The sequence below is a fragment of the Megascapheus bottae genome, chromosome 1 (genome assembly GCF_031878675.1).
Source record: "Megascapheus bottae isolate mThoBot1 chromosome 1, mThoBot2.hap1, whole genome shotgun sequence".
NCBI lineage: Eukaryota > Metazoa > Chordata > Mammalia > Rodentia > Geomyidae > Megascapheus > Megascapheus bottae.
The window spans coordinates 102,613,059-102,740,001 of NC_143509.1; the positions used below are offsets into that span (position 1 = coordinate 102,613,059).

Below are 126,943 nucleotides of genomic sequence, written 5' to 3' on the forward strand. Positions count from 1 at the left end.
TCTCAGGGGGCCTCTACCAGCAGGGACTAGTGGGTTTAGTCACTGTACACCTGGAGCCATTGTCACACTAGGTGAGCCCTCTGCTCTGCCATATGGTTCTGTGGCAGGAGATGGTGGCCCTAGGTAGAGAGGCAGGGATGGGAGGGAATGCCAGGCTGAGATGATGTGAGATTCAGGAACCTTCCTGCAAGTGCTGGTGGGAAGGTAAGAGGTGACCAGAAATGTTCAGGAGGGAAGGAAAGAGCAACCCAGTGAGAACACTGACCACATTTCCTAACATTATGTCTGTGAGTAGATTTCTAGGGAGCAGAAACTAGACCCAATTCACCTTTGTGTCAGTTGGGTTATCCTCAACATTGTACCCTCAGGCTGGGGAAAAATCAAGAACACAGACTTAGACAACTGGTCTACTTCTTTCCCAGCTTCAGGAGGAGATGGCCACCAACAAAGCCTGGCCAAAATAAAATTCAGCATCACAAAGACAACCTTAAAAGTTTCAGAGTACTATAACCTCTCACCGTGTGAAAGGTCATGCAGTTTGGTTTTTGAACATTTCTTTTTTTTTTAATAAAAGCAGAGTTTGAATTGTATAGAATGTATAATGTGCTATAAGTAGAATCATATTATTCATGCTTAGACACATTTTTTAAATCAACAGTATGCTATGGATGCCATTTATAGCCATAAGCATATTTCTAGAATGTTCTAGGAATCATATTACATATACCAATGACCTTTAAAAAAAGGTTATAGCAAGTTATGTATTTTTCTGCCTTCATTACCTTGAGCATTTCTTGGATTTTCCTCAAGTATGTGCTCAGGCCACAGCCAAGGCAAGAATATAAAACAAGATTGCAAGCTAGTCAGGCCCCTGTGGCTCTTTTGTTTGTTTGGGCATGGGACTTTGGATGTCTGAAAACCAGTTCACCAAGGAGCTGACCTCACTGTTGGGCTGCAGTATCTTTCTAGCTGGACACAATACTGACATCTGCTGGCTATTCTCAGGTCAGAGCCTCCAAGTCTGACAGGAGACTTTCCATAATGCTTTTCCTGAGTAAGCCAAACTTAATTTTTTACTCTGTTTCCAAGTCTTAGACCAAAATATGTACCAAAATATTTCAGGGGAGATACCTATCGGGAGCCGGTACCATTTTTTTCTCCAACTCTATTCCATCTGTGGCTTCTACTGACAATTTGAGACCAGATATAATCACTCAGTGCTATCCTAGAAGCATTTGTGGTAGAAAAGGGAAGAAGACAGAAAACTTACACAATTCATCACCCAGCTTCCATATTTTCACAGATTGTGCTCTGAGTCTAGCTCCAGTTCCCAGCAGAAGAAAAGGCAGGGGTGGGTGAGGGACATGGGAAAGTGGTTGAGAATGCCGGCCTGCATCCCTTTCATTCTCATCCTGTATGATGACTTTAGAAATGTTGTGAGAGCCAAACCATCCCCAAGACCTCAATAGAGGGACACTGCTGATATCTGGCTTTAACAATGAGAAGGGTTCCTGGGGAGCCAGAGTACTGACAAGAAGACCCTCATGTCGAGATCTAACAGCTTCCTCCTTTTACCACATTTAGACCCTGGACCCCACTCCCTCCGCGATGTCACCTGGCGCCCCTCAGTGGCCAGGATTAAATCATTATCTGATCTGTTGGGGTCTCTCATTCCTCCTCTCCTTTCATCCACTTGATCTTTCCTAAATAGCCACAGCACTGCAGGCCCTAGGTCGTACCTGGCTCCTGCTCCTCCTCCAGAAGGCCAGCTGCAGAGCTGGGTGTGACAACCAACCGAGACCCTGTGATGGAGCCCCCAAATGAAGGCAACCCCCTCCCTCCCCAAAGACTGCCGAGGAGTGGATCCCACAGGCTGCCATGCTCCCACGGGCTCCCACAGGCTACGGTGTGGAAGAGCAGGTCCTGGGTATGGGTGAGAGCTGGCAGTTTTGAGGGCACGTGTGAAGCTATTCAAAACCAGCCAGAAAGGAAGATAGAGAAGCTCACAGCGTCTGGAGATGAAGTCCAGGCCTTCGATCCCGTCACCCACAGCCTCTGGCCTCCCCTGTCTAACTCGCTCACTTGACTTTTCATGATCATGATTTTTTTTGGTGGGGGGAGGGCTTCTCAGCTGCTTAGAGCAAGTCTCTGTTCTTGTGGATAACATCAGACGAAACATGTAGACACACTGTGTGTCTATCTTATTCATGGGCTCAAGCTTGGGACCTTTTGATTGTCCTCTACCTTGTGAGCCACGCTTCCAGGCCTTCTGCTTTGGTTGCTTTCTGAGAGGGCCTCACACTAGTAACTGAGATTACAGGCATGCACCACCAATCCAGCTCAAAAAGCTTTTTAAGACTCTTTAAGGGGAGTGAGGGAAGGGAAAACATTGTATGAAAGGAAACGTATTGGTGGCTGGACTCATGTAAATTGTAACCTCTCTGTACATCACATTTTATAATAATAATTTTTTTAATTCTCCCAAGGATTCCAGTCATCCTCAGGCCTCTGATGTTCATCTTCTAACCCCCAGGGTTCACATGGGTGCTGTCCCCAGCAGCCACACTGCTGCTGCCACATGGCTGCAGACATGTGTTGTGTTGACGTGTGCTGCTGAGTGTTGTCTGTCACCACTCCTGATGTGCTGTGCTGTGTTTGTTTCAGTCAGAGGTGATTGAGATCCTGGAAGCCTTTGGTTCTCAGGACCCCCAGTCCCAGTGTCCCCTTCCCTCCCCAGCACCTCATGGGGGCCTCACACTTCCCAGAAGGCTGATGGAACAAGGTCCCAGGAGAATACACAGCATCAAATTAAAATCAACACACAGCGGTCACACAAATCGCCACCCCACAGAGCGTGCTTCGGCACCCCAGTATTTGTTTTGCTGCACAGTTAGGTTGCTGGCAGGAGTTACAGCAATGCAGTCTTCCCCGGTCACACCAACTGATGCCACCTGTCTGTGTGTATACTCATATGACCCTGAATATGTTTCCATACGTGTGTATAATTTAGGTCTTATGTCCGCCACTGTGTCCTTTGTCTCTCGGAACCTGCATTACTTCACTTACCATAAATGTACATCTTGAGTGGTGAAAAGCTTGGGGGCCACGTGCCCGCTATGGAGAGAAATTCCTCTGGACATGCATGAGCCTTCCTTCCCGGTGCAAAGCCGGCCTCTCCAGTCCTCTCATCAGGGGAAGGAAATAACTACACACAAAACCTCTGAAAACTGGACAGAGAAAACAAGGACTTCCCCACTTAGGAACCTTGGAAATTGACTCAGAAAGGAATTTGAGGAAAGTTCTGTCCATCTGCTGTCCAGCCTTCACTGAAGCTCTGCCCAGTCCAGGTCTGTGAAACTGAGAAACAATACAAGAGCAGGAAGCCTCATCGCAGCCCACTCAGCTTATCTGATCACTTTCCAAAACAACACTCTTGCCAAACGGGCTCCTGGCTCCAGCCACTTGAGCAATTCTCCAGCTCCCCACTAAGATCTGGCAGGCGAAGGAATCTGGGGGTGGAAAGAGGAATCTGACTCTCCACCCAGAGACAGTGGCACAGGTAGAGTTCTCTGGAATTCTCCTCACCGGTGTCCACCCCATCCTCTTATCACCTACTCCATGATCCTGTCCAGCTGGCCGGACTCCGCTGACCGTGGCCAGCTACCTGCTCGGTGCATTCATTTCACCAGCCCTGTGGTCTTTGCACACAGGAACCCCTCAGCTGACATGGTTGAGATGATAAAAAGACTGAGGCACAAGGCTTCAGGGCCGAGCCAGGACTGCTGCACACAAGCCCTCTGCGGTAGGTCCTCATGTTCCAGCACAGGAAATCTCCCTCTCCATGTAGAGTGGCCCAGCCTGGCTCACATCCCTCCACAGCCCGGAAGGCCCTGAGCCAAGCGGAGTAACACCCCCCACACACACACACCAAGAACAGCAAGGGTTAATAGACAGCTTCTAGAAGTTTCCACACCTAGAACCTTCCAGAACCTACTCTCTTCCCTTTGTCGTTTTGTCTGTGCTCGGAAGGAAGCTGTCCAGGCTAGAGGAGGCCCCCACTTGCATCTAAGGACCACTGTGTGCCAGTCTCTGCCATACCGACTGTCCCTGGCATTCCAGAAAGTCTCAGACAATTATCTCCTGGTGCCTGCTTAAATATGAGGGCTGACGGTGAGGAGGGCAGGAGAAGAAGAAGGACTTTCTGTGTGCCCTTGGAAGCCCAGAGGTCAGCGGTGGATCTTGACGGAGCACCCGTGCCTTCTGGTTCTCCAGCCCTCACCACTCACATCTGCCTGTGGTTACGTTGATCTCGGTGTGGTTTTAACTGACCAGGCACGTGCAGCAGGGCACCGTGACCCCAGCAAGGCCATGCTCAGGCCTGCAAGAACCTGCACTGCACTCGATGAGCAATGTGTAAATATGCCAGTTCTCAGCTTTGCCAGGTGCCAGAGGCTCACACCAGGGAAGATGGCCTGGGAGGTGGGGGCGGAGGGGGGCCACAGGAGTGGACTAGAGACAGGAGTGTCCTGAACACTTCTGGAAGGAAAGCCGGGGGACACTTGGTAAAGGAAGGACATGGTTTCTACCCACCATGATCAGCTTCATTGCTCTCAGGAACTTTTTCTCCAGAAGCAATCTTCCTGGAAGCCTGTGCCACCAGAACCAGCATCAAGCCCAGGTACCTGCGGGGCAGTTTCCATCCTGCCCCATCCCCTCATCCACACCCGTGTCCAGCAGCATCCCATCGCCTCCCTACCTGGTCTCTCACGTCTCCACAGAATAGAAGGCCAAGGCCATGGGTGCGGAAGTCCCTGAGCAAGAACAAAAACAGAGTCCTGGCACACAAGGATGATGGCCAGGCTGCCCTTGGTTAGAAGTGTGTGTGTGTGTGTGTGTGTGTGTGTGTGTGTGTGTGTGTGCCCGCGCGCACGCGCGTGTGAGGTAGAGGGGGTGGCTTCAGTCCCGATGCTTTCCCCAGGACAGGAGGGAGACACTGGCACTCACACTCCAAGATGATTCTCATGGTCACTCGTAGGGCTGCCATATCACACTGCTGACACCGAGTTAATGTTGAGTTGTGGAGGCCCAAAGCCAGGTGCAGGCAGCATTCATTCCTTGTAAGGGGCGGGAGGGAGACTCCAGGCTTCCCTTGCAGCCTCTAGTAGTTGCTGGCCACTTTGGGGGTATCCCTGGCTTGCAGGAGCGCTGCCCAGATCTCTGTCTCCACCTCCCACGGCACCTTCCACGTTGCTATGCCGATGTTGCTCCTTTGCCTGGGACAGTGGTCCTACTGAAGAGCTCCCACTCCACGCTCGTGGGGTGCTAGTTGAATCCCATCCCACCCATGGCCAAACACATGCACGTTCTGGAGGACATGTGGATTTGGGGAAAAATAATCCCACCCATCGTAGTTCTTTGCTTTGTGCAGTGCTAAAGGCCTTGGGCATGCTAGGCTAGCTCTCTGGCCCCGGGCTCATCCCCGACCCTAGCTGACCACCGCTCATAATCACCTTCGGGAAAGCCTTCACTGGCATATTGGACCCCAGCTTACGGCCCCCATCTGAGCAAGGGAGGGGCAAGGGCTTCTTTTTCTGCCCTTCAAAACAGCAGGAAGAGCCGGGCACAGTGACTCGCCTGTCATCCTCGCTACTCAGGAGGCTGAGATCTGAGGAATGTGGTTTACAGCCAGCCCAGGCGAGGAAGTGTGTGTGATTCTTATCTCCAAGTAATCACAGAAAAATTCAGAAATGGTGCTAAAGCTCAAATGATCGAGTGCTAGCCTTGAGCAAAAGGAGCTTAGGACAGGTCCCAGGCTCAAAGTTCAAGGCCCAGGACTGACAAAAAAAAATAAAGAAAGAAAGAAAACTAATAAATAGCAGGAAAAGCTCATTATTGTAATCCTAGCTACTCAGGAGATCCGAGGATCATGGTTCAAAGTCAAAGCCAGCCTGGTGAGGAAAGTCCACGAGACGCTTCTCTCCAGTTAATCACCAAAAACAGCGGAAAGTGAAGAAATAGAGCTGTGGCTCAATGCTCCAGCTTGGAGCAAAAAATACTAAAGGACAGAGCCCAGGTCCTGAGTAAAAGCCCTAGTACCAGAATACGCACACACACGTACACACACACACACGCACGCACGCACGCCCGCGGCACAAAGACTTCCTTTTTGTTAATAAAGCAGTTAAAAAGCAGCAGGCGAAGTCCCATGGACCCCCTCACTGGACCTGAGAGCATGGATCCACTATGGTCTAAGGGACAGTGACAGTCACACACCGCAGACTCTGTCTCCTCCCTAGCTGACAAGTGGAGAGTGGGGAGAAATCCAGCCCTCCAGGAGAATTTGGGAGGCCCCATGTGGGAATTGTAAAATGGGAAAACATAAAGCAGGGATGGGGGGATGGCACTGCCAACACACCCCGCTCTGGCAATGCCCTGCAGACTCCACACCAGGCCTTGCAAACCCTTTCCGGCCCTCACAGAACACCCACACCATGTCCCAAGGGTCACTGGACTTGGCATGCCTAGCCCGGCGTCCTGTCCATCCCTCACAGCATCCAGCCACCTACCACAGGACGTGGTGCCTTCAGGTATGCAAGGGTCCCAGGTCCTCCACTCGGCCTAGCACGGCCCTCTCGGGGAGCACAGCCCGCCATCATCCACCCTCATCCCCAGCTGTAGGATCTGCCTTCACCCAAGACCCGTCATCTCTCTTCATCACAGACTCCCTTATGCACCCCACCAGACCTGGGCCCATGGGGCACAGATAGGGCCACAAGTTCTCGCTCAGCACCTAAAATCCAACACAAGGCACACTGGAGAAAATTCAGATAGACATATTACTAATTTATGCTCTGTGTGTTTTTCTTTCGACGTCGCCACCCTGAAGACATCAGACTCTCCCCTCAGTGTTTTCAGTCTATGAGCAAGGACCCCCTCTTCTGCACAGTGACACACAGAGCAAACTGTGCTTCCATAACAATGTTGTGGAGGTGTTGAAATGACTCCATCCAGGGCAGGATCCTCTGAGAAGAGGGCATGGTGGAAGTCAACCTGACAAAGGAGCCCAGTGGGAGTTAGGAAAGCTGATGGTGGAAGTGTTGGTAGAGCCACCTCTTGGATTGTTGTTGTGAGCTGAATTGCTGGTTGTATGCAGTGGGGTCTTGTGGACTACAGTGCCCATAGCGAATGGAAATGTCAGCCCCAGGCCGATCTCCAAAGCCAGTGCTCCCCACTGGACATGTGAGGGGGTGACATGAATGGTAGTTTTCCAGGCAGGGCTGGGGCAACACTGCAGTTCCTCTCCATGTCTACACAACAACAGACCTAGAGGTCTAGAGACCCCAGTGCAGCTTCCCCCCCACAATGAGCCTCCCACTCTCCTGTCTGACAGCATCCACTCACATTGCTTTGTATAATAAGACTGCTCCTGCTAAGTCTCCTCTGTGTCCAACCCATGAGACCAAGAACTTTCCAGCCAATCAGAACCCAAACCCACTAGCAGGCCCATAGACTTGTAAACATTTGCTCCAGATACCTTCCTTGTTGATAAACCCCACAGAAGAGAAATCTCCACCCAATGTTCCTCACTCAGACAGATGGGCCACCAGAGCTCCCAAATCCTCTCCGTCCTGATGACCAACCTCTAGCTGAAAGACAAATGCAGGTGGCTTCTGAGGGCTTTTGATCAAAATCAAGAAACCAAGGAGCTGACAGACACCAGCGCTTGCTGCTCACCTCACATGAGGCAGAAGCCAGAGGCAAAGCCTTCTGGGAAGCCAGATGATGCAGTGTGTTGATTCTTCCTGTGTGCAATTCCAAGATTATCAGTTAGGAAAATAAGCAAGGGGAGGCATCTGCATTGTTAAAACTTCCTGGCAACTGCTGCCTGGAGATGGCAGGCAGAAAGGAGAGTAAGACCCAGCAAATGCACAGACTGCTGGAGAGAAGACGAGCCAGTAACTGACTTGCTGACTGTGTGAAAGGAGAAGAGGAGTTGTCCCCGCAAGCTCCGCCGCCCAGACTAGGGGCAGGTCACCAAGGTTTCCTGCCCCTACCCATTCACAGCTCCTGAAAGATGCCCACTGTTCCTGGGAACCCAGAGGCCACATGTGTGGCTGCTCCAGAGCCCCCATGGGCCCCTGGGCTCTCTGGGGCTCCATGTTCACTAAGCTTTCTGAGGACAAGGTCATCCGGGGAACATCATGCACAAGACAGGCATTGTGGTCATTGTCCAGTTTCAGGCCTCTGAGTGTCTAGCCAGTGCATCACCAAGACATCAAGGAGATGGGAACACTGACATCCCCTTCTGAAATCACAGGCCAGTGCCTTTCCATTGATGCTGCAGAAAGCCACCTCTTCCCGCACATTCTGCACCAAATGGAATGACTGGGCTCCGTCCCCCAAGCCACGAATGTGGCTCCTTACAGTATCACAAATTCATTAAAAGCAGGGGTAGAGCTTGGCATGCCAGCCTCCTCCATGTCATAGCTATGTCCTTGTACCCATTCTGTCCTGAAGTCACTGTTCAGCCAGAAGGGAGTTACCAGGTGTCAATAACTCATAATGAGGTCCCACCTGGCCAGCAGACTGTCAGTCCACCCCTGACCCCACCTCTGACCACCAAGAGCCTGTCTGGGCCTGAGATTGTTTACCTATGCATGCCTCCCATCCTTATCCCCATTCTTTGTGTAGTCAAACCTATAGCAGATGTCTAAGCCCTGAAAACAACTGCAGATAAGTTAAAATAGTACCTTCCCTCTTCCAAGCACTGCCCATTGCTGCTAGGCAATGAATCTCCTCCTTTCTGTCCTTAAGAGAAGAACAAAAAAACATGTGTAGTGTCTTAGCCCCTAAGGAACACGCTGAAGAGAAACATGCAAAATATTAGTCATCCTGAGAGGAGAGGGGACATGGAAAAATGGACGGAAAATGGTCACATTTGGAAACACAAGAGGGTTGTCTGGTCCTGTCTTAAAAATGAATCTTTCATTTAAAAACATAAATTTAAGAAAGCAATTAAGTTCTATTATAGAAAAAGTCAGAGATTCTAAAATCAAATTCTACCTCTGTTATCTAGAAATTATTTATGCCTCCAAACAAATTACTTAGCTTATGTGAGCCTTCATTTCCTCAATCCATAAACCTACGGTAATAATTCTTGCTCCTCTCCAACTTGTAAGATTGCTGTGAAGATCCAATTATATTAGGGACTGAATGTGGAGTTTTACAAAGCACTGAAAAGATGCAGGACATTTATTCTTGCCCAGTGTTAGAGAGAAAATTAAAGTGAATGGTGTTATTATACTACATTCTACTCGACTTTGTACAGTAAAACTGCAGTGTAGATTATATGAACCCTTAGAAAAGCTTTATTATATGTTGATAAAAAATACTGTTTTCAACATGGCATACATGAGAAAGAATGTTTATAAAAGTCAAATGGAAGTAGATTTATTCATTATAAAAGTAATCCAGTGTCTAATATTTTCATTTCCAAGTAAATAATGTGAGGATCAAAGATCACTGTAAGTTGGTGCCAGTGGCTCACACCTATAATTTCATCTACCCAAGAGGCTGAGATCTGAAGGTTCAAGTCCAGCCTAGGCAGGAAAGTCTGTGAAATTCTTATGTCCAATTAACCACCAAAAGTCAGAAGAGTATGTGTGGCTCAAGTGGTAGAGTGTCAACCTTACACAAAAAAGCTAATTGATGGTACCCAGGGCCTGAGTTCAAGCCTCACTGCTGGCACACATGCCAACAAAGGACACTGGGTAGCCAAAAGTCTTGTTTGCACTCTGCTGTTCTTACTGATGTAAGCTAAGAAGCTGCAGTGGCTGAGCTAAGGTCCACAGAGAGAGGTTGGGACACTAAGGAGAAGACAACTTTGAAAGGGAAGATAATGGCATGGGATGGGGTGGCAGGGGTAAGGATAGAGCAGAGTGGAGTCCTTGCACGTGTGACACAGGGGCTCAGAGGGACTGTCACCAGCCACCAATGGGCACGCCACTCAGAGAGATGGCCCTTGAGCAGTAGTGACCCTGGGACAGAGGAGGGAGAAGCCCCAAAGCACAGGGATGACAACATTGCCCAGACACCTGCTCTACCTCAGCAGACACTGCCAAATCTTTGGCTGACTCTCTCAGACAAACAGCCTTTGCTGTCACCCTTCCCACTCTTGTTTTCAGCATGTCCCATGCTACAAGATCAATGAAATTACCCTGCCACCTTTACCCCCTGGATGCCCCCAGGCCCTCCAGAGGCCAGACCACCCCTGTGGGAGAGGATAATGAAGCAGCTGACAGTTGGGCTGCTTGTACCACCTGACACACCTGCCCATACGCATGAATCCCACAGCTGCTGTCTTGAGGACATATCCCTTCTGCTGTGGGCATGGCAGACTGCTGAGGCTTCCCAAGGGGCTGTTGTCAGCTTCCAAAAGCTCCCTTAATCTGGCCCTGCTGACTGAGGAGTTCAAAGCCTGTTACTCCAAAAGATGGGTGGATTGTTAACTAATTAATAAAATGAAGCTCTGGAGTTGCCACAAAATGTGCAATGTGAATTGCACAGTTCGGAAGGTTCCCAGTCCTGTGGGCAGGGCCAGGAACGCTGTCCCTGGGGACATCCAGTTACCACTGTACAAAGCAGGGTTGGAAACAGGCAGATCGCACCTGCTCAGGAGGCATGTAGGTATCAGGACCTGGGAGCAGAGGGGGTACGCAGATCAGGAGGGGTGTGGTACGCGTCCTTCACTCTGTTGTCTCTGAAGCCATTCCTCGTCTGCTGGTGTCTAAGGATCTAATTGTTTGTCTGCATATATTCTCTATGCTCTCCCTCTCTCTTTCTTTTCCTTGGAAACAAAGAACAGAAGCATAGAGAAGGCTTTTCTTTACCTGGTACAGGGCTCTGTAAAGTCCCAGCAGAGGGGAGATAAAAGCCAGGGCTTGTGAGAGCAAACAATGACAACTTCACTGACCCTGTGAGAGAGATTCACACAAATGCAGAACAAGATGCATTCCCCCCTTCTCCTTCAAAATATCCTAGCCAGAAGAAGAAGAAGTTGAATCCAAGGAATTAAAAAAAAAATCACCCAGACTTAACTTACTCAAGGTCAAATATTTGCATCCATGATCTGAAAAGGAAATTTTATGAACAACAACCTTGCTGGGAAGGCAGGCAAACCTGAGAACCAAAAGGCAAATCTAGGCTGTGAAAGGGACACCGGACTTCATGAGATGGGCCCTGTTCTCACACAGGCCCAGGCAGGGGTCACCATACCTCTACCTGAATGTCCCTTACTTCAGCAGAAGGGCTGTGCTAAGTCCCCAGCCAATCCTTGGAGCCACAGACAGAAGCCACAGTGCTGGCATGGGGTAGAACTGCTCAGCTATCCAGCACATTGCCACTTGAACCACTCCTGCAGCCCTGCTCATTTTCTTCATAATCTTTCAGACACCTCCTCATGCATTCTTCATCATTTCCTGTCTGCCTTGTCACCTGTCCACACTTACCTGCACTAATTATGCCACCTTTGCTGCTGCCTGGATTTTTGGAAAGCTGTCTTTACTCATTTTCCCCTTCGCTCTTCTGTGACTCTGGGTGTTAGAGAATGTTACATTCTACTACATCTAACTAATAACAAAACTTCCAAGGACCTTGAACAGCACGACTATCTTAGTAGAAGGAAGAAGAAGACAAGAGAAAGGAAAAATGTGGACTCTGTGAGTGATTCATGTCAACCTTTAAGTTATAGTTTAGGATACAATAATCAAATTGAAAAGTAATCATTGGTATCCCCAAATACAGGACAGAGAAATAGTAAACCCCTGTACCCACACATAAACTTTTGTACAAAGTAAGTGAAAGCAAAGCCCTTCCCATACTGACAAGGAATTGGATAAACTCACTATAATTAGGGACAAAATGAAGTCACCGCCTCCTGAGTCTTCTGGTTTGGCTCATTGGAGTCAGTCGGATCACTAGAATTAAGAATGTAAACATAGACCCGAAGGAGACAGGTGGGAGCAAGTTTGTGAATGCACAGCACCCCCATACAGGAGACTGAAGAGGAAGCTGCTCTGGATTCTCAGGCCTGGAACTTTCATTGGGGCCCAGAGAGATGGAATGGTCAGCTCGGGAAAGCTGGGTCATGTATTATTTAACTTTCAAAGACTGGGCCTTGGGTGGTCAGACTAGGGATGTTTTGTTTTGTTTTATTTTGTTTTCTTGTGGGACCTAGAGGCTCCAGGTCAGCAAGATTCTACTGTTCACAGTCTAGAAGGTGATTTTTCAGCAGCATCAGGCATTGGGTCTCTCAGGAAAGTGAAAACCCAGAGAGAGGCTTACAAATCCAGAGTGAGCTCATCAGCCTGGCCTCGAATATTGTTGAGGGCTTGGGTCAGATGAGGACAAGTCAACAGCTCTGTTCTGGGGTTTGGAGCAGATATTCTTACTTGCTTTGTGTTGTAGAAATTCAAGCCCTGGTTTCTGTCTTAAGCCTCAAGCACTTGGTTTCTGTCTAGAAATACCAGCACAGTCACCACTGTGACCTTACTTATTTACCCTTGAGCTTTAAGAACAAAAATATTCCAAGATCTAGCACAAGAGGTTTGGAAAACAAAAGCACTGCAGCCATAACAAGAAAAGGAAAGTTTACAGCAGTGCATTCATAATCAGAAAGCCACCAGCCTTGAGGGCAAGATAAGGAGAGACTGTTTCCATTTCATGGAAAAGACCTTATTGCTCTGCATCATCACAAGGTATGGACATAGTCAAGGATTTTCTTTCAAGTGCAAAGGAAATGATGTCATCATGCTCAGTGTATTCGCCCAAATGGGTTAGTTGAAACAACCTGCAATACTCTCTCCCTCTCAGTAGCACAGTGTTGCTTTATACAGCCTGCATCTCTCCCTTCCTTCTCAGCCCCTGGAAGGATAACTCAGCTGGGTATAGAATCTGGGCAGGCTCTGCTTCACCAGATCTCTCCTCTTCAGCCAGCAGGGCATGCAAACTGAAGCAATTTCCCTCTGCTTTTAGAATTCCAAACTGTCCCTTTGATGAGCATTTCTGATCAGTTTCAACTCAAGCAAAGCTTCATGTCTGTCTAATCGTGTCTTTGCCTCTGCCATTTCGAGTCTCTCCTTGGCTTCCCCACCTACAAAGAACCAGCCTTGTGGATGTGCCTTGTCCTAAGCATCATCTTTAGCCATTTCCATCTGTTTGCCTTCTTGCTCTGGGATGACAATAATGCCTTGAATTGAATTGTACTGAGCAATAGATTTTCACATCCGATTTTAGCTCCCTCTCTTCTGCCTTTTTTGCCTCCACTGTGTACCTTTTATGCTCAAAAATCCTATTTTTATTTGCAATGATTCTTTTGAGCCCAAATTGTTCATAACAGTGAAAGTCCTTTTTTCCTTCATCTAATTTAGAGAGGGGGAATATAGAAGTCATTCGTAAGGCTATCATCCTCAGTCCAGGTCCCGCCTGGGCATGGCCTCACACACACACTCACACGCAGAAGCTTTAGTTGAGGATTGTCCGTGTCTCCTGTGAGCTCGCAGTGCCCAGCATGGTAAACTGTCTGGAGGAACACAGAGCATGAGATGTGGGAGGTGAGGACCCTGTGCTTTCCCTAGGCAGGTTGGATGGAGGACAGGGGTGTGGATAATGAACTGTTTCACAGGCTGCTGGCTTCTTCCTGAGAACCCACAGGTGGCTCTGGGCTATCTCTGTGGATACTGGGAGTACCCCATGTTGCACTGCTGAGAACTGAAATCACTGACTCTTCCCCAGCTGCCCCAGGTTCACCTACCCAGCCTAGAGTGAGCAGCAGATCCCAGAGCTGAGGACTGAGAGCCCTGGCCGCGTCTCCACACCCACTGAGCAGTGTGGGATTCCTCCATGCTGTCAGCAGCCTGATGGAGTTTAACTGGCAGTACCCAGCTGACTCCCTGTAACTCTGATGGGCCCTGTTTATCTCCACACACATCTAGCAAGTGTCCGTGGCCTTTTCCCAATGGATATAAAGAGCAGACTTTCCCTTGGCTGGTTAATTGGAGATGAGACTCTCATAGACTTTTCTGACCAGGCTGGCCTTGAATTTCAGCCCTTAGATCTCCCCTTCCTGAGCAGCTAGAATTATAATTCTATCTCCTTCCTTCCAGGCATGAGCTGCCAGTGCGCCCAGGGTCATGAAACTTCTTTCTACCGACATAGGCCACTGGCCAGGTTTGTTTGGACCAACCTGTGACATTCAGGCTGGGTCAGACCCAGATTTGCGTCTCTGGGCAAGAAAAAGCTACTTGTCACATTGTGAACTTCCATCTTGGGTAAGCTAATTTTCTGCATGGCTCTGACTCTCTTCTCTGTGTCTCTCTGCCTCTGTTTCTCTGTATCATGTATACTCAACACCTAGCCATTAACTCATGAAAACTAAATGACAACATTAAATTCTACCATTTCTTCTTTCATTATTAATCACAATGCTTCTATAAAGAGTGACGTGGCTAGCTGGGCACCAGAGGCTCATACCTGTAATCCCAGCCACTCAGGAGGCTGAGAGCTGAGGATCTTTGTTCAATACTCATCCACACAAGAAAGTCCATGAGACTCTAATCTCCAATTAACCACCAAAAAGCCAGAGGTGAAGCTGTGGTTCAAGTTGGTACAGCGCCAGACTGCAGCAGAAAAAAATGACTTGGTTGCAGTCACCAATTGTGTGGTTATACAGAGATGTGTTGGTATAGAAAGTCAAAATAATGCATGCTTCGTTCTTTCCCTTTCTTAAAAATAGTGAGTTGAGTTCTTTTGCACTCTTTGAAGATAATCAATGTACAAAAAGGAAAGAAGGAAGGAAGGAAAGAAGGAAGGAAGGAAAGAAGGAAGGAAGGAAAGAAGGAAGGGAGGGAGGGAGGGAGGGAGGGAGGAAGGAAGGACATCATGAATAAATACCTCATAACTAACTTTTTTTTTGCCAGTTCTGGGCTTGGGCTCAGGGCCTGAGCACTGTCCCTGGATTTTTCTCAAGGCTAGTGCTCTACCACTTGAGCCACAGCACCACTTCTGGCTTTTTGCTACGTATGTGGTACCAAGGAATCGAACCCAGGTCTTCGTGCATGCTAGGCAAGCACTCTACCACTAGGCCAAACTCCCTGCCCCATAACTGACATTTTGGGCCATACCAGGGATGGCCTTTGATGACATTTAGATTGCACAAACTTTGCCCCTACTCATGACAGCACCTTCGAGGTCAGAGGCAACAGCACTCTTTGCTGGTGTAGACAGACATTCTAAGCATACCTTGCTCAGTCTATCAGATATTCTGGGCATTTCTCACCCAGTTTTTGAGGATCCCTTGAGAAGGAAGTGACATTGAAAACCCTAATGAAGTACCGAGGATGCTCAGTTGTTCCGCAATTTTCCAGTAGGCACAGCAAAGGATGGCTTGTTCTGGAATGTCCCAATTAATCCAGGACCACAAGGCTGGAGGGCCTCGTGGGCTCTATCTGAAGCTCTATCTCCTTCTTCCCTTTGTTTGTGTTCCTGTAAACCTTGCCATCTCTTCTCACAGTGAAAGGCTCAGGAATATTCATACAACCCCAAGTCAGGTGTTTCAGGTACAAACCTTATTTAGACTTGAATTTTTACAAAGTTCCTGTGTGGTTCTTAACTATTTTTTTTTTTTTGCCAGTCATGGGACTTGAACTGAGCACTCTGGACTTTTTCTCAAGGCTAGAGCTCTACCACTTGAGCTACAGTACCACTTCTGGCTTTTTTCTATATATGTGTTACCGAGGAATTGAACCCTGGCCTATATGCATGCTAGGCAAGCACTCTACCACTAGGCCAAACTTCTGGCCCCTTATAAGGAGCAAATGTCTTGATTGTTGAACTTAAGACATCACGTAGGCACTATACCAATTAGGTGGGTAAATCCCATATACTTTTTACAAGGCTCTCGTGTGTGGGAAGGTGGTTTCGAACCCTTCAAGAATGGACACCAGCATATAAATAATCATTCCTTTTCAAACCACGTCCCCTTTACAACCTTGAGTTTGATATGTGACTATATGAATGTTATAACTCTGGGATCACTATGCATATTTACGGAGAATATCAACCTGGTTATATCAAGGGACCCAACCAGGCCTTTCTTTGTGTGGCTGACTAGAGTTGGGGTCTGGGGGAGATGTGCCTCAGAGTGAAAGACATCTGAAAATCAATCCAGATGGAGGAAGCTGGCTGCCACCGGGTCCCGCCAGAGGAGCCTCAGAAATCAACACGGGACCTTGAGTGGAAAAAGCTGGAGGCCGGAGGAGGCGGGAAGCTCTCTCCAGTTTGAGCATGGGCTTGTTTTATAAAACAGTCAACCTAACTCAGCTGGCGAAGGCAGAAGGCCTTCTGCAGTGATGGATGAAGGCAGCCTGGTACCTGTCCCCTCTGCGTTCAGCCCCATGACATCAAATGACGCACTTTCTCCAGGGCATCTGCGAGGCCTCGGGGTCTGCACCTAACCCGGCCTTAATCAATCAGATCATCCATGGCGCGCTGGCCAGCGAGGGGCGGCCGGGACCTGGAGCCCCGCTGGGGGCCGCCCGGGGGTGGTCGGGGGTGGGGGCTGCAGCCCACCCCGGCCCGCAGTGCGCCCCCCTCGGCGAGGACGCCCTCCCCAGCTTGGGCGCGGGGAGGGGGGCGCGGACGGGGAGCCAGGATGCCCAGTGCCTCCCCCCCCCCGGCGCGGACGCCCTCCCCAGCTTGGGCGCGGGTAGGGAGGCGCGGACTGGGGGGCCAGGACGCCCAGGCCGCCAGCTGCCCGAGCCTCACCTGCTTTGCCTCCAGCCCCTCCAGAATCGCTCAGCACCCCCGAGCGCACCGGGAGGAGGGAGTGGGTGGGGGCGGGGACCTCGGCGGGACCCGGGGGGGAGGCAGGGGCGGGGGGGTCCGGGGGGGGACAGGCTGGGCGGCCGCGCGCCCGCTGGCTCTCCTCGGCTTCCCAGCTCCCCGCTCTGGCCGCGGGCCGGGGCCTCGCCGCCCCTTGAAGGGTTCCCGAAACTTTCCCCAGACCGCGGGCGTCGCGTCCGCGGGCTCCGACCTTCGGGGCTCGAGTTTCCCGGGGAAAGGCGGGCGGCGGGGCGGACAGCGCCCGCCGGGGAGGCGGCGTCCAGAACTTGCTCAACTTGGCGGCGGCGAGGGCTGGGGCGGCCCCGGCGCCGACGCCGCCTCCTCCTCCGCCTCCTCCGCCTCCCACTCCGGTCCTCCGCCCATCCGCCGCCCGCAGTCCGGAGCGCTCCCGGCGCGGCCCCCGAGTCCCCGAGCCTCGCGGAGCGCCCCCTGCCGCGCCGGCCGGACGCGCCCCCGGCCCCGCCGCGGGGATGGGCGCGCTGGCCGGGACGCTGCCGCTGCTGCTGCCGCTGCTGGCTCAGTGGCTCCCGCACGCCGTCCTGACGCCGGCCCCCGCGCCCTTCACGCTGCCGCTCCGGGTGGCAGCGGCCTCGAGCCACGCGGGCTCGCCGGCCCCGGGGACCCCCGCCTCGGCCCGCGCGGACGGCCTGGCGCTCGCCCTGGAGCCCGCCGGGGCGGCCGCCAACTTCCTGGCCATGGTGGATAACCTGCAGGGGGACTCGGGCCGCGGGTACTACCTGGAGATGCTGCTCGGGACCCCGCCGCAGAAGGTGAGTGGGGGGCGCACGGCGCCCGCCCGGGGCCGGGGAGCTCGCGCGGGGCGCGGGGCGGGCGCGCGGGGCCGGGGAGCTCGCGCGGGGCGCGGGGCGGGCGCGCGGGGCCGGGGAGCTCGCGCAGGGCGCGGGGCGCGGGGAGGGCGCGCGGGGCCGGGGAGCTCGCACAGGGCGCGGGGCGCGGGGAGGGCGCGCGGGGCCGGGGAGCTCGGGGGAGCGGGGCGCGGGGAGGGCGCGCGGGGCCGGGGAGCTCGCGGGAGCGGGGCGCGGGGAGGGCGCGCGGGGCCGGGGAGCTCGCGGGAGCGGGGCGCGGGGAGGGCGCGCGGGGCCGGCGAGGTCGCGCAGGGCGCGGGGCGCGGGGCGCGGGGAGGGCGCGCGCGCCCGTGTTCGGGAACTTGTGAGCCCCCTGACACCCAGAGGCCCCGGGACCTGACTCGGGGTACCTGATAGACTGGAGAAAGTCGCCCCGCCCTGCTCTGCACCCCTCGCTTAAGATTTCAGCTGCTGGCGCGGAGAGGCTGCGCCCTCTCAGGGATGGCTGTGCCCGGGCAGCGTCCTCCCTGCGCCCGCCCCCCTCCTCCAGGCGGACCCCTGCCCTGCCTGGAACCTCCAAAGTAGCCGCAGTCACACCAGGCAGGGATCCTCTTCCCTAGGACAGTGCTCATGAACACTTGGTTGTCATGTTGGTTCCCAGAGTAATCTGAAAGTGAGGGGGAAGGAAGGGGGGCGTGGGGGGCGGAGGGAGAGGGGAGGGAGAGACACCGGGGTGGATCTCATGGTCTCCAGGTGCCATTTGAAGTCAGATTTTCTCGTGGCTTGAATACAGTGTGTGAAGATACTTTATTTTATTTTATATATATTTTTTGCCAGTCCTGGGCTTGAGCTCAGGGCCTGAGCACTGTCCTTGGACTTTCTCAAGGCTAGAGCTGTACCACTTGAGCCTCAGCACCACTTCTGGCTTTTTCTATGTATGTGGTACCAAGGAATCGAACCTGGTCTTCGTGCATGCTAGGCAAGCACTCTACCACTAGGCCAAACTCCCAGCCCAATACTTTATTTTTTTAACGTCACCCTTCTGTTTTCATTCTGTTGTGATTGCCCACAAATAGAACACACTCATGACTTCCCTATCACGCTAATTATTCAAGGCTTTAAGAGGAAAAGACATGCCGTGCGCATCCTCCCTTCTTAAAAAAGGAAACTCTGCTGAATAATTTCGGTGTGTTTTAGCTTTATTTTTGTTTCTTGGGGAAAAAAACTTCAAAAATGTATTATTCTGCTCAAAATCGTGGTCTTAGTTGTTGTTGAAAATCCTTGTGAGCCAATCACCAGGGTGGCCTGACTGGAAAGCAGAGGCATGCCAGCTGGGGTCAGCTGAGAAAACTAGCTGGGCCCCCGAGCTGCTGGGCACGTGAGAGCACGAGCAGGTAGTGTAGAGTGAACTTTCTTCAGGACACTGCAAAGACCAGGGGGAGAAGCTACAGCTTAGGCCTAGGCACTTTGCAGGGCAGACCTGGAGTGGTTCCCCCCTGGGAAAACTTGTACTTTTACAAATAAAAGTACAATAGAGACGTGTCTTCTCTATTGCAGTGAAGCAGCTCTCAGTCTCTGGGCCAGAGAAAAGCATTCAAGTTCTTTCTCTGCAGGAAAACAGGAACAGGGAGATGCCTCACAGCCAAGGGAAATACTATCAAAAATTAAAAAAATAAAAACCTTTTATAACTAATAGCTTGCCTTCATTAATTAATTCAGTGACCTTTGCTTTCAGAATGGTTAATTGAATGAATTAAACTTCACATCAATGCATGGAGTACCTAGCAAAGGAAATAATTCATTCAAAGTAATTTCTCAATTAAGCAGTACTTTGTTTCCAAGGAAGGCTACTTAAAAAACCAGATGTGACTTTTGCCTCTGATGGGACTGAAGTCTCCCATACCTCCCCAGTTTGACCTCCAACAAGCCACTGTAAACCTGTAGGTGTTGGTGAGGATGCATTCGATTTGCTTCTTGTGTGCCCTGCCCTGAAATATCTGGGTGACTCCAGCACGGGTTTGCCTGACTGCAGAAGAAGATGACTTAACAGTGCAGTGACTTTTGAACCCCAGCCAGTGTTCCTGCTCCCTTCGTGGCCAAGAGTCATTCTCTTATTCCCTGCTGATTCGCCAAAGCCTAAAATAAAAAATGCTTAGGTGGAGAGAAAAATAGAATTGTAACTTCAAAGAATAACCAGGACTTCCCCACTCCCCCGGGAGTTACTGGTTATAGTAGCTCAGGACACCATGTGTGACCCACAGGGAGTGGGGCGTGGGGGTGGGGATAGCTGTGTGATCCAGGCATATTTCCTCTCAGAATGCCCCTCACTCTCTCCTCCTAAGGCTCTTCTCTGCATTTGGAATGATTGGAGGACTTGCAGGGCAACACAGCAGGAGAGAGAAATGGAACCCCTCTTTCTAGGACCTGAACCACAGAACCTATCTTCTTAAGCCACTATAGGACCCATAAATACTCTTTCCCTCCCATACCTCCTATTGCTAGTCTTTGGTTTGGGCTTCAAACTTTTCTTTCCTACCAGAGTTCCTTGAGTCCTCTATGCCAGGGTGATAATGTATGAATGACCACACTGGACGCTCCCTGCCCCTCTTCCTTTCCTCCTCCCCCTCTTCATCCCCCTTAGAGTAGTGTTTAAGGAATAAGTGATTGGGTCCAGGAAAACACTCCAGAGAAACTGAGCAGCAGGTTTGACAAGAACCAGAGCCCTGAAGATCTCCACTCCTGAGGGAGAGCCAGAGGTGAAAGTGTGCTTATTCCCTGATGTTTTCATCAAGAACCAGGCTTCATTGTTCTGCCCAGCCGGCTCCATGCAGTGGCCCAGGCTGAGGCCCTGCAGCCTGAGTGAGAGGGCAGAGCAGAGCTGGCCAGCAGCAACACGTTGGCATGGAGATGAGAGCCAGGGCTACAATGACACCATGCTATGACGTCTTTCTAATGGCAGAACCATCATCTGCTAGAACCGTGCAATTTGGTCTTCTTAATAATAATGGCATTCTAAAGTGATTATAATTATAGCAATTTCCATTATTACAAAACACTCTCATGCTAATACAATAAATCCAACTACAAACCAGGAAAAGTCTGCAGCCATATATTCTAGAGTGGATTTTTTTTTTAAATGTCTTTGGGGCCAGACACTGGTGGTCCATGACTGTAATCTGAGCTACTCAGGAGGCCAAGATTTAAGTATCATGATTCAAAGCCAGCTTGGGCAGGAAAACCTGTGAGACTCTTATCTCCAGTTAACCACCAAAAGGCTGTAAATGGAGCTGTGGCTTAAGTGGTAAAGCACTAACTTGGAACACAAATGCTCAGGGATAGTGCCCAGGCCCTGAGTTCAAGCCCCAGTACCAATACACACACTCACGAGGGAGGAATAAAAAAATTAAAACCACAGCTTATTTACCACTAGATCCTCCAACAGAAAGGAAGAATGTTTCATGAAAGAATTTCCCAAAGAGGATGACTTAATGGCCATTAAGTGAGCTCTAGGCAAGGCAGAGCAAGAGCAGCAGTAGAAATTTCTGTACATGTTTAAAAGATATTCCACAGAATCTCGCCCTTTATCATTCTCCTCCCTCCCTCCAAGCAGGTTTCATGGTTCTCTTTTCATAGTTTCAAACAATCTATTTTGTCCATACATCCTCTTTTATCTTCCTTGTTAGCCCAACTCCTTCCTATTTTTAAGTACTAGTCATTTCAATTTGGAGTTCAAGTGTAATGTTCATTAGAAGCAGTGAGCAAAGGTTGGTTTGGGTTTTAGTGCTGTATTAATAAGCCTGTGGGAAGGTGGTGCCATTGGGGGATGGGAAAGAAGAAGGAGGGAGACAAGGAGAGAGGGAGAGAAGTTGGAGGGGGAGAAGAGAGGAAGGACTCCTCATGCTTCTCTGTGTTTATGTTTGTTTCCTCAACTGAGAGTGGGTGTGTGAATTTTGACATGTCTCTCTTGTTCTAGAAATTGCAGGAATTTGTGTATAATGGAAGAAAATCTGCCCATCATGTACACACACAGATCAGTAATGTTTAGGTGCTTGTGGCTGGTAAACACGTGTGTTGGGAAAGACACCAATGCAGACACCTGCAGCACCTGCCACCCACGTTACCTACGTGGAAGTCCCTCTGTAGACTTCTTCCTGCTGCTGTCTTGATCGCTCCTGAGTCACAGACAGGTCAGCATAGCCTGTTTTCTTACACCAGCAGCCTGTTCTTCCAGGAGTGGTTGCTGGCCCCTGAATGCTAAACCCAAAGGGAAAGGGAGAGGCTAGGGGTGACAGCTGGTCTGTGTTCTGCTGGGAGTAACCTAATACCACAGAGTAGGCAAATCATGGTTCTGGCCGGGGTCAAGGCACTGGCAGAATTCCTAGGCACCCCGTGGCCAGAGGGCTCACCAAACTGGCTTTTGTTGAAGACCAGTTCCCAGGATAACTCATTGACCTATTCATCCGTGTGCCTTGAGCACTGTCCCCTAGCTTTTTCACTTTTCCACTTTCATGTCTGGCTCTTTTTGCCCCCTTTTGTTTGTTTGTTTTTTCCTAGTTAATTGGAGATAAGAGACTCAAAGACTCCCCTGCCCGGACAGCTTCAAGTGATCCTTAGATCACTTGAGTATTTAAAATTACAGCCATGAGCCACTGGTGCCTGGCATACACTACTAATCTTCATCACATGAATCGCGTAATCCATTTCTGAGTGCAGACCCCTCATCACCTCTTAGTAATCCCACCTCTAAACGTCTCATAATGGGGATTACGTTTCAACAGGACTTTGTAGGGGACAGTTAGACTACACCCCAACAACAATGACAGTGCGGGATTGGAAGATGGGGAGGCTGACATAACTGTGGCAGGGAGTCGGAGCTGATGGTGGAATATGACAGCCTGTTATGGGATTCAGTTTGTATCTGGACCACTGAATGGAGCAGGGGGTGCCTTGGTGGTGTAGGCTCCCGCCCACCCCCAGCTGGGAGCGGTGGGTGTGGCCTGATGCCTGGGGACTCCTGGTCACAGAATACAGAGTGTGTAAGCAGAGCCAGAAGGCGCAGGGTGACCGCCAGCAGGGTGTCCATCCAGCCTGAGTTTCCTTTTACTTATTTTTAAATTGTAATAATATATATTTTTATTAGAACTAGGACTTGAACTCATGGGCCTGGGTTATCTCCCTGAGCTTTTTCACTCAAGGCTAAAGCTCTACCACTTTGAGCCACAGTGAGTGCCTGGCCAGGGGTTTTCTGGTGGTTCACTGGAGAGAAAAGAGTCCTAGACTTTCTTGTCCAGTCTGGCTTTGAGCCGTGATCCTCAGACCTCAACCTCCTGAGTATCTAAGATTACGGGTGTGAGTCACCAGCGCCTGGCCCCAGGGCAGTTTCGTAACTAGCAGCAGGCCTTCTGCCTAGTCTTAGCACCCTGCATGTCTGCCTGGGCGCCCTCTTCCTCCTATCGCCCTGCCCTGTGCCCAGCCGTGGCAGGGCACTGACTCCTCATGGAAGACAGAATACCTGGGAAATAGGTGGACGTCCCAGCCTCGTTTCTGTGACTGTCTGGCTGTGAAAGCATACTTGTGGGTGGAATTTGAAAAGGGCTGTGTGTCATGTACTCTGGCAGTCACCAGAGGATTGTGTCTCCATCCCCTCCTGACTCAAAAGGACTATTTGATATTTTGCCTATTGCTACTCAACAAAAATGGTCACCTTTTTTTTTCCCTCTCCAAAGGAGAAAAAAGTGTTCCCATAGTGCAGATATACTCAGAGGAGGCAGTAGTAAGTTTGTTTTGGAGTTAATGCTTGCTGTCTCTGGCTGGATGCATGCAGATTTTGATTCTATGGCCTGTCATGGTCCGGGGACTGCAGAGTGGAGGGTGAAAGTCTGAGAGAGAAAGAGGGCGAGAACCCAGGGCCGGCCTCAGCAGTCCAGGGCCAAGTGCCTTCCTCTCTCTGCTCTGGCCTGGGAGTGGCAACGGGAAGAGAACTTACAGCCTGCTGTCGGGCACAGCATCCCACCCCAGCCCTCCCCGGCCTTGGGAGGGACAGGAGTCAGGTTCTGCGTTCAGCCATGCCAACCTCCTGCCAACAGTGTGAGAAGCCCCATACAGGGTGGGGTGCTTGACGAGCATGCACTTGTCCTGAGTTCAAATCCCAGTTCTTCAAAACCAAAAGGGGGGAGGGAAAGAGAGAGAACCCATTAGAGAAGCCCTCTTTCACCTTGCTGGGTTCTGATGGATCACTCCTGAAATCCTAACTACTCAGGAGGCTGAGTTCCAGAGGACAGAGGTTCTACTCTGTCTCCAAAATAACTAGCAGAATGCCAGACTAGAGGCATGGCTCCAGAGATGTTGCACCTGCCCAGCAAAGGCCAGGCCCCTGCGTCAAGCACCAGTCCTTCCTCAGCCCGCAGGAGATTACAGCTGAAGTTGTGAATTCTTACTTGGCTGGGAGGTGAAGATTTGGTTCTGGACAGAGAGCCACTTCTTACTGGACATTGATTCCAGAAGCTTCCAGGGGCTTTCGAGCCTTTCCCCACTATATTGAACACTGTGGTGGGGGGGGCGGTTCACTGTGCCATGTGTGGGGGTGTGGTGTGGGCAAGCATTGTGCCCGGAGGTTTGGAGGTGCCTGTTCTTGAGTGTCACTCTTGGATCTGCTACTTGCTGGAGGTCAAATGTACCAGACAAGTTATTACCCATGGCAGAGGCTTGGTTTCCCCAGCTGCAAGTTAGACAACTTGACACCCCAGGATTGTGACCTGGTCTATTGGAGGAGAGCTGTGGGAGCCCCATTTTCCCATTCCCAGGCCAGTCCTGTTTTTGCTCCCTGCAGCAGAGTGAGCCTCGCGGATCAGCTGAGTGGCAGGACCCCCCCCCATTCCATTGACAGGAGTGCAGGAAAGAGGTGGGGCTGGGAACCCCTGCTGCCTCACCTGCCACCTCACCTGCCACACTGGAGTCCTTCTGGCTCCCACCAGCTGCCTGTGGAAAGGATTTGGACTGCTGAGCTGGCTGAGAAAACGAAACCCGGTTGCCATCTCGTCTTAGAATGTGGGCACTGTGCCTTGTCCAGGGTCCGCGGACATCATCTGGAGACCACTGGGTCGCTTTAAGGTTCCAGGTAAAGCCCGGGCTGTTGCTTAGCATTCCACAGTGTACCACAACAAAGCAGAATCTGCCCAAGACGAGAGCAGTGCCAGGAGAGAGACATCCTGGTGAGGGCCTGGCAGCTGCTGGCCGCCCAGAGCACACACAGGGATGGAGAAGGTCCAGGCAGAGCATCTGTGCCAGGGCACACCTGTTGGTCTCCACTGTCTCTGCCACCCTGCCTTGTCACTCTCATCAAAGGGCTCTGCCAGCTGCTGGAAGACTTTGGAAAGGTGAAGGTCACTTCCAAGGGCAGTAACTGAGGGTCAAAAAGGAGAAAGGATTTTGATCAAGGATGAGCAGGTTTCCACTCCTTCATGTAGCCCTGACTGGCTACTAAGCCTTTCCTACGCCCTGGCCTGTGGTGGCTAACCATGGAGGTGGTCCTTGTGTTGTGTGGTCTCGGTAGGGAGTCAGACTGTAAAGAAAGCAAACAGCACTGTGGATTCGCACAGCCTGGGAAGGGCTGAGGGGAAAGGGGGGTTGAATTCTTATAGCAAGGGGGTTGGAGGTCTCTCTAGGCTGGCCTGATAGGGTATGAAGTAAATAAGAAGCCATCTCAGAGCCCATGTCGAGGCGACGTGCGGTAGGGTGATGAGCCTGTGGGGGTGTGGCATCTGAGACAGCTCTCAGATCCTCATGATCTGTTTTACAGGTGTGCTTTGCGGTTGGGTTTTATGAGCATAAAGGACCTTTAAAAGAGTGTGCAAACATTACGCCGCTCAGAGGCAGTGCGTGTGAGGGAGCGGGAATGAAGGGAGCCGCTGAAGATGGAAGGTCAAGGAAAAGGAGACCCTGAGTAGCACGGGTGGGCGGTGGAGAGGCTGTGGGTCAGGACCATCCTGCCACGGGCCGAATGAGAATCGCCATCGTTTGGTGCCTAACAGGTCAGACACGTGTGCTTCCTGTCGGCTTCCCGTGGCCCCTCTTCCTGGACTGATAACTTTGTATGGCCTAGAGTGATGTTATAAGAATCCACATGGCTCGTGACAGAGAAAAGGTTGCTCACCTCTGGTGACACTGTTCTATGCAGTATCCAGCTATGTCCTTGCTTGGGTCCTGGAGCAAGGTTGTGCCTGTGAGGCTGGCTCAGGTTAGGCTGGTATTGGAAGAGTGCTGGCAGATGCAGCCCACCCTTGGCCCTGGAGTCACAACACAAGGATTTTGAACTGTCCAGTCCCCTGGGAATACAGCCACAGTAGTGCCCGTGGAAGGCGTAATGGTAAGGCACTGAGCTAGAGAAAATGGTCAGGGGCAAAGGGAGATTGTGTCTGAGTTTAAAAGCGACCACAGAAACCTGGTACTGATGGCCCCCGCCTGTCATCCTAGCTACTCAAAAGGCTGAGATCAGAGGACTGAGATTCAAAGCCAGCCAGGACAAGAAGCCCATGAGACTCTTATCTACCAAAAAAAAAAAAAAGTGGAAGCGGAGCTGTGGCTCCAGTGGTAAAACGCTAGCCTTCAGTGAAAAAGTTAAGGGACAGTGCACAGGCCCTGCGTTCACACACCAGTATTATGCACAGGCGTGGCTGAATAATGGCACAGCAAAGATCTCAAAACTGGTGGAAAGTTCTAGAACCACAGACCCATCCTGTGACTACACTGGCCAGAGCTTTAAATACACAGAAGAATTGATTGTGTCAGAGTCTTGGTATGTTCTTTGTTACGTCGATTTCCTGGTTGTTTTGGTTTTTTGGTGTGACGAGGCTTGAACTCAGGGCTTTGTGCTTGTTGGGCAGGTGCTGTCCTGTTTGAGACATGCCTCCAGCCCATGTCAGTTCTTCAGTATGTGTGTGAGTCATATATAGTTAATGTACTGTATAGATAGTGCTGGTGGCATCACGGCTGTGGCATTCCTCACACAGGTGACAGTGATGCTGGTGTGAGCAGACCTGTTTTATTGCCAGTTGTATGAGAGTGTAGAGCCACTGTATGTCATTGTTCTAGTTGATTATGTCATTGTGATACTTGATGATGACAATAAATAGCTACTCTGCTGCCTTAGGTGTTTACTATGCATTTGATTGTTATTTTACCAAAAGGGAAACCAGGTACGGGGACAGCTCATCCTTGTAATCTAGCTACTCAGAAAGCTGAGATCTGAAGAATCATGGTTATAGCCAACCTGAACATCCCCAAAATAACTAGCAAAAGGCTGAGCTGGAAGTATAACTCAAACAGCCACCCAGCCAAACAAGCTAGCCCCACTCAGCATGAGATCCTGAGTTCAAAACCCTGAGATCTGTGAAAAGCCTCTGGCAGCCCTCCGGAGAGCAGGAAAAAACAGGAAGGAAGCCTTGTTGACACTGTGGGGAGTCCTCTGGGATCAGAGACTGGGAAGGTGTTAATTGATGACCTCTACCTTCTGTAGTGTAAGTTTTTAATTTAGCTTTGACCAGAAAAGTTGAAAAGCTTAGAAATAAAACATATCAAAGGAACAAAAGATTTATAAAAATAAAAGTATCTTTGTGCATTTGAACAATATATGGTAAGCTACGTTAGCACAAGTAAAGTAAATGTTTACAAATTCTTTGTGCTGGTAGTGGTGTCGTACAGGAATTCGATCATGAGATGCAGAGAAGCCACATTTTGAGAGGCTGAATTGGGAGCCTTTATGAGAAAGTCAACGACTACAAACGGATGGACACATGTCCCCAAAAAGCTGGCAGCCCATAATTCCCTTAAAACTGTTAGGGAACTGAGCCACAAAGGTTGGAAAGAAAGAACAGGAAACAATCTCATCAAAAGAGGTCAGCTCTGATGGAGAGCTGAAGAGGGACACCATGGCAACTGAGGAGAGCCAGGAGACAGGCTGCATGGGGCAGGGGAGGCAGGGGGGAGCTTAAGAGTTCAAAGAGTCCAGGAGTTCACGGCACAGGCCTGGCAGCTTCAGGAACCTATTGTCCAGTCCCTGCCCCTGCTTCCAGCTCAGGAGCCTGTCAACGTGAGGATGGGGGTGAGGACAGGAGTGGAATTTCACTTCTAAGAGTTTTTGGAAAGTCCCCATCCTTCACCAGGATGTCAACAGGGCATCAGATGTCACTAACACTTGAACTCAGGTCTTCTTGCTTTTTGTTTTTGTTCAAGTCTGGCACTGTACCACTTGAGCCAGGCTTCAGCTTTGGGGTGGTTAATTGGAAATAAGAATCTCACCAACTTTTCTCCTCTGGCTGGCTTTCAGTCTCCTGAGTGGCTAGGATCATAGGCGTGAGGACCTGGCTTCATCTTACCAAGTTATGTGTGTCGTGCATCTTGAGCAGTGTCATTTAGAGCTGCACTTGTAAAACCTGGAACTAAACGTATTTCCACAAAGCTATTTGGAACATGTGACCCTTGTCGAAGACTCCACGGGAGGGTGGAGAAGAATCTGTGGCATATTTGGAAGGCGGTGTGTAGCAAGAGACACTTCCAAAGAGATGTATGGAAATATCTAGGAAAAAAAAAGAAACATATTTACTCTTTGATTCAGAAATCAAAGTGGGAATTGCGGGAAATCATACGTGAGGCAGCTCACTGATGGCTGCAGTGACTTGTTAGAAGCAAGGCTACCTTGACCCGTCAGACCCATTCACCACCAGCACAGAACCCATGGAAATGAAATGAGGTGTGGCCCTAAATATTGCAAAGCAAGATGGCAAGGTGGAGAAAGAGCTCAAAGGGAGGAGTACCCATGATAATCTACTAGGGAGCCAGAAGTAAACCCAGGGATCTCCATTAGTTTTCACCCAGGATAATAAGAATGCAGTCTGTGGGGACGGGATAGACGGGTTGGAGCCACCCCCACCCCACGGGTGGACTGGTCACTGGAGCCTCTGGCATACTCAGGGTCCTGGAGGGGGTCTGGAGGAGCCTCACTGGCCCTCAGGTGTCCTTTGCTTGGAGTCTGTTTCCGGCCTCAGTGTTCAGCCTTTGGCACACCATCAATCTGGCTTGTTTTTCCAAAATAAGATGTCTGAAAGATGAGTTGGTTGTTTTTACTTCCCAGATCTGCTGAGTGGCATGACAGTGGCCATCAGCCAGCAGGGCTGTGCCACTTAGCAGACCTGGGGAGAAAGGAAAAATACCACTGCACAGGTTCTTTTAAGGTGATGCCGCAACGCAGTGAGAATCCTGGCCACAGAGACCCTCAGAGAGGGTCTGCAAATGTTTCTGTGATGTAACGTCTACCCCCAAGGATGTCAGTTGCTAGAACAAGCACTCTATTTGTGTACTTGTTTGTTTATTGTGTATACTGGTCCTGAACTTGAACTCAGGGCCTGGATGCTGTCCTTGAGCTTTTCTTTTTTTTTTTTTTTTTTTGCCAGTTCTGGTGCTTGAACTCAGGGCCTGGGCACTGTCTTTGGACTTTCTCAAGGCTAACACTCAACCATTTGAGCCACAGCACCACTTCTGGCTTTTTCTGTGCACGTGGTACTAAGGAATGGAACCCGGGATTCATGCATGCCAGGCGAGCACTCTACCACTAGGTTGGCATGATGCCTCTTGAGCCACAGCTCCACTTTTGGCTCCTTGGTGGATCCATGGAGATAAGGGTCTCACAGACTTTCCTGCTGGGCCTCACTTTGAGCTCCCGTCTCAGCCTCTTGAGTAGCTAAGATTACAGACATGAGCCACTGGCTGAGCTGTGTCAGGTATAAGTTTCACGATTGCATAGGGAGGGAGGATGAACATAAGTGACAGGACGGACTGAATGCTCCAAAACACTTCCCTTGATGAGGTCGTTTATCCACACACCTCCAGTCTCTTGCCCCCTGGGGAAGGACTGGACCTGTAGGATTTCAGGGAGGGTGCCTGTGGCGAGCGGGACTCAGCACGCTCATGTGTGCTGGCCGGGGAGGTTCTAGGCAGGTACCCATGCGGGTCCTGGGTCCTCCGTCTGTGCCCTCCCCCACCAGGACTCCACGGAAACTACACGGCTGCCTCCTACCAACGCAGTCCCAGACTCAAACTGAGCAACTTGCCAAACATAAACATCGCCTTCCAGCAACGGCCCCACGCAGAACCCCCACGTGCCCGCGTGGCAGCACATTTTCCTCCTCTTGCCAATAGGGCTGGGATGAATCAATCGCGTGCCCTTGACTTTTAGCAGTGCCCACTTCAGAGCCACCCCCCGTGGGACGGTGACTGCTACTCAGCGGCGCTGGGTGGGTAAGGCAGGCGGGTCTCCCACGCTGCTAGCTCATCTCCTTCCTACCCACTGCCTTCCCAGCGGAAGCCAAGGAAGGGGCAGGTGGGAGGAGGGAGCATGTTGGCTGCAGGAAGTGGGGGATGGGGTCCTGTGAAGAGCCCTCATACCTGGGCACCCCGATGAACATGATGTCACCCTGTGGCCTCCACTCGAGTCTGTGGGAGGAGTACGGTGTGGCATCTCTCTAGAACTGTTCCCTCCTGGCTGCTGATTTTCATTCTGGTGCCTGTACCAGGGCTTGAACTCAGGGCCTCATGCTCTCCTTTAGTTTTGCTATCGTGTTGTTTTGCGTTGTTCTTCCTCAAGGCAGGTGCCCAACTTTGAGTCACAGCTCCACTTGTGGCTGTGTGTGTGTGTGTGTTTAATTGGAAGTAAGAGTCTTCATGGACTTTCCTGGTCTGGCTTAAGTCACGATCCTCAGATCTCATAGGTAGCATTGCTAGCATGAGCCACGACGCCTGTATTTCATCACTCATTTCTAAGATGGTTCTGTTCCACATTCCTTTCCTCTGGCTTCTGATGGGCTTATAGCAGGACAAAAGAGGAGCAAGTACCTAGACCCCCGGCCCTCTTTGCTCTCTCTTCATAATGGCATGTGTTCTCCCCACTCCTCTTGTCCTCCTGGCTTTCCCTGTGAGGCCCTTTCTGCCCTGTCCCTTCAGGTGAATGGGGTTGGATCTTCCGGCAGGAATTCTCCAGTGGGGTTCTCTTGCTGGGCTCCCATGGCAAGGTCAATGAGAGAACTTAGGTTCTGCCTGTAGTTCCATCCTGGCCTTTGGAGTGTTTCCTTTTAGATCTGTCTGCCTCACTGGTTTGTGGGAAATCCACAAAGCTGCAGAAACTTGAAGAAGCAAGGAGGCCAAGACTCTTGTAGACACCTGCTCTGTGCCACCCTCTCCCCTCCCCTGGGTTTGAATGTGAGACAAAGGGTGCCTGCAGGGTCTTGGATTGAGATGAGCCATGTGGTCATCAGAATCGTAGAGGCCTCGCTCTGTACAAAGGCAGCCTGGCCTCTGTTATGAACCTGTGTCCCCTGGAATTCATAAGTAGAAATCCTGTAACTCCAGGGCCTCAAGACATGGCTGGATTTGGAGACAGGGTCTTAAAAGGAAAGTGGAGTTACTGCGTTGCACCTGAATCCAGTCTGACATCTTTGTAAGAAGCAGGAAGCAGACAAGGCACACGAGAGAACAACATGCAACAGGTAGCCAGAGGCACATGCTGCTCCAGGAGAAAGCTGACCTGCCCAAAGCCTGACCTTGATTTTGACCTTGAACTTCAGCCTCCAGAACAAAGAAAACAGGATTTCTGTGGTTGAAACTCCTGCTGCATGGCCCTCCCGTCTCACCACAACCAGGGCCGCCCCGAATGCATGCCTCCGCGCTCCCTCTGTCCCTAAGCTTGACTCCACAGGCTCGCCCTGCTGGGGCCAGCCTGTCCCCGTCTGCCCTACTTCAGTACTTCTCAGCAGACATCTCATGTTGCAGGGATGAGGACTTGAGGATTCATTGTCCCTACCCGGTGACATCCCACCTGGCTCTCGGGGTCATGCATCTCATGAGCTTCCTTGTTCTTCAATGATGGGAAATGTCTGTTAATTCCATGGAGACTCACCCAACATCCCCCAGAGGCCAATCCACTCCTCACACCAGTGCTAGTTTTAAGTGAAACACTTACTGGAGTTAAGTTCATTTGTTTTGCACAAATCAAGACACATCCACTTGAGGCAGAAGCGTGACATTTAGGCGGCTCTGGAAATTATGGCTTACTTTATAGCCAGTCATGCAAGGGCTGAAGCCATCTTACTGCCTGCGCTCTGAGCACTTAAAACAGAAAAGACCGGGGTGTTTGGTACAAACCCTGGCGCTTAGAAGTATGAGGTTTTCAGCTGTGACTTGCTGTCTCGTCTCCGTGTAGGCAGCTCATTGATCTAGTCTGGCGGCCTCCTCTGCGGGAGAAAAGATTTAGGATGGAGGGGCTAGCCCAAATCTCCATTCCATCTAAGAGCTGAGAGGTGCACCAGTGGCAGGGGCGGCAAGCTAGTTCTAAGGCATTACCACTCTTCCCGTCGTCACGCCTGGTGCACTTCTGCACATACATCAGATCCAGCAGCAGCTTGGGTGGTAAAACGTCATTTCCCCGGCCCGTACTTAATGCCTTTTGCTGACGGAAATCTATTTGGCAGCAGAAGAGATAAAGTTTGAGTTCATTTTGGACCCCTTCACAGAGTAGTCAATATTCTTCAGACTAGCAAACCCAGCAGTTTCTGAGGCTTGCCATTAATGCTTCCAAACTAAAATTTGATTGTTTTAAGACTGCAGTTGGGTGCTAACTATTGGAGACCCTGCTGGACGAATCTGAAGGTATTGGAGTCAGTGTGTAGGTGAATTTTTAATGTTTGGGAAAGTTGTAAAACTTATACTAGTTTCACTGTGAATTAATGCCAAGCCTTGGTGCTAAATGGTCTGCCACAGTGGTGATCCTAATTGTTGTTTGTGTGTGTCTTGGTGGATCCTGTCAATGTGCACACGTCTCGCAGTCCCTTAATACCTAACAATGGAGATAAGTTCTGAGAGATGGCGCATCTATACCAGTGGCTTTGTCACTTGAAACAGCCTCTTGACACAATCCAAAAAAAAAAAAAAAAGGCATGATCTCTAGATGGATAAGACGCTGCTCAGATAACACAGCACAGTGTTTGCTGTGAACGTTGTACAACTAGAGTAACTGTGAGAGTAGAGTGAAAGCACTGGTGGTTCACACCTCTTGTACCCACAGTTAATTCAGGAGGTTGAGATCTGAGGACCCTAGTTCAAAGCCACCCTAGCAAGTAGTACTTACTGAATTCACCTGAGCAGAAGAGAACACTGCACAGAAATCATCAGGAGCCAGGTGTGAGTGATTGGTGCTTAAAGGGGGCAGGGCTGCCCTGTCAGAGTGGCCACTGGCTGTGATGCTGCCGAGCTGGGAACCTATTGGAAGCCCAGGTTCCACATTCTGTTCTCTGTTGGACCGTCCACTAGGTACTTTTCTAAGTTCTTGATGAGCTTGCAGTGACCAGTCAGGACTAAAGAGGAGCCCCTCATATTCCTGATTTTCAGTCTCCTTAAAAGTCCCCGGGTTTTGTTTTGGTGATCCACATGTGATAGTAAGCACTCCACAATTAGTTAATTGGCCCTTGATGGGGGCCGGTGAGGGGGTGGGCACAGAGTGCTCAACCAAACTAGCGACGGAGAGAGGCCAGAGAGTACAGCATGGTAGCTGGCAAGAAAGCCTGGGAGCCACAGGAAGATGGGCAGAGGAATGTGCCAGGCAGAAAGCAGTGCTAATTTGTGTGGTTGGCCTGTGGAGACTGGTGCTGAACTGGGAAGGCTGTACAGGTGGAGGGAACAACCAGTAAAGAGGCCCTGGGGCCAACCTGTGCTTAGGTGCCGATAGGCTGCAGCCATATCTGTGGGTTGAAATGTAGGAGATACGGCAGAGAAGCAGGAAGGAGCTGCTGGGGGTGACAGTTATGTGGTTGAATCTAGGGGTGTTTTTAGGAATGCCAAATGCTGTCCAGAGTGATCTCTCCAGCAAGCCACTCAGTCACAGTTAGGGGTGCCTCTGGGGTTGAAGCAGGAGACCCCAGAGTTTGAGGTACCCAGGTGGCTCTACGAGAGCCCAGGCACCGCCCCATGGGACAAACCTCCAGCCAGGAACCCCCCCTACTCAGGTGGGAGAGAGAAGAGGAGTCAACTCCCAGAAGAGGCAGGGGAAAGCCCAGATGGGGCAGAGCCGGAAACCTAGGATGCAGGCCGGGCGGCGGGGGGGGAGGTATGGAAGGGGGCCAGCACATGACAGGTGGAGAACAGAAGGGTAGACTTTGGCACCTGAGAGTCAGTGATGGCCGAGAGAAGAGCTCTGGGGTGGCAGTCCTGATGGACAGGTGGAGAGGACAGATACTAGCCACGGAGGGGAAACCAGTGATGAAGATGAGAAAGGGAAGAGAGCCTGCTGTCCTGGTTGGCAGGAGAGAGGGGCCAGTGCCCTGGGACCGAGCCACAGCTGGTCATGAGCACCCACCGACTATGTGTCTCACACAGTGTCTCCTGCTGACTTTGTCTCTCAAGGTCTCGTCCGTGTGTAAAAGTCTGCTAGGATTTACGTGTTTTATTCCCCCCTCCCCAATTTTCCCAGTTTCTCCCATTGCTGGAAGGTTCTAGAAAATGTGACTCTTCTAAACCATAACTAGGAACGCATGTGTATTTCACTAACACAGGCACAAAAGAAAGCTGTGTCTTCTTTTCTCCCCCGGGTTACTGTTCTTTCCACAGCTCTAGACACCATATAAATGAAGAGATCCTTGGAGACTTACGTTTTTGGGTTTTTTTTCCTGAAAAGAATTTACATGGAAAGGATTTTTTTAAAAAAAAAGCTTTTAAAGCACAGAATGGTATCTTTGATCACTGTATGCCCATTAAAATGCTTTTTTTTTTTCCCTCTTCCGATGGACTTAACACACACAAAAAAACAGGTCTTTGATGAACCCCATAGAAATGGTAAACGGCTGGCGTGGAATGAGCTGGAGGCAGTGGATGGCATGCAGTGGTCTTTCTGTTTCCCATTTCAATTCAAGACTGGCTGAGCAGAGCGGAAGGAACGCAGAGAGATCACCGTACCTCGGACTGTGTCATCAGGGCTGTCAGGGCAGCCCACACCCAGATGGGTGCTGGTGCCAACACGCTAGACTGACTACAGTGGCATTCCCGTTCTCGTGAGCGTTAGTGCTGCTACCAGGGTTTGTACCTCTGCGATCCTGAGAACGTGCATCCACTTCCTGTTGTCCTAAGTCCCTGCTTTAGGAACTCCAAGGGGATAGCTTAGAAGCTCAAACAGCAGGCCAGTTGTTGGTACAGTAGAGTTAACAGGCGCCAGTGGCTCACACCTGTAATCCTAGCTACTCAAGAGGCTAAGGATTAAGGATCTCAGTTTAAACCAGGCAGGCTAGAAAAGTCTGTGAGACTCTTATCTCTAATTAATCCTCCCAAAGGCCAGAAGTGGAGGTACAACTCAAATAGTAAAGTGCCTTGAGAGAAAATTCCAAGCAAGCCCATTAGGCCCCAAGTTCAGGCCCCAGTACCAGCATGGGCGCACACACATACACACACACGCACACATGCATGCATGCATACACACTCAAAAAGCACAGTAGGATTATTCAGTCATCATTTGTGTATAAATCAGAGTGACGGATTGTGGAATTGGCAGTCTACTTTATTAGAGTTTTGACTCTCCACTTCTATGTTTTACACAGAAGTATACAGATATAGTACAATGTATTTATAATATATGTTATCTATAGTCCTGGGTTGTGCTATCTTGAAATAAACCATTTTGTGCAATGGTAGTATGTTTTGTGTTACACGTTTACAAATGGTAGAGAAAAATATGTGGACACTCAATTTGTGAAGCAGTGGAGAATCCTCATATGACCCGTAATAGCCCTCACCAGCCACACAGCCAATTCAACAAGACATGAAAGAGCCCCATCCTGTACCTTCCCACAGGGCTGTAAGTTCTAGAAAGAGTACCAGTCTTCCTCACCTGTATGGTCTGGCCCCTGGTGACTATTCTCTATTTATTTGTTTTTAAATTCCATCTCCCCAGGCAGGGACTAGAAGAGACACTTGCATACCTGTGCAGCAACATTCGCAATAGCAAAAAGCATGTGTCCAGTGGTAGAGGAAAAAAGTTTTTGGACACTCATCATAGTGTACATATATAGGTATGCTGTGTGTCACACATGCCTTATTTGGGCTGCTGTAACAAATACTGGCCAATAACAATATGGATTCATTTCTCACTGTTCTGGAGGCCGGAAGTCCTAGTTGCTAATAATGTGAGCTTCCAGTGAGGGCTTTAGTTTTTGTTTTGTTTTGTTTTTTGTCATAGACTGTTAGCTCCTCACATCTTCATGAGGTCCCAGGACAGCTCTCTGGGCCCTTCTTAGAGAAGCCCAACCCACATGGCTGGCTCACTCCTTCCCCCAATAAAACCATCACTGTGGGAGTTGAGAAGACGTAATGATTTCAACTATATAGGGACACAGACATTCAGCCCAGAACAATGTATAGTGAAGGGGAGGCTGTTCTGACACATATCCTTTGATGTGGATGAACCTTGAAAAGTGAAATTAACGAGGCACAAGAGGACAAATTCCAGAAGCTTCCATTCCTACGAGTCATTAGAATTGTTCCAGGCAGTTGCTGGTGGGAGGTAGGGTTGAAAGAAAGCATCAGTTTTGTAAGATCCCAAAGTTCTGGGCGGCGGGGGGGGGGGGGAAGGGGGGGGCCCTGGTGCATACCAGCAATGGGAAAGCTTCCAGAAAATGAGCCTTAGAACCGGGAGGGTGTAAGGCGTTATAACAGGAACTTGAAAATCTACCTGCTCCAGGAAGTGACTATACTTTATCTCTCCTTCTTGATGTTTGCTCTAAACTGTGGCCGTATTTGAATGTTGAGAACCAGGGTAAAGTCAACCCTGTCCTTTGTCTCAAGGTTCAGATGTGAAATGACTTTTGAAGTCACACTTTCCAACTGCGACATCAAAGAGGACAATTTAGAGCAACTCAGGGGTGTTTGGAGGGTGAAAACATGACACCATTGGGAAGTGCAGAAAGTACTGATTTTTCAGGTACAAAGTAAAAATCCCCCGGAATGCCCACAGGCCTCTCACAGCTCTGGAAAGAAAGAGGTTAACCCACCCACCTCCTGATGCCGAAATAGCTTCTATGTATTCTCCCTGTCATTGCCACCCACCCTGGGGACAAAGCTGCTTCTGTCTTCTTTAATGGCTTGCTTTCTTTACCGGGGTTCCGTGTGGATGTTCTTTCCTGTGGGAAAAGGATTCTTTGTTTGTTTGGCATTGGTGAAGGAAGTCCAGTCTTGGGACCACCACGTGACTGAGGGTTTCAATGTCTGTCCTCCTTCCTTAATCAGTAGGATTGCATTAGCTGGGAGGCCTGCTGGAACCTCAGAGGCTTTTGAGAAGCTCTACTGCCCCAGGAGGAGGAGGAGGAAGAAGAGAGAGAGAGAGAGAGAGAGAGAGAGAGAGAGAGAGAGAGAGAGAGAGAGAGAGAGAGAGAGAGAGAATATGAATATACATGAGAATGTAAGAATTTTCTCTTTCTCTTCCTCCCAATTCTTGCTGACCCAGATCTCCTGAGAAGATTGTCCAGGAGCCCAGGGGCTGAGGGGCTAGTCAAATGTAGGGGAGCATCGCCCATCTTCAAGAGCGAATTCATGCACGGTCTGGCCTGTCGAGGCTGAGTCAGTAGACCCAGCTGCCAGAATCAGTTGTACAGTCCACCTCCTGTTAGCCAACTTCTGGAACGTCTGTCTGTGTTAAGTGGTGCTCTTTGAAAGTGATCTCTTTTTTTTTCCCTCTTCCTTGATAAAAAGAAAAGTAGCCTTAATTTTAGATTGTGGAGAAACGATACATGTCGATTTTTGTTTTGTGTTCTTCCACAAGATGCATCTACGTCAGTATGATTCATTTCCAGACCAGGAGCACTGCACGAGCCTGAGTGAAAAAGTCAGTGGATCACACGCATTCACCGGGTGAACAGTCACGTAGCTGTGACAGCAGGCAGGACTGTGCAAGTGGGCCAAGCTGTTGGCAGACGCCAGCAGATGGCTGCTAATGCAATTAGCAATCGTTGTGTTAAACGAGCCATTATTTAAATTATCTGCTGCTTTTTCCTATCTATTAACCTGCTGGAAACAAGACAGTGATATCTAGACATCTCAGGCTAATCACTAATGAGATGAATCACCACATTCTACCTTATTGTACCAATTAGGGAATGGCTCTCCATAGGGTTATTGCACTGTGCATTATTAGCTGGAGATGAGGAGGGATGGAGGTGGGAGATAGACAGGGACTGGGGGCCAGTTTCTGCCAGGCAGGCCCAGGCCTGCAGCTCATCCACCTCTCTCTATCTTAGGAAGCTAGGGGCTCTTTGGGCCATTCTGGGACTTGTTTCTGCCTGGGCCTCTGCCCGATAGGACATCGGCTGCAGGGAGCATGTCTTGGTTTATTAGGGCTGCCACAACAAAATACCCAGAGTGGTTGGTTATAAACAGCAGGCACATATTTCTTACTCTCTGGGTGCTGGGATTCCAAGTTCACACTGTGAGCAAGCTCAGTGTCTGGTAAGGGTGGCTTTCTGGTTCAAAGGAATGCCACATTCAGGTCATGTTCTCTTAAGCACACAGCACCAAGGCGGTGGGGTACCATTTCCTAACCACGTGTGGGAAACGCACGGACTTCAGATCATTGTAGAAGGTAAAGTGAGATCTGTGAGTGAAAACCTCCTGTGGCAGGCAGGGGAAGGAGGGATGCAGCCATCTGAAACTGGGGCATGGAGGAAGGCAGCAGGAGACCCAGCTGGGGCACCCTGGAGCAAGTTGGGCAAGTAGGGAGTATTGGGGGGTGCGGGGCACCCTGGGAGTTGGCTCCCTACCGGGAGAAGCAGGTTTTCATCTACCAGCTGTCATTGATTTGGGCGGCAGGCTGCTTCTTAGAGTGTGGGCACTCTGGGTCAACCCAGGCTCAGTCCCAAAGTCAGAGGGGACACAGGATGCTGTGTGGCAGGAGAGGGCAGTGCACCCATTTCTTTTTGTGCCTGTGCAGGAAGTTGTCCACAAAGGGGTGGGACATGAACCCAGAGCACTCTGGAGACAGAGCACATGGAAGGCAAGGGTGAGGCAGCAGGAGCAACCACACACCGGCTCAAGCATAGCACGTGACAGGTTGGGCAAGGGCGAACGTCTTGTCTTTGCGGCCTCGATCCCTCTCGTGGGGTAGACAGTGGCCTTAGGAGAGCTGGGTATTCAGGGTCTTTCTAGCTTCTCCGTGCAGGAGTGCTGTGGGCCTCCGTCTGCTACTCAGTCCCTTGACTCCGCATGTCCTGGCCCAGCCTTGCCTGCTTGCAAGGCTGTTTCTTTAGGATGATCTCGCTCCAGGTCTTGACTAGAAATGATCACCTGGGATGGCCAGCTGGCAGAGCCCTGCAAAGACTTAGGCAGTGACAAGATGTGTCTGCAGACTGCTTGATCTGCCTTGCCCTGTGTCTGTGGGGCCTGCCTTTGCAGTGGAACAGCGAAGAGGGGTGAGGGCGAGCAGAACAAAGATGGGGGTGTTCATAAAGAATTCCAGACCCAGGAAAGGAGAGCAGACATCTGCTGGGAGAGTCGGCCTTCACTGGGGCTGTTGTGCACAGGACAATAGTGCAGTCTGTGCAAGAGAGCTCAGTGTGATGGAATGCTGGGCTGTCTGCTGGGGGGTGAGGGTGGAGCTGGGCACCAGCAGAGCCGGTCAGTGAGACCCAGGAAATACCTGAAAGCTGACCTGCTCCCTAGACTGACAATGGGCACCAGAAGAATCTAGAGCTTTGTATTGTCTGTGACTTTTAATGACCGAGAAAGAATGTTTCCAGCGGGTGTGTCCCTCGCCTTGTTTTGAGAGTGACTAATGCTCTGTGCCTACGAAAATACACATTCTTGAAGTTCTAAACTTCCCTAAATGACCCTGAATGGCTTGGTTTCTTTTTTTACTTCCGGGTCCTTCCCCTTTCTGTGCGGCCTGGCACCGGTGCCTTCCGTGGCCGGGCAGGTTTAGGAAGTGGAGCTCAGTCCTGATCAGATCAGACCTGGAGTGGTAGACTTGGTTCCTAGGCTGGTTGAAATGAAATTTATTCTCTCCCAACTGTGCAGGGCAGAAGACTGAAATCAACGTGCCAACAGAACCAGGCTGTCTGTGATGTTCAGTAGAGCCCACCTCGCCTCTTCCCCGGGGTCATGGGCCTTGTTATCTTGCAGCTACATCTCTCTGGTCCTGCCTGTTGTCCCACTGTGCCCTCTGTGGGTTTCTGTCTTCATAGGGGCTCCAGTCAGACTAGCCGGTGGACTCCTCTTAACTCCATCAACTCTGTAAAGACCCCCTTTCTACAGAATAACTCAGTCACAGAAACAGGGTTTTGACTTGGCAGCAGGGCTGTGATACACTGGATGGACGTATGGGGCAGGAAGAGTCAGGGGTGAGTCAGGGATGACAGGAAGTCTGAGAGCCTTGTCCATGGAAAGTCCAGTCCCTCCACCCAGAGTGGGCCAAGAAGAAGCAACTCCAGTCTGAGCCCTGGGGGTTCTTGGGGCTGGGGCACAGGAGCTGTGAGGATATGGGAAGATGGAGCTAAAGGAGGAAACTGTGGCACCTCAAATCCAGAAGGAAGACGTTAAAGCCAAGTAAAACCCGCTACTAACCCAGAGGCCAGTGGCTCACGCCTGTCATCCTAGCTACTCAGGAGGCTGAGATCTGAGGATCCTGGTTCAAAGCCAGCCTGGACACTAAAGTCCATGAGACTCATAATCTCTAATTAATCACCAGAAAACCAGAAGTGGCACTGTGGCTCAAGTGGTAGAGTGCTAGCCTTGAGCTGAAGAGCTCAGGGATAGCATCCAGGCCCAGAGTTCAGGCCCCACGACCAACAGGGAAAAAAAGGAAAAAGAAAAACACTAAGCTGGGTGTGGTAGCTCATGCCTATAATCCTAGCTACTCAGGAGGCTGAGATCTGAGGATCGTGGTTCAAAGCCAGCCCAGGCACTAAAGTCCATGAGACTCTTATCTCCAATTAATCACTAGAAAACCAGAAGTGGCACTGAGGCTCAAGGGGTAGCTTTGAGCTGAAGAGCTCCGGGACAGCACCCAGGCCCAGAGGTCAAGTCCTATGACCAGTGTGCATGCACATGCACATGCACACACACACACACACACACACACACACAAGAGAAAACACCAGACAACCAAACTGAGGCCATTGGCAAGAGCCACAACCCAAGTCCCAATGAATAAGCCATGAGAAAACATTTCTCTGTTCTTCCAGTTTCTCTGCCTGTAATTTCATTCATTTTAGTGCTATCTCTGAGGCTTGAACTCAGTGCCTGTGTGCTGTCCCTGAGCTTTTTTGTCCAAGGCTACCATTTGAGCTTCATTGCCACTTCTGCCTGGTTAATTGGAGATAAAAATGCCCTGGCTTCATCTCTGTGGGCTGGCTTTAAACCTCAGTCCTCAGATCTCAGGCTGCTGAATGGCTCGGATTATAGGTGAGAGCCACCAGTGCCAGGCTGGTTGCCTATAACCTCTTAGACTTGATCTTCCGGGTGCCAGGCTTTATCTTCCTGTCCTGTGTTTATTTCTAAGGCTGTGCTTGTTCTGGGACTGTAGCGTGACTGGCACACACTCGGTCCCCTTGGATGCATCATTAACAGGGAAGATACGCTGCCAGAACACACCGGGTATCTACTTGGTGTCATTACAAGTGAAGACTACTTAGATACCATCCCACACTCTCTGGGATGGCTAAAGTGAGACTAATTTTTGAATAAAAGCATTTCCTCCAGGATATGGAGCAAACGGAGCCTCGGTTCCTGGCTGTTGGAAGCTGATGCGGACATCTGCTTAGAGATGGTTTCTTTCTGTTGTTGTTGTTCTTGTGTTTAAGCAAAAAAAAAAAAAAATGTGGCTCAAAGTCAGCCCACGCAGGAAAGACCAGGAGACTCTATAAGAACACCGCTCAGTGATAAGAGAAAATGGATAGAGGCATACTGCGTGTGTCTGAGTCTCAAAAGAAGCCAAACACACTAGAGGTACAGACAAGAACTACTTGCTTACATTTATGCAACGTTTATAACCCCTGAAGTCAGTCTAGTAACGGATGTCAGAGAAGGGATGGGGTCTTGACGGGATATTAGACGTTTCCTTGTCTTGATTTGAAAGCATCCCCTACCCAAGCCCTGTTCAGGAACCTGTAGCTTTTCACTGTTGTTTTTGAAACAAGGGAGCTGTGTAGCCCACGCTGGCTTTGTATCGGTAACTTTCCCTCCTCCACCTCCTGAATGCCAAGATTATAGACATGCCACCGTCCATGCAAGACCATAGAAAAATTACACTTCAATACAGCTTTAGAAAGTGAACTTGTGACAGATGTCCCCAGATGCTCTGCAGAAAAGCAAGGGTCCCCCGTTTCCAGCAGGAGGCTAGGTAGGGTCCTGAGGGAGGGAGGCCATATAGTTCTGGGATGTCAAGAAGGCACTCCAGTGTTACAAAAGGGGCCTGACCTGGTTTGCCCGTGCCAGCATCTGGGAAAGGAAACCTCCATTATTTCACAGAACTGTGTCTCTAAGGAGAGGGCGAGGCTATGGCAAGGTCAGACCTTATAACAACCTTTTCACACCATCTGCATTATTACAAGGCTTTTGCCAAATGATTAATTGTTTTCAGTAATCAGTTGCTTTCTTCCAATAACCCATGCTTTCTGTTGTTGTTGTTTTTTGTTTGTTTCCTTCTGAAACTTTAAAAGCTGCAGATTCTCGTTGACACAGGAAGCAGTAACTTCGCCGTGGCGGGGTCTCCCCATTCCTACATAGACTCCTACTTTGACTCAGAGAGGTAAGTGATGGATCTGTAGCTGACGTGACTGGGTTTGGTGGTGCCAAAAAAAATTTAAAAAATGACCGAAAGACGGTCTCTCTCTGAGGGGGCTGTGTCTGTATAGAAAAGAGAGTGTGTGTGTGTGTACAAACATGTCTGTATTCTACTCCAGAGGATCCATAACAGGGCTCTATTAACAGCCTTGGTGCAGTCACCCAGGGTTTGCTCTGCAAAATTTCGCATGCCTGTCTTGTAGTCACACTGGAGTGCAAGAAGCTCACGGCCCTCTGATGTTGATTGCAGCCCCTCTGGGCCATGCAGGAAGCATGGTAAGAAGTACTTAGCTTTCTGCATGGGGCAGGAGTTTCCAGCTGAGGCCTCACATGTGGGGAAACCCGCCTGTGTATAGGTAGCCTCAGGGCTCGGGAGAGGGTGGGTGTCACTCATGGAGTTCTTTCTGGGAAGAACTTCCCTTGGAGACAGGTCATGGCACTATGGTGTGAGACAGGGGCTCCCACCGGCTGCTAGGGTGTGAGATAGGGGCTCCCACCAGCTTCTAGGGACAGACCAGCAAGTTGTCTGGAGCTAGCACAAGCTTCAGCTGGGGTGGAGGAAGGTCCCAGAGGCCACATGGCCCCATCTAGCTCTGAAAGAACCCCAAGATCCAGGGTCACTCCCTCTGGAAACCTGAAGCCACTTGAAAACGGTGCACCTTTTGATGTCCCATCTGTTTTGATGAAACTACAATGTAAACGCAGCCCAGCCGCAGTTTGCTTTTAGGGTCATGAATTATCTGCTGTGTGAGAACTGCCCTACTGCAAACCCTTTTCATCTCTTCCTCCTCTCACCTTCTTAGCCACAGTGTTTTTGTTCTAGGAATAAAGGCTAGCTTTTGCTGGGAGAAAAGGAGAGGCAAGAGACACTTGGGAGGCTTTTGAAGATGTCAGGCAATTTAACAAAATCTGGTGACTTGTGGCAAGGGAAACAAAAATGATACCGGAAACCCACACTGTATGTAGGGCTCTCTTCTGGTGGGGGGAGTGACACGGTTCCCTGTATGCCCCGCTATCCCCGCTTGATGAGGAGAAGGCAGGGGGCTGCCAGGGCCCAGGTTACAGAGCAGTGGGGTTGGCTCCCCTCAAGGAACTGAGGCTCTCACTGGCCTCCCTCTGCTGATAAGGTCTCATTGTTGATATTCCCGGATATGACACCTGCCCAGTGATTGCTTTGGAACTAGGAACATTAATAAGTGCCCAGAATTCATTGCTATAACCACAAATGTGTGTACAGACGTGGGCGGTGTGGCTCTATGTGTTTGCAGTAGGGGCCGGTTCCCATGTGTGTACGTCCTTCCCTGCAGAGCCCCCGTGTCCTGTTCCGGCTCTGCACGGGCCTGGGCCAGGATGCCAGGGTGGTCCAAGCTTCTCTCTTTCTACATGTGGCCCAGAGAGTTAGGGAAAAGCAGTGGCCTGTTCTGTAACAATGTCTTCAAAATGAAATCAAATATACCTCACTTAATAGTTAATTCTAAGTGTCCCAAAGAAATACACAGAGAACATGTGGAGAGCTGGATCCCCAGAACCTAAGATGGTAGGTCTCCATACCACCATGCTGTGGCAAGCAGAAAATCCCACCCCTCGCCTCGCGTGGTAGGTCCCAGACAAAATGCAGGCAAAGTGCCATACCTATTAAGTAAAATCACCCTCAGCTATAGGGATCAAGTTGTACAAAAATGAACATCAAACTTAGGCTTGGCCCCTCCCTCCCTAACATAGTTTATTACATATTTGCAAATATCTTCCTCAAAACAAATCCCAAATATGGCATGTTTTTGCTCCCAAGTATTTTGAATAAAGGACCCTCAGGAAGAAAAGGAAGGCCAAGTGTGCAGGCCCCTTCACACCTGGAGACAGAAAGCAGGGCTGCAGCCCTGTGCTCGTATCCACAGACAAGGACACACGTGGGGCCTGCTAATAAGTTAGACTCAGACACCCGTGGCAGTGTGGCTTGGTGATGAGGTTTCCAAAGAATCCTGGTAAAGTTCAAAAGGGGAAGAAAAAATAGTTACACACAGGTGAATCCCTGAGGTCGACGTAGAAAATGCGGAGCCACAGGAGAAAGGAGGGGGGCTCTGGCAGACGTGGGGTGCTCAGCAGAGCTTCAGGGAGGGTACAGGAAGGCAATCCTTAGTTCCTACACCTCCTGAAGAGCCTGGTGCTAGCCCACCAAACGCAGAGAAAACACCCCCATACATCTCCAAAACCTCCCCTCTTCAGGGAAGAACCTTCCTCACCAAGAACCCGATTTCCCAAGCAGGGCAGTCCCCGCTGGGCAGTGTTTCCACTTTGTGCCCTCAGTTTCCCCGTGAACTGCAGCATGCACCTGGAATGCTCAGGACTTAGTTCACAGCCCCCGCCCTGGCCTCCAGCCTGGCAGTCATTTCCTTTCTTATTACACATCTGTTGACAGAAGGTACGGTCCTAGAAACAGAGAAGCAAAAATCAGGGCAGGAAGGTGACCTTCACGTCCACTTGGCACTTTTGGCCCTGCGGCGGTGACTTTCCTGTCTCCAGGAGGCACTAGCACAATGGGTTGGTTTTCCTGATGGGGCTCATGGGGTGAATTTTGTGCCCACAGCCAGGTGTGCATTTAAACAGCAGGTCCCCATTGCCCATTCAGAAGGGTTCACCTCTGTGGCATGTGACAGCTAAGCCTTCTCCTTTTCTAATTCCCCCAAAGAATTTAGATATCCCTATCAGCTTTCTGCCTACTCAGGATGCTCCTTTATCCACTTCTCCTTGTAAACAAAATGAGAACTGGCAACCACAAGATGCCCACGTGACGAAGGAAAGTCCCTCTTTCCTCTAATCAGCTTCATCCTGCTGCACACCCTGCCCTGGAGAATGTGGGGGGGGGGGGGAGAGGGGAGAGGGGAGTGTGCACAGGCAAGCATGCCAGCGCCCAAGCTTTAACTAGTGAGGTTGAGTGCTCTACCATTACTTGAGCCACGGAGATAAAAGTCTCAGGATTTCCCTGCTTCTGGCTGGCTTTAAATCATGATCCTCAGATCTCAGACTCCTGAATAGCTAGAATTGCAGGTGTGAATCATAGGCACCTAGCACCACTGTCGAAATTTAAGGAAAACTAACTCTCTCTCTCTCTCTCTCTCTCTCTCTCTCTCTCTCTCTCTCTCTCTCTCTCTCTCTCTCTCTCCCTCTCCCTCTCCCTCTCCCTCTCCCTCTCCCTCTCCCTCTCCCTCTCCCTCTCCCTCTCCCTCTCCTCTCTCTCTCTCTCTCTCTCTCTCTCTCTCTCTCTCTCTCTCTCTTCCTCCCTCCCTCCTTCCCTCCCTCTCTTATCCCTCCCCTCTCTCTCTTATCCTTCTCCCAGCTCACAATGAGCTTCTAATCACCATTGAATTATTATTGCAAAGATGTAAATACTTACTCTCAAAGGAAATTATATCCGATGCCTTCGGATGTCTTGAGCATCTACTTGGGAATAATTTGAACCACTGAATTCAGTAGGCTTTGAGAATGTTCTCTGGCCTCTTGATTTTTTGCAAAAGCTATCTTTTGTGAGATGTGGCTTCCTATCCTGTGATGCTTTGCTATTTGCTTGGGCCTCTGATCTCTCTTAGTTATGATAAGATTTCTGGCTGGTTCATCACACTCTGTTTGAAGTCTGCAGACTTGATATTTGGATATTCAGGTGCAGTGCTTCCTGAAGCATTGCACAGTAATTGGAGATTTAGCTCAGATTCTTTGACAAAATCTCTGACTAATAGAAGGAGACAGCAGGCTACTCTGAGTCATTCTTATACTTGGGCTCCATTTCAAGCCATCTTCCACCAAGGTCAATACCCCAGCAAGTTACTAGACAATGAGGAAGAAAAAGGAAAAAAAAATGGTTGCACTTTTTTGAAAGTTTTACAAGAATTTGTTTCAGTATTACAGGGTTCAAGGATGGAGAAACAGAGAGGACAGAGAAATATCCTGAGTTAAAGACTCAAAATAGAGGTTCTTATCTGTAGCCTTTGTGCTTTCTGAGCTGGACCAGTTCCTAGGTCACAACTGGTGGATGAGATGCTGAAGCTTGCTCCAAACACAGGTGGAACATTCCGGGCTACATGTTGCCCTAGCTATTTGTTCTTGGATATTTACCATTTCAGAGAAGGCAGAGTTAAATAGCCCCGCCCATATCTCGCAGTCTTGTAACTAAATATTGAAGAGGAAGTCTTGAGCAGGAAGGGTTTATCTGCTTTTTCAATTTACTTCCTGGATTTTATTGTTGGGGTTTTTTTTCAATTTACTTTAGTCTGACCTTTTTGATATTTGTTTATACATATATAAATAAATTGTGTAACAAATATATAAAATTATAGATATATAGATATAGTTTTCCTGTTTTCCTGGTCTATCCTACTCTATTTCCCTCCTAAGTGACATTGACCCCATTTAATCTTAAAAGGAATGTATAGCTACTTCTGCTCAGAGTAGACTGTTGAACCTATCTGAAAAAAAGGACAGGAAATTCCATGGATCTGTGTTCATGATCAAATCAGAAGAGGATCAGAATCAGAAAACATCAAATTTTAGCTGGCATGGCACGGAAACGGTGGCTCACGCCTGTAATCCTAGCTACTCAGGAGGCTGAGATCTGAGGATCAAGGTTCAAAACCAACCCGGGCATGAAAGGACCTGAGACTCTTATCTCCAATTAACCTCTAGAAAACGGGAAGTGGGGCCTGGCTCAAGGGTAGGGAGGTAGCCTTGAGATCAGGGACAACACCCAGGCACAGCAGTAGCCTTGAATTAAAGAACTCAGGGACAGCACTCAGGCCTAGCTCAAGCCCCATAACCCACAAAAAGAAAAAAACATCACGTTTTTCTTTTAGCTGTAAGAGATGTTGGAGATATTAGGGGCTGGGGAGAGACATATAATAAAAATATAATATAAAAAAGAGTAGTGAAAAATACCCTTTAAAAGTAAATATTTCCTATATGGGTAGTTAGTAAGATTTTATAAAGGAATTAAAAACAGTAAGGGAGATGTAAAATCTATGGATAAACATTCTAGATTGATAGCTGTGGTAAAGCTAGCAACCTACATCTATCTGTCTTATCTGTGCTGGTCACTGCTGCCCTTCAGGGAAAACCTTTTACTTCCATACTTAAGTGTCTCCTGGCAGGGAGAAGTTGACTTAATATTCTTTAACGACTCATAGGAATGAGATGTTCGCCCTTCAATCAATATATTTGGCTCTTTCTGTTGTAGAAACTTAAGTAGGTTTTATGACATTTTTTTTTTGTCAGTTGTGGGGCTCGAACTCTGGGCCGGATGCTGTCCCTGAGCTCTTCAGCTCAAGGCTATTGCCTTGCCCCCAACCCACAGCCCCACTTCCCGTTTTCTAGTAGCTAATTGGAGATAAGAGTCACATATTTTAGTGCCCTGGCTGGCTTTGAACCATAATCCTGAGATCTCAGCCTTCTGAGTAGCTAGGATTATAGGCTTGAGCTACCATGCCCGGCTATGACTTTCTTTAGCCAACAAAATTACCTCCAACCATGCGGCTTCTCTTAAAAGACACAATGTGTGTGTCCTTTGACTCTGTTATTTTACATTTGACTCTGTTAGCTTACATTTCCACCAGAATGTCATTTCCATACTCCATCTGGGGCAAAGCTTCTCAGTGGAGCTGGGGACCTAAAGTCTTACTGACTTTTGGTGTCACCTAGTATGGGCTCTTGAACTCAGGGCCTCGCACTCTGGCTTGACTCTTTCTACTCAAGGCTAGTGCTCTACCACTTGATCCATACCTTCCCTCCAGGTTTGGTCTCTGTTTTGCTAATTCGCTGGAGATATGTTATGTGTCTTGCTACTTTGTCTGCCCCTGCTGGCTACAAACCTTAATCCTCAGAGAGCTACCTAAACCCAGAACCTGGTGACTTTTCTAAGGAGATCAGGCTGGACTCATAGCAGATGTCTTCCATGTGGCAGGGAAGGGTCTTCTCCATCGTTCAGGTGCATAATCTCTCAAGCCTGCTTCTTGTTGGCCTGTGCCAAAGGGGACTGTCTGCTTTGCAACCTTGAGCATTGATGAGGCCATTAATGAACCACCAGGCAGGGTCTCAAGGATCCCATTCTGCCCTGGTGACATCTAGAGTCACAGAACAGTCCTCTGATCCAGGTAGATTCTGACCCTTGCAAAGTTCCAACCTAAGGACTGCCTGCCCTTAATGCCGCCCTTTTGTTCTCTCCATTTAAGGTTTCTTCTACAGCTGTCTTCCTCTTCAGCGGATCTCACATTTTAGTCCTATAGTGCTTGAACTCTTTCATTAGAGGAAGAACATTTTGCACATTTTGATCCAAAGTGTTTTGATTGCTGCAAGTGGACCTTTTTTTTTTTTTTCTGTACTGTTGCGTCTCTGATTGGTGGCTGTTTCCGAGCTCTTGAAATGGACATTGCAAATGAGAAGCCATCCAGTGCCTCTCCCTACCTATCTAATTAGTGTGAAGAGAAGTAGAAGGCCAAAGCCTTGAGTGCCAAGATTCAGGATATTAGAAAATGAACATAGAGGATTTGTTTTCATTTAAAGTTCTGGAAGGTACAAGCTAACAACCCACAGAGTTGCTTACAATTCCTCTCTGAGATTCTACTCCTTGAGGTTTGGTAAAAGAAACCCAGAGACAAGGTATTTAGAATTTTTTTTTTTTTGCATTGCCTTAGACTGTGTTTTTGATAAGGTCCATGGGTCTCTGGAAGCTATTTAAATTAACTGATACAAAATAAAAGCCCAGGTCTATTAGTACACCATCACATTCTAAGAATGTACACATGGTTACCATGTTTGTGTGTGTGTTGCCCGAACGTGTGCCATATTGAGTCTTGAACTCAGGGCCTGGGTGCTATCCCTGAGCCCTCTAAGGTCGCCGCTCTACCATTTGAGCCACAACTGCAATTCTGGCTTTTTAGTGGTTAACTGAAGGTAAGAATCTCACAGACTTTCCTTACCTGGACTGGCTTTGCACTGCCATCCTCTGCTCTCAGACTCCTCAGTAGCTAGGGTTGCAGGCGTAAGTCACTGGTGTCCAACCTGTGGTAGCCATATGGACAGAGAGGTCAAACCTACAGCTCATGTCACGAGATCCTGTTATGGTGGCCACTGCTATTTATTTAACTATAATAAGTAGTTTTAAGTAGTATTTTGTTGTAGGTCCAAATTTTTCTTTTGACCTCAATTTTTCTCCTGTTATTTAAAATGTTTTAATAAAACTCCTTTATCATTGCTACAGCTTCAATCCGTCATCTTGACTTTTACCACAGTTTTCTCAATTGCTTCCTTTTTACTGGACATTTAGGTAGTTTCCAGTGGTTCACCATTGCAAATAAAATGTAATGACTGTTTTTGTACTCGAGCTTCCGTCTGTTTCCTGCATGTATCCTCAGGATCTGATTTGCAGAACAATTAATGGGTTAAAGACAGTTGACATTTTCAAAAGCTACATGCTGTGCCAAAAATAAGGAGATAAGTAAAAAGTGAAACCATCTCTGAGGTGACTTTCCTCCACAACCGCAACCACCACCACCACTGCACTAGTTCTGGTTTCCTGCAGTGAATTACCCATCTGTGGTAGTTTGGCACAAACTTAGTGTTACAATGATGTAAATGCAAGGCCCTGATTTCAAACTTTAATACCCCAAGTGTTCAGTTGATAATTTGACCATGACCTCTGAACTTGATGATTTTCTCAGGTGAGGCTGGTTTGAATGCCCAGATACTGCCAGTAATGGCATCTTGTAGCCTTCACAAAGGTTTCAAACTCACCTAGGTATAAGAATAACGTTGAGCAGTTGGAGACCCCAGAACTTTACACTTTCTTTTATCCAGGATGTTTCTTCTCACAGAGCTTCGAGTCTCATGCAAGTAAAACTCAACTTCAACCCACTATGTTACTTACTCACCCCTAGCTGCTAGGTAGTTCTAACTCAGCCATCACTGTCTGGATGGGGGTGTGTGTGTGTGTGTGTGTGTGTGTGTGTGTGTGTGTGTGTGTGTGTGTGTGTGTGTGTGTGTGTGTGTGTGTGTGTGTGTGTGTGTGTGTGTGCATGCATGCCCATACTAGGGCCTGAACTCAGAGCCTGGGCACCATCCCTTAGCTTCTTTCTGTTCAGGGTCAGTGTATTTTGTCATGTGAGCCACGGCTCTACTTCTAGCTTTTTGCTGATTAATTAGAGATAAGAATCTCACAGACTTTTCTGACGAGGTTGGCTTTGAACCACAACCCTCAGATGTCAGCCTCCTGTGTAGCTAGGATTACAGGCGTGAGCCACCAGCATCTGGCTCCCTGCCCGGAATTTTATGAATTCACTTTATTCATGTTCTCCATTCTTACTGTGCAGGCTGACCTTGTCTGTGGTAGTGTCGGTAGCTCACCTTCAGAGTTACACACTGCTGAGTAACTGAGCCTGTAACACCAGGGCCAGCCATGGCTCTGAGGAAAAGGACCTGAGCCCCAGGGCATGGGGGGGTGGCATTTGCTCTTTATTTGTCACAGATGTCAACTGTGTGGAGGTGAGGCCCTGTTGCTATAAAGCCTCCTTCTGGACTCCCCTTGTAGATGCTCAGAGTAATAGTCCAGGAAGGGACCAGCAGGTACCCAGAGCCGGCCCTGTCCTTCCCAAACTAATAAGGTTAAGTGATGTCTGTGAGCCACTGGGCTTGGCGCGAGGGAGAGGTAAGGTTTACATGTTAATACTCCCATCCACCGACATCAAACCCCTCTTGCCAGTCTAGGGAGAATAGCCACCATGTCCACATGGTGATCAGTAAGACTCACAGAGACAGCGCTAGGACAGCGGTGTTCCCTGTGGTGACCCAGTATCGGTGCTAGATGGTGTATGGAGCAGGTTCTCGGAGCAGAGCTCCATGGTAGTCCTTGCTTAGCATGCACCCCGTGCTGGGTTTGATCCCAGCACTATAAGAAGACAGAGAATGTGAATTTATGGACAGAATTGTTGACGGAGGTCCCCCCTCCCTTTTGCAGGTCCAGCACATACCGCTCCAAGGGCTTCGACGTCACTGTCAAGTATACGCAAGGCAGCTGGACGGGCATGGTGGGAGAGGACGTGGTCACCATCCCCAAAGGCTTCAACAGTTCTTTTCTCGTCAACATTGCCACCATTTTTGAGTCGGAGAATTTCTTTTTGCCAGGGATTAAGTGGAATGGAATCCTGGGGCTTGCCTACGCCTCCCTGGCCAAGGTAAGACGGCGTCACCGAGTCCCACAAACCACGTGATCTCACTGAAAAGTTCCCATGAAAGAGGCCGCTCTGGGACATGGCCGGTGAGAATCATGTGGTCACAACAGACCACAGGCTGGGCACCAATGGCTCACGCCTGTAACCCTAACTACTGAGGAGGCAGAGATCTGAGAATCAGGGTTCAAAGAGTCTGTGGGACTCTTATCTCTAAATAACCAACAAAAATCAGAAGTGGAGCTGTGGCTCAAGTGGTAGAACACCAACCTCGAGCAAAAATCTCAGGACAGTGCCCCCATTCAAGCTTCCGGATTGGCACAAATCAAGTAAGCAACAGACCACTGTTCACAGACATTTCTAGAAATGTTTGCAACTTATGGTAAATGGTGCAATTCTTTGAGCCTTCTTAGAAGATGAGACATTAGCTTTGTTGAGTTTTTTCTTTTTGTTTTCATTTTAGTTCTACAGCTTAAAAGTGTTAAATCAGACCTAAGTTACATTGATATATGGGAGTCCACAGGAGTGTGGACTAGGATAGAATGCAGAGGGAATACCTGCACAAAATGGCCAGGTATTTAGAAGAGGGGACTTCCAGAAACACTAGGCCACCAGCAGGAAAAGTCCCCTCCCAGGCCATTCTCCAGCCACCCCAGGTACCTCCAAGAAGACTCCTGTAACCAGTCCTGACAGGGTGTCCTGACAAAGAGCAGCAGTACTAAGCCAGGGAGAAATGGCACAGTCTCCTCTCCTCGCTCCCTTCCCTCCCCGCTGTCTCTCTCCATCTCCCCCCCCACCCCATTTTAACATGATCACCCTCACAAGTATGTAAGAGAGACTGGAATCCACTGAATACTTGTACTTGGTGTGCAGAAGAGTGGGCCAGTCAGGCAATCTGCAGCTGGAGGGTTGCCAGCCCAGCATGGAAGAAAGTGCAACTGCCCCGTTGGCCCAGGAGGGTCCCAGGAAAAGAACTGTTCGTCCATCTTGTAAGACAAGTGGTCACTTCCATCCATCAGCTGTGGTACAAGTGGGGAGTCCCCTCCCCACTTCCAGGAAGAAAGAGTTCACAAAGCCAGGCATTCCTCGGAAGCCACGTCTCCCCACTTTGCAGATGTGGGCACTCAAGTGTTGCAGTGATAACAGAAGCGTCCCTTTGCCAGGACAGGCTAAAAGCTTCTTTGTCCTAGGCACCGTGGGCAAGCTTAATACGTTCTCAGCTGGGCAGGAAGCTTACATTCCTCAGCGCCTGTGGGTGAAATGTCGCCTGTGTGTGCCACTGTTTGGGCAGGAAGGATGAGAAGCTGGAGCTGATTGATTGCTTATTCTTCTGAAGATGATAGACCCAGCCTCGCCTACTGGGCGTTTGTCCTGTGTGACGCTCCTGTGAAAATGAGCTGCTTCGGGGCTTTCTGCAGGCTGGCCGGCCTCTCCACATGACCATCTTCGCCTCATCTGTGCAATTGCAAGATGACTAACAGCTGACTTCACGTGTGCTCCCAGCTGGAGCCAACCATCAGACCGTGGGCAGCGGGCTGTCTGCAGGGGCCTGCCTGGTGGCGTGGGACACTGCATCTCTGACACGGGGTGGCCAAGCCCTCAGATAATTCCTAATGCTTCCTGCCAGACTGTATCAGAAACCCAGGGGGCATCTTACAGGACTGGTGTCTGTGTGTGTGTGTGTGCATGCATGCGTGCACATGTGTGTGTGTGTGTACATACACCGATGCTAAGGCTTGAACTCTAGGCCTCTTGCTCTCCTTTGCCCTTTTTGGCTCAATGCTTGTGTTCTACTACTTGAGCCATGCCCCTACTTTTAGCTTTTTGCTGGTAAATTAGGAATAAGAGTCTCACAGATATGTCTCTCTAGGCTGGCTTCAAACAGTGCTCCTCATACCTCAGCCCCCTGAGTTGCTAGGGTTCCAAGCATGAGCCACTGGAGCAACTGTTTTGAAATCTTTCCATGGAGCGCAGGGCCCAGTGAAGAGTGACAGCTGGTGTCGCCATCCATCTTCCGCCTCCCAGCCTATTCTCCACCTCCCAGCAGGTTCTTTGCACACTGCTCACACAAGCCCTGGCACAGGCCTGGTACACTTCCCAGACGGGATCATAGAGGAACAAATCATGGTGTATGTCAGCGTACTGGGTGTGGATTCCAGGTGTGCTCACACTGCTGGTGGCTCTGAGGAAGGAAGGCGTGCCCTTCCCTCACCCACAGACGAGACAGTTCAGACATGGCACAGCCACTGAGCCACATTCCACCACAGGATTCTACAGAGCCCACATGGAAACAAGCAGGTGGCCACCTACGAAGACCAAGCAGATGTTTGTGTTGATATCGGAACTCCACACTCTCATTTTCATGTTCAAGTCCATTCCTTAAGAATGACCATGAGCATCAGAGCAGGCTGCAGCATGGAGGCAACTAGGCTGTTAGATTTGACAACTCTCTGGGTGCTGCAAGTTTAATCCTGTCATTCTAGGTACTCGGGAGGCTGAAGTCTGAGGAGCGTGATTCAAAGAAAGCATGGGCAGGAAAGTCTGCTATTCTTACCTCTAATAAACTACTCAGATAAAGACAGAAGTGCAATTGTGTCTCAAGTGGTAGAGTACTGGCCTTGAGCAAAAAGCAGCTCAGGGACAGCGCCCAGATGCTGAATTCAAGCCCCAGGACTGGCAGACACACAAAGTTGACCATCTCAGCTAAGCATGGTAGTTCCTACCTGTAATCCTAGCTGCATTGAAGACTAAAGCAAGAAGACCTCACGTTTGAGGCCAGCCTGAGCCCCATAGCAAGAGACCCCCTCCTTCTTTAAAAAAAAAAAAAAAAGGAAACCAGATGCAAGGTGCAGTGGCTCACACCTGTTATCCTAGCTACTCAGGAGGCTGAGATCTGAGGATCAAGGTTCAAAGCCAGCGTGGGCACAAAAGGACCAGAGACTCTTATCTTCAGTTAACCTCTAGAAAAAGGGAAGTGGGGCTTGGCCCAAGGGGAGGGTGGTAGCCTTGAGCTGAAGAGCTCAGGAACCATGGGCATTTCAAGCCCCAAGACCCACAAAAAAAAAAAAAAAGCAAAGAAAAGACCTTGACTATTCTCTGTGGTAGCTAGCCAATATCCCCTTGCTGTCAAAGCGAAAGTTTTGTGTTTGTTTGTTTTGTGCTGGTACTGGAGCTGGGCCTGGGCACTGTCCTTCAGCTTTTATGACTCAAGCTTGCACTCTCCACAGCCCACTCCTGGCTTTTGGCTGGTTAATTGAAAAGAGTCTCATAGACTGGGCTGCCTTCAAATTCAGATCCTCAGATCTCAGCCTCTGAATAGCTAGGATTACAGACCACAGCACCCAGCCAGAGTTTAGACCCAAGTCTATCACTAGCTGCCTCCATGATCACCTGAGCCCTGCGCCCAGCCTCCCCCCAGAACATAACACTCGCAGACTAGTCTCCCTTCCCTTGAGAAATGGGGTGTCCTGGGAGTGTACAGTGGCACTAGGGAGAGGCAGGGCACAGAGTAGTTGTGTTGGGACTTGGTAGCAGAGAATATAGTGTGTATATGTGCATGTGTATGTGCGTGTGCATTCACGGACCAACCCTGCGGCTTGAACTCAGGCCTAGATGCTATCCCTAAGCTTTTTCATTCATGGCTAGCACCCTATAATATGATCTACAGCTCCACTTGCAGATTTTTTTTTTTTTGTGGTTAATTGGAGAGTCTCATGAACTTTCTTGCCTGGCCTGGCTTTGAACTGCAATCCTCAGATTTCAACCTCCTGAGTAATTAGGAGGATTACAAGCATGTGCCACTGGCACCTGGCCAAATATACAAACTTTTAAAACTCATGAGTTGTGTGCTTTCCTGAATGCTGGGGTCCAGCTGGCATAGCCTAGCCTAGCAATGTCCCAGAACGAGACATACTTTCCCTGGTTATTCGGGCCTGTGCGTGATGGATGGCTGTGGTGTGGGTGCCTGAGATCAGAATCCAGGCCCTCCTCTATGGTTTCCACCACACCTCACACTGCATGATGCTGAGAAGCATGACAGCAGTGTAACCCTAAACAGAGCAATTCCACGAGCAAAGGCAGGGCGAGACCTCTGAAGGCTGCTACTGCTGAGGTTTGGTTAGCCCAGGAAACACTTAAAAGTACCTCATCCTCAGCACCAAGCCCTCATCGGCCCATGAATCTCCATGTTATTCTTCTCTCCACCCTCTGCAGCCATCAAGTTCGCTGGAAACCTTCTTTGATTCCCTGGTGGCCCAAGCGAAGATTCCCAATGTTTTCTCCATGCAGATGTGTGGGGCCGGATTGCCAGTGGCTGGATCTGGTACCAACGGAGGTAGTCTTGTGGGTATCTTTCAGTCTTAAAGGGATGAAAAAAAAATCACAGTTTGGTGGGGTTGCTTCTGTTTCACGTTCAAAGTTGGTGAGGACTATTAGTCAGTCGGGCCTGGGCACTGTAGTTTCATGATCCTTGTTACACACCTTCAAAACCATTGGTAATATGGGGTAGTGGAATTATTCCCCCTTTTTCCAGTGAATGGCTCTCAGTGGGCAGGGAGGGACCAGCGGGAACTGAGACAGGTGGGGGTTGTGTCTATCAGGTTGCATACTTGAGGGCAGATGGGTGTACATGTCCTTTCTCTTCCTCTTCTCTCCCATCCCCAAATGTACACATGCATACGACATGAAGCAGTCAGAGCTGTCAGCCCTATGGCTATGTCCTGACCTTACCCTAGTGAACCCTACACTGAGCATCTCAAGTGAAAGAGACAAGAAGAATACTCAAAAAGTGCCTATCTCAGCTGAGCACGGCTGCTCTGGGCTCTGAATGAGCTACAGGTTTAGTAGCCTCTGCCTCAGCCACTGTCTCTTACTCACATTTTTTGTCCCCTTCGAAGGGGACAGGGCAGCCTGGGATATGTCATATGATCCACTCTTGCAAGGTGATACTTTGATTAGGGAAGCTCTTCCATCACTTTCCCCTTCTCTGCCCTCCCAGGAGCCAAAGGATGGTGAGCCAGCATTTTAAGTGATTGTATTGCATTTATCAAGGGAGTTTCAATGTCGAGAAGCTGGAGTTGGATGTCCAGTAGAGCAGGATATAGTCTTGAATGACCCCTAGAAACTATTCCCCCCACATTACCTAAACAGGGATTTTCCAAGCATCTCGATTTACATCAGCACATCACAATAAAGTGAGCATCTAGGTTCCAACTGGGGAACACCAGCTTCTCTGTGGAAACATGATTGTCCATGGGCTCGTCCTCTTAACACCATGACCCTTTATCTCCCCAGGTCCTTGGTGGGATAGAACCAAGTTTATATAAAGGAGACATCTGGTATACCCCCATCAAGGAGGAGTGGTACTACCAAATAGAGATTCTGAAACTGGAAATCGGAGGCCAGAGCCTTAACCTGGACTGCCGGGAGGTACGTGTGTGGTCACTGCTTGCCTACCTGCCTGCCTCTCTGTCTGTCTGTCCACTTGCCCACCTATCAGGTGCCTCTGTGCTCCACTGCGGATAGATAAGAAGTTCATGATACAAGGAGGGACAGGCCTGTGTGGGTGGGTGGGATGTCCACAGAGGAAGAGTCCCCACCTTGAATCACTGGGAAGTTAGGATAAGCTAGTTTTGTGTTGTGTTTAAGGTGGCTTTTCGTGGGTCATTAGGTCTGAAGACAATGTGCCTTCTGCTGTACCAGGTGAGGGAGTACCTCAGAGCTCTGGCTGGGGACCGGGCCATGTGCCTCTGTCCCCTGGCTCTCAGATTCCTTACTTGTGGACATTGTCTCTGAGTCCTGTAGCTGCATGCGAGGCACAGGCACGAGTCTGTAGAGGACAGGTTCGCCAAGAGTGGTGGGAGGGATGTGGATCGGGTGCACCGGTACCCAGAGTCACCCCTCCCTCCCTTTCCAGTACAATGCAGACAAGGCCATCGTGGATAGCGGCACCACGCTGCTCCGCCTGCCCCAGAAGGTGTTCGATGCTGTGGTGGAAGCCGTGGCCCGCACATCTCTGGTGAGTTCTCCACGTGTTCTGGAATCTTCTAACACACTGGCTTGGATCCCACATTAGAAGCAGCACTGAGTATTTTCAGCAACCCTGAATATTTAGATACTGTTTTTTTCTTTTCAGTTATTAATTATGATACCATCTTAGCTTTAGATGTTTATTTGCAATAATGCTTTTATTTTCACCTCAGGGGGCTAGGCTCTGAGTGAGCAGAAATTGTTATTCTAAATATCAGTTCCATTGACATAGAAGTGTTTTATCTGTGGTAAGAGTAATTGCCAATAAAATTGTAGTTGCAGGCGAGGTGCCAGTGGCTCACACCTGTAATTCTGGCCACTTAGGAGGCTGAGATCTGAGGATCATGCTTCGAAGCCAGCCTGGGAAAACTCTTATCTCTAACTGACCAACCAGAAGCCGGAAGTAAAGGTGTAGCTTAAATGTTAGTCACCAGCCTTGGGCAGAAAAAGCAAGCCAGAGTGTGAGTTACTGAGTTTAAGCACCAGGACTTGTAAAACAACAACCAAAAAAGTCTATTTATGGCCTTGAAAACAAAACCATCCAGCCCCCCAAACAAACCTTCCTCCAAGCTGGACATAGCAGCTAAACTACCCCCAAAAGGGTCTGGAGTGAAATGGCCCAAACTAGTTTCTGGCTGGCACCTGGTAATCAAGAGCTACTATTGCTGGAGATACCAGATAAACATCTCTTCTGCCTTGGTAAACAGTTCCGAGTTACATTCTGGGGGCCTTGCCAGGGTACCCTACACAAGGCCTGGCTGGTGCCCACAGCAGCTGCCGTTCCCAAAGATGGCCAAATTCAAACCATGGTCGATGGGGAAATGGTAGAGAGATAGGGCTTTATTGGAGATTGCAACAGAAATAGGAAGCAAGAGAGAGCTTTGGATGGCCTAACCAAAACCTCAAAAGCTAAGGAACAGCCATACAATCTGCAGCCTGATCAGAATGACCAGCAACGACACGAAGCTCTGTTCAGGGTCACAGGTCAAAACCAGAGCACAAGGCTTTTCCAGTGCCAGCCCAGCCTCTAAAGCCATAAAAGTATAATGCTTGCTGGAATGCCTCACGCTCCGTTTGTGTGTCCAGCTGGTGTCCTGGAGGTGAGCCATACCTTCAGCCTAGACTGGCTTTCGTTAGTTTCAAGTCTCAGACTTTTTGTCCCTAGGTTGGCTTCAAACTGCAGCCCTCTGGATATCAGCCTCCTGAATGACAAAAATTACAGGCATGACCCACAGGCACCCACCTTATACCTATTTCCGAAGTGGTACCAGTGGGTTCTGAAGAATTGGCATTTGTAGCTGTGATGCGCTGAGCTGTAAATGTTTTACCAGAGGCTGATTGTGGAGTGCTAGGTGAGCCGCCAGCTTCTGCCAGCCCAGGGCCACGTCCTGCACAGGCAGCTGGCACGAGGCTCAGGCACCCACATCTGAGCTCATTGCCGCCTGTGTTCAGTAGCGGATGACTTAAGAAAAGCCTGCGGCAGCAGGAAGGTGCTAATGACACTTGTGTGCCCAATCTGTAATTATTCTGTGATTTCATTTCAGCACATTTCATGTGTCGAGAAGAAGTGACCCAGGCTGTGCCTCGGGCCAGAGCCCAATCCTCCTCTGTGTGTGGAATTCTGTTCTGTTCCTTCTACCTTCTGGGCTGTAGGGCCCACCCCTGCCTTTCCTTTCCTTTCTTTTCTTTTTTTTTTTTTCCTTTTTTTTTTGCCAGTCCTGGGCTTGAGCTCAGGTCCTGAGCACTGTCCTTGGGTTTTCTCAAGGCTGGAGCTCTACCACTTGAGCCACAGCACCACTTCTGGCTTTTTCTATGTATGTGATACCGAGGAATTGAACCCAGGTCTTTGTGAGTGCTAGGCAAGCACTTTAACTACTAGGCCAAACTCCTGATCCCCTGCATTTCCTTTCTAATTAAGGAGTGAACTAGAGCTGGATTCTGATGACTCACACCTGTATTTCTAACTACTCAGGAGGCGGGGACCTGAGAATCCCACTTCAAAGCCAGCTAGGGCAGGAAAACCTATGAAACTCTTATTTCCAATTAATCACAGAAAAAAAAAATGGAAGTGGGACTGTGGTTCAAATAGTACAGTGCTAACCTTGAGTACAAAAGCTCAACTCTCTGGCCCTGAGTTCAAGCCCTAGGATTGTCACATACAACACAGAGAAAGAAAGAAAGAAAGAGGGGGAGGAAAGGGAGGGAGGGAGGGAGGGAGGGTAGAAGAAAGAAAAAAAGGAAGGAGGGAAAGAAGGAAGGAAGGAAGGAAGGAAAGAAAGAAAGAAAGAAAGGAGCTACACTCCAAATCTCAGCCCTCTCTGAGCCTCACTCCCCACACCGCCACCGCATACGGTGTGTGTCACGGGCCCTGGGCCTGCCTTCCAGGCCCTTCAAGGGGATCGTTTCCTCCCATGCCCTGGTCTGATGGAGCTTCCCTGTGATGGCCCCTTTCAGATCAATTTCCTCTGTGCAGACACCAGCACTTTCCCCGTGGCCACATCCGAAGCCACACAAAGCCACGCTGGTAGACTGGGAGGACACACCTGTGGTCCTAGGGCCAGCAGTGGGCACCTGCCAACACCTGCCCAGTGTTTGTAATTTGCACCTCACCAGCTTCAAGTAGCTATTCTACCCTTTTTTACCATCAGTTCCATTTTCTGTGCCCTCCCCTCCTCCTGACTCTCGTGACACCTCCTCCCCTCTGTTTCCTCTCTGTACTGGTCTGTCCCCTCCCTGTGCCTGTCCTCTCCCTTCATGGTTCATGCCAGCTCTGCCCCTGGCTCCACTTACTTGCTCTAGGGTCCAAGCCTGTCCTCGGCTGTCCCCTGGAGCTCGAGCCCCCAGGACTCAGATGAGCGTGAAATGCAGATTCCTTGCCCAGGAAGTGTCCCTGTGCACCGCCCAGGGGGAATGCCGAGCAGGAGAAGGGCTTGGCAGGATGTTGGTGCCACAGAGGAGACAAGGAAGGCTTCCTGGACATGGTGGCATCCATGCTGAGGTCTGAAGAGGAGTGAGATGTCTTTAGGAATGGCAGCACCTACTCTGGTCCCCACCAGAAGGCAGCTACCTAGCTGAACTCTTCAGACCTAGAGAACAAGGAGACCCAAAGAGCTTTCAGGATTTCTCTTTGTTAAGTGGCCACTGCCCGCTGCTGAGTGGCCCGGGGAAGGTAGTACACCCATCTGTGCTTTGGTTTGCTCGTCTGCTAAGGGCAGGTGTGATGTCCCCACACTGGCCCGGTGTCTACATGGCCACACACTCCCCACAGCATGCCCTGCTCCGTGTGTCTCAGTGATCTTTACCGTCCATGTCCCGTCTTCCTCATTCCTCTTCCAGGGAACTGATAGCCACATGAAATGCTGTTTATCCCTGTGGGCATCCGGAAAGAGCACTGGGAGAGCCAAGAGCCATTTCCTGTGTTTGTGCCAGACTGGCGGTTGCTTTACAGAAGATCTCGTTCTGTCTAGATTCCAGAATTCTCCGACGGCTTTTGGACGGGGGCCCAGTTGGCGTGCTGGACGAATTCGGAAACCCCTTGGTCCTACTTCCCCAAGATCTCCATCTACCTGCGGGAGGAGAACCCCAGCCAGTCATTCCGGATCACCATCCTGCCGCAGGTAGGGCCATGCCCCGGGGGAGCAGTGGCCCACAGCGTGTGGCCTGCCTCGCCTGCCTCAGCCAGCCATGGCCCCAGAACCACACCATGGCGGGGTTAATGCCCCGCCCCCGCCAGGCCAGCTCGCAGGCTTCTCTCCTCAGCCAGCGGATGGTGGGCTAGGCCTAGTGTGGCCTCAGCTGAGTGCCGAATGATGACCACATTCCCATTTCCGGGGGCGGGGGGGGGGGGGTCAGGTTGGTCATGTGACAAGAGGGAAGAGCCTCACAGGAGACACAGCCTGCCCTGCCCAGAGCTGGCCACGGTCTTCCACTGTAGTGCCAGACAAAAGAGCCCAAGGCCACATGGCAGTGGGCAAGCTACGGGGGGGCGATGAGAAGGGACTGGCCGCGAGGATGCTTAAAGAGGGATAGCTTGGGGTAAAAGTATCATATTCTAGTAATACCAGTAACGATGGCGCCTCCTTTATCCTTAGCATCTACCTGAATAGACCAGGATTCTGGAACCGTTCCCTCCATCCTCGCTCAGGCCTCCATTGCACTTCTGCAGCCACCCCAGTGCTCACAACCCTTTCCTCTTTTCCCCATTTTAATAAATATTATTTTACATGTTCATATGCACATAGGTATTGCACCTCTGTGTTGCTCTCCTAAGAATCTCCTCTCTTGGTCTCAACTGTCTAGAGTCCTTCCTTCCTTCTTTCTTTCCTTCCTTCCTTCCTTCCTTCCTTCCTTCCTTCCTTCCTTCCTTCCTTCCTTCCTTTCTTCCTTCCTTCCTATCTTTGTTGTTGTTGTTGTGTGTGTGTATGAGTGTGTGCGCATGTACGTGCATGCCATTCTGAGACTTGAACTCAGGAAATAGGCTCTGTCCCATAGCTTTCTCGCTCGAGGCTGGTACTTTATCCCTTGAGTCACAGCTCCACTTCCAGCTTTTTGGTGGTTAATTACATATTTGGAGGTAAGCCTCTCATGAACTTTCCTGCCTGGACTAGCTTCAAACTATGGTCTTTATCCTCAGATCTCAGCCTCTTGAGCAGCTGGGATCACAGGCCCGACCCACTTGCGCCCAGCCTGCATGCTTTTTTTATAGATCTGTTTTCTGGGCCACTTTTCAAGTTCCTTGCTGACATCATCATTCTGTGTGCTTTGCATAGCCCTGCTGGGGAGAATGACACAAAGCCGTTAGCAAAGCAAGCCCGAGATCCCAGGGCCTGTAGCTCTGCTCCCAGTAGTAGGGGCACTGTGAAGTCATTTCCTGTCTGCCCCCACGCCCTCCCCTTAATATCCATAATGAGCTTCATCACCAAAATCTTCTCCTGGCCTCTCGGTGGTACCATAACCCACCGGCAAATGATCACTAGTGCAGATGAGGGTCAGGTCAAAGGCAAGTGTCTTGGGTTTCACATGCTGAACCCCTTGCACTTTCTAAACCCACAGGCATTGAACCCTTGTGGCTTGATTTCTCTTGTGGGTTTTTTTTGGTTTTTTTTTGCCAGTCCTGGGCTTGAGCTCAGGGCCTGAGCACTGTCCTTGGACTTTCTCAAGGCTAGAGCTCTACCACTTGAGCCTCAGCACCACTTCTGGCTTTTTTCTATGTATGTGGTACCGAGGAATCAAACCCAGGTCTTCATGCATGCTAGGCAAGCACTTTAACCACTCCCGGCCTTCTCTTGTGTTTTAGAAAAGCATCCAGTAGCTTCAGCCCACAGGGAATTATGTTTTTATTTTTCACATAATCTCAAAAGTACGCTTACTTCCACGCATGGACACTGTTTTGATTTAAAGTAGGCAGTATATTCTGAGACCAAGCAAGAGGGAAGCTTCTAATGTGTTATAAAATGTGTGTCCTGGGCTGGCCACCAGGGGTTCATGCCACTGGCTACGAAGGTGGCTGAGAGCTGAGGATCCTGGTTTGAAGTCATCCAGAGCAGGAAAGTCCATGAAACTCTTACCTCTAATTTAAGAAAAAGGAAGAAGCAGCAGCAGCCAGAGCGGAAGCTATGGCTTAAGTGACAGAACACTAGCTTTGAATAAATAAGCTAAGGAGCAGTGTGCAGGACAGACTTTGAGACCCAGTACCTGCATGCACACACACACACACACACAGTTTAATCTGGAACTGTTGCTGGAGATTTGAGGACACATACTGAAAGATACAGATTCTGTTTGTCTGGTCTTCAGGGACTAATAGCTTGTTTCAGCATCCACGGCATCACGTTTGATGAGTAGTGATTGGGTCTCTCTTGGGCTTAGTTCCTTCAAAAGTCATTGAGGGAGAGGGGGCCTTGAGTGCCCCTGGGATCTCCCTGGAACCACCTTTGGTTCAGGTGTTTCTGAAGCAGCTATTCCAAGTTGGACTAAGCTAAGTAGATCTTCAGAAGAAGTTGTATCTTTTCCATGAATCCTCACCTTCCAAGCCTAGCGCTGACTGGTTTAGCACACAGCCCACAGAGGTCCTGCTGCTCCCGCCAGGAACCCAGGAACCCAAGGAAGAGGTGAATCGTGCCTGGCCTGCAGGCAGTATGCACACAGCCCCACAATGGTGGGTTATTCCTCTAGGACTGCTTGCTTCCTGCTCACCCACGGGAAGTAGAGTGAGGCCCATCTCTGCACCCATCTGACCATGCAGAGACAGAAGAGCAGACCCTGTGTGCCTGTCCATGCATCCTGTGTAAAGTCTAAGTGGTGTTCCCTTATGTTTATCCCCTCAGTCACACTTTTGACCTAATCTCTTCTATGATTTCATCCTCTTTCTCTTTTCCCCCTGCACCTGGGAGGTTCTGACAAGGCCAGGGATCTCCAGGATTTGGCAGTTCTGCCTGACTTGTGCTTCTCCTCTTAAACAGCTTTACATTCAGCCCATGATGGGGGCTGGCCAGAATTACGAGTGCTTCCGCTTCGGCATCTCACCTTCCACGAACGCGCTGGTGATTGGGGCCACGGTGATGGAGGGCTTCTATGTGGTCTTTGACAGAGCTCGGAAGAGATTGGGCTTCGCCACGAGCCCATGCTCAGGTAAGAGTGGAATAGAAGAGGAGGGGGAGGGAGGGAGGGAGGGAGAGAAGGAGGAAAGGAGAAGTGGAGAACTGGCCTGGAGCAATACCAGATGGCTCCTCAGCTGCCAGAAATCTCTCCACTTATGTCTAAGGCCAGTGATTGGCTCTTGTCAATAAAACAGGTGGTGAGGAAGTGGCACTGTGGCTCAAGGGGTAGGGTGGTAGCTTTGAGCTGAAGGGCTCAAAGGGCATCCAGGCCCAGAGTTCCAGCCCCATAACTGAAGGGGAAAAAAAACCAGGTGGTAGGCTGGTGGGGAGATGTAACAAGCCCAGCACTGGGCACAGGGCAGATGATATGAACATTAGTCTCTCCGGGTATCTCCTGTTGAACTGGACATGGCGTCCCACACGGGTAACAGGTCTGTGTGGCACTGCTGCGGAAGTGCTATGGGATTTTGTGGTTCTCTTTTTGTGTTGGCCCATTGCTGGGCTCGACTCAGGGCCTCATGTTCTTGCTTGGCTTTTCTACTCGACTTTTCACATGGTAGGTGCACTGCCACTTGTGCCACATCTCCACTGTTGACTTTTTGCTGCCTAATATCAGATAAGAGTCTCATGGACTGTCCTGTCTGGGCTAGTTTTGAACTGAGATCCTCAGAACTCAGCCTATGAGCTAGGCTCATAGGTGTGAGTCACCAGCCCCCAGCGTTTGTTTTGTTTGCTTCTTTGGAGGTCTCGTGCACAGGAACCGCAGGAGGGGGAGGTATTAAGAGAGAAGACTAAAGCTGGACTCTTAGACCAACTCATCATCTGTTCAAGCATGGCCACCCAGCTCGCAGACCCCTTTGGCTTCACGTAGCGAACACATTGTGAAATCCTGAAGACCTATCCCATTCCTAATCTCAGGAGTGAATATTTACTTTTTCAGTGGGCATTACCTCCTCTGGTCTGTTAGGCTGTTGTTGACAAGCCCTTTCTCTGATGGAAAATGGCACTCAATGACCTAAAATGTCACTGTTATTTCCCAAGTGTGAATATTTTACTTTTTTTTTTTTTTTTTTTACTATGGGGCTCTAAAAACCAAAGCAATATTGCCCACAATCTCTGTTCTCCTGTTAAATACCATTAAAGCAGGGGTTACTATGGCAACAGCTGGCCACCAGGCCCACTTAATACCGTGGAGAATGTAATAGACATAAGTCTGTTCCTAAGTGGCTGGGTATTGACCAGGCAGAGAAAGGCTGCTTTCTGCAATCACATCTTGAATTCTTTCTTTCTTTCTTTCTTTTTTTCTTTCTTTTTTTGTTATCGATTGTTTTGCTTTGTTTTGGTTTTTAAGTTGGATACTTAAAACACTTGAGTTTTGCCAGCTGTGAGAACAGACCTGCTGCAGGTCCCTCCTCCATGCAAGTTATTTTTCATTAGCATGATGACTGTGCCCCCGGCTTTGATTAAAGGAGCCCCAGTCTCATCAGTACTTTATGGACTGCAAGGAAGACTCGCATCTCTCGCTCTCTCTTTAGGTCTTCATGCTTTCAGTACAAAACGTTATAAGTAATAAAATCTTTAAATGAAAATTATGCCATCCTCCCTGAGTGGCTGGGGAAATGGTTCTAAGGCCCCTTGTAGGTTCCCAAATCCACAGATGTCTGGGTCTCTTCCGTGAGATGGCGGTGTGCTTGTGTATAACCCATTCTTACCCTGATTGTCCTTAAGTAATTTCTAGCTTGTTAGTGATAGCACAAGGTAAATAACTGTTGCACTTCACCACTGAAGGGAAAGATTCATACTGTCAGAGAGAGAGAGAGAGAGGAGAGAGAGAGAGAGAGAGAGAGAGAGAGAGAGAGAGAGAGAGAGAGAGAGAGAGGAGAGGGAGAGAGAGGGAGGAGGGAGGGAGAGAGAGGCTGGAAGCTAGGATCCTGAAAGGCCTCCTAAAAGCCGTCTGCCATATACCGAGAACAGAACCTGGTCAGGTGACTGGTTTGTAGGCTATTTTTCCCTTTTCTGTATTTAAATTGGGGACTGCAGCACAGTGTGAGTCCTTTCTCAGCTTGATTTTATTGTTCAACCTTGCATCTTTCTAGATTTTTCCACATTGATATGAGAATTCTACATTGGCTTGGAAAGAAAATGAGTGTCTTTTATGCTATACTGAAATGTTCTGTGGTTTTCTTCAAAAAGACTTTACATACAGATAGTCCTAGATACTTGTTAGTTCTTGCTGTTACTAGGAATTATTCATAGAAAATTGTTTGACAAATATGTAGAGGTTTTTTGTATGTTAATCTATCGAGCTACATCGCTAGTTTAATTTTTTGAGAGATTACTAAGATTTGAACTTGGGACCTCATTATAGAAACTTGTACAGATTATTCTGTTTTTCTCTCGTTGATGAAAACTAGATGGATGGATGGATGGATGGATGGATGGATGGATAGATAGATACTTTTTCTCTATTCTAGTACTAGGACTTGAAGTCAGAACCTCACAATCTTACTAAGATTTTTTTTTTTTTTGGTTCTAGGCCAATGCACTTGAGCCACATCTCCACTTCTGACTTTTTGTGGACTAATTGGAGATAAGAGACTCACAGACTTCTGTCTGGGCTGGCTTTGAACCATGATCCTTAGATCTCAGTCTCCTGAGTAGCTAGGATTGCAGGGTGAGCCACCAGTGCCTGGCACACCTTTTTATGTAGGTGACGTTTCGTGCTTGCCTTGTAAACTCATCTTTAGTGGCATTGGGTGCCTCCCCACCCAGCCCCACGCCAGATGAGTTCAGCGTGCCATCGTTATAAAACAGTGCCCATTGATTTCTGCTGAATCTTTTCAGACCCCGGGAACTTCAAGATTTCCATCCCAGTTGTGGGTGTGTAGAGTCAGATGCTGGCCTTCAAGTTTTGAGGCTCCACTCCCTGCCTTCTTTCCTGACCCTCCTCAGGCCCCCAGCAGGGCTGGGTTTCTTCCTTGTTGGTGTTTTTTCCGGCTTCTTCCACCTCCATGGTCTTCAGGATCCAATGGTATTTAGGCTCTGGCCCTGATGCCTGTTTCAGCTCCAGGAAGCTCTCACTTTCTGGCTGAGCCGTGTAGTGAATGTTACGCTTATAGTCCCAGCTGCTTGGGAGGCAGAGGTGGGAAGATCGCTGCATCCCAGGTTCCTAGCCAGCCTACATAACACTGGGAGACAATATTGCTTTCAGAAAATGCTGAAGACATCGCTCCACAGTACAGCAGGGGGCTTGTGTCCCTGAGGCTGAGGGTTCAACTCCAGGACCTAAGAATACATGGATGATGGTTACACTGTATGCTCAGGATTTGGTGGCAGCAGCCACCAAAATGACAGGCCAGAATTTGAAGGTAGCTTCTCTTTCTCATTGTCGTTTTGAGTTTGGGTTACTGAATCGCTGTTAGTTTGCAGTGTTCTCTTGGGGGACCAGGGAGTGGAGCCCGTTGATGAGATTCTCTTAGGGTGCTTCCATCACCCCACCCCGGCCCCTTTCAGCTACACCACAGGGAGTATTTTGGAGAAGTCCCTAAAATGTTGCTCTTACAACACTCCTTCCCCTCCCCCCTCCCCCGTGTGGGGAGCCCCTAGGGTAGCTTCAGCAGAAGCAGTGGAGGCTGTGCCCAGGCCCCCCCCACACACACACACACACCGCTGCCACTGAGTGTGTGGGCCTGGGGCAATCGTGGTGTTGAATTATCAGCTCTCTTCTGAAATACCATCCATCTCTTTTTATAGATGGAGACATTTAGCACCCCAGAGCTGTATAGATTTCAGCTTGTACAATTTGAAACACATCCCGGATGGGAGCAGGTTTTCCTCTGTGTGTTTCTCTTGCTGCGGGTTGAAAGTGGATCGTCTAGTTGCTGCTCATGTTTAAAAATAGGGAAGCTAGCAGTTGGGCAGCAGTCCAGAGATCTGCCTCCATTTATCCACAGAGAGCATAATCAAAGATAGCAAAGCCAGATGACCTCTAAGACTAGAAGGCCTTGGACTTAGAAGGCATCCTGGATGCAACTTTCAAAGTTGTCAAGATTATTTTTCCATGTAAATGGGGTCTCAGCAGAAAACCTGATAGTCCTAAATAATCTGTCTGGAGGAGGAAATGACCTGAATGTTACCATCTTTTGTTTGCTTGCTTGTTTTTGTGGCACTGGGGTTTAAACTCAGGGCCTCATACTCTCTAGGCCGCACTCCACTGCTGAGCCATGTTTTGCTTTAGTTTGCAAATAGAGTTTGGCCCGAGTGTGACCTGTATATGTCTCAGACTACAGTATACTTGCCTACACCTTCGGTGTCCCTGAGCTTTTTGCCCAAGGCTGGCACGTGAGCCACGACTCCATTTCTGGCTTTTTTGTGGTTACTTGGTGGTTAATTGTAGCTAAGTGTCTCAAGGACCTTTCTGCCCAGGCTGGCTTCAAATCTTGATCCTCAGATCTCAGCCTCTTGAGTCGTTAATATTACAAGTGTGGACCACCAGCGCCTGGCTTTGTTTGTTTGTTCATCTAAATGTGATCATAGCCTTTGTGGGATTCTTTGTTCAGATGCCTTTTAAAATCTGTATTCGCATATATTTATTAGATGATTAAGTACAGTGTAGTGTGCAAAGAGACTGTGGGCACTGTCCTACCTAGCCTTCCTTGTGTCACCGTCCCTCCCCACTCCCCTCTCCTCCCGACCCCCAGGCAACACTGGTCTGTTTTCAAGCTGACTGTGTGTGTGTGCGCGTGCTGATACTAGGGGCTTGAACTCAGAACCTTATGCTCTCACTTGGCTTTTTCACTCAAGGCTTGCATTATACCACTTGAACTACACCTCCACTTGCAGGTTTTTGCTGGTTGATCATTGGTAAGAGTCTGAGACTTGTCTTACCCCGCTGGCTTCAAACCCAGATCCTCAGACTTCAGCCTCCTGCGTAGCTGGAATCACAGGCAGGATCCACCAGAACCCAACCTATACTTTTACTTGTAACATATCTGAGTCATTATATTGCAAGTACACTTCTTTTAGGCAAGGTAGTGGCTTTATATCTAATTTGACAAATCTCTTGCTTTTTAATTGGAATGTTTAGACCAGAGATTGGCAGACCGAATGGCTTGCCAGCCAGATCTGGCATGGAGTTTGTTTTTGTGGCCAGCAAGCTGAGAGTGGTTTTTACATTTTAAAAGAGTTGGGGAAAATGCATAATTCTCAAACCCTCACATATTACAATTTGGTCCATTTCAGAAAAGTTTGCCAACCCCAATTTAGATGCTTTATGTATTCATGTATGATATTTCTGTTGTCTCACCTGTGCCAGGAGCTCAGAGAGGAACTTTCCACTGTGATGTTGGGTTTTCTAAGTGTTTAAGTATGAAATGAAAAGGTTTTGACCTGTCTACACAGTTTCTCTTTCTACTCTTCCTCATTCCTCTGTGCAGAGCTAGGCTGTCTTATACCTGGTATCCTTTTTCATAAGCTAAAAGGACTACCCTCATGAAAATCAGCTTGAGGTACATTCTTTCTTGAGTGTGGCTGAAACCATCTTTATTTCTTCTTCATTATTGGGAGACATTTTTCTGGGTACAGACCAAGAGGTTGACCATAGTGCTTGGTTTTGCATCCAGTACATTAAAGATGAGTGTCTTCTAGCCTGTGTTGTTGAATCTGTAATTAATGCTCTTTCTTGCTCTTTTCCTTATCATGTCTTTGTTTCTTTGTTTCTTTTTCTCTCTTTTGCAGGCTTTCTGTTTATCATTGGGTCTCAGTAGTTTCCCTGGGGTTTTCTTTCTTTTCTTTTCTTGTTTTGCTAGTCCTGGGACTTGAACTCGTGGCCTGAGAACTGTCCTTGGGCTTTCTTAAGCCTAGAGCTCTACCACTTGAGCCATAGCACCATTTCTAGCTTTTTTCTATGCATGTGGTACCAAGGAATCAAACCCGAGTCGTCATGCATGCTAAGCAAGCACACTACCACTAGGCCAAACTCCCAGTCCCATGGGGTTTTCTTTCTATATCATTTTTCTGCTTCTTAGGGCTCCTTGAAACTCTTAAAGATGTAGCTTTATAGTTTCTATTAAATTTGGAAGGTTTCAGATGTCATTTCTTTCCACATTTTTTCCTCCCTCCCACCTCTGTCCTCCCGTGTCCTCTGACTATATGCTTTGGCCGCTGGAGAGTTCCCAGTGGGCTCGTGCTCATTTAGTTCCTGAAGAAAAGACAAGTCATACAACACCTCAATGTCCTGTCAGCTGATGCTGCCATGTGCCTCATTTCTTGCAGAATTGTTTCATGTTTCTCCCTCCTATGAACTGTAAAGTACAAACATAGTATTGTCTTCCTGACTTAACATGGTGACTTCCAGTTCCATTCACTTTCCTAAAAAGTAAATTACAACACATGCGCATGCACACACACAAATGGCCAACTATGAAAAGTCAGTCATTCACAACCTGAGGGTGATCTTGCCATCTAAGAGATTCTCACAAACCTCTAAGAGAATGGTGTATATGATCATTGAAATGTAAACATAGATTATTGCTGCTCTGGCTGATAATCAAGTTAATGTGAAGTTTAGTCATCCCATTGGTTTCAAAAGGAAATGATACAAGCCTAATATGGCTTTGTGTATAGTCATCAAAAACAGCCTGGTTTAAAATTAAATGTTAAGCTTTTGATCATGTGGAAGGTCAGAATTCAGTGTACAAAACAGTGGCTTCTACAGAATCTCATCATTATCTTGAAAACAAAAATAGATGGACAAGAAAAGGTTGTATTCTTCCATGTGAATGCTGGTTATTTCTGGCCTCACTCAGCCCAGCACTGTGGGGTCTCCCTGACACTGAACAGGCACTTTGGCCTGGCACTGCTCAGTTTTCCAGGTATGCCCACGTGGTCCTTCTGTGGTCCCCTCCACGTGGATAAGCCATCTTTCCTGTTTTCAGGGGCTGGGACCCCTGCAGACACACTGTCCTTGAACATTCCCTTGGCAGACTCCAGCTGCTAGGGCCTGGGGGCTTCTGGGCACAGGTACTCGGCCAGGGGTTTTGTGCCCACCTCATATCATGGCATAGCCTTGTGGCCAGCCCAGGGCCGTCTACTCTTGCCCTTTATCTCATAGCCATGGTCGTTTTCCCTCTCTCTCCTCAGAGATTGCAGGGGTTCCAGTATCAGAAATTTCTGGGCCCTTCTCCACAGATGACATTGCCAGCAACTGCGTCCCGGCCCCTTCCTTGAATGAGCCCGTCCTGTGGATTGTCTCGTACTCGCTAATGAGCGTGTGTGGGGTCATTCTCCTCGTCCTTATCGTCCTCCTGCTGCTGCCCTGCCCCTGCCGCCATGCACCACGTGACCCTGAGGCCGTCAACGACGAGTCCTCCCTCGTCAGGCACCGCTGGAAATGACGACAAGCCACCGCAGAGCTCCAGCGGCCTTGAACTCAGCTCTCCCGAAAAGGAAGCCGGCAAGGGCAGACCTGGATGCCGGCCAGGCTGCTTCCTCTGTCCCTTAGTCTGGGTTCTGCTTCCAGTGCCTTCCAGATTCACTGTACCTTGATTATTCTTGATTTAAAAAGCTTCTGATTCTTACTTTCCTCCTTCCAAGAGAGATGATGATAATAAAAAGAAGCTACCTTCTTCTAAACCAAAACACAATGAATTCAGAATGAATTCAGATTGGCTCTTCTGCACATCTGTCCAGGTATGCTTTCCAGCACTCCCCTCCTCAAAAAAAGGAAAAGCAGGTCACAGCTATTTACCTTCTCTCGCTAACCTCTGTCAAGATGAGTGCCTGTTATTTCTAAGTCCACCCTCCTCCCCTCCCGCCATGATACCTTCCAGGAAGCATTTTGTAGTGATTACATTTGAGGATAGTTTGTGCTGGCCCCCAACCTCTGCCAGAGTGCTACAAAAAAGCCTGTAATATGCAGGAGTTACCACCTTAGGCCTGGTAAGAGAACTATTCTGCCCTCTTCTAAGCTAGGAAGAGCAAAACTGTCTCTGGGCAGCCCAAGTCCAGGTGGGGCTCAGCCCCCACCTCCCCCCATAGCCCTCCAGCCTTCTCTGCACGTGCAACACGTGGCAGGCCTTTTGACCCACTCCAGTGCTACAAGCAGATTACTACCTCTCTGATGACTTTGCCCGGGGTCCTGAGCATAGGTGGGGTGCATGCAGGTGGGATGCATACAGCTGGATCCCACCCATGACACCATCACTGGCGAGATGGGACAGGGACTGAGCTGGGGGGCTTCTGCTCCTGGACCCCCTGTGTGATTCCTCCTGCTTCAAGTTAATGAATCATGTTTTAACAAGGAGAGCAGATCCTATGTCTCCAGCACGTTTGCATCTTCTTCCACATTTTGGGGAAACATTCAAGTCACCAAATCCTCAAGCTTGGATCTGAGGGAAGAAGACTCATGACTCGATGAAGGGAGTTCCCCCTTTCCCTGTGCTCTGAAGCCATGTATGGCCCAAGTGGACCCCCCCTCCCCGCCAGCCCTTTAGTCAGCTTACCCAGTCCCAACCGGCTGTTGACAGTGCAGTTCTCCCTTCTGGTGTATTGGATCTGTGGTGATGGGTATGAAGGCCTTACCTGTTATCATTTATCTGAAGCCTTTGCCAAAGAAAAGTGGAAGCCTTTGAACTTGATACAGCTGGCCTTGAACTTGACGCAGCCGGCTTTGAACTTGATGCAGCCAGCCTTGAACTTAATGTAACTGGCTTTATGTGATCTGATGTCGTTGGAGAAGGCTTCCAAGCCAATCTCCCCTCTTCTGTTTGTTTGCCAACTTCTATGTTCAGTTTGTGCTTCTATTGGGATAGATGGGACATAAAATAACATTCCAGGCTAAACACTGAGTGTCTGCTCCAGCAAGTGTGTGGCGGCATTTCAGCGGGCTCCATGAGGGTGTTTCAAACATCTGCCCCTCCTCCCAGCCCCCTCTAGACTGAGAAGTATACCACTGTACTCACCAGTGGCAGAGGGCCATCCAGGTTTGCCATTGTAAGCTTGAGGAACCTTCTGGAGATTCTCATGGGAGAATTGGTTGCATGGAAGAAAGATGAGTGGTTAGGGAGGACACACGGGAACTGTCCGCACGTGCTCCCCACGTATTCTGGCACCTCCAGCTGAGAGCTAATAACTGATGGCTTTTCAGAGGTGGAAATTGATAGAAGTAGAATTCGCTACCTCTCCTCTTGGTTTTTGTCCATTGATTCTGGTTTTTTTGTGGACCACCTTGTGTCAGAATGAAACATGTTCCCCCAGATGGGGCCTCTTCTCCGAGGCAGAGTCTGAACCCTTGGCATGGAAGGAGGGGATGACACTCAGTATGCCGCTTCCTCTCCTGGTGTCAAGAGTCTGAGAGGGGCGGCATCTGTAGTCCAGGTTAGCGGGCACAGCTCCTGGGCCAGGATGCTGCTTCCCAGCTCTTCAGAGAGGGTGGGCAGGCAAAGTGCACTCTTGTGGGCTGTAACTCCCATCGAGGTCTCCAGGTGACACCTCAGGTGTCTCTGGACGTGATGTTTGAGAATAAATACTTAAATTACAAAGGCATAACCTAGTTGTCCAAGTGAAGTAGGCAAGGGCATTTTCCTGGCATATGTCACTGCTGAAAATCTGTACTCTTCAGTCAAAACTACAGTGGGACAGGAAACCCACCTCTTCGCGTCCTGTCAATTGAGTAGTTTCTTTGGCCGACTTCTAAGGTTAACTTTGACCAGGAGCAAAAGTAGCAGCCCTTTGAGAGTTCTGTTTCTGCACTATGGAACGTTCTGGAAGAAGATCCTGGCCTAAAAGGTGCAACTGAGCAGTAAGTTGTAAGCAACTTCATCAGCCCTCCGACGAGACACAGATGTTTGTGCATGAACCATCTTCACTGTAAAGAAGATGACACTTGTTCTTCCTGGTAACTTACTTAAAAGTCCAAAATGAAATATTGCCTTCAAATTATTGAAACCGTTTCATTTTTTTAAAGCATGAGATGAGATGGATGGATGGTTGAAAGTGGACACAAACCACCAGTGTCTAGAGTGACTGGTGTCAGGCCTTCGGGCAACACTGGACCTGCCTGTCCTCTTCTGACCCAGAAATGCATGTCTGGTGGTAAAGGAGCAAAAGCACCGCACAGAGCTCCCTGATCACGTCCTACTTCTGAATGTTGGAGAGGACCTGCTCTGATTCGGCCCACTACCCGGTGGTCAGAACCATGGGAAGTCAAGTCTAGCAAGGCTGTGTCAGGGCCTCCACAGAGCTCTGGGTAATGGATTCTGTAGAGCAGCTGAGACTGGTAGATCCATCCTCTCAGTGCAGCATTCGGGAGAACCGAGTATGGCTTCTCACAGCTATTGCTGTGCACTTGCATTGAAGAGCAGAACCTCTGGGGTTTATTCATTCTACACAGCCTTATTGGGCCAGGCCACCCACTCTGAAAGTCCAGCCCCTTCCCCAGGGACAGCTTCTGTCCGAAGCACTTGAAAGGGACCACAGCCTCCCCGTACCCTTCCCCCCGCCCCTGCTGCGGCCCTCGAGTGACCCAGGCCTCCTCTGACCCCAGCATGCCATGGCATCCAGTTCTTCGGTCAGGAATCTGCGTTGCACCAAGTTCTGCGAACATGGGCAGGCGTCCCTAGCAGGTGGCTAAGGGCTGTCTTGGGGGAGACTCAAGGCCAGTCAAGACATGATGTCTATGTGTCATCATAGCTGAGTCATGTGATGGACCTGTGCTCATTATGTTATGGGTGAGGTAAAGCTTAGACCATCACCCGATAAACTGCCCACTTTCTTCCCTGTCTGTGAGTGCTTATGGGATTTTTTTTCCTGCTCAGCTATTAACCCAGGTGTCCATGATTCTAGCCTACATTGTGCCCTGTAAGTCTCATTGCACAGCTGCTCTGAAAGAAGACACAGGAGCTAAAGGCCAGATGAAGAGGCGCCATGAAGGCTCATGCACAAGGTCATCCATGGCGTGAGCTCTGGCAGGCTACTCGAACTGCTGCTCCAGAAGTCGGCTGTCCTTCACCAAGCCCCCAGCTGCTTGTCTGAACACCACGGCCACGGGGTGATGGGAGGTTTTTACTAAGGATCTTGGGACTCAGGAATGGGTGACGCTAAGGCATCCATCACCCCCCAAAAGTCACAGCAACATCCCGAATCAGGGATGCAGCCTCCTTTACAAATGGAGCGACGCTCATGTAGCATCCACAGAGAAAAGACTGAACTGTGGCTCCAGATGGGACAGGGACAGGTACAGTGGCAAGTGGAGGGTATGTGGCAAATGAGAGTTCATAACCATAGGCTGCATCATTGCGAAGGACGATTGACAATGGGCCTCGTGGTGGTTGTGCTACGATCTCTAAAGAAATCTGAGATGATCCATCACCTCGGCAGCCAGACCTGCAGAGACGTGCATGCCCCTGCTCAGGCTCTTCTCCCGGGAGGTGGAGGAGAGAAGCACAGATGAAAATAGCACAAGGAGGCAGGTGTCTGTCTGTCTGTCCCCAAAGGGTGGGCCTGGTTGTGACATCAGGGACACAGTGGGCGGGCAGCTGGCTACAGTGCTCCTGGGTCTCACATTTCTGAGCTGAACACCCCTTGGGTGGAACGTTGAGGGAATGTGTGAAGATTCTGTTTGAGATCCGGGGGTAGGGGAGAAGCTAATTAATAGTAATCAGTAATAAAAATCACACGAAACAAAAACTAAATGTCTTAACAATTATTTAAGTAGTTTTGTGTTCTCCATTGCTGGGACTATAAAACAGGTTTGTTTCACGCACGCACACACACACACTCGTATTACTACTTGTTGGTGTAATGTCATAGGCGGATGTCTATATACACACATGCATAGATGTATGTGTCCATATGCAGACAGACTTTGCAGTACTGGAGTGCAATACTGCAGTATATGGCTTTGCACCTACAAGATAGGAGCTCAGCCTCCTGGGCCTTTTCGTACTCTGGTTAATTTGGGGTATAGGGTCTCACTTTACCTCCAGGTAGGCTTAGAACTACCATCCTCCTGAATCTTAGTCCCCCTATCATGGGGAAGCTACAGAAGCCAACATGCCTGGCTTCTTATTGGCTAAGATGGAGTCTTGTGAACTTTTTGCCCAGGCTGGCCTCAAATTGCAGTTGTCTTGATCTCAGCCTCCTGAGTGGTTGGCATTAGAGGTATGAGCCACCAGGCGCTTGGGTTATCACAAATTCTCATCAAGAAAGGCTTATTTACTCCAGGATGGTAGCATGCATGTGAAATCACAGGGTGTCATGTGTTAATGGAAAGCTGCAATTGTGTGATTTCAAATGATACCTTTCCTGTTGCTTCTGCTCATGGGCACTGTGACCATGCTAACGTTTGTGAAATGTCCTTCTTGAGCCCCAAAAAGCCCAGTCCTGTCCCCTATACTTCTGAGCAGCTGACTCCCCAAGCTGTTCTGGCTCAGAAAGCGTTAGCTCCAGGGTCTAGCTCTAGAGAGCTTGCATCATCTACTGAATGCTAGAGAGGCCAAAGATAGTACTCTGTAAAATGTACTTGTGTGTCTCTCTCTTACACCTTCATACAAGATGCTAAACTACATCTTGTATTTCTGAAAAGCTTAACATTTTCTTTCTTCTCTTTAAGAATTTTCCCCATTTCCAGGATACTGAACTGATTTCAGCCTGAGTTGAGATTAGAGCAAGAGTCGGAATCAAAAGGTGTTTATTTCATTTTACAGCCTGCTCCATGGCCATTGACAAATGTCCACACAATTGTTGTACCCTTCAAAACTGGAGTTTTCTAAAAAAAAGAATCTTATTTTTATACATGTTTGTTCCACCAGTTTTAAGACTATGGATCATGGAAAACTGAACGTGTCCACTTATTTGAATAAATAATACTTCCTTCTCGTTGGGCTTGGGATTTTTTTTTTTAAACATCCTGTCTCTCAGATCCTGCTTCTAGAATTCTGTACGGGATGTGTCATGACCTGTTATTCCCTTTCTTCCACAGGGACTTCTGGGAAATGCCACAATTGAGTGCAAGGAGGGGGTCAGGCGTAATGGAAAGATGTACAACAGGCTGGAATAGGAAAAGAATGGCTACTTTGAATGTGGAGGCCAGTCCACGGGCCAGAACAGTGCAAGGGAGAGAGAGAAGTGAACTAGCTTCATCTCCCTCCAAGGTCTTTCTCTGGCCCACACTCTCTGGGCCTGCGTCCAGAGCTAGGCCACCCAGAGCAGAGGCCTTGTCTGTGCTGTGATGATCCATCTTCAGGCTTCAGTCTGTACGGGGACACTGGGACACAGCAGAAATACTCAGTGTGGGTGGCCCAGGCCCCGACAGTGACTCTACATGTTTGATAATAGGTGAGGAGAAGAGGGCCGGGAGTTTGGCCTAGTGGTTAAAGTGCTTGCCTAGCATGCATGAAGACCCGGGTTCGATTCCTCGGTACCACATACATAGAAAAAAGCCGGAAGTGGTGCTGAAGCTCAAGTGGTAGAGCTCTAGCCTTGAGAAAGTCCAAGGACAGTGCTCAGGCCCTGAGCTCAAGCCCAGGACTGGCAAAAAAAAAAAATAGGTGAGGAGAAGAAAAGAACTTCAAACCCCTTAAACCTCAAGAGAAGGTGAAGCAACCCTTACTTCCTGATAGAAGGGAGATGCCTTATCAGTTGCTGGTGGCCTCACTCATGTAGCTTGCGTGTGTGCCACTAAATGGAGCTGTTGTGAGGCTTTGTGATCTTCACGTTCTAAGGAGCACTGGACTCTACAATTTGTAACATATGCAAATGTAGTAAATCTCCAAGTGTGAACCCCAGTTTTGGCTCTCTGGGTTCCTCTGCAGGCCCCACTTCTGGGTCTATACCACACTGGTGCAGCCTAATGGGCCAGTGTCTGGCTGGCTTTACTGCCCCAGATGCTTAGCCAGGGGCTGGGAGCGGAGGGAGGAGGCCCGATGTGGGAAGCCTCCACAGGCAGGAGGTGTCAGGCTTCAGCCGCAGGTGCAAAGAATGTACATAAACAGGAATGACCCCAGAAGAACTGGAGTACGGACCTCTGGCTCCACTGACCCAGTCGGTGGATAGCGCCCGACCAGTGGCTGGACTGAGGTGAGATGCAAGACGATAGACAGTGCTGGGGGTAAAGAGGATCCTTCAGGGAGGTCACCTGGCAGCCTGTGGCCTGGCTTTCCCAGAACCCGCTCCTGCAGATCCAAGCTTTGATGTGGCTCAAGTCCTCTGGGAGCCTCTGGGAACCCCATGGCTAAGTGCAATGCAATCAGTCTCTGGAGTGCACGGGGCCCTTGGCACGGCCATGGACCTGGACCTGTGCACTGCGCTCTTCCCTGAAGTCAGTACTGGAGGGGACAGAGTCAGTGGTCCAGGCCAGCCTGCCCCTGGCCAGCCTGTCCAGCATGGCCACATTCCGGGGCATTGCTGCAGAAAGACCAGTTCTGTCTAGCCCGTCTCCCTAAGGCAGCTCCCTCCCCTGCACCCTTTGTCCCTGGAGTGTTCTTGTGAGCTCAGGCACTTCTCATGTCCAAGAAGTGACAGAACCTCTCATGCCCGTCCATCCCTAGTCCCTGTTCCATGATCTTCTCTCCAGGAGGCAGCGGAAGGAGGCGCTGCCTTAGGGTGGACTGGGGTGAGGTGAGAAGGAACCACTTGTATTCCTGTCCTTCATTGTGCAGTCCCTCAAATCTTTGGCTTCATTTTCCAAATGGCTCCAAGATTCCATTCCCATTAAGATTTTTCCTGCTAGGCATGGTGTCTCACACCTGTAATCCTAGCTAGTCAGGAGGCTGAGATCTGAAGATCAAGGTTCAAAGCCAGCCTGGGCACAAAAGGACCTAAGACTTTTATCTCCAATTAAGAAACCGGAAGTGGGGCTTGGCTCAAGGATAGGGCGGTAACGGTAACCTTAAGCTGAAGAGTTCAGGAACAACACCCAGGCCCAGGGGGAGGGCGGTCTGGGCTGAAGAGCTCAGGGACAGCGCCCAGGCACCCAGGCCAAGTTCAAGCCCCATGACCCCCCCGCTGCCCCCGCGCGCGCGCGCGCGCGCGCGCGCACACACACACACACACACACACACACGCACACACACAAAGGATCTCTCCTATGGTGTGTGTGTGTGTGTGTGTGTGTGTGTGTGTGTGTGTGTGTACATGCCAGTAGTAGGGCTTGAACTCAGAGCTTTTTGCTACTCATGGCCCTCTACCACTCCGAGGCACGGCTCGCTCGCCATTCTGCTTGATAACTGGAAATAGTCTCACATACTTTTCTGGCATTGGATCTCAGCCTCCTGAGCAGCTGTGATCACAACCCTAAGTCTCTAGCGCCTGGCCTCCAGTTGGTCTTTTAAGCTCTCCATTTGGTGTTCTCACCCCCTTTCTGCCACCTTCTCCAGCCTGTCACATGCTCTGAGCCTGCAGGAAGCAATCCACACTCAAATCTCAGTACCGACCCTCTTAGGGAGATCTTCCTCTCTTGCCTTCCAGTCTCCATGTATCCTATATTCGGATGCAGTGCCTGAAGTCAGAAAGAATCATGGACTAACAGGTCCTCAAAAGATGGAGCAGCCAGAGCAGACAAGGCTGTTCCAGCTGCCTTGAACCGCTGAGGCACCCCCAATCCATCTTCATAGCTGCTCCCCTGGTCCAGCCCGTGCCTGGAGGAAGTGATTCTACCACTCCTGTCCAGACAGAGCCCCTCACAAGGCCTGCTGGGTATAGGTGATTACAAAAGAGAAAAAAGAAAAGAAAACAGAGTCCCTAGACATCTCCTGGCAATCAGCCGTTGGAATGCCCAGTTCACATTTTGGTTGTCTGAACTGCACAACCCTGTCCGCCGCCACCATCCCAGCCTCAGGGGTCCTTCTGCTCTAGGCCTTGCTGGTTACTTTTCCAGGGAAGATGGCTAGTTTGATCACCTGATTTCTATTATTATATGTTAAATCCTTTGTAATTGTTCATGTTAGCCGTTAATCCTTAGTTATGTCAATCTTTTTCTTATCACTTCCCTCTCCCCCCTCCCGCCCCCAGCCACAAACCGGGTTCTTTTCCCCACTTGAAACTGTAGAAAAAAAAAAATTTAAGTCTACCAGCCCCTTGTGACCATATAAGTAGGAGAAGAGCACCTTTCCCCTTTATCTTACTGCTCACTGCTTAATAAACCTTACTAATTTTCCACTTGGGAATTTCTTTTTCCTTTATTTTTTTTTGTACTAATCCTAAAGTTTAATTAAACTCATGGTCTGGGTGCTGTGCACTGTACCACATGAGCCACAGCTCCACTGCCAACTTTTCTGGCAGTTATAGATAAAAAGTCTCACAGACTTCCTTACCCAAGCTGTCTTTGAACCATAATCCTCAGACCTCATCCTCCTAAGTAGCTAGGATTAAATCCGTGAGCCATGAGAGGCAGGCTGTTTCTCTTCTACTGTTAAGCTCCTCATAGTGCTTGTCATAGATTTCCAGTTCCTGTCATTTATGTGGAAGTTGGACAGTCAGGTCAAGGACTTTTTCCCCTTGTGTATGTTGGGGAATCCTACTCATCCTTTCCTTTCTCCAGTGATGTGGCTTCCCAGGTTCCCACACCCTGGTCTTGCTCACTCACCTACACACACCCTCCTTCTCTCAGGCTTCTGCAAAGAATTCCCTTGGTCTGGATCCTTAGGGCTAATCAGGCATGGGAATGCTCTGAGACTCTGTTAAAATGCACATGGAGATTCTATGGGCCCAGGACACACACTCTCTGGTCCAGTCATCAATACTACAGGGCCAGGAGCCTCATTAGCAAGGTCTAGGCTGGACCCCTATCTGGTCCCAGCTTCCAGTCACTGAATTCATATTCCTCAGAATCCATACAAGTCCTCCTGAAGTAGGAAGAAAATCCCCACCAAGCATTCACCTTCCAGGAGGCAAGCCTGGTCTGGATCCCAGCTGCTGGCCCCTTGCTGGGAAGCGGGCTGTGGGTGTGGCTTCCACTTCTACCAGGATCCTGCCCGCTAGGGTTCCTGGCAAAGCCTCCATCGTGCTCCCAAGTGAATGAATGTTGGGTTTTTGTACTGTTCTGCGCTTTCTACAATCTCATTAAAATATCCCCCTGCCAGTAGAAGATAGATTCTGTGTGTGCATGTGCATGTAAAGATCTGCTTCTGTACCACCCACTCAGCAAATCCACATATCTATCATTCTCGAATTGCCACCTCTTACCTCCCCCTGGGTGCTGTGCTGGCAGGGAGAACTCTGAACTCTCCTGAGATCCAGGAGAAAGGCCCTATCTTAGTCCCTCTTCAGGAACAGATTGTCATGAATCTTGACACAGCAACACCCAGCTTGCAACATGCTGTTTTTATTTTTTTTTTTTCTTTTGCCAGTCCTGGGCTTGAGCTCAGGGCCTGAGCACTGTCCTTGGACTTTCTCAAGGCTAGAGCTCTACCACTTGAGCCTCAGCACCACTTCCGACTTTTTTCTATGTATGTGGTACCGAGGAATCGAACCCGGGTCTTCATGCATGCTAGGCAAGCACTTTAACCAGTAGGCCAAACTCCCAGCCCCCAACATGCTGTTTTTAATGGTCTGTTTCTGTGCTGCTCTTGTAAGTTTGCTGTTAAAATCATTACAGTATTTTTAACTGTGTACAACAGTCTGCATCCACCTCCCCATACTGCCATTGTGGTTATAAAAGACAAAGTAAATGTTTGTTCTTTCCTCTAGCTGCCAAGTTAGGATAGTGAAAGGAAAGATAAAAGACTCTGGCCACCTGGTGGAATGTTCGTTACTTTATTTTTGATGCTGGTATGGGGGATTGAACTCAGGGCCTCATGTTCTTGCTTAGTTCTTTTGCCCAAGGTTAGTGTTTTACCATTAGAGCCGTAGTTCCACTTCCAGCTTTCCGCCAGTTAATTGGAAATACCCAGCCGATGCTTTCATTGAGTTTAAAAAAAAATGTTCCTTGTTGCAAAGGTGTGACAAGGTATATCTGTGTTGGTAACCATATATAGGAAAGACTTTTCTTGTTCATACCCAAAAGAGATGTTTCTCTTGTAAGAACTGTCTGTGAGAGTCACAGGAGTGATTTTTGTAATACAAGATGACCCAGAAATGTGGGGTTTTTCCCCTTTTACTATAGTCTGCATTCCTGTTCTGGCTTCTGGCCTCTGCTCTCCATGGTGAGACTGGAAACTAAACATGGGAAGAGATTTAAGTGTTTATATTTCCTTAATAGTACCACTCTTGTCCAAGGACAATGCTGGGGCCTGACCTCAAGGCCCTCCCTCCAAAGAAAAGAGTACCACTCTTCTGCAGGCAAATCCTGTTCTGAAGAGTCACGGCAATACGGCCATGACATTGACCACGCTTGACTCTTGTGGCCTGGGAGAAGCTGAAGCCAAGGACCTTGGTTTACGCAATCACCATCCTTCCTGCAGTAGAGCTAATGACCTCCCGGTGGACTCTGCTCGGTATGCTTTGAGCCAGCCCTGGGATAGAATGCATAACCACCCAAGGCGCCATTCCACAGGTTAACTACGTGAAGGTGGCAGCCATGGCCTGCGCTTGTCATCCTAGCTCCTGGGGAGGCTGAGATGTGAGGATCCAGGTGTGACATCTGTGAGGCTCTCATCAGCCACCAAAAGGCCAGCGTGACTCAAGTGGCGGCCGAGTGCCAGATGTGGCCAGAGTGTTCGAGGACAGCGCCAGGCCGGGAGGTCTGCCTGCCAAGGCCCACCCCAGGGGACCCTGGCCGCACACAGGTGTCACTTCTGTCCATCTGCCCGTCCCTAGCCAGGGACAGGTGCAGGCACGGGAGCACAGCAGGCGAACACGGCCGACGTCCCTAGAAACACAGGCTCCTATTCTGTTCTAGGCTCCTTCCTTTCCTCCCTCCTCCTCCATCCCCCCTTCTTTCCTTCCGTCCTTATCCCCCCTCCCCCAGGGACAAGTCTGACTTGAGACTAAAACCATGTGCGGAGGGACCTGGGGGCGGGGCCTCGCGGGGGCGTGGTCTATCTCGGGGCGTGGCCTTCACGGGGGTGTGGTCTGCGCCCGTGGGCGGGGCGTGTTCTGCGCATGCGTGGAGGGGCGGGGCGGGGCCTCTTCCGCCGGGGCCGCTGAGGTGGAGAGGAAGGGTCCTTCATGGCGGGGTTGAGCCGGTGCCTCGGGATGCGCAGAGGTGAGAGCCGCACACCCGGCCATGGTGAGGGACGAAGACCTCACGGGCCGGAGGAAGGGAGGCCGCGAACTGCCACCGCCGAGGACACCTGAGGCCTAGGGTCAGATTCCAGAACCTTCCACGGGCCGGGCCGGGCCAGGGGGTGTGGGGAGGGGCGGGAGGAGCGAGGCCCGGGCGGGAGACGCCGGAGACGCCGGCCATGGCTCCTCTCCGCATCCTCCCGACGTGGCTGGAAGCCCCGGCGTCGCACCCCGCGGGCGGCGTGGGGAAGGTGGGCCGCGGCCTTGGGGAGGCCCCGGGTGGGGGTCAGGCCGCAGCCCTAACTCAAACCTGCCGACCACTCCACCACCGGGCAGCCCCCCGTCCTGCGCGCAGCTCCCCGGCCTGCGGTCTCCCTGGTGTGACCTGGCTCTGCGGCTTCCTTTAAGAAGCGGGAAGAGGATCTCACAGCTTCTCTTGAGTGGTCCTCGAGGGCATGTGGATGGCACCGGAATTCAGCTCGTTTTCTTCTTTTCACATTTGCTTCTGACGGTAAGAGGCCACATAATCATTTAAAATAACAATGCAGCCGGGCACTGGCGGCTCATCCCTATCATCCTAGCTCATCCCCGGCATCCTAGCTGCTTGGAAGGCTGAGCTCTGAGGATCATGGTTCAAAGCCAGCCCAAGTAGAAAAGTTTGAGACCAGCAGAATGACAGCAGGAGACATGTGGCCACCCTATATGGCAGACGTGACGTCCATCTTTTAACTAAAGGATGAACAGCTCAATTTCAACCTTGCTGGGCTCCTTTCAAGGCAGAGATTTCAAGGCCAAGTCAGAGCTTCCCGCCCAGGCCAAGTTCCCAGGTTCCTGGGGTACTCTGCAGCCTCTGAAGAAGGGTAAGAGTTTTGTATCCAGCCTCCATCAGCATCAGGTCCAAGCTGGAGACCATACTTCTGATCGCAAAACTTACTACAGAGCTACAGTAACCAAAAGAACTTGGTACTGCGCAGAGACAGACATCCAGCCCAATAGGTTGGAGTTGAGAGACGGGCATAAACCTTCATGCTGTGACCTCCCAATAGTGTCAAGGCCACTCAGTGAGTGGTAGAGACAATGTGGGAAAACCGGATACCACCCGGATCTACCTCACTTGGGCCTTTCCCTTATACCATAGATAGAGGTCAACTCAAAATAGATTAAAGACCTACTTGTAAGACCTTAAACTGCACATTTGTAGAAGAAACAGGAAAAAGGCCTCCAGACATTTGGAGTTGTCAACTATTTCTTAGGTATAATGCCCAAAATGAAGCTAGCCAAAGCAAAAGATAGATAAAAGGACTCGATCAAAGTAAAAAACTTGTACACCAACAACTCAACAATAAAAATAAGTCCCTCAACTAAAAATGCGTTAGTGTGAACAGACATCTCTGTAAAAAGGGATAGGTATAAAAGATCAAACGGAAAAACTTTTGTACACCAACAACTCAACAATAAAAATAAGTCACTCACCTGAAAATGAGCTAGTAAGAACAGACATCTCTGTAAAAGGGAAATACGTAGGGTCAACAAAAATAGAGGAAAAAATAGCTCCACACTAATAGGGAAATTGAAGTCAAAACCACAAAGAGTTATTCACTGCATCAGAATAACTAACAAAATGCAAAACAACCCCCCACCCACCGCACACACACGCACACAAAGAAAAGCAGCAGAGTGCAAGTTGGCCAGACCTGGAAAAGCTGGAACCTGTGTACACGATTGCCAAGTTTGTGCAGGTGTTCAGAGAAGTGTCTGGACCTCCACCGGAAGGTTAGAGATGAAACTGCCATGCTGTTCATAGTCGTATTTCTGAGCCCATATCCCCCCAAAAACTGAAAGCAGGACCCCAACAAAATGTTGGCACCCCATATCCAGAGCGAAGTGTGGAGCTCGTCTTGAGCACCATAAGAGGAAGCCAGCCCCTGCGTTCTCTTCAGATCAAACTTCTGGGCTGCCCTGGCCCTGGGTGAGTCACTCTGGAGCATGTCCTGCCTCGCAGATGACCTCAGAGCTCTAGGGCGCTGCCCTGCATGCCTGCCTCTGCCTGCTGCCCCCTCAGACCTGCCCTGTTGGTCATGCTGTCCTGGAGTAACTGGCCCGCCCTCACCTGCCTATCCCAAGGGCGGGTCTCAGTCTGGACTAGTAGTATCTAGGGACCAAGAGCTGCTGGCAGGAGCCAATGTGCCAGGAAGGAGGGAAATGTGCCAGGAAGATGCGTCCAGTGACTGCCGGTGAGTGTGACCCAACCTGGCCATCTCTGGGTGTCCCGGGGGCCAGGGCAGGAGTGTGTTGTCCCCACTCCCTCCTGCCTACCACACTGACCTGAGGGGAGGGCTGTTGTCAGGGATTGGGAGAGTGCAGGTGTCTGGGCAAATAGGGCTAGGCTCCGTGCTCTGTCTTACTGCAGTGGAGGTGCACGGCGGCTGGGAGAGGTGTTGGTATGACATCTTGAGGAGCAGGGAATAGGAGAGGACAGGCAATACCGGACCACGCCAACCTTTCCCAGGGAAAGTCTTCCTGTCAGGTGCTATGCCTTGAAGTCCAGCTGGAAAGGACTTAGGGCCACATTTCAAGCTGCCGAGGAGTTGAACTGTGAAGGGGAGGGGAAGACTGCTTCCTTCCGTTGGAGAGAAATGGAGGGATCCAGAGAGACTCTGGGCAGGTAGACTGGAGCCCTAGCAGAGGGCACAGGACGCTCCTCCCCTCCAGCAGTGGGCCCTGGGGTCCTTGTTTAACGCTGTTTGGCCATTTTCAAATGACTTGATCTTGTTAAGGGAGTGAGGAAAGAATGAAGCCCCGGTCTTTGTGGCCGCTCACCCGTGGCAGCCTGAGTCCATGCTGTGCTGGGCCCCATCTGTTGCTGTAGTATGTGGAAGCTGGCTCCGGCCAGAGCTAGAGCAGCAAACAGAAGGAAGGGTCAAAAGGAGGACACTCTTGCATTGTGTTTAAAACCCTTTATTGTAGGTTCTGAACTTTGCTGATTGATGTGGGTTATAGGGTAAATGAGTGAATATTTGCATATCTAGGTACTAGATCAATATTCTGTTTCCTAGTGATGTCATAGCCCTCTTAGTTTGTGTGGCTGCACAAGGATGCAGATCACCTTAGAATGAGTCCCTGGCATTGAATGGCACACAGACTTAAAAACTTTCCTGAGGACACCGACTTTTATGACAGCTGTGTTGGAAAAAAAAATTATTTTTTTTTGCCAGTCCTGGGCTTGAACTCAGGGCCTGAGCACTGTCCTTGGGCTTTCTCAAGGCTAGAGCTCTACCACTTGAGATGTAGCACCATTTCCAGCTTTTTTTTCTGTGTATGTGGTATCAAGGAATCAAACCCAGGTCTTCCTGCATACTAGGCAGGCACTCTACCACTAGGCCAAACTCCTGGCCCAGTATGTTGGAAGAATTTTTAATCTTTCTTTTTTCATTTTGCCAGTTCTGAGTTTGAATTCAGGGTCTTACACATTACTAAATAAGAACTCTACTACTTACACCATGTTTCTAGCCTTTTTGCTTCAATTGATTTTTTAGATAGCAGCTTAGCACCCCCTCCCCACTGCCAGCCACCCTCTGAATGAGACCCTCTAACCTCCACCACCTGTGAAGCAGGGATCACAAGGGGTACCACCACATTCAGCCCTTACCTCATTACTTCTAAACTGTCCAGTTATCCCATGCTAGTTATATATGGAAAATGCTGGCAGTAAGCCGGGCGTAGTGGCTCACGCCTGTAATCCTAGCTACTCAGAAGGCTGAGATCTGAGGATTGCAGTTCAAAGCCAGCCCGGGCACTAAGAAGTCCATGAGACTCTTATCTCCAGTTAACCACCAGAAAGCCAGAGAAGTGGCACTGTGGCTCAAGGGGTAAGACGGTAACCTTGAGCTAAAGAGCTCAGGGACAATGCCCAGGCCCAGAGTTCAAGCCCCACAACCGACAAAGAAAAGAAAAGATGCTGGCAGTGACCAGGTTTCCACTCTCACCTGCAGCCTTTTCACACAGACCTCGTGACTCATTCATGCACCCTAAGTTCCCCGCAGAGCAGCAAGATTGTGTTTACCTTGGCATATGTGAGTGTGAGATAAGTTCTTTCCCAACCCAGAAGTCAGAATTGTGCCACTATTGATTTTATGAGTTAATTATTTGGATTTGACCTTGTCCTTGGCACTTGAGAACCAGTACCTGGTTTGTTCCAGCTGGTCTTGGATAAACAAAGTGAAGGATAGAGTAATTGAGCTGGGTCCATTCCTTCATCTGGAGGCCTAGTAGTGGGTGCGTGCACATTCTCCTGTGAAGCTTAGGTGACACTTCCTGTTCTTTCTGCCAAAAATTTTCAGTAGATAAGACAATGGAGGCAGTAGCGTGGAGGTCAGCCAAGCCCTAAGGTATAACCTTCCATTTCAGCCCTGCTCTTTCCAGTAAGAGGTGCGGTGTCACCAGTGACTTGAATACACGTCGGCAAGCACCAGGAACAAACAGCTTCTCTGTAGTTACTTGGGTTAGAGGGAATTCACTAAGAAGTCCAGACTGTCAGGTTGCTCCCTGGGGGAGGAATGGAAGGGGCTATGGGGGTCCTGAGAGTCCAGCTCATATGGGCTCTGAGATAACAGTCTGGAGTAGCTTCTTTGGGGGCTCTTTGGTGACATGTCCAACACATTCCAAGCCCTATGGACTGGACAGTGGGGATGGCCCAGTGTGTACACACACGTGGTTATACACATGCAGACACACAAAACACAAGTCTGTGATAGCCTCCCTGGACTGAGAGCACAGGCTCCCTATGCATCTTCCTGACCGCACATGTGTTGTGGATACTAATAGCATTCTTCTAGACACTTGTGTCTTCCTCCCAGCTCTGAGAAGTGTCCAGATGGTTGCTCCTTGCCTCCTCAACGAGACGGCCCTTCCCTGACTTGAAATCCTTCCTGTGCAGATGCTTGGCTTCTGATACATTCTCCATTTCATCACTGTCACATCTGCCAGGTGTTCTATTCAGTTAGGGACTACATCATGTCTCCTCACTTAAGCACTGATTGCCACCCATCAAACTCTCTCCCTTCCAACTATCCTGATCGTGCTTCAGGGTCCAGTGGGGTATGGAGACTAGAAGAGTTTCTGAATTTCAGGTTTTCCACATGAACTGCTTAGGTGAAATTGTCCAGAGGTCACCTGACATACCAGAGTACAGGGAACTGTTGCTGTCTATGCTGTAGTCACTATCTGCCTAACAGATTTTGTTTTGCCAGCCCTGGGGCTTGAACTCAGGGCCTAAGCACTGTCCTTGGACTTTCTCAAGGCTAGCGCTCTACCACTTGAACCACAGCACCACTTCTGTTTTTTTCTATATATGTGATACTGAGAAATTGAACCTGAGTCTTTGTTCATTTTAGGCAAGCACTCTATCACTAGGCTACACTCCCAGCCCTTCCTAACAGATTTTTCTAGAATAGGATGCTCATTTCTGATGGGGGTTCTGGGCAGGAAGAAAAAGACTGCGTAAATCTGAGGTCATCTGCTTTTCTACCTAAGCAAAGGGAGATTAAAGTTCCTGCAACCTCTTCAGGTTCCATATTCACCTACCTTCCTTCCTTCCTCTTCTCATTTTACAAGGCTGTGCCAGCCTGATGTCCTTCCTCTAAGGCCTGGCAAGCACAGTGTTGAGCTGACTGCCAGAGATGCTGGCGGGGACTTTCTGCCCTTGTTGTGAGCCCTGGGTGTTTCTTCAGAGGCCTCTTTGTCAGAGGACGGACATGGGGCTTGCAGAATTGTGGTCACAGTCATCATCCTTGCTTACTCGTTGGCCCGAGAAGCCAATCTCCACCTGGTGATGCAGAAAGAGACAGAGCGGATCAAGACTCCGCCCCAGGAGGAGGTTTGGGTCTCATTCTAGGAGTTAATTCGAGTCAGATTATGTCCTACAAAGAGACAAGCAATGCCAGTCTTTTCAGGCCTGCCTGCCTTCCAGTGGGTGTGCTTAGCACATGCTCAGTGACTCCGTGACATTAACACTGAGGAAGCTCTGAGACCAAGACCAAAAGGAGACAGCCCCTGGTCCTTGTCTGTGCTGTCTGCTTCCAGCAGTCTCCAGTGCCCAGCACTGCAAAGCCAAAGGGCCCCGACCTCCACAGCTCCTGCAGGTGGGAGCCGACTCCCCACCCTGACGCCCTTTCACCATCACTACACCACAAGTGGGTCATGACAACAGGACAGGGACAGAGAGTGAGAGTGGTCCACGAGGGGCAGGGTGAGGGTGGTCTACCCCACACAGCCCGGGCAGCCACAGTGTCGATGTTATATGTTTCTAGGCACATTCAAGGCCATGTTCTTCGTCTTTGCTTCCATGTGTGCCTGGTACTCAGGATACCTGCTTGCAGAGCTCATTCCTGCCGTGACTCTGTCCAGTGCCGTCTACAGCCTCCGGAGCATTGGTGAGAGGCCCATCCTCAAGGGTGAGTGACTAGATGGGGATAGCTTTGTGCAGAGGAAATGGATGCCAGTGCCCTCTTGTGCAGGCCCCACGGTGTCTCAAGGCAAGTGCCACTGCATGTGCCCAGGGGTGATACCACCGTCTGCCCTCAGGCTGCTCAGCTGTGCCCTGCGCCTGTAGTCTGCTTCCTCTTGCAGGAAACTCATGGGGCCCAGATCATGTGCTCAGGTCATTCTAAATTTTCCAGGGGACTGTTCGTGTTCTCAGAAGCAGGTGCTCCTGCCTGGGGAGCAGAAGTGACCCGATGTCGTGTTGCATGGTGTGACATGATTCCCACTGGGACACGGTGGCCTAAGTGACAGCCTCAAGCACTCTTTACAGGATAGCCCTGCCTGCATCCAGGGCTTCTCCATCTTGATGTGCTCTGGGCACAGCTCTGGCAGAGGCTGTGCAGATACAAGTAGCCTGAGAGGTAGGCCTCCAAGCAGTGATTGCAAACAGAGCAGGGGCCAAGCCAGGCACATTGCTGAGGGGTCTTGATAAGCTTGATTTAGAGCATCTGGTCCTGTCTATTTGAGCTGCTAAAAATAGAATTAGTGTGGCCTGAGCAGACATAAAGGCAAATCCCACACAGGTATGAGGCAAAGGCTATCTAGCAACCGGCTTCCTGGGTCTTCTCACTGAGGCATTTTCTGATGGTGATGTTCTTTGCAATGCTCATTCTGCTACTGATCAACTGGCTGGAGTCCTTTTGCTGTATCCAAATAGAATTAGGAGTGGTGGGGAGATGTTCTTCTACTGCTAATAATCCCCAGACCTTAGCAGTTTTTGAAATCTGGGCTTCTGGCAGCTGCAGGCAGCAGTGGGCCGAGCCGCTCATGGAACAGCACATGTGCAGCCATGGGTGGCAGGACCCTTGGCCCTAAAACCCCACCATCACTGCCATTTTCTAGCTGAGGATGTTGCCTTGGTCCCTGATGGCTGGGGGAGCATCTCAGCTCTCGAAATCCTCCAGGGACCAGGGACTGACTGGCATTTCTCTGCTCTGGGTCTTTACAGCCTCTGTCCTTCTTCAAGCTCACTTCTCTGCTCTTTTACCTTCTCACAACTTCTGCCATCCCACCTTGTCTCTGACACTTCTGTTTCCTGCCCACTATCACCACTGCATTTGCCTGGGTAGCAGCTATCTCTGCTGAGACTACCATGCCTCTGGTGATGGCTGCCTCTGTGGCTAGTGACAGCTCTGCACTGTCTCTGTAACTATCCCCACACTGCCACCTCTGGCACCTCTACCTGTGCCTCTTTGTCTTCCTTTGTGCTGTCAGCTCAGCAAGAAAAGACTACATGAGAGAAGTCCTCATTGCATCTATGTCACACAATCAAGGGAAGCATGGTTGGCTAGAAAATGTAAGTTAACAGCCTTCTTATCTGATTGAAAAGGGGTGGTGGCAAGGCTACCTGCACTAGTCAGGATGAAATCCTTCATGCAGATGAAGGACTGCGTCTGCACCAATCACAGCTGCAGGGTTATCTCAGGGTCACCCAGGCTAGTGTTGGCAAAAGGCTTGATGTGAGCTGTTGAATCTATCTTGGCTGGCATATAATACTTTCTGGATCTGAGTTGTGCTTTAGCAGCCAAGCACCTGATTGTCCTGTGGCTTCCTCGAGGTGTCTAAATATGTTCAAAGCAGCTGGGCTGGTATGAGGATTGTCCATATGGCTGCTGGACTGTGACCCTTCACTCCAGGTATCTGGGACACCAAGAAGGGTCTGACAGCTATCAATTAAGGAATCAAATCTCCCCAGCCTCCAACATCTTAACATTTAAAGGGAAAAAAATCTAAAGGTTTATCATTAATATAAACAGTGCTCTAACAGGCCCCAAAGAGAGATGAGTCCCTCCCCCACGTCTCAGTTTCTAGAAAGACTGAGTTACCTCAGCAGGAATTTCCCAACCATTTAATTACCATCAAGTGCTTATCAGTAATTAGATTTATGGTAGGTCCTTGAGCTCTTCATTTCCCGATACTAGTTTTATTTAAGAGTTCCCATTTCGAGAAAGAATAAGTTATTGCAGAAGGAAATGACAGTTGTATAACCTGTTTATTAATTTGGCACCTCCTGGTAGCTGCTCCTATTCTAAGGCTTCATCTGGGGCTTCTCTTTGAAGAATTGTTAGGGCCCTGGGCTGAATGGGGTTGATCCCTGCTCTGGGTAAATAGCTCATTTGACATACACAGGGTTCTTCATAGGTTCAAGTCCTCTTCCTCTTCAGCCCAGGGGCCTTGTATGCCCTGGGCTCCAGCAGTGGAGCCTGGAAGTGTCTGTTTCCAGAAGTGAGCCTGGGCCAGCCCTGGCGAGGACCTCTCTGCGGACTGCACCAACTCTGGCAAGCCCTCAGTCTGAGCTGGGTGAGGGAAGCACAGCCTCTCAGGGGACCAAGTTGTCCTCCGAGGAGCCATCTCTCTGAGGAGCCTCCCAACTGCAGGGTGTCTGCCAAGGTGAAAGATGCCCACTTGTAAAGAATATGCTAGAGAATAAGCACTGGTGGCTTACTCCTTATCTACTCAAAAAAAAGACTTGAGGATCTGAATTCAAAGCCAGCCAGGACAGACAAATCGGACAGACTCTTCTCTCCAGTTAACCATCAGGCCAGAAGTACAGCTGTAGTTCAAGAATTAGAGCCACAACCTTGGTAAGAAAAAAAAAAGCCAAGTGAGAGTACAAGGTCCCGAGTTCAAGTCCACACACACATATATACAAAATATGTTAGTATTTTTACGTAGTAGGATATGTTAGTGATACTTTCAACTATCAGATGCATTTTCAGATGAATACCTAGGTAATACATATCATTACTAAATTTAAAGAAAGAGGGTCTGGGAACGTGGCCTTGTGGCAAGGTGCTTGCCTGGCATGCATGAATTCCTCAGTACCACATATACAGAAAAAGCTGGAAGTGGTGCTAAGGCTCAGGTGGTAGAGAGTTTAAGCTCCAGGACTGGCCAAAAAAAAAAAAAGGCAAGCAAAAAAGTAAGTAAACTATAGTGTTAAAAAAAATCCAGAGACACTTGGAATGTGCCGTATTACTTATTAACAGCTAAATACCTGTGAGACTCTTATCTCCAATTAACTACCAGAAAACTGGAAGAGGCGCTGTGGCTCAAAGTGGTAGAGCACTAGCCTTGAGCTAAAGACTCAAAGACAGTGCCCAGGCCCCAGGCCCAGAGTTCAACCTCACAACCAACAACAACAACAAAAGCCATGCCTCCAGCCTTTTTTTTCTGTGCCAGTCCTGGGGCTTGAACTCAGGGCCTGAGCTGGTTTTTGTTCAAGGCTAGTACTCTATCAGTTGAGCTACAATGCAACTTTGTAGCTTTTTCTGAGTAGCTTATTGGATATGAGTCTCATTGCTGGGCGCTGGTAGCTCATACCTGTAATCCTATTCTCAAGAGTCTGAGATCTAAGGATTGAAGTTTGAAGCCAGCCTTGCAAGAAAGTCTGTGAGATTCTTATCTCTAGAAAACTGGAAATGGAGCTGTGACTCAAAGTGGTAGAGCACTAGCATTGAGCAAAAACGCTTAGGGACAATGCCCAGGCTCTGAGTTCAAGTCAACCAAAGGAAAAAAAAAGTGTTTTGTGGAATTTTAAGCCCTGTCTGGCTTTGAACTGCAATTCTCAGACTGCAGACCTTTTTTGCTTTAGTCCATAGAGTCGAGGTGACAGGTACACCACTGCACCTGGTTCGTTAGTTAAGATTTGGTCTTGCTAACCATTTGCCAAGGCTAGCCTCTTAATTGCAATCATCCTGGTCTCTGCCTGAGCTCTACCTGCTAAGAAGCTAAGATTACAGGCATTGACCACCACATCCAAGCCAAATTTATTACTTGAAAATTTAAGTGGCATAACATATTCTTTAAATATATTTAGCCCTTTTTCCAACTTTATAGATACCCTCAGTATGCATAGAAAAATTCCAGAAGGATCTGATGTATCAAGAGTGTAAGGTCTACCAGGAAAGGCCGTGTGTGGACACCTCCCCACTCCTGTTTAAGTCTTAGCCCAGTACCTGTGTTACCTAGGTAACTAGCACATGTGCAGGCAGTTACCTCTCCCTTCTCTGGGGTTACATCCTGGACCGCCTCCCTCAGACCATTAGAGGGTCCCAGGCTCTGAAGTCGCATCCCCATCTGGCCTGGCCATGCCTTCTTTCTGCTCCTTCCTAGATAACCTCTGCCAGGCAACCCTCTTCCCTTTTTAGGCCAGAAGAATCTCTCGTCTGAGCTAGGGGCTAGCAGTTCTTTCTCCTGCTTAAATACCACGGGGTATTCTCGGCTAACCTAATTAAAATATAACACAAAAGAACCAGAGTGAACAACCAGTAAAGAGTCTGGGTTTACCTGAAGTGTCTCTTGTGCTCCAGTAACCCATGAGGGTGAATAGTTAGATGACACCAATTCTGGCTTCTTTCCCTTCGTTTATTGCATCTTATTTGGGGGATTTTCATTGAACTATATAATCCTGTGTTCTTGGCTTTCCAAATAAATTGTTTGCATTTGAAAAAAAAAGAACCAGAGTGAAGTGTGTAGTTAAAGGCAAAAGAGATTTCAAGAGCCACAGACGAAAAGAAAACCAGGCTTGGGCACCATTGTGCGTTTTTTGTTGTTGTTTTGGTTTGGTTTTTGTTTTTTTTACCAGTCCTGGGCTTGAGCTCAGGGCTTAAGCAGTGTCCTTGAGCTGTAGCTCAAGGCTAGAGCTCTACCATTTGAGCCTCAACACCACTTCCAGCTTTTTCTGTGTATGTGGCACCGAGGAATTGAACCCGGGTCTTCGTGCATGCTAGGCAAGCACTCTACCACTAGGCCACACTCCCGGCCCCACCATCATGGTTTTTGAGAGTGAAAATAATTACCAGAAATATTTTTTTACCTCCTTTCTAATTCTATTACTCTCACTTTTCTTCTTAAGAAATCAAATCATATCTCATAATTCTTATTATCAAATGAGAATAGGCAATAGGCAATTAGGAGACATTGACCAGAGCTTTTGTAAGGCGAGCATAGAAGGTGATGACACTTGGTCCCTCTGGCCCTTGATGGCTTTTGCTTTGTACTGTGGGGATTAAGCTAGAACTTCAAGCATGCATACCATGTGTTCTGCCTCTGGTCTACACCCCTGCCTCTCCCTTGGTTCCTTATATAGGACACGCAGACAGAATTTAGTTTCACTGAGCCTAGGCACACACCTATGAGCAGATTCTTCAGGGTCCAGCTGTTCTTCATTCAACAAATATTGACAATATTCTACCAGTATTATGTAGGTGCTAAGATCAGAAAACAAAACCCCCACTGATGTGTAGAAATGTAAAAAGGGAAAGCTAGTGGGAAAAGGTTTGAGCTAACAAAATACAAGAAAAATAAGATCCATCAAAGCAATGTAGGGCTAAGCTGGAGCAGGAGGCGGCGAGACAGGATGTGAAGGCCAATCTAGACCTGAAGGAGAATCACACAGGATCCTGCTCTGGCAGCACGCTGGGATTTCTGAGCTTTCCCCTCTTGGGGATGGAGGACTGTGCTCCCTGCCAAGCTGGCCAGCATTTCCAGAGCCAGTAGACATAGATGTCAGGATGGTTCGTTCTCAGCATCTTAGTCTGCAGCAGGTTCTTCTGTTACCACTGCTGTCTGCTCTCATGTGGTACTACTGTGTAGCTTCAGAGTGAAAATCTAGGCCTGGGCTTTTACTCTGTGGGAAACATAATTGACTGAGTGTCCTTAGTTGTTACTGGTCTGTTTTGATCATCTATTTCTGTGTCTTAAGCTTGGCAGATTGTATTTCTAGGAATTTATGGAGTTGGTCTACGTCATCCATTTTGTTGTCCATAAGAGACATCTGTGGTATCTCTATTGTAGCTCCCCTCCACTTCTGATTGTCTCCTTTTTTTCTTATCTTAGCTAATTGCTTGTCAATTTTGTCTCCCCACCCCCCCTTTTCGTCAGTCGTGGGACTTGAACTCTGGGCCTGGGCACTTGAGCTGTGCCCAAGCTCTTCAGTTCAAGGCTACTGCTCTACCCCTTGAGCCACAGCACCACTTCCAGTTTTCTTATGGTTAATTGGAGTTAAGAGTCTCACAGACTTTTTGTGCTTGGGCTGGCCTTGAACAGCGATCCTCGGATCTTAGCCTCCTGAAGTAGCTGGGCTTCCAGGTGTGAGCCACTGGTACCTGGCTACCCCTCCTTTTTTAAGAGAAGAATGTGTGGTTTCATTGACTTCTTCTGTTATTTTTCCAGTTTCTGTTTCACTAATTTATGCTCTGATCTTTATTGTTCGTTAGTAGGTTTTGGTTTTGTTTTCTGTTGATTTTTTCAATGTGTGCCAGTCCTACTGTCCCTGAGCTCTTTTTGCTCAAGACTAGCATGCTACAGCTTGAGCCACGGCTCCATTTCTGGTGTTTAGAGATAATTAGATATAGAATCTCACAGACTTTCCTGCCCAGGCTGGCTTCAAACTGCGATCCTCAGATTTTAGCCTCCTGAGCAGCAAGTATTATAGTCAGGAGCCACAGCACCTGGATTCTTGTAATAGTTTAGATTTTTAATGTCTTTTTTGACCCATTGGCTCAGGAACATGTTGTTTAGTCTCTACGTACTTGGAAACTTTGAGGGATCATTCCTGTAACTGAGTTCTGGTTTCATTAGCATGTGATCAGGAAACACAGAGGATAGATAGGCTTTCAGTTTTTGTAAATTTGCTAGGCATTTTGGCTGCCACCTGTGTATGCCTGGGGAGCCTGTGTGTTCTGTTTGTGCCAGGCTGAATGCTGTATGTGTACTTGTTAGGTTCTAGGTCAAGAATGCTCTGGTCCACTCAGATTCATTACGTAGAAACATAATCACCAGTGCAGGACAGTGAAGAAGTAGAGCTTTGGAGTGGAATAGTTAAGCCATGGAGACGTTTCTCTCAGGAGTGGACTTCATGCCTCGGTAAAGAGCTAGAAGAAGGGCACAGGTTTCTTCCTTTCTACCTCATGAGGTAGCATGCATAAGGAATAGCTTTACCAGACTCCAAATCTGCTGTTGCCTTGATTTTGGATGATCTTTACAACTGTAAGAAATAAATTGTTAGGTTAACAAATTAAGGTGTTTTAGCAGAGGACTGGTGGCTCACGCCTACAATCCTAGCTACTGAGGGCACTGTGATCTAAGGATCCCGGTTCAAAGCCAGCCTATCAAGAAAGCCCTTAAGACTTTTGTCTTCAGTTAACCACCAAAAAGTCAAAAGAAGAGCTGTGTCATGTGGTAGAACACTAGCCTTGAGCAAAAAGCCCTGAATTCAACCCTTAGATTGTGTTTTGTGATGGTAACCTCAAGGAAGTAAGACAGTTTTTCCCTGTTACCACATCAATTTTCTATCTGTCCATTACAGCAGTGTCCTCTTAAAGTCATGTTACCATTTTGCAGTCCATCTTCTCACAGGCCCCTCCATATTTGCTTGATATTGTTGATATGCCCACACCAGGTAAGCATACATTCATAATAGTTACACCTTCTTCATGAGTTGACCCCTTATCATTGTTTGAATGCCATCCTCTGGTGAACAGTTTGATCTAAACCCTGTGAAATCTGGTGCAAGCGCAGCTACCCTTGTAGCCCCAGAAGCCGCCAGACCAAGAGCCTCTGACTGCTCTCTCACCAGTTCATTTGCATGGCAATCTTTTTCCACCTGCTCACCTCCACTCCACCTGTGTTCTTAAAAGTGTGATGAGTCTCGTATTGGAAGGGTACTTGGCTCATTTTTGTTTTTTTCAATGTATCTTCATTAGAGAACTTAATCTAGTTACATTTAGGGTAGTGTGTGTGCGCACACACAAGCACCTGTGCCTGTATTGGAGATTGAACTCAAAGCTCATGTTCTCAGTTGGCTGATGTCCTGCTACTGGAGCTACCCTCCATTTCTGGCTTTCTGCTGCTTAATTGAAAATAAGAATTTTACAGTTTTTCCCTCTGGACTGGCTCTGGACTGAGATCATCATATGTCAAGATTGCAAGTGTGAGCCACTAGCACCCAGACTAACTCCGACAGCTAGAGACTTACTAGTAGACTAGCCAAGTAACAATTTTCCTAATTTTTTACTGTCATAATTTTTTCAGATTGCTTTGTTTCTTTCTATCTTGCTATATTCTTTTATAATTAGATCTTTTTCTCCTCTTCTCCTCTTCTCCTTCATCTGGTTCCATTGCTTAAATTCAGCTGCTTGCTTACTTGGCTGGTGTTCTACCACTTCAGCCATGCATTCGGCTGTCCACTTTTTCTCAATGTTAGTGCTCTGCAACTTGAGCCACAGGGCCACTCTGGCTTTTCCTATGTATATGGTACCTAGGAATCGAACCCCAGGCTTTATGCATGCTCAGCAAGCATTCTACCACGAGGCCACACTCCCAGTCCTCCAGCTCTGCTTCTGATTGTTATTTTAGAGATAGCATTTCAAAGATTTCTTCCCAGTCTGTCTTTAAACCAAGATCCTTTGAATTTTAGTCTTCTGGGAGGGTAGGATTAGAGGTATGAGCCACCAGTGCCTGGCTCATGATCAGATGAGTTTCTGTATTGATGTGCCATGAGTCACTGCTCACGATCTACTGCATATCTTACCATTTTCTACTTCTTGGTTTCTGTGTACCAACACAGAAAACCACGAGAATCCCCAGAGTGAAGAACCAAGTCCCCTGTCAAACTTGGAATGTGAGAGGGCTTTTTCATTTTCCACCAGGGACGTAAGATTTCAATCTCAACCAAGCACAACCTGCCATCCTACTCTGGGACTTGCAGGAGAAGCACATGAGGCAGTGAGACAGGGTATGAGCTAGTGTCTGAGGGGCCCGGAGCTGGCTGCTTTTACATCTCTCAGCTCCAGGCTAGCCTGAACCTCCTATCTAGAGCCATCTTCAGGGACTGCCACACAGACACCATGTATCCCAAGCAGAAAAGCTCAGTTCCTCTAGCTGGTCAGCCAGTGTGTGGTCAGATGTGCATGTGTGGTACTATGTATAGTGTATATATTGTATACATGATATGAATATGTGTACCGAGCCGTGTGGTATACGGTATGTGTATGTGGCATGGGATCCTTGTGTGTTGTATTCCATGTCATTTTTGCCCTGTTTGTATGGCGTGTGTGTGTGTGTGTGTGTGTGTGTGTGTGTGTGTGTGTGTGTGTGTGTTTAAGGCCATGTAAAGGCAGAAGCTGTGCACATCTCTACCCAGGCCTGCCTCTGTTCCCTAGCCCTCTGGACTTGTGTATCTCTGTTATTGTCATGCAAATATGGATGGTCCCAAGAAGGTCAGTTTTGATCACCAGCCATGAGCAGTGGTTCCCATATTTGTGGGATTGTTGTGCCTACTCAACATTGCTGAGCATATTTGTTGCCCTAGGGCAGAGCATCTTGGAGGGCGTCCAATGGTTCTCCCGCAGGTGAAAATATTCTTCCGAGTGGCCCCTTCCCTCTGGCATTGCCACCACTGGGAACTGGCAAAGAGCTGACATAGTCATACTTGGAGTATATCTGCTAAGCTATTGTGATGCTAATTATTAATGTTCTGTTTCTTACAGCACCAGACCCCAAAAGGCAGAAGTGTGATCACTGGACCTCATGTCCCCCCAACTCCTATGCCTACCGCTTACTCAGTGGCGGGGGCAGAGACAAGTATGCCAAGATCTGCTTTGAAGATGAGCTGTAAGTATCACATTTAGGGTGGGGGCAGTGCCTCCTTTCTGCTTCTGTCTTCTGTTCCCTTGATCTCAGACCCTCAGACTAAGGCCGAGGAAGCTCTCCTGTGTTCCTGAGGAGAACAGTGATTATTTCTGAAGGCATGCTCTCTCTCTCTCCCTCTCTCCCTCCCTCCCTCATTCCCTCCCTTCCTCCCTCACTCCCTGCCTCTTGGTTTGTCTATTGTTAAACTCAGTCTCAGCTGACCACAGTTTGTATTTTGTTTTTTCCTGAGAATTTGTGTAAAAGAACAAAGTCTGGTGACTTTGAAGAGTCACCATAACCACAGTGTCACCTGAAAGCTGTGTCCAATTTTGCCCCATGGTCCCCACTCTTACAGGTTTAAAGCAGGGGCATTGTGTCTGTCACCATACCTCACTCTTTTTCTTCCCCTTCTTTGGACTTTATTTTTGAACATGCAATGCATTTACACAGTTCAAAATTAATATATATCAAAATTATACTCAGATATATTTTATATATGTTCTAGTTTTTCCTCTGTATCCATCTCCATTTGATTTTGTTTTGTTTTGTTTTGCCAGTCCTACCTAGGGCTCGAATTCAGGGCCTGGTCACTGTCCATGAGCCTTTTTTTGCTCAAAACAAGTGCTCTCCAGTTGAGATACTTCACCTTTTCTAGCTTTTTCTGAGTAGTTAATTGGAGATAAGAGCCTTACAGACTTTGCTGGCTTAAAATGGGGATCCTCAGATTTCAGTCTTCTGAGTAGCTAGAATTGCAAGTGTGAGCCACTGGCCCCTAGATTTCATTTGTTTTTGTTTTTGTTTTTCTTAATTTCTTCTTTTTCCTTTTTGGAAGTGCTAGGATTTGACTCAAAGCCTCACATTTTCTCAATTTGCTTGCTTGTTCAGCTGGCATACTACTACTTGAGCCACACCTCCAGCCCAACATCCTGCCTGATACTTTAGAGATGGCGTCTCAAAGACTTTTCTGCCCAGTATTCCCTTGAACTGTGGTCCCCTAGGTCTTATCCTTCTCAGGAGGTAGGATTATAGATGTAAGCCACCAGTGCCTGACCATTTTTTTTGGTTTACAGTGAATATTGTCAGTGGTTCCTTTTTAATGGAAAAATAAGCTTCCTGTGCAAAATTAATAGATACCTATATGTGTATTTTATGTGCATATATAGGTATGCATATGTGAGTACATATGAATATGAGTATGTGAATGTGTTAATATGCATATCCTTTTTGTGTGGGGGGGGGTCATGGGGCTTTAACTGGGCCTGGGTACTATCTCTGAGTTCTTCAGCTCAAGGCTACTACCCTGCTCTTGAGTCAAGCCCAACTTCCTGTTTTCTAGAGGTTAATTGGAGATAAGAGTCTCAGGTCCTTTTGTGCCAGGGCTGGCTTTGAACCTTGATCCTTAGATCTCAGCCTCCTGAGTAGCTAGGATAACAGGTATGAGCCATCTTTCCCAGTGCATATTTTTAAAAAAAAAAAAAAAAACAAATAAAATAGGTTTCCTACTTTATGGGTTTATGGGTGCATAGCATGGCCGGCCCATAGTGTGTTTATTCCACTATTTTTACACTGGTGTGCATTTCTAGAATACAGAATTTTTTAATACTACAAATAATGCTATGACAAATAATCTCATAAGTAGGTAGTGTTAAATTATAGGATACACACATGTAGCCTATATCCTGATTAAGCAATTTTCCTCTGTGTACTTTTTACAAATCGGCTCCCTCTTTCCTTCTTCCCCTTAGTAAGAACATCCTAGTGTCCCCATGGCGGGTAGTTCCTTGCTTTTCTTAATGGTTTTACTGCCTGAGCTTTCATGCATACCCTGTTCCGTAATTTTATGTATTTGAACTTTGTGTCTGAAGTCATAAAGCACACAGCCTAACATATCTGATCTTTTTAGCTCCAAATGGCATTTGCGAGCTCCCTCCTAGTTCTTGAGTGTAACAATTTTTTTATGCATTTTTACTGCAATGTAAAACTGCATGGCTTCAATACACAGCCATTTGTTTTTCCATTCCACTATGGAATGACAGCTGAATCATCCATAGTTGGTTTTGATTAACACTATTTCTGTCTCTTGGTGCACATGTTTCTGTTCAGCATTGGTTCAGGTGCAGTGAAAGGATCCCACATCTAGACTCAAATTCACTTATGTTCTAGAAGGATTTGTAAGACTCAGTAACAGATTATATGAGCAGGGCTGCGGGAGTACTAGAAGACACTAGCCCTGTGAAGCATGCGGTCTTGAATTCAGGTCTTAGCAATGTGCTCTCTCTCATACTCTCTCTCTCTCTCTCTCTCTCTCTCTCTCTCTCTCTCTCTCTCTCTCTCTCTCTCTCTCTCTCTCTCTCTCTCTCTCTCTCTGTGTGTGTATATATATATATATATATATATAGTTTCAGATAATAGAAAAGTAAAAAATGTAAAAGATAGATGAAAAAGGTGTGACCACTGCTTCTAGTTGACATTTCTCTGAAATATTCCTGCAAGATGATGGCTGTGTGGCTGTAGTGTCTGTCAGTGAATCCCAGGGGCCATTCCATCTCCCTCTGACTGCATTGTTTCTTTTGCAAAGTCAGCAAACAATCTATATGTAACTTGTTTTTCTTTTTTCTTGGCCCCTTAGTTGAGCTAAAACCAGGCTGACATCCACACAAATATTAGTTTACATCTGGCTTACTCTAAGAATTTAATCCTTTGGTAGCCTACCCCAAGAAAACCAAGGGGGATATTTAGCATGATGTTCATTCTGGCTTTGCTTTTGTCCCCTGCCTCTCTTAGTTTTCATAGTGCTCAGCGCCTCCTCCCCCACCCTCCTGCCACCATAAGGACTCTGGAAGGGTAACCATAGGATGAGATGTGGCACACACAATGACTGGGTTTCTGCTGAGGCCTTTCTCTCAGGCCTGAGACACCAGTCTACCTCTAGAGGGCTCAAAAAATGTTCCCTCTCCTCTCTGGTTTTTTTTCTCCGTGGTAGTAGATCCAGAGTTCCCATCTTTCCACAGTCAGAAATGGAAGCCTTTGCTTCCTCCAAGTTCTTATAGGATTATGGAAAAAGCATCAAGCCTGGAAGGGACATAGGAGAGTTTAGGTTAGCATGTCAAAGAGCAGATTTGTACATGCCAATTCACTGCCACAAAGCACAAAAGGAAGGCTTGCAGAGTATACACACACACACACACACACACACACACACACACACACACACGAGTCTGTGTGTAAGCTTCCCATCTCCAAGAAAGGTAGTCTTCTAGTATTAGGGCATAATCCTCATGCAGTTGACCTGTCAAGTTCCTCAGTTTAAGGTAAAAGTTAAGTGATGAGACACAGTGTTCTCTCACAAGGAATAATTGAGCCAATCTCAGTGGTGTGGCAAAAGAATGGCCAGGAGTCAAGCAAAGCTTCAGTGGGTTCCCTGAAAGAAAAATGACAGACTCGGGAGAACTGAGCTCAGGTGGGAAGGCCTTCCACTGACTCTTCCTGCCTCTTACCGGTGAAATAGAAAAGTAGGTGCTTGGGAGCTGAGCTAAATAAACTTACAAAGCAAAATAAACATGAGCAAGTTTCCCCTTTCCTTTTTGTCTAAATCATTACCTGAAATGTGCTCCAGGAGACTGAGCATGCAGTAAGCGGAGGCCTGTAGAAAGTGTGTGGAAGGTCTGCGGTGAGGTCTGGGAGCTGAGGCAGGGCTGGTGGCCAGCTAGGAGGCCAGGAGACAGCCTGGCACAGAAGCCTGTCAGGGCAGGGGAACACAAGAGGGAGGCCCGCCCCTTTGGAGGAGCTCTGAGCTCCAGGACTGATGCTCCGCTGTATTTCAGGCTTATGGGCAGAAAGGCTGGAAATGTTGCAAGAGGAATAAACATTGCCATCATCAACTGTAAGTTAAATGTTCCCCTTAGAACTTTCCTGAAGGTGGGAGAGAGTGATGGGGAAGGGTGACCATTGTTCAAGATAAACTCATGGGCCTAGAGTGTGGCCAAGTGGTAGAGTGCTTACCCAGCATGCACGGGGCTCTGGGTTTGCTTCCACGATACCACACACACAGAAAAAGCCAGAAGTGGTGCTGTGGCTCAAATGGTAGAGCGCTAGCTTTGAGAAAGCTCAGAGACAGAGCCCAGACCCTTAGTTCAAGCTCCAGGAATAGCAAATAAATAAATAAACAAACTGATTCATTGAACTGAAAACATTTGTACAACTACTTTAAGATAATAAAAATGATAATGGAAAAGAACTTGCCCTAGAAACTCAGAGATTGACTTTTCCCACAGACCTTAGGATCTCAAGATCTTTGCCTATAATCTAGACTAAGTCAATATTGTAATACATTTTAAATTATATGCTGATTATGTTTGTTGGTGGTGATTGTGAGGCTTGAACTCTGGGCTTGGGCACTGTCCCTGCCCTACCCCTTGAGCCACAGTGCCACTTCTGGTTTTCTAGTGATTAATTGGAGATAAGAGTCTCATGGACTTTAGTGCCTGGGCTGGCTTTGAACCACGATCCTCAGATCTCTGCCTCCTGAGTAGCTAGGATTACAGGCTTGAGCTTCTGCACGTGTCTATACTGATTATTTTTAATCTGCCTCACTTTACAGACTATTTGTGGCTCCAATGACAACAAAAATAAGAATATAATAGAGTATTTGAAGAACACACAGACGAGACAGGAGGCAGAGTGATGCTCAGATGAGCAAAGACTGAGGTCCTAGATTGTGTCCCACACCTGTTCTCTGATGCCAATGTTTTTCTGAGCAGAGTGTGACACAATTGGACAGTCCCCAATGCTGTGCAACCAAAAAGCCACAGGAGCCCCCTGGAGGGAAGCCCTGGCTTTCCATCTCAGTTTCTTTTGCCTTTGGGGGGTACTGGCAAGAACTGGGGGGGTTGGGGAGAGAGGGTCCCTGCAGTACCCTCCGAAAGAGGTTTGTTCTGATGTCTCTGGGAGAGAGTCCCTCTGTTTCCCTAGGAAAGGGGTCCCTGACGTATCCATGCAAAAGAGGCTCCCTTCAGTGTCCCCACCAGTGACATGACAGCATAGGAGCATGGGCCAGTGACAGCAGGGCTGCAGGGTGAGGGACAAAATGTTCTGATTTAAAGTTCCCATGGGAACATAATGAAGAGGTGGAAAGGGCTGAAGTGGGGCTCTGGTATTTCTGGAGGAAGCAGCCAGAGGAGGGAAAAGCGGGTGAAGATGGAGTGTTATCAGATGCTGGCTGGAAAGCCCTGTGCTGACCTGTGCTGGTGACAGGGCAGCCACCGTCTTCAGGCTGTATGCCCACACTAGTCATGTTTCCTGCAGATACACCAAAGAAATCTATCGTCAGTGGAGATGGGGGTTGTGGTCCTTGCTTTTAAAATATTATTTCTACTTACAGATGTGACAGGAAAGCTGACAGCGACACAGCATTTTGATATGTATGAAGGTGGTAAGAACCTCTATTCCTGGTAAAATTTAAGATGAATTTTAAACATAATGTAGACTTGAGGAGAAACTGAGGCACAACTTGACGAAGAAACGGTTACCGTGGCCTGTGTTTGTGGGATCTAAGGTCTGGGGGTGGGGTCTGCATTGCAGTCACAGGCTCCCTTACTCTGCAGTATGACCCCAGGAGCCGGCTCTGTGTTAGTGATAAAAGAGGATCCTCACAGGTGACAAGTGTGGCTAATCAAAGCTTTAGGGTCTGCTTTCCCCCAAATGTGGCTTTCCTTGTTTCTTGGAGCCAAAGAGCTATTTTCTGGAATTCCTGTTCACTGTGCCCTGAACAGCCACAAGGATTGTCTGTGCCTTGCCATTTTCAGCTGGTAGAGACCAGCTCAGGGAAGTGGAGATCCAGAGTGGACAGACAAGCAGAGGGCAGGAGAAGGCTGACAGCCTAGGGAATACCTCTTTCCACCGAGAAGACACTGATCTGCCTTGACTTGATCCTGCAGATGGCTCTGGACCAATGACAGAGTTCATTCAGAGAGCAACTCCCAAGTCCCTGCTATTCATGGCCACCCAGGATGACGGAGGCTCCCGGTGAGCGTGTGCACCTGGCACAGGGCATCGGGGCATGGGTCAGGGTCTGGGGGCAGCCGAGCCAGCTCCGGGGAGGTGAGCGTGTGCACCTGGCACAGGGCACTGGGTATGGGCCAGGGCCTGGGGCAGCCGAGCCAGTCCTGGGGAGGTGAGCGTATGCACCTGGCACAGGTCACTGGGCATGGGCCAGGGCCTGGGGCAGCTGAGCCAGCCCTGGGGATATGAGTGTGTGCACCAAGCACAGGGCATCGGGACATGGGCCAGGGCCTGGGGGCAGCCGGGCCAGCCCAGGGGAGGTGAGCGTGTGCACCTGGCACAGGGCATTGGGTATGGGCCAGGATGGAGAAGAGCTATCTATGTCTTCTGGGAAAGATAGAGGCCCAAAGGGAACAGAATGAAAGATTGTAACAAAACAGACTGCTTCTGGAGGGGGGAGGGGCAGGTGCAATCACTGACACTAATGTACCACAGTACAGCTCTTCTAGAACCTAAGAAATCCTTAACAGAAAAACAAATCCACACCTGGACCCAGGATAGGAAGATGGCCAGTGTGGACTTGGAGACGGAGGGGAGAAAGGAAAGGGAGGGTAGGAGCAAGAAAAGCATAAAACACTTGTGTACATGCATGCCTGCGTGCTCCCATATACACACGTGCATGGCCTCCTTCCCCCACACGTGCGCGCATGCACACACACACACCTACGCGTCCGCACGCGTGGATGCTCCCTCGAAGGAGCTAAATGCCCAACACAGACACCCTGTGTGGAGATTTACAGCTTCAGTCTCACACGATTCCCTCCATTGCCCCCAGACTTCAGGCCAAAGCCAAAGACGCCATTGAAGCCCTCGGGAGCAAGGAGATCAGGAGCCTGCGCTTCCGGTCAAGCTGGGTGTTCGTGGGGTCCATCGGCTTTGAGCTCCCTCCAGGAATTCAGAGGGAGAAGGTGAGTGGCCACAGGAAGGGCCACGCTTTGCAGAGGTGACAGGTGGCTGTCACTTGAATCTGTAAGCGCAGGCTCTGAAAGCCTCCGTGTCACATCAGCATTCAGCCTTCCCTGAATTGTCAGACTTCTCAGATCGCTATGAAAGTAAGGATGCCGACAGGGCTGTGAGACTCAGTTGGCCCCAGCCTCCTCTCACCTCGGCTGGTGGTCTGCCCTTGCCTGGGGACCAGGGAGCAAACCTCACGTGGTGCATATCTCAAACAGGGAACACAGATAAGCACCAAGTAGATGCAGCTTTTGTGTCATTGCAGCAGTGACTTGTCTCCTGCTTGATCATGCCCCTCTAGACAATGAAGTTCTCCCTTGTCAACTAGCAGGCCTCCTGGGACAGGCCTAGCTGAGGGTGGCACAGTGGCCTGGTGACCATCACAAGCAGGGCCTGTGGGTGCTCATGCCAGCCCCTTTCCAGATTGCAAGGAGGGGCTATTCCCCTGTTCCTTCCAGAGAAGGGCTACGTAGCTAGACAGCCCAAGAACCAAGGAAGCAGTCTCCAGGGTCAACTCATGTGGCTTCTGGTGTCAACTAGACATTAGTCCTGGTCTCCTCCCTGCTGTCCAGTGTGGCCACAGGGCCAGGAAGACCAACAGGTGAACTGCCAGGAAAACTGAAGTCCAGAGATCTCACACAACATCACGCATGTCCCATGGTGTATCCCCAGACTCTTGAGCCTCTGTCTCCAGGTCTGCGCCTCACTCTTCTCAGTCCCAGCTGGGTGCGGGGAATCTCCAGCAGAGCCAGTGAGCATCTGCCTTGATAGGGCCATCCTGTCAGGTCTGCTCACAGGTGTCCAGGCACAATAGTAAGTGGGAATGGCCTTAGCCACAGCCTGGACACCCTTCCCATCTGCTCTGTGGAGTGTGCCCACATAACTATAGTCCTCCAGCCCCCAGAATGCAGCACAACGGCCGGCATCCCAGAAGGTGGCAGGATCTTGAGAGCCTATGGTGAGCTGGTCATGTGGCCCTGCTGAAGCTTTCATTCCTCAGCTCGGCCCTCCCCACCAGGAGGTCATCGGAGTGACAGAACGCCAACCCAGACGGCCTCTACTATGTGATATGTGTGAAGCTTCCTGAATAAGCAGACCTAAACATAGAACACAAACTAGGTCTGGGGGGTGGGGGTGCCTAGATGATGGCTGCTGGAAGGTAGGAAGCTCCTCCTTCAGGTGACAGAAGCAGAGCCACAGCAGGAGCTGGGTAGAAAGGTGACCGCCTCAAGTGAGTGAATGTCATAGTATGTGAATTAAGTTGTCATAAAGCTGTTAACACAGAGCAAGGAATATAGAACTATTCTGCCAAAGTTAAGATGGCACTGTTTATTGAAGCTCCAAATGGCAGGCCATGCTTGAAGATGGGAAGGACGCAGATATGAACACAGCTGCTAAGCGAGGAGCTCTGAAACGCTCTGAAGAATACAAATCTATGTCTCATTCCCAGTATGGGTACTCTGCTATTGTAGAGCTGGGCTGTACAGCACAGATCCAATTTCCACTCACCTTCTAGTTGATCACAATTGAATAGAACTTGGAATCCGGTTCATAGCTGCGCCAGCCACCTTCTGCAGTTAGACTGCTGGGGTGAATGGCCATTGTCCGAAACAATGTTGACTGTAGAGCCTCGCCATCTGTGGAGAAAATTCTAGGCCTGCATTCCAATATCCTTAGGAAGCACATCGAAGCAATGCTCCCCTCCCCCACCAGCTTGGTTTGGAGTAAATCCCATTCTAGGAATTAGTTCTAGGTACATGACTTTGCTTGAATTAAATCTTTGTCTGCTAGACTCATGAATGAGTGAAGCTCTTTTCTCTTTGCACAGATCAACCACTCTGATGGTTCGAAGAATAGATATTCTGGCTGGCCAGCAGAGGTCCAGATCGAAGGCTGCATACCAAGAGAACTAAGCTAAGCCAGTGCTGGGTGGTCCTCAATAAATCTGTGTTTGTATAGATGAATGAAGCTGGAGTGGCCACGGTACCCCTCGTACCTTGTACATACCTCCTTCCTGCATGGGGAGGAATGGTTACGTGGGGGGTTGTTGGAAACCAACAAGGCCCATTGCTAGGTGGCACGTGATGTCCTTATCTAGGATTTATCTAGTGCAGTCTCCCAGTCAGGACATCAGAAACGATGGGGAACTGTGAACGGAAGGCAGCAATGTAAGCGGAAAGGAAGGGTCACGGAAATCAGTGTGCTTGTCTGGGCGCGGGCCAGCATGGTGCTCAGCTTCCCGGGAGCCTGGATAATTGTCCAGTCTCCGCTTGTGCCACCTCAGGGATGAGCAGGACTTGGCTGACTGGCCAGCCCATGTTGTGTTCTTGACCTCTCTGGGCCGTGGATGAGGGCAACCCGGATCCAGTGTGACTGATGTTCTTACCAGGGGAGAGTGGCGTTACAGCAGCACATGCCGAGTGCTGCCAGCCTCCAGCTGGGAAGGAGCACATTTGTGGTGCTCTAGACCATCAAATCCACGTGTACTTCATTAATCACCCGAGGAAATGAACGCGTTGTGATAGATAGACATGTAGATGTTAAAACCAGCCAGGGATCATCTATACACACACATACACACCCCTGTTCCTCAAATAACAATGGAGTGGCTCTTCTCTGGCCACATCTCCTCTATTCTCCTGTGTGTTACAAAGGTCCTGCTGCAGAATTCCTGCCTCAGATCTATGTCTGTAGCTGTCCCCTCCTGGATTCTGGCCTCTGCTGCCCTTACCTCTGTCTCCCCTCCACTCAAGCCACATGCCTGTGTTCCTTATTTCCTTCCTCTTTTCTCTCTTTTTTCATAGCCTCTTCTTATTTCCATTCCTCTTTGTCAGAGGATCTCTCCTTCTCTTCAAGTCAAGGTCTGTGCCCTCAAGTTTTGCCTTTGGGCTGAGCTTCTGCCTGGAGACAGAAATGTAGAGAAGCCACAGCACAGCACTATGACTGTAGAATCTAGAAGCCTCAAGAACAACCGCATTTTTCCAAGCAGGAAATGGTCTGAAAACTACACCAAGAACCCCCACTCCAGAGAAAGGCTCCCCACCTCCCTCACATTCCCCCCAACCCCTCCAATCCAAACAGCTCACACCTTCACATTTCACCCACTCTCTCTGTAGAACAGATGGCCTCTGTCCACCGCAGTCTTCCACACCTGTGTGCCCAAATGCCCCTGGCTGCTGTGGGAGGATGGGCAGAGGGTGGGCAGTTTACACACACCACGCACACCAGCAAAACGGAAAGGCAGCTTCCCGGGGTCTCCGAGTACCCGCCTCTCTTCTCTTCCCATGGGAGCAAAGGTTTATTAAGGCCAGGCAGGGGATGTGGCTTGGGTGTGACTTGGTGGAAGCAGTCTTGGTCTTAGACCTCTCCCACCAGCTCCTCCTTTGTTGCTGGGTCCCTCAGGGCCCTGACTCCAGTTCTCAACCTCTAGAGAACACAGGCTTTGAGTTCAGAGGCCAGGTTCCCCCAGCTCAGCTGGTCTGCTCAGCTAAGCTGCTTAGCGGGAGGCCGTGGGGGACGTGTCAAGTCACTGCCCAGCTGTGCTTATCACAAGTGGTACCTGCAGAGGTGAACGCTGTTTGCACCAACTAGAAGCCTACATCCGGCAGCAAGCCCTGTGACTGCTGCTGGCCCTCCTGCTTTTATGATTCTCTAACCAGGAAACTTCATGGTGGGGGAGGAGGGTCCTGAGCACAGAGGAAGGAAGCTGGAATGGGGGAGGCCAGGAGTCTTGGGACCACTCTGGGTGGTCCCACTCAGCAGAGAGGCCCTCCCCCACAGTATTAACAGCCAGGAAGGAGAGGACTGAGGCAGAGAGGCCCTCAGGAGGGGAAGTTTGACTGCACAGCAACACCAGGGCAGCCCTGAGCATATAGTGCAAATGAGGCCTGGCAGGGAGGGGCCGGGTATGTAAGTGCCAGACAGAGTTGTCTCTGCCTTTTACTGGAAAAGGGGGAGCTGTGAAGGGGGCTTCCTGGCATCCCTGTTTCCATATGGAAGAGCCTCCCAAAAGGAGATCGTCATCGGTGGACTGCTAGCAACATCCATCTTACTTCAGTGAAGAAGGGAGACACGGGAAAGAGGAGCGAGGTTCCTCCTGCTTCCCAGGCAGACAAGCATGAAGATCAGGCCAGACGCTGTCCCAGGTGTGCATCCATGTGCCCCAGCTTCCCACACCGACCCTGAGCACATTACCTAGGACCCCAATCAGATTGCTAGCGCTAAGCTTCCAAGCAGAGTGGGTTCAGGGTGGGTGATGGCCCTAAGCAGGGCCAAGGTGGGGCCTGTTTATGATCGGGAAACGTGCAGCCACACGCACACAGGAATGATGGATGGGAATCCCAGGCCTTTGTTTGGCACACAGGCCTGTGTCTGTCTCCACACTGGAGCTGTAGAGCGTGTGTGTCTCCATCATCACGGCTCAAGGGTGGGTCAGGGGGACGGGGATCTGCTTTTCTGATCATTCAGATTTAATATGGCTCTGGTGCAATGGCTTTTTAAGAACATTGTTTAAAAATAGTCCCTGTTGAATTCAAGAAACTAATCCCCCCAAACCCAACAAACCAATCACTGGGCAAGGGAACTAAAGAGAGACATCAAAAGAAGAGGTAAAATGGCAGAAAATGCTCAGCATGCATGGTCATAAAGGAAATGCAAATAAAAACAACCCTAAGATACCACCTCACCCCAACAAGAATGGCCAATATTCTAAACTCAGACGACAAATGCTGGGATGTGGAGAAAGAGGAACCCTACTGCTCTGTTGGTGGGAAAGTAAACTAGTTCAGTCACTCTAGAAGACAGTCTCTTAAAAAACTGAAAATTGACCTTCCCTACCATCCCGCCATACCACTCCTGGGCATCTATCCTGAACATCAGAACCCAGGATGTGATAAGGACACCTGCTCAGCCATGTTCATCTCTGCACTATTCACAATAGACAAGGGATGGAAACAACCCAGATGCCCCACTACAGATGAATACAAAAAAATGTGGTGTATATATACAATGGAATTCTACATAGCCAGCAGACAAGATAAAATAATGGCATTTGCTGGGAAGTGGGTGAAACCAGAGCGAATCATGCTGAGTGAAACAAGTCAAGACCAAAGGAACAAAGGCGCATGGTCTCCTTAATATGTGGATATTCAATCCAAACAGTACAAGAGCAATGAATATATGGGTATCCAAGGTTATGGATGTGGTCATGAAGATATAAACATAACTGCATACACATAAAAATCTATTACGGGCTATATACTCTATAGACATACCATTTTGTTACATAGATTAAAATGTATCTATGACATAAACCTTTAGCTTAATTTTAATTATGTTCTAAACTCTATGTGCTAGTGATTGTATATAGAGATTTCCTTCTTGAATACTTGTTTGTTGACCATGACATTTGAAATAGGATGTAAAAATCAATGTTAATAAAATCTTTAAAAAAAAATATTCCCTGTTGCTTTATCCATCTGTGCTGCTTCAGTTGTCAAGGCAGGAGAGTGGCCTGGGCCACTGCACTGTGGAAGAAGCTGAGTAGCTGGCAGAGCCCATGGACATGGACAATTGGCTGGAATCCCCAAGAAAGAGCTGCCAGGCCTCATGCAGGTAAGGTGGGGCTTCAGGACTGGCATTATCTCCCTGTGGCGGTGCCTCTCTGCTGAGCAGCCCTCTTCTCCTTCTGCTGAACCATGGCGTTCAAGCCCCAATGACCAGAGCCTCACCAGTGCTGTCTGAAGCCGTAACCCGCTTCCGGGAGCCTGAAGCTGCCTGGTTGTGCAGCCTCTGGCCTGCGTCATCTCAGCGGGACAGCAGAGGGGAATGCTTACGGTATCTCTGGGAAGTGATTAGGAAATGAGGCAGATGCCACACCAGAGACAAAAGCACCCAGGTTAGCAGGCTCGCTTTTCTTGCAGAGCAGGCACAAGAAGGCAAGTCAGGTCAGTTTGAGCACACTTTGTGACAGGGTTGTCATGCTGTTGAAACTAGCAGATGACAGTCTGGTCCCCCTCTCTTTCCTGAGAGTCACACAACACAAGAGCCCCTCCAATAAAAGCCTCCTTGGGGGGAGACTTCCACAATGACTTGGGGTGCATTGCAGTCTAAGCACAAGATGTGGCCAGTGTCCAAGAGCTTAGCAGAGGTGACCCCGCACGCCAGGGCCACAGGCCTTCTCCTGACAAGCCCAGTGCACATGGAAATGCACACCCTAGACTTCCACTCCCTTTCCTCCAAGGTCGGAGAGCTCGGCGTGCCTCAGTTCCTTCCTGCAGTGTACAAGGCCTCCAGTCCGGGGCATGGAAGTAGCCTCAAGATGTCCTCCCTGGATTCTGTTGCGGGTGAGCCTCTGCTGGGGTCTGGGCTCCCGGTGATGCTACTCTGTGGCTGGGAAGCCTGGCAGGGTGGGTGTGGGGAGCAGGGCCCCTCGCTGCAGCACTGCATCTCCATTCAGGAAACCTGGGATCTTTAGCAGAGCATCTGAATAAAGGAGCAGGTCTCCCCAGAAGGCACACTTTGGGCCTGGAACCATGATCATGAAAGCATCAACTTTGTTTATTTATTTGGTTGGTCATGGGACTTGAACTCTGAGCCTGGGCACTGTCCCTGAGCTCTTCAGCTCAAGGCCAGCACTCTACCCCTTGAGCCACAGTGTCACTTCTGATTTTCTGGTGGCTAATTGGAGTTAAGAGACTCATGGAGTTTTTGTGCCTGGGTTGGCCCTCGGATCTCAGCCTCCTGAGTAGCTACGATTATAGGCGTGAGCACAGGCACCAGGCTCAATTTGATTTTTATTGTAAAGGTGATACACAAAGGGGTTACAGTTGCAGAAGTCAGGTAGGGAGTAAGTCACCCCACCCCTCCCTCATTTTTTCTCAATTTTTCCCTCCCAACCCCCTGACCTCCCAAGTTGTATAGTTCGTTTCTAACATAATGCCTAGTGAGTATCACTGCTGAATCAGTTCAGCCTTTGTCCCACGGACTCTGCTTCCCCTTCCCCTGCCCAAATCAAATAAACATAAGTTTAAGACATAGGGTAACCATATGTACAAGACAAAGGGGACAGAGATAATAGAACAGTGACAAAAGGGGTAAGACAGATTTTTTTTTAAGAACCAGAAATAGGGCCCGGGAGTTTGGCCTAGCGGTTAAAGTGCTTGCCTAGCATGCACAAAGACCCGGGTTCGATTCCTCGGTATCCCACATACACAACCAAGCCGGAAGTGGCAGAGACGAGACACAACCAAACCGGAATGTAAGACCCCCGACTCAGCGGGACGTCTTTCAGACGGAGCCCCCTTCCCAAGGATCAGCGAGTCCACGCAGTCGGATGCAATCAGCAAGAGGTTTATTCAGGAACACGGGCGCCCGGGGGCGACAAAGCCTCCTAGAAGACTCGCGCGCCGAGGCTTGGGGAAGAGGGGTATTTATGGGTAGCAGAAGCACGGTTACAGAAGCAGAAGCGTAATTACAGGGTAGGGGTCGGTTAACTTCAAATAAGGCTAGGAGTTTACTTTGGGCAGTAGTGGAATTTTTCTCTTATCTAGAGGAGGGCGGACATGCCTTTCATCTGGATTTACAACCTTATCAGCCTCATCCGCAAACATCCTGCGGGGCTGCTTTTTAACTTCTTTTGTTGGGCAACAGCAGTTACAGCCGTAGCCGGGGTCTCACTAATGCTTTATTGGCTGCAGCTGCACTTTTCATTCCCCTAAAGATTTATCAGCTGCAGCTGCACCTTTCATCCCCCATTTTCTTATGGTTCCGTGAATGGAATCCTTCATTCAATTAGAGTTGTTTCTTGCTCTTTCAACTGTTGATATTGCTGGGTAATTACTAGTGCCTGAACTACGGATAGACGGTCCTCAACGAATCGAATTAACCTGTTAAGAACACAGGGACCAAAGGTGAGGATCAAAACTAGTATGAAAAGGGGCCCTGCTATGGTGGACAAAAGAGTTGCAAACCAAGGGGACTTGTTAAACCAACTCTCAAACCACCCTTGCTGGGAATGAAATTCTTTCTCTCTTTCTGATAGCCTTTCTCTAAGTTTGCTCATAGTTTCTCGGACAATTCCTGTCTGGTCTGCGTAAAAGCAGCATTCCTCTTTCAAAGCAGCACACAAACCACCCTCCTTTAGAAAAAGTAGGTCTAAACCCCTTCTATTTTGTAGCACTACCTCAGATAAGGATGTCAGAGACTTCTCTAAGGCCGTGATAGACTTTTCAATAGCTTTCAGATCTTCATTCATAGCAATTTGCAAGTCCATTAACTTGTCACTCTGAAGCAGGGCAGCGGTGCCGGTACCAATTCCAGCAGCTATTCCCCCAACTCCCAACAGTATGGCTAAGGTTAAGGTAACAGGCTCCCTCAAGTATCTTCTTCTGTTTTCATACAAATTGAGGACAGTTTCTGAGTTATGGTATGTAATTCTGGGCCAAATCTGGACGAGAACACAGTAATCTGAAGTCTTATTAAGAATTTGAGACTGTACACAGGGGGTCAGGCCTGTGTTGCAGGCCCAATAGGTTCCTCTGGGGGCTACTAGATATGAGTCCCCGGTTATGATGAAGGTCTGGTTACACAGGTTCTGATGGGATTTTGGTATTCGGCCAAGGTATGTACCCTGCCCTGATACTTCCGGAAGGGTCAACTTATAGCTGGGGGTAGATTGGCAGAGGTCAGGCGCCGTGGTTAGATTAGAGAAATTGGCATGTAGGGCAAGTCCCTCATAATAAGGGGGGCTGGAAACTAAACAGAGCCAGCAGTCTCTGGCTTGGTCGGGGCTGGAATAGTTGAGGGCCTTATAGGCTCCTTGTACCAAATTGATAAGTCTGTCACTAGTTCCCCGCTGGTAGGATGTGGGGGTCGAGGGTACAGTTGAGGGGGAAACTAAGGGGGTCAGAATGCCCTCAGATCCCTTTGAAACAGGTGGTCGGCTGGGGGCCTTATGGTTCGACAACACAGTGTTAGGCCCAATCGATAAGGGTTGGGTCTCTATTTGGAGTCTAATTCTGAAAATGGCCCCCACATCGGTTCCTCGCTTGTACCAGCGCAATCCCCATGTCCGGCCCTCTGCCCATGCACTTGTAGGCATGGTCTTTCCTTTCCCTGAGAAGGTAATATTAAGGGGCATACAGGAGGCATTCTGATTACAATTGATGGCCCAGGGGCGTCCTTTCTTAACAATAACCCAGTCCTGGGAGGTTGTAATCCAATATGCATCCCCCGTGGTTTCACATCCCCAGGAGGCACAATAGAAATCCTTCAGTCCTCCGCAGTTGTATGCCTGGGTTGAAGTTAGGCCATCTCTGGGACATACATAAAACTCGTGTTGTGCCAGATACTTTCTCTTGGCGGGGTTGCAACAACCAAGGGGAAGGTCCGGGTAAACCCAAGGGTTGGGACACTCATTTTTGGGGAGGGAAAGGTGGGTAAATTCATATATATCCCATCCATCTATTCCAGCTACCAATTGACAGAAATCCGGCACAAGGTTGGGCCACCAAGAGCCAGGAGTATGGGTTTCAGTGATTGACCAGACCACATCTCCCCTCTGTGAAATTACTTGCCAGGTCATAGTTTTGGGAGTATATGGACTGTTAGGGGCCAGAAGTGAGGGAAATAGACAAAAGAAAATTACAATCGAGAAAGTCTTATCTTTAAAGGATTTGGAGTACGTTGCAGCTTCCATTCTGGTGTCTGATCGGCAGAGTTGTCGGTAGAAGCCGCTTTTACGTGGGAAGCATGGACCCAAGCAGCGATCCCGTCGACTTTGAGGGCGGTGGGAGTTGTCAGCAGGACTGTATATGGTCCTTTCCAGCGTGGTTCCAAGTTCTTAATCTGGTGTCGTCGTACCCACACGGAATCCCCAATTTGGAAGGGATGCGGGACGATAGGCTTGTCCTGTTGCTCCTGGTATGCCGCTGCCAGGGGTTTCCAGACCTCCTTCTGGACGATCTGCAGAGCCTGTAAATGAGCTTGTAAAGAGGGGCTATTAGCATAATCCGCCACATAAGGATGAAGAAAGTTCACAAGGGGAGGGGGTGCTCCATACATGATTTCAAAGGGAGTCAGTCCATGGGGGCCCGGAGTATTCCGGGCCCTGTACAAGGCTAAGGGAAGTAGGTGCACCCAATCCTTTACGCCAGTTGCTAAGGCTAATTTGGTCAGAGTCTCCTTTATTGTTCTATTCATTCTTTCTACCTGCCCTGAACTCTGGGGTCTGTAAGCACAATGCAATTTCCAATCAATCCCCAATAACTTGGCCACCAACTGACTTACCCTGGAGACAAATGCTGGCCCATTGTCCGTCCCCAGGACCTGAGGCATGCCATACCTGGGAAAAATTTCTTCCAGTAGTTTCTTGGTTACTACTTTGGCTGTTTCATGCTTGGTGGGGTATGCTTCCACCCATCCAGAGAAGGTGTCTATGAATACTAGAAGATATTTGTAGCCATATTGTCCAGGTTTAATTTCTGTAAAGTCAATTTCCCAATGAACTCCTGGGCGATGTCCTCTTACTCTGGTTCCAAGTCCAATTTTAGTCCGTCCTGCATTTACCCGAGCACATGCAGGGCACTGGTCGGCCACTTGTTGTAAGGCCTCCTCTTTCCCCAGGAAATAGCCGAAGTTTTCCTGATGGTCCACGAGGGCTTTCATTTTATTTTTACTCAAGTGAGTCCAAGTGTGGAGGTCAGAAATTAGTTTAAAAGTCCAATTTCTGGGCCAGACTGTTTTCCCATTAAGAGTCCACTGTCCTTGTCTGGGGTCATAGACCGCCCCCATTTTCTTAAGGCACTCTAGGTCTTCAGGACTATATGAGAGCGGAGGGGGATTTCGTGGCTTTTCCGCTACCGGAAGGACTGGTACTGGGGGACTTCCCTGTAATGCAGCCTCCCGGGCTGCCTTGTCTGCTAGGCGGTTGCCTTTCGCCACTAATGACTCCCCCTTCTGGTGGCCTGGGCAATGCATGATGCTCAGTCTTTTTGGTAAGAATAGTGCAGCCAATAGGGCTACAATTTCTGCCTTGTTCTTTATGTCCTTTCCTTCTGAGGTCAGTAAGCCCCTTCTTCTATAAATTTCCCCATGGATGTGAGCAGTAGCAAAGGCATATCGACTGTCCGTGTAAATGTTGAGCCTCTTACCTTCAGCCATTTGGAGGGCCTTAGTTAATGCAATGAGTTCTGCTTTCTGAGCCGATGTTCCAGGTGGCAGTCTTTCAGCCCAAATTACCTCATTCTCAGTGGTAACAGCCGCCCCTGCTTTCCGTTCCCCATTTTCCAGGAAGCTGCTGCCGTCCGTGAACCAATTGAAGTCCGCGTTCTGGAGGGGACGGTCTGTCAAGTCAGACCGAGTTCCATGTATTTCTGCAAGAATCTGCAAGCAATCATGAGAGTCTGCTTCCCCGGGCTGGGGTAGAAGAGTGGCTGGATTCAGGGTAGTTACCGGTCCGAACCGGATCCGCTCCTTGTCCAGGAGCATCGCCTGGTAATGGGTCATTCGAGCGTTGGAGAGCCACCGATCAGGAGGTTGCCTTACTATGGCTTCCACGGCATGTGGGGCCAATATTGTTATTGGCTGGCCCATGGTTAATTTATTTGAGTCTCTAGTGAGGGTGGCGATGGCTGCCACCATCCGGAGGCAGGGTGGCCATCCGGAGGCTACTGGGTCTAGTTTCTTTGAGAGGTAGGCCACCGGCCGTTTCCACGGGCCTAACTTCTGAGTCAAAACTCCTTTAGCATACCCTTGTTTTTCATCTACGAATAATTCAAAGGGTTTAGTTAAATCCGGCAGGCCCAAGGCAGGGGCCTGTAATAGGGCTTCTTTTACTTTTTCAAATGCTAATTGCTGTTCCTCCCCCCATGTGTAAAGAGTCCCGGTCTTAGTGAGTGAGTACAGCGGGGCGGTTAACTCGGCAAAACCTGGGATCCACAAACGGCAGAATCCGGCGGTGCCTAGGAACTCTCTTAACTGCTTTGGTCCTCTTGGGACAGGGATATTCATAATAGCCTGTTTTCGTGCTTTCGTCAGCCACCTCTGCCCATCCTCCACCAGGTATCCCAGATAGGTCACTTTTTTGAGTTGGGCCTTTTTGGCAGAGGCCCGGTATCCTAGATCCCCCAGAGTCTGTAAAAGTCTCTTAGTTCCAGACTCACAGTCCTGCTCTGTCCTTGCTGCTAGCAGGAGGTCATCCACGTACTGGAGGAGTATCAAATCAGGATTCTGCACCCGGAAACTGGCCAAATCTCGGTGCAATGCTTCATCAAACAAAGTAGGGCTGTTTTTGAACCCCTGGGGTAATCTAGTCCAGGTTAATTGCCCCGAGATTCCCGACTCGGGGTCTTTCCACTCAAAGGCAAAGATGGGTTGGCTATTAGGGTGCAATTTTAGGCAAAAGAAGGCATCCTTTAAGTCCAACACCGAATACCAAGTGTGTGTTGGAGGTAATCCACTTAGTAGATTATATGGGTTGGGCACAGTGGGGTGAATATCCTCCACTCTTTTATTCACTTCTCTTAAATCCTGTACTGGCCGGTAATCATTTGTCCCTGGCTTTTTGACTGGCAGTAGGGGAGTGTTCCATGGGGACTGGCAGGGTACTAATATTCCCTGATCCAGCAGTCTCTCAATGTGGGGTCTTATCCCCAGCTTGGCTTCTTGTGACATTGGATATTGCTTTATGGAAACGGGGGTAGCGCCAGCTTTGAGCATAATGATAAGGGGCACTTGATGTTTAGCCAGTCCCATTCCTCCCGTCTCCGCCCATGCTTGGGGAAAGGTTTGCAGCCAGGAGACAGGTGGAATTTCCTCAGTTACTTCCGTTTCATATATTCTATATTCGTCCTCAGCACTGAGGGTCAGTACATGTAAGGGCTGTCCTTGAGGGCCAGTAATGCGGGCCCCATTCCCCTCAAAATGGATTTGAGCTTTTAGTTTTGTTAATAAGTCTCTCCCCAGGAGGGGGTACGGGCAATCAGGAACATGTAAAAAGGAGTGGGTCACCTTACCCATTGCCAATTGTATTTTCCGGTCAGTTGTCCATCGGTACCTTTTCCCTCCGGTGGCTCCTTGTACCCACGCGGATCTCTCACTCAGTGGGCCCGGAGATCGGGTTAGCACGGAGTGCTGGGCTCCAGTGTCTACTAAAAAGGTGACCGGCTGCCCCCCTACAGTCAATGTTATCCTAGGCTCAGGGGGGGGCTCCTGGCCTGGACCTCCCTATTCGTCCAAGGTCAGGAGGGAGGTCTGCGGTTTAGGCTTCCGAAATCCCTTGGGTTTCTTCGGACAATCACGGACCCAATGCCCTTTCTCCTTGCAATAAGCACATTGGTCTTTCTCAACTCCGTGTGGGCCCCGCCTGTCTCCTCCCTGTCTGTCCTGTCGCTGTTCTGTCACTATGGTGGCCAGTAGTTTACTCATTTCCTTACTTCTCTTTCGGTCCCTGGCATTCTCTCTCTCTTCTGCCTCCCTTCTTAGCCTTTCTTCTCTCTCTTCTTGAGTCTCCCGCTTATTATAGATACGCTCCGCTTCCCTGAGGAGTTCCTGGAGAGACAGATTCTGTAGATTATCATGTCTCTCTAGCTTTTTCCTGATGTCTGGAGCAGACTGCCAAATGAAGGACATGGCCACGTTAGAGGCCGGGTCCTCAGGGTCATACGGAGTGTATATCCGATATGCCTCCTTTAAATGTTCTAGAAAGGCTGCAGGAGACTCCTCACTTTTCTGGGTCACTTGCTTAACCTGAGCCAAATTGGTGGGGCGCCTGGAAGCCCCATGGAGACCCGCGATAAGCAGCCGGCGATAAAGGAGTAGATGATTCCTACCTTCGGGGGTGGTGAAATCCCAGTTAGGGCGCTCTAGAGGAAAGGCAGCATTTATTTCATTAGGCAATTGGGTAGGACGCCCATTGTCACCCGGAACATTTTTCCGGGCTTCCAGGAAAACGCGCTGTCTCTCCTCTGAGGTCAAGAGAGCCTGCAGTAGTTGTTGGCAATCATCCCACGTGGGTTGGTGGGTCACTAAAATAGATTCTATTAACGAGGTTAGCCGGGAAGGATCTTTGGAGAAAGGGGGGTTGTTATTCCTCCAGTTATACAAGTCTGAGGCAGAGAAAGGCCAGTACTGTAACTGGTTATCAGTGCCCACCCTCAGGGGAAGCGCTTGAGAGGACGCCCGATCAGTCAGAGGATCACGGCGCCCCCTCAACCTTCCTGCTACCGGGGAGGGAGCGGGGTCCCGGGGAGGCGAAAGTTCCTTTCCCATGTCTGGGGGAGGGGAGCCCTGCCCTCGATAGGGAGGGGGTCCCTCTGTCATGAGGTCCACCAATACTCCCTCTTCAGGGGGCAGAACCTTGGGTGGCCTCTCAGGTTTCTTTTGGTCCCCCGGACTGAGGACTGGATACAGGGAAGAACGAGATGGAGAAGGGGTGGGAGAAGGGTGGAGGGGAGGGGGCAGAGCCGGAGCGGAAGGGGTAACAGTGGGCTTAAGCCTGGGCAGGAAAGGTTTTACCCAAGGTGGGGGGTCAGTAACCAAGGCTTCCCAAGTAATAATGTAAGGGACCTGGTCCGGGTGGCCGTGGGGCCCAGGATCCATAACTTTAGATTTGACCTGCAAAATAACAGTTCAAAGGTGCCATCTGCTGGCCAGTCGGCTCCGAAGGTCGGCCATTCAGAGGAGCAGAGAGTCATCCATCGATTTTTCCGGACTACCACAGACCGATTACTAGCTATTGTCCGGACCTCCTTCCAGTGCTGTAAAGTAAGGCTTAAGGGGGTCGTCACAGTCTGTCCCATGTTAATATTCAGTCCAAGTCCAAGTCCCGTCACAACAAACACCACAAACACCAGAATTAAACGAACACTAAACGAGAGACACTTCGCAGCGCGGCTTCGGTGCAAAACCGAAAGGGGAAGGGCGTTCGGGGGGAGCCCGGAGTCTCCCCTATCAGATGGACTAGAGAGTCCTCAGACCGGGGCGAAGCCCCGAAAACAGATACCAGATGGGTCAGAATTCTGACCCCAGATGCCTCCGGGACGGGGGGGGGGGGGGGAGCTCGGAGTCTCCCCTATCAGATGGACTAGAGAGTCCTCAGACCGGGGCGAAGCCCCGAAAACAGATGGACTAGAGAGTCCTCAGACCGGGGCGAAGCCCTGAAAACAGATACCAGATGGGTCAGAAATCTGACCCCAGATGCCTCCGAGACGTCTCCCGGGGCTGCGGTCGGGAGTACGAGCTCGTCAGCTCCTCCACGGGTCCGCCAGATACAGATTGACACGGCCAAGTCACAGATTCGCTGGCGCTCTTAACATAAGACAAAACAGACACAAGACGATAACAGTTCGCTGGCCAGCTTACCTCCCGGAGGTGGGTCGGTGGTCCCTGGGTGGGGAGTCTCCAATCTCGGTGGAACCTCCAAATGTAAGACCCCCGACTCAGCGGGACGTCTTTCAGACGGAGCCCCCTTCCCAAGGATCAGCGAGTCCACGCAGTCGGATGCAATCAGCAAGAGGTTTATTCAGGAACACGGGCGCCCGGGGGCGACAAAGCCTCCTAGAAGACTCGCGCGCCGAGGCTTGGGGAAGAGGGGTATTTATGGGTAGCAGAAGCACGGTTACAGAAGCAGAAGCGTAATTACAGGGTAGGGGTCGGTTAACTTCAAATAAGGCTAGGAGTTTACTTTGGGCAGTAGTGGAATTTTTCTCTTATCTAGAGGAGGGCGGACATGCCTTTCATCTGGATTTACAACCTTATCAGCCTCATCCGCAAACATCCTGCGGGGCTGCTTTTTAACTTCTTTTGTTGGGCAACAGCAGTTACAGCCGTAGCCGGGGTCTCACTAATGCTTTATTGGCTGCAGCTGCACTTTTCATTCCCCTAAAGATTTATCAGCTGCAGCTGCACCTTTCACGGAAAAGTGGCAGAGACAAGACTGCGACGGCGACAGAGAGCGAAAGAAGCGAGCTGAGCTGAAGTGAACAGAGCCCAACCGAGTGGTGGCCGGAGCGAGCGGGGCCGGAGCGAGCAGGACCGGAGCGTGCGGGAGCGAGCCGAGCCAGAGCCAGCGAGGCCGGAGCGAGCGGGGCCAGAGCGAGAAGGGGCCGGAGCGAGCAGAGCCAGGAGCGAGCGAGAGCTGGCCGGGCCGGAGCGAGCAGGGCCAGAGCAAGCCAGGAGCAGGGCCGGGCCGGAGCGAGCCGGGCCAGGAGCGTGCGGGAGCAACCCGGGCCGGAGCGAGCGGGGCCGGAGCAAGCCAGGAGCAGGGCCGGGCCGGAGTAAGTATTAGGGGAACTATCCTGTGTTTCTTTGGGTCTGGCTTTGTGAAGCCATCTTTGTCCTAAGGACCCTGGGAACATTACTGTATCATTTGCAAGGAGGTTTAGACACGCCCCTGCCCTGATCATCTAAGCAACGTTGGTCAGGGCCTTGAGTTTTCATCTCCCACACTGTAGAGCATAAACGAATTTACTTTCATGCTCGTAAGTCTGTGTTCTTCTCATTACTCTTGTGCATTTTTGCTCAATTCTTGAAGATGTCACTAACGTGCAATGTCACCTATCCAAGGCCACCCTTTGGTGCCAATGACACTTCCTCCAGACTGTGCCCACCAACCACTCTGGGCTGGGACAAGTGTACAATCATCTGGCTGAGGCTCCAGGGGCTTCCAGCCCAGCTTCCCACCCCTGCCTGGTGCCCTACTAGCAAACTGGCTGTCTGCGTCATGGCTCTTCCTGGAAGGTGTTTCTGCTAGGTCCCAAGACAGACAGCACAAACTCCTGACCCACCCTAGAGGGCCAGAGAAGTAAGCAACCAGACCACTCAGTTCATAACTGAAATTAAGGTAAGTAAGGGAAGAGGTGGGTTGGGGGAGTGAGATTGTTGACGGGGTGACGTTGATCGAGATGTGCTGCATTTATAACCTGCAACTCCTTTGTACAACTACTTAAAGACAACAACAACAAAAACATTTTTGTAAAGAAGGAACAATTAGCCATACGTGGCTGCCATCATCTCTTCCTAGGAAAGAAATGCTTAGAACATTAAAAATTCAGATCCCGAGGCCTGGTGGCTCCTGCTTGACATCCAAGCTACTAGGCGAGGTTTGAGATCTGAGGATGGTGGTTTGAAGCCAGCTAGGGCAGGAACGTCTGTGAGACTCTTCTCACCAATTAACTATTCAGAGAAAGCTGGAAGTGGAGCTGTGTCTCAAGTGGCAGAGCAGTTGGCCTTACACACAAGGAAGGTCAGGGACAGAGCCCAGGCCCAACCCCAGAGTTCAAGCCCCAGAACCAGGGGGAAAACAAAAAAAAAAGCAGATACTGAGATGAGCCCTGGGTCCCATATCTTAACAAACTCTCACGTGCCACCAGTGTGGACCCTCCAGAGCCACCTCTGAGGAGTCCGCATCACAGGTGCAGGAGGGATGGCACACTCGGGCTATTGGCCCTGGTCCCAGGGCGCAGAACTACTCTGGGCTGTGACTTTCCCAGTGCCTGTACCCTCTCCCCCAAGAACAGGCCTGCCAGCACCACCTAGAGGCTTCACCATGCCCTTCCTCCGGACACCTCCAGCACCTTAAGGCAGTTTGAAAATCCACCCCAGACTCCTGTCCCTTCCCCTCCACTAACTCCAGGGTCTCTTTGTGGCCCTGCGCACCCCTATCCCCTCCCTCCTACACAATACCAGGCTCTCCTCCCAACTCCACTCACTGACCCACATCAACCAGCTCCTCCCCCCCCCCCCCCCCCCCGTGTGTGTGTGTGTGTGTGTGTGTGTGTGTGTGTGTGTGTGTGTGTGTGTGTGTGTGTGTTTCATGTCTCATTTCCTAAGAGTCAGCCAGCTGGGAACCCAGTTTCGTTTCCTGGAGCAGAGCAGAAGAAAAGAAACAGAAACCAAACCTAATTAACTGGCTATCCAGAGTCAGTCATGCAGGGATGAAGCTAAACGGCATGTAAAGGGAGGAGCTGAGGGGCTAGGGGAGGGGGAATTAAGGGGCTAGCACTCTGCCACTTGAGTGACAGTCCTTGGGGGTCAGGGCTGTAATGGGGAAAATGTATTGTTATGGAATTATAGAAATTAGGGACTGCGGTTTACAGCCCTTCCCTTCCCCCTCCTTCCCTCTGACATAGTTTACCCTTCCCCAGCCCTCCCTAAGTCACCATTAACCTAAACTTCACACCCTTTCCCCTGCCATTCATTTACCCAGAAGAAGGCTGTCTCTTGGCACCCGGCTACAGCACTGCTCTGGCGTTTGGGGGTTAGTTAGTTAATTGGAGGTTAGTCTCACAGACTTTTCTGCCTGGGACTCTTGGGACCTTGATCCTCAGATCCCAGCTAGGATTACAGGCATGAGCCACAACACCTGGCTACAGACCACACTTCTGATGGCTAACAAGTTTTGGGTTCCAAAGGGCACTGACAGTAGTCACAGAGACAGCTCAGTGCCAGGGCAGGTTAGCATGGAAGGAAAAGCCTGTGCAGGGGCAAGTCCTGGGACATGTGGAGCTGTCCCTCAACCCTCCTCGCTTAGGCTAGGAATGGGCCCCCCAGAACAAAGGGACCTCGATGTCCCTGAGGACCTGCACACACCCAATCCCTACCCCACTTCTCACCCCCACTGCCCCACTCCGCAGTAGCTTTCTCCACCAGCCTGGCCCTGTAGTGGGGCCCAGAGGTGGACAGACTTTAAGACCACTCAGAACACGATTCCGATGTTAAGTTTATTGAGCAGGGGAGGAGCTGACGCTCCAGGATTTTAGAGTGCAGCCCTGATCTGTAAAAGCAGACAGTTTTTAGAGAAGGCCAGGAAATGCACCATAAATCACACCATAACTCTTCTTCTTTATCTGTAGTCAAGATGCACTTGGTGGTGGGTGCCAGGATGTCTCAAGATACAGCTTTCTTCCAGGTAAATGAATGGCAGGGGAAAGGGTGTGAAGTTTAGGATAATGGTGACTGAGGGAGGGCTGGGGAAGGGTGTTAAATCTGGGTAAACAATGCCAGAGGGGAGGAGGGGGGAGGGAAGGGCTCTAAGTCGCAGTTTCTAATTTCTACAATTCCACAACAATACACTTTCCCCATTATAGACCTGACCCAAGCACTGAAGCTAGGCAGTTTGTGACAAGGGGACCCCTAATTTCAGCAATCTTTGTGGGCTGTCTTTACAGCTAGAAAGCCAGAAATGAAGATATGGCCAGGCTGCGAGCAGAAAAAGGCAAACCTTGACATCAAGTAGATTTAACGAGAGACGAAGACAGACAGAGGAGAGAAAGCAGACAGGAAGGGGAGGGAGCCCCCGAGCGGCACGGGCTTCCTGGAACCTCACCAGTTTCATTTCTCCGAGTCCTCTGAGCTCAGTCTACTTTCCATTTCCCAGACTTTCATTTCTCGCAGTGGGAGCTGGAGGGGGCGGGGCTGGGGGCGGGGCCTGGCAGGGACGGGCCGCGGGGGCTGCTTCTTTAAGGCTCCGGGGGCGGGGCCTGGCAGGGACGGGCTGCTTTATTAAGGCACTGTGGGCGGGGCCGGGGCGGGGTCGGGGCGGGGCCTGGCAGGGACGGGCGGCGCGGGCTGCTTCATTAAGACGCCGTGGGCGGGGCCGGGGCGGGGCCTGGCTGGGCCAGACCGCGCGGGCTGCTTCATTAAGGCGCCGGGGGCGGGGCCGGGGCGGGGCCGGGGCGGGACCCAGCTGGGGCCGCCCCCGGCTGGTAGGTACTTACAGCGGAGCCTGGCCAGCAGCGCGTTCTGGTGGCTGCCACACAGGTCTCTGGCCCAGGACCGGTGAATGTCGCCCTCGGGCACGCGGCACTACGGAGATTTCTCAGGGCTGGGAACGGTGACGACAGGGCTAACGCCGGTGAGACGAGGTGGGCTGAGAAACCCGCAGGAGGTGGCCCGGCGGAGGGGACGGGTGCGGAAGGTCTCCACGGGCCACCCCGAGAGGTGCCGATCCCGCCCCACGCCGGACCCTGCCTCTCCGGGCTTTCCCTGCTCAGGCCAGGGCGCCGCGAGGCCAGGTCCAGGGAGAGCCTCCGAAATCAAGTGCGGTCAGCAGGGGCTTCAGGGACCCGCTGGAGGGCCCTGGGGTGGGGAGAGGGAGAGGGGCGCGCGCAGACGCGCCTCCTGCTTGATGCCCTCCTAAAGACTGGCGGAGAGGTGCCCGCAGTTCTCTTGTGGGGGGGGGGCGGGGGGGCTCAGCCTTCCCTGG

General features: G+C 49.5%; 2 protein-coding genes across 5 annotated transcripts; both read left to right on the top strand.

Annotated features, from left to right (window-relative positions):
* Positions 1–17,274: 17,274 nt before the first annotated feature.
* Bace2 (beta-secretase 2) lies at positions 17,275–74,927 on the top strand. The gene is made up of 9 exons (XM_090349497.1): positions 17,275–17,669; positions 42,437–42,525; positions 51,553–51,769; positions 55,976–56,104; positions 57,056–57,190; positions 57,678–57,779; positions 61,258–61,407; positions 64,252–64,420; positions 71,530–74,927. Exons 1-9 carry the CDS (start codon positions 17,370–17,372, stop codon positions 71,781–71,783), a joined length of 1,545 nt encoding a protein of 514 aa, XP_090205623.1. The 5' UTR covers positions 17,275–17,369; the 3' UTR covers positions 71,784–74,927.
* Positions 74,928–83,443: 8,516 nt separating this feature from the next.
* On the top strand, positions 83,444–110,116 carry Fam3b (FAM3 metabolism regulating signaling molecule B). 4 transcript variants are annotated; one of them, XM_090349525.1, is made up of 8 exons: positions 83,444–83,530; positions 89,859–90,002; positions 99,585–99,708; positions 103,551–103,609; positions 105,107–105,157; positions 105,663–105,750; positions 106,562–106,694; positions 108,569–108,975. In XM_090349525.1, exons 1-8 carry the CDS (start codon positions 83,494–83,496, stop codon positions 108,656–108,658), a joined length of 726 nt encoding a protein of 241 aa, XP_090205651.1. In that variant the 5' UTR covers positions 83,444–83,493; the 3' UTR covers positions 108,659–108,975. The 4 variants fall into 4 exon arrangements, with proteins under 4 accessions (XP_090205651.1, XP_090205643.1, XP_090205660.1 ...); XM_090349517.1 differs by lacking the exon at positions 83,444–83,530 and adding an exon at positions 85,203–85,784 and having other exon boundaries at positions 105,107–105,154; positions 108,569–110,116; XM_090349534.1 differs by lacking the exon at positions 83,444–83,530 and adding an exon at positions 85,203–85,784 and having other exon boundaries at positions 89,913–90,002.
* The last annotated feature ends 16,827 nt before the right edge of the window (positions 110,117–126,943 follow it).

What these genes read in the sequence shown, in the direction of transcription:
- Bace2 (XM_090349497.1), top strand. Translation starts at nt 17,370, where the DNA reads ATGGGCGCGCTGGCCGGGACGCTGCCGCTGCTGCTGCCGCTGCTGGCT. An exon ending in TTAACCTGGACTGCCGGGAG is followed by an intron (nt 57,191 to 57,677) that starts GTACGTGTGTGG and finishes CTCCCTTTCCAG; the next exon opens with TACAATGCAGACAAGGCCAT. An exon ending in GGATCACCATCCTGCCGCAG is followed by an intron (nt 61,408 to 64,251) that starts GTAGGGCCATGC and finishes CCTCTTAAACAG; the next exon opens with CTTTACATTCAGCCCATGAT.
- Fam3b (XM_090349509.1), top strand. Translation starts at nt 85,733, where the DNA reads ATGTGCCAGGAAGGAGGGAAATGTGCCAGGAAGATGCGTCCAGTGACT. An exon ending in ATCTGCTTTGAAGATGAGCT is followed by an intron (nt 99,709 to 103,550) that starts GTAAGTATCACA and finishes GCTGTATTTCAG; the next exon opens with GCTTATGGGCAGAAAGGCTG. An exon ending in AAACATTGCCATCATCAACT is followed by an intron (nt 103,610 to 105,106) that starts GTAAGTTAAATG and finishes TTCTACTTACAG; the next exon opens with ATGTGACAGGAAAGCTGACA.